At 42.2% G+C, this 121,896-nt stretch overlaps 2 protein-coding genes across 6 annotated transcripts; both read left to right on the forward strand.

The window, feature by feature from the left end:
* Positions 1-14,939: 14,939 nt before the first annotated feature.
* On the forward strand, positions 14,940-90,862 carry GFOD1 (Gfo/Idh/MocA-like oxidoreductase domain containing 1). Its single transcript, XM_065667328.1, has 2 exons — positions 14,940-15,515; positions 83,086-90,862. Exons 1-2 carry the CDS (start codon positions 15,263-15,265, stop codon positions 84,003-84,005), a joined length of 1,173 nt encoding a protein of 390 aa, XP_065523400.1. The 5' UTR covers positions 14,940-15,262; the 3' UTR covers positions 84,006-90,862.
* Positions 90,863-101,664: 10,802 nt separating this feature from the next.
* Positions 101,665-121,275, forward strand: TBC1D7 (TBC1 domain family member 7). 5 transcript variants are annotated; one of them, XM_065667338.1, is made up of 8 exons: positions 101,665-101,747; positions 103,752-103,876; positions 104,532-104,612; positions 108,132-108,319; positions 110,483-110,620; positions 112,264-112,409; positions 120,050-120,179; positions 121,006-121,275. In XM_065667338.1, the coding sequence occupies exons 2-8, from the start codon at positions 103,765-103,767 to the stop codon at positions 121,090-121,092; spliced, it is 882 nt and encodes a 293-aa protein (XP_065523410.1). In that variant the 5' UTR covers positions 101,665-101,747; positions 103,752-103,764; the 3' UTR covers positions 121,093-121,275. The 5 variants fall into 5 exon arrangements, with proteins under 5 accessions (XP_065523410.1, XP_065523409.1, XP_065523411.1 ...); XM_065667337.1 differs by lacking the exon at positions 101,665-101,747 and adding an exon at positions 101,758-101,995; XM_065667339.1 differs by lacking the exon at positions 101,665-101,747 and adding an exon at positions 101,758-101,995 and having other exon boundaries at positions 103,755-103,876.
* The last annotated feature ends 621 nt before the right edge of the window (positions 121,276-121,896 follow it).

The raw sequence follows: 121,896 nt of genomic DNA on the forward strand, positions 1-121,896 counted from the left end.
GGTCCTAAAGGAGCTGCCAAATGAAGTTGCTAAGCCACTGTCCATCATATTTGAAAAGTCATGGCAGTCAGGTGAAGTTCCCAACGACTGGAAAAAGGGAAATATAACCCCCAAACAAGAAAGGGAAAATGGAAGACCCGGGGAATTACAGACCAGTCAGTCTCACCTCTGTGCCTGGTAAAATCTTGGAGCACATTCTCCTGGAAGACATGCTAAGGCACATGAAAAACAACAAGGCGCTTGGTGACAGCTAGCATGGCTTCACTAAGGGAAATCCTGCCTGACCAATTTGGTGGCCTTCTATGATGGGGCTACGGAACTGATGGACAGGGGTAGAGCAGTTGATGTCATCTACCTGGACTACACAACATCCTTGTCTCTAAATTGGAGAGACATCAATTTGATAGGTGGACCACTCGGTGGATAAAGAACTGTCTGGATGGCTGCATGCAAAGAGTTGTGGTCAGTGGCTCAATGTCCAGCTGGAGACCGGTAACGAGTGGTGTCCCTCAGGGATTGGTGTTGGGACCGGTCTTGTTTAACATCTTCATCGCTGACATGGACAGTGGGATTGAGTGCGCCCTCAGCAAGTTTGCCGATGACACCAAGCTGTGTGGTCCAGTTGATATGCTGGAGGGAAGGGATGCCATCCAGAGGGACCTAGACAAGCTTGTGAGGTGGGCTGATGCCAACCTTATGAAGTTCAGCCATGACAAGTGCAAGGTCCTACACCTGGGTCGGACCAATCCCAGGCACAGCTACAGGTTGTGCAGAAAAGAGATTCAGAGCAGCCCCGTGGAGAAGGACTTGGGGCTGTTGGTTGATGAGAAACTTAACATGAGCCGGCTTCAGTGTGCGCTCGCAGCTCAGAAAGCCAACCGTATCCTGGGCTGCATCAAGAGGAGCATGACCAGCAGGTCAAAGGAGGTGATCCTGCCCCTCTACTCTGCTCTTGTGAGACCTCACCTGGAGCATTGTGTGCAGTTCTGGTGTCCTCAACAAAAAAAGGACATGGAACTGTTGGAACAAGTCCAGAGGAGGGCCACGAGGATGCTCAGGGGACTGGAGCACCTCCTGTATGAAGACAGGCTGAGAAAGTTGGGGCTGTTCAGCCTGGAGAAGAGAAGGCTGCATGGAGACCTCATAGCAGCCTTCCAGTATCTGAAGGGGGCCTATAGGGATGCTGGGGAGGGACTCTTCATCAGGGGCTGTAGTGACAGGACAAGGGGTAATGGGTTAAAACTTAAACAGGGGAAGTTTAGATGAGATATAAGGAAGAAGTTCTTTCCTGTTAGGATGGCGAGGCACTGGAATGGGCTGCCCAGGGAGGTTGTGAATGCTCCATCCCTGGCAGTGTTCAAGGCCAGGCTGGACAGAGCCTTGAGTGACATGGTTTAGTGTGAGGTGTCCCTGGCCATGGCAGGGGGCTGGAACTAGGTGATCTTAAGATCCTTTCCAACCCTAACTATTCTATGATTCTGTGATTCTAAAAGAGGCATCACATTCAGCCTGTTGGAGCTTAGCCTGCACGCAAGATGACTAACGGATATGGGGTCATGCAGAGGGGCCATTCAATACTGAAATCTAAGCCTTTCTTGCAGATGAAGGAATATCCATGCTGAGGGCTGTTGTTTCTCCATGGGAGATTTTGGGTACAAATATGCCCACACATGCGACATAACGCCTCCTTGGTGCCCCCAGGTTTCTGGAAAGCAGTGTGTGTTGTCCAGATGGTGTTTGCATGCTAGTTACGTGCAGTGCCACCAACAAGAGTTAGACTTTTGGTGTGGCTGCATGGTGATGCTGTGCCCATGCGTGGGAAAGGCTGCACATACCAAGCACCCATTGCATGCCTGGTTCGTGGTTGCGCTGGGTTTGGTTGTTGTGTTGGTTTTTTTGTTTGTTTTGTTTTGGTAAGCTTCTATTCTCCCAGGAAGCCCAAATTTCCAGATACAGCTCCCATGCAGAAACACCAACTGGTCTGCCAGATTACCTAGCACAATGATCACAGACAAAAGCAAAACCTTCCTCAAATGCTGATTTGGCATGGTGTCCATGAAAAGGCAACAGGAGACACCCAGGCACCTTATCTATGCCATGGCTCCTCTTCTCCTCCTGTGCTTATTTGGTTGCTGGTACCCTCTGGGCTCCCTTCTCTTCAAGAGAAGGTTGGCTATGTGTGTATGAGCTGCCCACCTGGAAAACATGCTATTTTGGACTTTGTGCCTAAGGGAAGGGCTGAAGGGATTTTGGCTAGACGTCTGCTGGGGGATTGGGAGACTTCTGGCCTTCATGAGCTTTTCCTCAATGGGGAAGACTAAAAGGCTGCCACAGCAGGGCAGGGCCATGCCTGCGATGACTCACTTTTATCCCTAGGGAGGCAGTGCAGCCCTCACACAGCCTTCATGCACCACTGCCAGGCCATCGCTGCCACTACTGAACCTACTCATGAAGGGGCATGGACCCTGGTCTCCTCTTTGCCTTTCACAAGCCTCTGCTAATGCAAAGAGCTTGGTTTTGATTTAAATGGGAAGGCAGAAGAGTGATCACGGGACATAAGGTTATCTCCAGCTCCTTTGTTCTTCACCACCTGCAGGTGTTGAGGGGAGCTCATTGCAGATCAAAGGATGAGGAATCCCCCGCAGGGGGGAGGTTACCAAAATGCTCTGCAGTCCAGATCACTGGCAGCAAACATCAAACATGCTTCTCTCCCAGGGGAATTGCAGGGAGACCAGCTTTGTTTGGAAGGGAGGTTTAACAGGACTTCTGTGATGGATAATGCAAAAAGTTATTAAATTAGCAATTAAAAAGAGCTGGGACACACATGACAAGACTCTCATTGCATTTTTCCATGATTGGAATGCTACTTGTGAAACTCTTAAGCAACAGTGAATTCCCAGAGAGAGGAATGCTCCAAACACTTTGTTTCTGGCAAAAGCAGTTCTGAGTTTTGCTCCCTGCAAACAGAAAGTGAAAAATGCCAGATCAGTCATCCAAGTAACTCTACAGTTCAGTGTTTGTTTTATGCCATCTCTTTTGGGGACCTCTTGTAAACCGAGTTTTTTCAAGTTCCCTACTTTCCTTGTCATACTTGACATTTCTTCTGAACATCTTCATCTTTTCTAAGGCAGCAAATTCTGCTTCTCTCTTGTTTCTCCCCTTCCCTTGTGTCTTCTGTGAAAAGCACGGAAATTTCCTCCACAGATTGATTGGATTTCCTGTGCTGGTAATTTCTGTTTTGTCTCAGGCAATCCACCAGGCTTGTGTGATTAGAAGGCAATTCCTATATTTGGTATACATCCCTTCTCTTGCTGAGATTTTCCGTACCAGTATATTGGGTAAGGCAAAGTTCTCCCAACCTTGAATATGAACTGAATGTAAAATAATTATCCCTTTGAACCAGGCTTTCAGAAGTCAGTTGAGGAAGCACTAAACAGTTACAGGCACAGAAACTGTCAAGATCACAGTTTTGCCATGCAAGCTGCAATTTGATTAATGTGGCAGCTGTTTGATGGGAAATTAGGAGAGCCTTGAGAGGCATGAGAGGAAATTAGGCCATCTTACACTTTTAAAGCTCTTTAAAACTCAGTGGTGCTCCTCCTCCCCTGGAGGTTTATGAACATGCAGACAACTTCTGTATTTAATTAGGAAAAGCAAGCACAGCACAAAGGCTGACGACGTTTTCAAGGGGGCCACAGGACTCACTTTTCGTGTTATATCAGACCAGAAATCTTGGTTCCTGAAAATCTTTACCTCATCATCTTGGGTTGCATTGTCCAAATCCTCAGTCAGGTATCTCACTTTTATTCAGTCCTGAGGTCTAATTTAGAAGCATCCTCAGCATCAGGTGCTGAGGATGGCCTCACTGGCCTCACTCATGGCCTCACTGGCACCTCTGGAAGTCTCCTTCACCTCAGAGGGATCTCTTTGTAGGTTGGATTGAATCTTGGTCTAGAATGAATCTTGGTTCCCTCCAGCAGAGGAAAGTAGCCAGTGTGTCTGAACTGTGTGGAAAAGTAGGTCCCATAGTACAAATCATCCACTTCCCCTGGTGGAAACAGAGTGGCTCTAACCAATGCATTACAAAAAAAAACTAGAGAAACTGCTTTCCTGCAAATGATCAACACAAGCCTGGCTGTATGACAAGTGTACTTCAAGAGGAGCAAACTTGGAGTCAGTCAGCAGTGTTGAGGGTGCCTTGGAAGCTTCTTGGTGTTAATAAAGGTTCCACTGGGATTTTAAGACTTTAAGCTTTTCTACCAGACATGGGAATACAAAATTTATGCAGATGCAATAACCATGGCCCAGTGGAGAGGTTTTGGGCTGGAACTCAGAAGATCTGGTTTCTGGTTTGGGATGTGCAAATTGTGACATGGGAAAATTCTCTGTGCTAGATTTAGGAAAGTTTAGTATTTTTAGCAGTCACAAAATCTGGTTTTATCCTTCTGTGCTCCCAACCTTTCTGCTGGCTTCCCAATGCTTGAGTCCCCAGGGTGAGAGCTTTTTAACCTCCAGGGTGGAAACTAGTAATGGTCTACTCTGGATATCAGAAGGCGATTTGTTCAAGTGCCACAATTTAAAAACAAAATGAAATTGTCACCAATGACAGCATGAACAGAATGGGGAAGATACAAGTACCGAACATCCTTAGCTGTATTTGGTAATTAGTTTTATTGAAATAAAAGCTACTATGGTGGCTGCACAAAATAACATGTTGATTTTTTTCCTGAAAGATGGAAGTTGCTCTGGATTTGAGAAGCATCACTTTCAATGCACAGCTTTTGCTGCTGTCCAGGCAGCCAGACACACACATCTCTGGCAAGGTGGAGCTGCATGTCTTGTGTTTAAATGCCACCCCGCTGCCCAGACTGATGCTTCCCAACCTGTTCTGCATCTGGAGTCAAAGTTCATCTCACCTTCCCCCCAGCAAATCTGAAGGTCACCAGTGTTTTCCCACTTGGGAATGAACTCTGCAGTTAAGGCATTAGTTTAAGTTGCAGAAGAATCACATTCAACCCTCCCATCTGTCTGGAGGGAACATGGAATCTCATCTTCCACCTTCTGGGAGGTTGTTCCTGGATTCAGGCTCCCAGCAGCCCTCAGCCTCTCCCTCCCAGTGGAGCCCTCAAGCTCCCTATGGAGCATTTCCATATTTCTAAGCCAACTATGGCCTCGCAGCTCACAAGAGAAGGTGCTTGCTTGTGAAGAGGATGGGAGACTTGAGGTTCAGCCCTTGCTCAAATGAAAAACTCAGCTTGCTAACAAGGTTTTTAAAGAAAGGCAAAGCACTGAAATGGGGAGCAAGGCAGTAAGTAAACTCCTAGAACAACTGCTAATTGAAGTGATAGACAAGCTTTTTTCACTCGGAGCCTTTATTGCAGGTGGGAAAGCATATTTCCTTTATTTCAGTGTTTTCATTTTAGCTTAGTCAATGACTTGTTTATTAGAAATGAAAAATTAATTGCAAGTTAAAAATGCTGGAAATTTCTTTTTCCTACCCACCCGTCTATGAATAGACTAAGACGCCCAGGCTAAGATCTACTTGTTCTAGGCTGTTTAAGTGCTGGTTAACGGTTATTTCATGAACATCAGTTTTCTTTGTTTAATAATTCAGTTAACTTTAAATGTGTTTTAATACCTTCTTCTTTCACATCCAGTTAATTTAATGTGACTTTATTCAATAATGGAAACCAATGCTGTCTTTTTGTATATTATAGCTCAATTTCTATCCAAGACAATTCAACATAATTCCGAAGAAAAAATTGAATTACCTAGTGAATACAAAATATAATTTGCTATTTCCTAATACAATAAAAGATAAAGTATCTGAATACAAATTTCAGTTGTTTAAGTATTTGAACGTATCACATTCTATGTTAGCAAAACGAGAAAGTGTGAAATATAGCAAAAGGCTTTGGGTGCTATGGAAGAAACCTCAGTGTTTACCAATTACTACCAAATACAGGAATTACCTGTTTTTAGGAAAAATGCTTAAATACAAATGTGAAACAGGAATAAAACTTGGTAACTTTAACCAAGGTCACGTGCTTTCTCCTTTAAGTGATGAGTAAAATACCTGGAGTATTGTGTGCAGTTCTGGTGTCCTCAACATAAAAAGGACATGGAACTGTTGGAACAAGTCCAGAGGAGGGCCACGAGGATGACTGGAGCACCTCCCGTATGAAGACAGGCTGAGGAAGTTGGGGCTGTTCAGCCTGGAGAAGAGAAGGCTGCGTGGAGACCTCATAGCAGCCTTCCAGTATCTGAAGGGGGCCTATAGGGATGCTGGGGAGGGACTCTTCATCAGGGACTGTAGTGACAGGATGAGGGGTAATGGGTTAAAACTTAAACGGGGGAAGTTTAGATTGGATATAAGGAAGAAATTCTTTCCTGTTAGGATGGTGAGACACTGGAATGGGTTGCCCAGGGAGCTTGTGAGTGCTCTGTCCCTGGCAGTGTTCAAGGCCAGGTTGGATGAAGCCTTGGGTGGAATGGTTTAGTGTAAGGTGTCCCTGGCCATGGCAGGGGGGTTGGAACTGGATGATCTTGAGGTCCTTTCGAACCCTAACTACTCTATGATTCTATGATTCTAAAACAGATTGTTTAAACTCATGTATATGAATCACTCCACCCAGATCATTTTTCACAACAGGAGGTAGCAAGTTTTTGTGCCTCTGTGGTCATGAAAGAGAAGCACACTGCTAACCCTGTCACTGCTGGCTGCTGTTTTGGTTCACCTCCGCTCACTCCCAGCCCTTCCTTGCAAAGGGCTTCCAGCAAATGTATTTTTGTCTCATGTTTCTCTACTGCCTTTCTGCGGAGCAAGGCACTTCCATTTTCTGCCTGGCCCTTCCCCTCCCAAACACCCATCTCTCTACCCTTGCCTTGTCCCATTTATGTTCCCACAGATCTCTTCTGATGGAGGTTTCTCTTCTGAAACCATCATGTAGGTCTGACCAGAAAAGCTTATAAGAGCCTAAGATTTTTGTGGAGCAGCAAGCTGCAACCCATGAGGTTTCTAGGGCATGAAGGGTAGTGGGACCTACAGCATATGAAGGGAAAAAACCAGATAGCTGAAGTCTGGGACCCTGGGAAGTTAGGAGATGAAAAACAAAGCAGCCTTGATGAATTGTCTGAGCTCAGGGATGGAGATACTATTTACTGCCATACTTGTTACCTGGGACTATTCCACTCCTTTCCTCCTTTCTGTCTGATTCTCAGAGTCACTACAGCATTACACATCCTGCCCACATTTTGTACTAAGCCCAGCCTAAACACAGTGTAACTCCCCTGGATGACTGCAGAAGAGTTTCAAAATCCTACTGCACTGCTCACTGCAATTACACCTTCTTCCAGGAACAGGGAGGACTTGAGCTCTGTGGCATTTCCAAGAGCAGCCCAGTCTGTCTGGTAGGATGCTGCTGTGCATGCAGGTTACCAAGTTCTCTGATCCCAGCTGCTGCCTCTAGTTATTCTGAGACGGTTTAGCATAGCTTTTGTGTTGGTGGGGTTTTTTGCTTAACAAACATGCTGAGTGCAGCATGCTGGCAACCTTCAGTATTCGGATCAAATATGACTGTACAATGCACTGCCCGAGACATAAAGAGAAATAGGAGATGACACTGGGAGCCGCTAAAACTTGTTAGCTACTGGTTAGCTCCACTACAAGTCTGGTGTGAGGGAACTGACTCAAGGCAGGTTTGTCTGCCTTGAATGAAAGGCATAACTGCAGAATTGTTAAGCCTTGTGACTGCGCTTATTTGGGGAGTTTAAAACAAAGAGCAGGATCTGGATCCAGATGAGACTGCTCTGAATTTAAGCTTTAGAGCATTTGCTGTGAGAGAAGAGTTAATATTTCCTCCTTCTTAATTTTCATGAAAATGAGTCACAACTTAATTCTGAGCCATTTTCTATGCCATGTGAATGTCACAGTGATTCTTTGCTCAGATATCTGAAATGAAAAAAAAAAAATATGCAAAAATGAGAACATCACATTCCAACAGTCAAATCACAGAGCTTCTCCTTCCCTTGACCGGGATCTGAAATGCCTGTCTTTTCTCAAGTGTGAAATGAATGAAAGAAAATGCAAGCATCTCTCCTTTCAAGATGTGCATGATTTCATGCTTATTTTTTGATTTGCCTTTGAGCCTTGTAAAATCACAATGTTTACTACACTGAGAACTATTTCTCTGTAGAATTAAATCTGGTTAAGTTTAAAGTCTGAGTGTAAACACTCTAACCTGGCTTTGTAAAATGGTTTCAAATGTGATAAAAGCCAGCCCAGCTTTTCATAGTAAATAATAAAAATTACGCATCTGACAGAGATATTAAACTGAAAGCTGCCAGTGGTTGCATTGCTGTGTTCAGCACACTCGTTTGTCTTGTCTCTTGATAGAACAATAGAAGCACAGTCACACATTTTAGTGTCCCACACAGGGTGTACGTGAGACACAGGTCGATGTGCACTGCTTTAGATATGTGATTCCATAATGTCCTTAATAAAGCTGCCCTACTTTCTTTATTGCTATGCTTTTCTAATATTATAAATGCTGAGTGCTACAGTACAGCCTTATTAGTATATGAAAAAATTCTATTACTAAGCAATCCTCATTCATCCACTTTTGGTCATTTGTCTTACATTGCAAGGTGCTGTGCCCTTAAACTTCACATGTGCAGCTGGAACGCTATCCTGTGCATTATAGGTGAAATGTGTAGCACCTGGAAGCTCCCTGCTGCAGTCCTCACCCTGTGAGCAGTCATGAAGTCCTTTCATGAGGGTTTATTTAAAAAACCACAGTTGCTGCACCAGTTCCTAAAATGCTAAGTATCCTGAATGATTAATACCTGAAGCCTGATGATGATACATGTAGTTATCTGTGCTGTTAAAACACTTTTGAAGAAACAGTCTCCTCTTCAGTAAAGTTTCTTTGAAAGAGTGTATTTTTATTTCAAGAAAAGATTAAGCTGTGTTTAAATATTAACAGGAATTTCCGTGGGGAAATTATCTGTTTATCTTGAGTTGGGAGTCAGTCTCTAGCTGTTATGATTTCAAAGAACATCTCAAAAATGTAACCTCATTAAAACCAGCACCCAGTTCCCTGCCTCAGTTTGCAGATTTCATGAGAGCCGCTCTCTCCTATTCATTTCGAAAGTGACAATTCAGGCTCAGATACCAGAAATCACTCATTTCAGTACCAGAAAGTTCCTTCAGGAACACTGAAGGAGGACCTGTTCTGAATGATGGCAGGCAGGGGCAAGGCAGAAGAGGAAGAGGAAGCAATCAAGCCTGATTTCAAAAAGGAAGTCTCCAGCTTTGAAAAAGCCAAGAAGTACCTTTGGCTCTTAGGAGAGAGAGAATTAAAAAAACATCTGATTGTTTCTTTGTTAAAAGGAAACCAGTGCTGCAAGTTTCCTATCCCCTGAAGCACTTGGCAGCATAATCTTCTCACCTTTGTGTGGATGGGGACATGAGGGACCCCAGGGATGAACTGGCTTTCCTGCTCTGAACAGCAGATGTGACCCCTTCCTAAGGACAACAACGCTCACCTTCTTCACTACAGGCATTTCATGGGTTCAATACTCACCTGTGTTGAAGAAAAAACCTACAGAAAGAACAAAAAATAGTGAGTTTACTGCAGACATGGGAGAATTTGCAGACAGCCAATAGCCTAGAAACTGGACTGAAATGAATTTACCCTTTGCACTATTAAAGGACACAGGATTGACTGTTATTGATGTAATGAGGTAAGGGCACAGAGCAGGTAACGAAGGCCAGACTTCAACATGATTGCATCAGTACAGCTGGCAAATCTAAAGCCTGATATTTAATAGTGTGACAGCCTTAAAGAGCATGATTTCAAGGGAAAAATAGCTATGTGGAGGCACACCGATGTCTGAAAGCAAACTGTGCTAACCCTGCTTGTGCTATGGTACTAGTGTAGACCTAACTAATGGGGTTTAGTTTTTTTTTTCCTCAATGCATAAAAAGTTATTTGTTTACTTCCATTTACTTGTTCAGATTAAAACCAATCACAGTACCAATCCAGAACTCCAAATGCAGGTTCCAGAAATTCAAAATTGAAATGAAAATAAATGAGGAAGGCCTCCTAAGTTCAGGCTGGCAGGGACCTCAGTAGGTAATGCAGTAAGTACCACTGCCTCAAGACCTTTCCCTTCAGTAGCCTAGCAGGGGAAACAGAAGGGTGGCATTTTAGTGTGTCCAGGAAGCCAACAAAACTGCTTTCAGGCAGATCATAGGAAAAGCGCAGGTTTCTCTACCAATAATCACAAAAAAAAAAAAAAAAAAAAATGTGTAAAGACCAGCAGCAGAACACAAGCTGCATTAGAAGACAGCACTCTCCAGAGGCAATTAGCTGGGTTCATCTATTCCTGGGAAACAGATCCTCCTGGGATTCAGCATCTTCTTAGTGCACACAGGACACGGGCTTGTTTGAACAGGTAGACAGAAATTCCTGCTTACCCTGCCTGAATCACTGAGTCTTTGTTAAACAGCAGCAGGTTTTCCACTGTGAAATGCTACTGATTTGCAGTACGCTGGAAGGCTGTCCAAATCTGCAGTATTTAACACATCTGATACTTAAAAATTATTCATGCAATAGATACATTTTCCTTTAAAGCCTGTTCCATAACTGTCTCTGTCAAGGCTTCTTGCAAGTCACGCTGAAATCCCAGCTGCTTTCAGAGAGAGGACACTTGGGAAGGGGCGTGACTGACTCCAGTGTTGAGAAGTCTTGCGCTACTTTCCCATGTAAAATGTGGAGTTCTACTAAACTGAACCCTGTCAAATCCACACTGCATAGGCAGGTTTAGAAGCCTGGAAATCACATGTGCTCGCTTTCATGCACTCCTGTATGAATAATAACATGATGATTCTCTGCTATTTTCATCCCAAAGTAACATCTCAGTTGCCCTGCAAGCAATGTGCAATGCTCTATTGCTAAAATAATAACCACTTGGGCAGCCTATTATGGCTATTTGTGCATCACTTAAGTGTGATGTGACACAAACTACTGCATAGGCTCAAAGCCATTTTTCAGAATTAAGAATCGCTATACAATTCATTCACCCTGTTATTTTTTCCACACCAAAGCACCAGGATGAGAATCCCCTTCTCCATGGGTCTACCTACATATTTCAACAACCATGGATTTGCTAAGGTGGCTTAGTAAGCTTTAGTTATTTCTGCCCAGTCCATTGCATTTGTCCAGGGTCTCTGGATTCCTGGCAGAAGCCCAGGCAGAGCAGCAAACAGCCAAGGCACAGGAAGTTATATTTATTGTGGGCAGGAGTCCTGCCTCCTGTGCAGATGCAATACCCAGTGTTGTGCTCTAGGTGTGTTGCAGGTATGGTTTCTAAAGAAAGGGTCTGAAAACTGGGAAGGAATAAACTCAGGAAATGTACTGAACAGGCTCAGAGACTCCAGGTAGGGGCACAATTCCCACTGACCAGAACTCTGGAGGGCTGAATATATTAAGAACCCTTTGCTAGCACGTGGTCTACTCTCTGTGGCAGGTTGGGACATTTGATTCTACAAATGTTAACGCAGTTCATGCCTTTCTATCCCAGAGCACAAACTTCTGTAGGTCATCTCATTGAGAATGCATTCAAAGAGACATTAAAATAAAGTGTATGGCTCTTTGCAGGAACAAATTCCCGCTGGCCTGAGAAACTGCCAATTCTGTGGCATTAGATATAAAAAAGAACTTGAGCAACTCAGCTCTCACATCCTTTCTCGTGCTGTACACTATAGCTGTGGATGAGTCAGTATGGCTGAGTGGGAGAACCAGACACGTCTGAATCACCACTTTTTTCTTGTCTCACAAGCACTATTACTTCCATGCAAATAACTTCAAGCCTCAAAGCCATAGAAGAAGCCCAGTAGTGGTGATCACAAAACACATACCTCAGAAGGAGTCAACTGGTTAATGAAAATTCACAGCTACTTCACGCTTGCAGACACTGATTCATGTAAAAGGAAATTAGGTAATTAATCTTAAAATCCTGGAACTTGAGAAGAGAGATAGTAAGCTCCATTTCAGTATTTCACTGAAGCTATGTATTATTCAGCTCTTTCCATTGTTGTTCAGACTGATGTATGAGAGATTTGAGAAACGCAGCTGTGGAGTCTGACAGGATAAATGTTACAAAAGTCTGAAAAAGACCAGATTTTCTTTTAAGTACAGAGAAGTAAGACAGAAACTGTGTGGGATCCTGGTAGGCCATCAGACAGATCCTCATCTTTCTGTGGAGTTTAACAGGCTCTAGATAGAAACCTTAGCAATATGTGGGAAAACACCTTCACACATTGGGAAAGTAAATTAAAATCTTTTATCTGCTAAGTGCTATCTGCATCTGGAAGACCAGCAGCTTTCTGTATTTTGCTTATGCCAACAGATAACAAGTATTTGCATGTTGTGTATGATTGATTGACTCTTTTACATCTTTTCTATATCCTTTTATATCTAATCTAATACTTTCAATTTACTAGCTACTTTAATAATAAAGCTAAATAAGACTACATAAAATTTAAATGAAAATAATTGAATAAAAAGTAAAAAAATCAAGTATTTCTTACTTTCATAATCTCGTCATTTTTTGAAGAAACCAATAGAGTTCTACAGATAGAACTTCATACAGTATATGAAATTCAACTGAGAAGATGGTTTCAAATCTTTGCAAACAACTGTATCAGAGTTCTGTAGAAGTGCTATTGAAGTGGGTTTTCTCACATAAAGCTGGCAATGTACCTATATGTATATTGTACAGTACAACCTGGAAAACTTCACTGATATATGTAAAAGGAACAGAACTGTGACTGCAAAAGTTTTATTAGTTTCCTGCTGGTTGCTTTCACTTCAGTGGCGTGGTTGTGGTGTGTTCAGATGTTGACTTGGCTATTGGAATGCTGAGAGCTAGGTGCTATTCTCTCAGCTTCACTCTGCAAACCATTTTCTTTCTGGAGAAAAAAACCCCACCAAACCATTTAGAAAAGTAAAGCAAGGAAAAACTCTCTCAAGGAAAACAATGGACTTAGCAGAGTGTATTAATTTCATTTCCTAGTCCTTAATTCTCATTTCTATGCCTAACTGAAAATTTCTCAAAACAATGACTTTACATAGATCTTGATAAAGTGGCTCGTGCCTACTAAAATAATAAAAGCTACATAATGATTAAATAGACATATAGCATCTATTTCTCTCCAACCTCCACATATTTACCCTGTTCCTGTAACCTGGCTACTTTCTTGGAGTTTATTATTATGTGCAGACAAGCAAATAAGACAAGAAAGATATTCCAAATTGCTCATCCTGGGAACAACCCATATAAACAGGTTTGAATGTCTGATGGAGAGCCCCAATGCAATCTTTGTATTTTAAAGAAAGGCAACACGCCTGTGGTTACTTGACAAATGGATCTGGATAGTATTTCAACTGTCAGAAGCCAAAGAGTATCCATCTCCTTCACTTCAGTGCTAATAGCGCATGGAAAGGAAAACTTGCTTAACTTGCAGCAATCCTTTCCCTGCCTGTGCTTTTTGTAACAAAGAAGTGTTTGTTATGAGATGGTGACAGGAAAAAAAAAAAGCCCAACACCTCTTCACAGCATATAGGAAAGGAGTGCTGGCTTGCAAGCCTAGTTTTTTGGATACTGGTGGATTACCTTTGCCATATTGTCCCTGGCACATTTCCAGGAGTCTAATATAGAATCATATCATCATAAAATCACAGAATGGCTTGGGTTGGAAGCAGCCTTAAAGACCATCCAGTTTCAACCCCCTGCCGCAGACAGGGACACCTTCCACACAGCCAGGTTGCTCAAAGCCCCATCCAGTATCGGAAAGGTTGCAGTTTCTTTTGTCTTTCCCTTTCCTCTCCCTATTCGCTTTCCTCTTTTCTCATTCCTTCCTCACTTTCCTTCCTTAACCATTCTCTTCCTTTCTTCTAGGAACTGGTAAAAAGGCAATATGTGGGAAAACAATGCCTTTATTCTTATCCTTTAATTTGGAGCAGGAAGTTTTGTACTATTTCTTTTTTAAGAGATAGGCCCCAGTGTAACTGTGTGGCACTTGCTGCAGCTTCTCTGCTCCTGGACCAGCTGCTCCGTGCTCAGAGCCAGGGCAGAGATTCACCTCTGAGTGAGCAAGCTCTGCACAGATCTGTGCAGGGCTGAGGGGTGCTGGGGGTCCTCAGCTGCTCCTGGGCTCACCTGGTAGCCCCTGGGTTGGCTCTGGAGGCCCATGGCTCAGCCTTGTCAGGGGCAGAGGTGAGATGAACAGGAGCTGGCATCGGGCACAGATTTGCTCTTCTCTAGCGCTGGGTTTCACTGTTCAGTCCTTCCGGCATGAGCCAATGACCCAGTGAAGCCGAAGGGGCATGATGTTTGTGAGGCTGAAGAGTGACCGACAGTCCGTTACAAGGCTGGACGGGTGGCAGGGACCTTGGCCTGGCATCCCGATTGGGCGGGTGCGGTGTGACGCGCGGGTGGGGACGTTTATGCCACACACCGCCGAAGGGGGGATGCCGGGGTCCACCCCGGGTAGCTCAGTGCCGCTTCGGGACACCGCTGTTCTGGAGAACTGTCGCAGTAGGAGGTGCACCCGCGGCCACCACCATCTCACGCCAGTCTGCCGCTATGGCTCTCCCGGCTCTCCCATGCCTTTACGGGACGTGACTCACGACGGCCCCTCACCACAGCCCCTCAGCTGGTGCTGCTGCCGGACCCCCCCGGCCCCCAACCTCCAGCTCCGCGGGGCGGCCGGCGGCCGGGCGGGAGAGGCCTCTCCGGGGGCGCCCCGCAGAGCCGGGCCGGGCAGGGGCGGTGCCGGGGCGGGCGGCTGCCAATGGTGCGCCAGGGGCGGGGCGAGCGATGCAGAAACCCACGGGAGGTGACGGCGAGGCTCCGCCTACCCCGCGGCGAGCGGGCGCCGGCGGCGAACATGGCAGAGGAGCGGCGCTGAGCCCCGCGCTTGTTGGCCGCCGCTGGGGAGGGCGGTCACCACTGCCCGCCCCGCGGCCCCAGGGAGGGCGGGCAGCGCCGGCGCCTCGGCTGAGGCGTGTGTGATGGTGCGGGTATGGCGGGGCAGCCGGTGGCCGCGGCGCTGCTGAGGCGGGGGGGGGCTGGTCCCGGCCCCGGCGGCAGCAGCAACCAGCGGGGGCTGCCTCCCTCTCCCCCCCGACCCGGGCGGCGCTGAGGGAAGGAGGGAGCTCCTCGCCGTGCCGTGCCGCCTCGCCTCGCCGCCGCCATGCTGCCCGGGGTGGGGGTGTTCGGCACCGGCCTGACGGCGCGGGTGATCGTGCCGTTGCTGAAGGCGGAGGGCTTCGCCGTGAAGGCGCTGTGGGGCCGCACGCCCGAGGAGGCGGAGGAGCTGGCCAAGGAGATGAGCGTCCCCTTCTACACCAGCCGCATCGATGAGGTGCTGCTGCACCAGGACGTCGACCTGGTCTGCGTCAACTTGCCGCCGCCCCTCACCCGGCAGGTCGCCGTTAAGACCCTGGGTGAGTGAGTACAAGGGACCGGGGGGACCATCTGGCTCCGGAGCCGGTCTTCGGATGCAGTGACACCCTACCTCAGCGCCGAGTTTTTCCTTTGCTTTGCCTCCCTTCTCTCCCCCCACTTCCCCCTTTATTTAGAGAGGGGTCCGCCGAGCCCTGCGGCCGCCACTGTCGCAGGCCGAGCGCCGGCGGGTGGATGGCGTTGGGGTGGCCCGCTGTGACATCCCGTATCCCCGGTCCCCGCCGGCGTGGTCCCTGGTAGCGGGAACCCGCCTCTCCGGGGTGTTCGGGCCAGCCTGGGCAGGGCCGGGCCCGATATCCAGCCCACACGGCGTGGAGGGGAGCAGGTGCCACCCGTGTCGCGGTAAGAAGGGGAAAGCCGAGTTAAATAACCACCCTGGCCGCTTCTGGCCGGCGGTGCCCATAAGCGTCTGGCAAGGGAGCGGGGAGCCGAGCATTGCTCCCACCTTGGGGACCCCAGGCTGCTCGAAGGCTCGGGGTGCCGGCTCGGGCCCCGGCGGCAGACCGGGGAGGGAGGCAGGAAACGGTGGCGGCAGAGGAAACGTTGTTAGAGCCGAGGCTTAATTAAGTTCACGTACAAAGGGAAGGAGGGACTGAAAAAGTAGGCATGCACTGTTAAAAGCGTCTCTGGTTTCAGGCGTGCAGAAATGGGCTGCATCTGGCTGTCTCTTGTGTGAGCCTAAGTCTGGGCTTTGCTTTTCCAGCTTTGTGATCTCTGGTCCTTGGACACCTGTTTCCTGAAGGGTTTTAGTGGGAGTATCCTGTGGAGTAAGGAAGTCTTAATTTGTCCCTACAAATATAGGTGGGAAAGGGTAAAATGCTGTGAGTTATCGTTGTTTCAGAGCACACTGAGGTTGACAGGTCAGGATGGCTGGCTTGGCTCTGGAGCTGTAGCTATGTAGGCTGATGGCTATCGCTTTCATCTTTGTAAATGTGTGTGGCATGTTGTAGTGTTCCGTTGCTACTGGTGTACTCATTAGAATCTGTTACCATTCAAATGCTGCTACTATCACAGCTAGCTAGTGTTTTCAGCCTTTAAAATTAAGCTATTAAGGGAATTCAGGCAGTATGTACAAAACCTTAAGTACAGGGTAGGCATTTGTCTGGAAGCCTTGCTCAGCATTGCTTTCTCTACTTGGAAATTTTTGTCTTTGAGTCAGAGCATTTGCTTGTTATTTATAATACGCATTTGACTTTTTTTTCCTCAAGATACAACATGTGCACCAGAAGCCTGACTTGCTTGCCAGAATGATGTGCAAATGGGTTTGTAATGTAGAAATACATACCCCATAAAACATATGTGAAAGACAGTATCAAGGTGACAAGGTTTCTTGTTTGACCCACATTTATTTGGTGACAGTTGTGTCAGTTTTCCTGTGACGCTCTTTCCTGCAGGTGTTGCTCAGGGAAGTGCCCTGGCTTGCCTGAGCTTTGTGGAAGTAGAGCCCCATGAGGTTTCAGGCAGATACAGGGCATCTGGTACAAGAAAAAAAATTCTGAAATAATGAAGAAACACAATTGGTGTGAACTTTCTGGAGGACTTAAGGAAAAAAAATCATTTTCTTGAGCATGTGCTGAATTTATGAATGGTGCTGACAACCGATGCAGCTGAGATGCTACTGATAACTTCTTGCTGATGCAATCTGCTAGCAACTGACTGGAGGAATAAAGAAAGGTGTTTTCTCCCTGTTCATTAGTACTGTACCATTCTCGGTTCCCTTTTATCTCTAGTTAATTTGGTTTCCTCCTGTTCTCCAACAGTCAATTATTTGTATGTTGCAGGGGTAGTAAAATGTGTTTGAAAATGCATGAATGGGGATTAAACATGCTAAAGGTGACAATGTGCAGTATGTAGGGTTTTTTATCCTAGTATATTACTTAGAGGATTTTTATTTACAGAAATCTCTTGGGTTACGAATAACACTTCCCCCAGTTATTTTAGAGTTATTTTTTACCTTTTTTTCTTTGTAATTCAGGGGTTGGATCTATAACAATGAAAGTTCTTGCATGTTCATACAGGTGCAAACAGGGCTAGAGCAGTGGTTCCTCCCTGTTGGCAGCTCCTTCTGCTGGTCCTGCTTGTGCTTCATAGTTTGGGAACTGCTGTGCCCTGGAGTGATTATTTTGCTTTAATGGCCGATTTTTCTGTTTTGGGGGGAGCTTTGCAATTGCATTCATCAGGGAGGGGCTTCAAAAGCCAGTGGTAGGCAGGAGTGATGCTGTGTAGACTGAGGAAAGCAGTAGATGGAAAAACATTCCTTACTATGATAAGGAAAGGATGTGGGTCTTACCTTTTTTCAACTTGATTGTTGTTTTTTTTTTTTTTCCTCTTGAGATTTCACACACAGAATTTGAGACAGCAGCTGTCTATTGGGCATAGACAGGGATATCAGAGGTTTTATTCATAGATGGAGGCTTCAGGAAGTCTAAACATGATGCCTTGCATTGCAACAGAAAAGGTTAAGACAGACATGAGTTATTTGTTAATACTTCAGGGTCTGGCTTTCATATGAGAGGAGGCATGTCTGGCCTGGGAAGAGACAGGGACCAACTCTTCTTCTGTATCTGTATTTTATTTTAAGTTGGCTTATTGCCCAAATTGCTTATTGTGTTTTCATTTGGGGAAGTTTCATTACTAAAACATAAAAGTGGGGAAGCAGCTGGTGGTGTTTTTGTCATCCATCTAGAGCTGTGTTTACACTATGAATTTGCATATTGTAGTGTAATAGTTCATATCCACTCTGGTGTATCTCTGGTGTGGACTCTGGAGGTGAAGGTGTGGTAAAACAGGTGTCCCTGCAACTGTGTTTAACTCAGACCATTCAGTGGGAAAAGCTCTGTTGCTTTGTTTTCACTGATATGTCTGACATGTAGATTTATTGTTGCTTGAAGTGTGTTTTTGGCACAGTGACCCATCAACTGCTATTAAAGCACAAATGTGTGACTGCACACCCTAGCTGAGGAAGTCCCCAACCTGTGGTTTCCTGGAAGCTGTTGAAGGGAGAAAATGGGAGAAATGCAGCTTCAAACTTGCCCTGTTAACTTTTTCTTTATGCCTCAGATGCTCTGCTCTGTTAGAAAGATGATCCTGAGCTGGGTCTGATTCTGTATGGCAGTTTTCTTAGGAGACAGACCAACAGTGGGTAGGTCACTGGAACAGACCAAGTTCAAGCAAGCTTCTGAAACCAGGCTTGTTTGGATGATGGCAGAAAGTATGAATAAAGCCTGTGGCTTTAAAAAACATGAAATAGACTGATGGCCTCTGTCACTTTTGTGTGAAAATTCCTTGTTTGCTTCTACAAAATGGAGCTGATTGACTCTTTTCTGCCTCTGTCTATCCTCCTTGCTTAGGAGCTCTTTTGTTTTTTCCTGTTTGTACTCATTCGCTGTAGCAAAACTAATATCCCAACTGACTTGCTGCTTGGTGGTCAAGAAAGATCAATGGGTGAATGTTTAGATAAGCACAGAAAACAGCCTTGGTATTGGATAAGGATGCTTTTCCTTCTCACACAGCTGAAAAATTTGGTGTGTTTGCTAGAAGTGGTTTGCTTTTCCCCTGCCCACATGCACCAGCAGTACAGTCATATCCCAAGCCTGATCAGGCATGGGAGATGTGTTTGCATACAGGAATAAAATGGGTCACCAGAGTGCCTATTCATGTTCAGCATCAGAAGAGCTGATGGTGCAGACAATATGATAGGACCCTCCACCTAAATCAAAACTGTCAACTTATGACTTTTCACAGTGTAATCCCTCCCCTTGTTCAACTAAATATGACATTCTTCAGATCCTGACTGAAATGGTTCCCCTGTGTGACTAAATAGCTGCCACATCAGGTGAAGTGATTTGCTACAGGTGGTGCTGAGAAGTCCTCAATGACATTTAATCTCATATTTGAAGGGGAAGGTGCAGAGATTTCTATGTGCCTGGTCCTGTTGATACTTGAGTCAAGTCAACTCGGCTAGAGGGAAGTTATTCCTGAGGTTCACATATGTTTCTGGGGAGCAAATGTCTTGCTTTTTGGAAGAATAAAATGCTAGATGTTTTAATAGCATATCTCTGGAGATGTTACCCTTAATTACAAAACCATTGTAAATCAATGGTTTTACTTGCTCTCATCTTAAGGATGGGAACACTGAGTTGTGCGCTGAATATTCACAGCATGTGTTCGTAGCCATGTCTATGTAGTACTACTTTTGAAAATGTTCACATGGTAGTAGCGTACGATAGGATTCTATCTAGGCACTCTGTAGAGCATGACTTTCTTAGCCCTTTAGAAGCTGTTCCTCTTAAGGAGCACTTAAATTTATTTGCTGATCAGTGCTTCTTGTATACTTGATTGTGGTCTGGTCATGAAGGAACATCTTTATTCAGAGAGAAACATAAATAGCACTGCTCAGATCCTTACATTCCCAGGAAAGTACTGGCATCGCACCGGTATGCAGTACAGGCCCACTCTCTGGAATATGTTTGTGAGAACTCCTTCTTAAAGCATTGGCAATGTTACTGCTTGATTTACCCCTGAAGTGGGAGGAACATCAGCTGTAGTGAAGTAATTCACAGATCTGATGCAATCTCTAATTAATTTCTACATTTCTCTGCTCCTATGCTAATCAGGCAGAGGGTACAGGGTTGTAGCAGTGGATAGAACTTGGTCCAGGCTTTGTAAAGTGGTTAGGATCCTTTGGGATGAGATGCTCTATTAAGGGAAAACATTATCATGATTATTTATTATTAATAGCAATGTAATATCTGTCCTGCAATATTGAGTTTAAATTTGACCTAATAGTAGTGACTTTCAGCAGAACACACTCTTGTACTTGGCAGATGACTTTGCAGCATATTAAAAGTGAATTATGGTCATCTTATTGCAAAAGAAAGTCAGCTGAAATGCTGTCTGTCTTTAATCAGCAGGGCTAGCAAAGGCTATGGTGCCTTTTTTTGGCACATATTAGAAAGTCAGTCTAAAGAGCCTGCTGGCAATTGGCTGCAGGTTGTCTTTTGACTTGAGTGATGCTGGTATACCACAGAAAATGGCATCCAGCTCTTCCATCGATCTTTTTCTTTCAGTACTGCAGACCTTTATTTCCAGTGTTCTTCCTGTAAAACTCCTACAGAGATACTGTGGGATTTGGGCCTCTGAGACAGTTAAGGTAAAGAGCACTATTCAGGTACTGCTTAAAATACAAACAAAAAAAAATATACATCTTCCTTTCCTCCTCCTATTTCCTTCTTGACTTTCAAACCAAAGGCATGTTTTCAATTTCCCCAATTGTCCTATTCTGTCTTAAAGTGATCACCAGTTCTGTTGCTGCAGTGGTAGGGTAGGTTTGGAGCTCAGTATGGACCAGACTTGGGACACTGGGGCATTAAGTTCATGCCATGATGACGTACTCACATTTGCTGCAATTGAAGTGGTTGTATTAAACAACGTTAGGCATGGTAGGAAACAATTCTTCACTGAAAGGGTAGTCGGACATTGGAACAAGCTGCCTGGGGAAATGATGAAATTGCCATCCCTGGAGTGCTCATGTAGATGAGGTCCTTAGTGACAAACTTGGCAGTCTTGGGGTAGCAGTTGGTATTGATGATCTTAAAGGTCTTTTTCAACCTATCTGAATGCATGATTCTGTGAAGACCACCACTGTGATCCTGTATCCAGTTGGGTCTTTGTGTTGCTGCAGTTTCCTCCGTACTGTTTTTATAAGGAATGCTTGGCTTTGGGGATCCCAGAAGGCTGCAAAGGCAAGTTGCTATGTTGCTGTCTCCGGACTAGCGTGGGCAGCTGAAGCAGAATGGGCTGCACCTCTTGAGGACTGCTGCAGGTCTAGTCTTGTGCCCACTCAGCAGCAGGGTGTAGATATGTGGAAAGCAGCATCTTGCAGGTTTAGGGAAGTTACCATCCTCTGTCAGAGGTTACTGTGCTCTGTAGATGAGTTGGCTGAAACAAACGTGTGCCCAAGCCCTCAGCTGTCCTACTTCTCCCTGTGATTTAAATGGCAAAATGTAATGCTGGAGCGTGAATGCCCTCCTTCTATCTGCTTGGCTGCAAGGGGCTTGGACCTTTAGCACAGGAGCAATGAAGGAAGCCAGAATGGCACTGGTGTCTGCCAGTGCCAGCTTTTGACCTGGCACACTTTGTTAGGCAGAGACCGTAGTCAGGGTGGTGATACTTTGGATGGAAATCTGACTTTCTTTTAAATACAGGTGCTTTTGTGTTCTTTTTTCCTCCTTTATTTTTTCTTCCACTCTTTAGGCAAGTCCTTGTGGCCCTTGCCTGCTTCACTGCACTTTGGACACTGTTCTTTCACTATTCTGGTCTTCTATTGGTGTTAGCAGTGGTGAGAAATGCAGCAATTTTTCCTACTCTCTGTGGTACTGGAAAAAGTGCTATTCAAAGACTAGCTTGCACTAGGGCTGTTTCCAGCGCAGGCCCTCTCAGGGCATCCTTGTCAGTATTAACAGTGACAGGCTAGCATTAGCAGTGCCACAATGTCTTGATTTGGTGTTGAAAATGCCTGAAAGAGGTAAGTAGCTCTCTTGGGTGTGGCTTCTGGCATGGCTGACAGAGATTTGACTAATGTGGTGTCAACTAGAAAAGGGCTGGAAATACTGAAATCATCTCCCATGAACAAAGGCATTATTGCTAAAGGTGTGGGCATGTGTGTCTAGCCTTGTGACTGTGCTAGTGAGGATCACCTTTTGTATTTCTCCTGCTGGCACAGTTGGTAGAGTGGCTATCTTGTAGAGGGCATCTTGTGCAACTTTTTAAAATGGCACAAGTGCTCTGTGGATGCTGCTACAAAAACACAATATGTAGCATAGATTTCTTCAAATCATAGAATCATTTAGGTTGGAAAAGGCCTTTAAGATCGAGTCCAGCTGTAAACCTAACATTGCCAAATGTACCACTAAACCATGTCCCTACGTGCCACATCTACGTATGTTTCAAATACCTCAAGGGATGGTGACTCAACCATGAGAAGGTCCTGATAAAACGTGTGTTTACACTGTTAGAGCTGTGCTCAGGCCAAACATTGTAATTGTCTAACTTCTGGAGTAAATTATTTCATCCCTGTCACATGGGAAACAGCAGAAAATAGATCTTTTATTATTTTTTTTCTTGCATAGCTTTGTGCCTTCATTCTGATATGCAGTTGCCACCATAACGCTTGCTGTAGTAGTAGGCTGGTGCCTCTTAATAGACCTGCCCTCCATTACTGTCTCTCTTGTTGCATGTATTTTGGGATGTGTTTTGCTGAGTGCTCAGTGGTGTAGGTAAATGAAGGACTTGCATCTTGCTTCTGTTGTTGCAGGTTTTGGGAAACTATTAAGTAATAGGGGAATTAAGGAAGAATGTGTAGGTAAATGTGGAGGAAGGAAAATATGTTTGGCAAATAAAATCACCATATTTTCAAGTTTCTCACTGTTGCTTCTTCTTTCTCTTTCTCTCTCTCTTTAGATTTTTCTCTTTCCTTAAAGCCCTCTTATGCCCAAAACTGACACTATGTAATAGAGAGGTTTGCTGTATGACTCCTGATATGGATAGTTGAGCACAGCCCCTGATGGAGGCAGGGTAAAAACCTTGCAAGATGCTAAATATGTTGTTCTATCTGCTTTTGTTTGAGAGCTAGGTAAATTGTGTTGGAGCATATTAAAACTTTCTGTCCTTTTCTTTGTATATGCAATAGATTTTGCCCATTTAACAAAGTAGTGACAAAGCATGCAGGATAAAAATGGAGTTAAATTCCTAGGAAGGCCAAGACTGGTGTTTTTTCACAGGCCACTGCAATGCAACAGCACATTTCGCTGTTAGTTTGCCACAGCATTATCCAGAGTTGCTATTAATTGTTCTGGTTTCCTCAACCACCAAAGCAGAAACATTTACCCTACTGCTTTTTGTTTATTATTCATACAATAAACTTCTTAGCTCATAACAGTGAGTTGTCAGTTGGGGCCTTAATTTATAAGGTCAGCATGTAGTTAAGAAAATCATGCTCTTTACAAAAAAATGATTTCGGGTCTTAAGTCTTGATTTAAACAAATTGGTTTAGATGCCTATGTAATTAAACAGGAACAATCCCTTGTGTAGGTTCCCTAAATTGATTTAAGGCTGGTCTGCACATAGATATTTTTAATTTTGTTTTTCTTTGTACCAGTATAATTATGACTGCAAGGGGTATGATTTCTTTAATGTAATAATTGCTGCATGGCCATTAGAAGTCCAGCTGGTGTGACTCCTTATGTGAATGCTGTTCCACTGGCATAATGGCATCTGTATTTGGAGCAGGTTATTCCTGTGCAGGCATAAATTGTTAGTTGCATATATATTTAGAGTGTTCAGCTAGTATAAATGTGTCCATGTTACTGGTGTAGTCCAGCTCTAGATGTATGCGTATAGCTGTACTCTGCATAAAGGTGGGTGACATATTAATTCAGGTGGCTTGTTGTTGTGGACACGTGGAGGAAACATAGGATGGTTTGGGTTGGAAGAGACCTTAAAGCTCATCTAGTTCCAACCTCCCTCACCACAGGCAGGGACACCTTCCACTAGACCAGGTTGCTCAGAGCCCTGTCCAACCTGGCCTTGAACACTGCCAGGGATGGGGCAGCCACTCCTCTGGGCAACCTGAGCCAGCTGCTAACCACCCTCACACTGAAGAATTTCTTCCTAATATCTAAATCTCCCCGCTTTCATCCTGAAGCCGTTTGCCCCTGTCCTGTCACTACATGCCCTTGTGGAAAGCCCCTCTTTAGATTTCTTGTCGGCTCCCTTTAGATAGTGGAAGGCTGCTACAAGGTGTCCCCTGAGCTTTCTCTTCTCCAGGCTGAACAAGTCCAGCTCTCAGCCTGTCATCATAAGAGAGGTGTGCCAGCCCTCTCATCGTGTTTGTGGCCTCCTCTGGACATGCTACAATAAGTCCATGTCCTTATGTTGGGGCCCCAGAGCTGGACACAGTACTGCAGGTGGGGTCTCACAGGAGGAGAATAGAGGGGCAGAATTGCCTCCCTCAACCTGCTGGTCATGCTCCTTTTGATGCAGCCCAGTATGCGGTTGGCTTTTGAGTTGCTGTATGTTTTTGAGGCCTTTGAGCAAAGGCCCCCAAAAGGTGTAAGGAGTTTTTCTGTGCTTGTTCTGAAGCTGTCTATACTAAAAACCTGGTGATGAAGAACTGAGGAAGCTAGGTCTTGCTGCCCTGCACAGTTGGCTCTGACCAGCAGTGTCAGACAAGACTCATGCATCTGGCAAGTGTAAGTGTAATTATTCTTGAACTGTGGATGCCTCTAATAGCTGCACTTCCAGATGGTGGAACTGGCATCCAGGATAGGATAAACACTAGATCTTATTAATACACAGGTCTGACCCACAGGGTAACAGGAATTCTAGGGAATTGTGGAGGAGGGGAAGAGTTTATCCCCTCTTCTCCTTTGGAAAGAGATAATAGCATCCTTCAGTTTAGCCCAGACAGGGCTAATGATGAAAGTTATTATTTATCCGGCATAATTCCTCTAAGTATGAGCATGGTGAAGAGCACAGAAAATGAGAACATGGTGTGAGGAACTTGGTTAGTAGTAATATAAGAATAAATATAATGATTTAACAAAGGGAGTAAAATTACTTCTGTTATTTGCTGCTGTGCTAGAGTTTAACCTCAGGGTGAAAACCGATGCCTTCAATTCCATCACAGCAGCAATCACAGCTTTAGTGAAGCAGATGGAGGTGGGAAAAAAAAAAAAGGTAGCAACTTTGTTTTGCATTCTGATGTTTCCATGGCTTTTATCAGCAATAAAGACCCTTGTTTTGGCACTTCCTTGCAGTGAATGCTTGGCAGTCTTCGGCTTTTCTATCTGGCTGGTTTTTGCCAGGAAATGCCCAGGAGGGAGGTCATGGTTGAATTAAGTATTGTCTCTAGGGTATTGGGCTTCACACGGCTAATGAGAAGGCTTAATATAGAGAGCTTTCAAATCCAAGTAGAGTTAAACAAGGAGAGAGAAGGACAAAATAGTAGTTATCTTTGCTGTGCTAGAGTGATGGTGCTAAAAAATGTGAAACCAAAGGCTAAACTAAGCACTCAGAATTCGTGGTGTCTATACATATGCATTACATATAGTTCCACAGATGTATAAAAATTTAAAAAAATCCCCAACATTAGGGTGAAAAATACATAAATTTAAAATTCCTGGAAGTTCCTCCCCTTCCTTTACTTCCTCAGCCCATACAAGACAATGTGACTGTTACTGTGTGGTGTGGGGATAGGAAAGGGGAGAGAGAATAGCTGGGAGAATATCTGAAACAGTTGCAGTCAAGCTCATGCGTGTTGAAGTAAATTCCAGAAACATACCTGAGAAATGCATGTTAAAAGTTTGGATTCTGATCTTGCTTGCTCCATTGTGAATGCAAGTAAAGCTCTACTGGACCAAAGGAAATCGTTCTAATTTATGTGATGTTACTGAGAACATGTGGCCTATAAGAAAAACTGACCATGCTGCAGAGAGAAAAGCCTGCCCTGCAAATCTGTGTCCTCTCAGGAAAGGCATCGCTGTCATTTAGGAAATGATTGATGAGAGTCTTGGGACATGATTCTGTAGACCTACTACTTCAGTAGTCTCCTTAAAGACAAAATCCCCAGTTCCTTACAGGGAATATTTGTCAGGTGCAATAATTCATGTAAGTAGGAATTTGCTTGCAAACTGCTTTTGTACCATTCATCAAAAAAATCTGAAGATACAGCCACATCTGTGCAGTTCCACAGTGCGATGCAGTTGTGCTTCTAAAACATGTTGCAGCAGCATGTTTGCAGGAATAAAACATAAGGCGGAAAATATTTGGAGCAGAGGTGCTTAGAAGCATTAGCCATAGCCTATGAAAGTCTATCACTAAATGAGCATGAAAGAGCTTGCAGGGCTCTTGTGACTTGCTGCTTGCCTTGAAGGAACTTGACAAGTTAGTGTTGTGAAAGATGTTTTGTGGTTAAACAGTATGAGATGTTCTGATAAAGGCTCGTTTCTCAGGTGCAGTGCTAAGCAGCACACCCTGAAACTAGTTTGTGGGTATGGAATTATCCAAATGCAAGAGAAGATGTCCTGAATTTAGTATCCTTGGTTAACAGGCGGGACTCGTTTATGTTGCTGAAGAATTCTACTTAAAATCTGTGTCATGAGATGCTTGGTTTGCAGGTATGACGTCTTTGCTAAACTAGCCAAAGTACATTTGGTCATGGTCTATGGTTATTGGTGTAGCTTGAGAGAACCATGGGCCTGAAATGTAATTCTGGCTCTAATTTTTACTGGACTCCACCGTCTATTAGGGAAAAACACTTTGACGGATCTTATGCCTAAAATGAGGAAAACCTGTGTTCACAAGCCATCTCACTTCTATTTCATAAATACTGGTCTGTTTGCTTGTGAGGTTTGATGCTAGCTAGCAGACTTACACCTTTGATCATAGTGCTGTCTTGCAGCTCTTCATATAAATTTAATTGTGTTGATACTGTGTTGTTTAAAATTACAGATTTGTTCACATAGACGAAGGTGATCCTTCACAAGGCTGATGGGCACAGATGTTTCAGCAGCTGCTGAGCCTATGCCTACAGCCATCTGTGTGCAGAGAGAACTGACCCCTCATACGCTGGGTGGGGACAGAATAAATGTGTAAACCCTTGATGTGTGTTTGATGAGACTCATACCTGCTCTAAGCAAGAGTGGCATGATCAGAATAAGCTTGAGGATTCCTGTCCTGAGCTTTCATTCTCTGTAATGTAGATCGTGTTTTAATTAGATCTTACTTCCATGCTTTCCTGAAGCTGGTTTCATTTTTCAGGATTACCAAAACTACAGATCAGGGATGGAGGACCACATGGGCATTAAGAGACTTGCTGAAGCTTGTGTGAGAAACTGGCTATGGGTCCTCTGGTATCTGCTCTTTCACTGTGGGACTCACTGTGGCTAAATGCTGTTGGGTGGATTGTAATCCAGGACAAACACCTGAGCTGCTGGAAGAGGATTGATCTCTGTCATTCTTATCAGGGCTTTTCCCTGGATGGCTGTGCAGGTGGTCTAAAAACCAGGGTGGGAAGAGAGGAGTGGGGACATTGCAGGGAAACCTCATTCCCAGTTAGAAATGAGCTCTAGACTCTTCTTGTTGATATCCCTTTTTAATGTGTATGGGGCAGCTTGTGAAGGAATTACAAGGATTGTTGGAAGGACTCTGTTCTCTGCTGAAGATTCATGGTTGGGATTGAGTGATCCATGGCTGTGTTGTGTTTGAGGATTGTATCTGGCACTAAATATTTTGTGAGTTATTAATGCCAGTAATGATCTTTCCAGCATTGGAGCTTTATGTAACAGATGTTACAAAAAACCTTACTAAGCCAGCTTGCTATGAGCAGTGATGGCTCAGCAGGTAGGAGACTTGTGTGTCTATTTTCAATGATGTATGGAGTTTGTCTTTAGAGTATATTACGGCCCTCTGTACAATGGTACACCCTGTTAGCAAATGGGCAGGGCTTTTCTGGTCTGACCGGAACAACTCCTTTTTTGGAAGACAGACAGTAGCAAATGCATGTGTTATGTTGGTTGCAGATACAACCCTGAGCATCACTTTAAGCCAATGAGAGCAAGTTCAGATTTGCAGCTGCTGCTAGGAGGTGTTCAAATGTAGAAAGATACCTTATTTCAGGTCTAGGTGTTTTTTCTGCCCTGTAGAGTGCACCGCCTCCTGCATTGCGCAGAATCATCCCAGAGCTTCTGCTGTAAGGTGAATTTAATAGCATAGAAGTATAAGTATCAGGTTTCCTTTTTATTCCTAAAGAATATATATTTTTACCAATGCACTGAAAGGCCATGGCTTTGGCCTTCTATTTGAGGGGACTGTGTGCTTTCAGAGTCCTTGTGGCAGGTAGTACCTGTGCTATTGTGAAGGTTCCTGGTCACAAGTGTCAGGTGTTTGTACCACAGCTCTGGACCAGGGCAAGGATTAGAGGTATTTCTAGGTTTTTTTAATTGTCTGTCTGGTCTAAGTATGCTAGCCTAAATTCTGTGTGGATTATGTGATGCTTGTAGCTGGGAACTTTTTGAGTGTAGGAAGCAAGCAGATCATACAGATTATACTCTCATGGTTGTAATGAATGTAAATATATGTACATATTCTTTGCCTGTGTATCAGAAAAATCTCTAGAACAAACTTCAGATAGGCTTGTGCTGCAGCAATAGGCTTGTGAAGCTGCTACAACTGTTGGTGCAGGAAAAACTGAGAATAATGTATTTAAGTCCTGCTAGCGAGTAAAAATGTATGGATTTGCAACCGAGTATTGCTCACAGAATACATATGTCTAGTAATGAAATTACCTTTTCAGTCTCTCCATCTTTTTCTCGCCTATCTATTTACTGTAAAGCCTGTTAGAACCTGAAACTAATACTATGGAAATTAAAAGTGTGGGAAATTGTGCTACTTCAATTTGCTCACAGCAAACAATGGGAGTAGTTACTTGTGGGTGGAGAAGCCACAGAGAATGGGAAATCAGAAAAGCAGCTTCAGACCAAGACAGGCTCTCTAGCTCTGATTGGAGAACTGTGTACCACGAGCCTCTTTTCTGATTTAATGCAGCTGTGATGTGCCAGTCTCTAAACCTGTAATTACAAGGCTATGAGAGATGGATTGATATGGACAGTAGTTAGGATATTAATTAAAATCCCATGGATGATGTGGGGAACAATATGCTTTATTTAAAGGAACTGGAGAATAATTCATTCAAAATGCCATGTGTTGTCAGTCTTGGGTCTTGTTTCTTCTTCTTTTGAATGTTCAAGCAACTGTAAATTGCTTCACAGGCTGCAAGATAGTGGAAATCTGGGGCCCTACATCAAAACGAGGTATTTCTAGTCAAATGTTTATTTTGGTAGGATTAAACTACTTGCAACTGGCCTGTTGCTTTTCAGACTTAAAAGCCAGTAAAAAGACCTGTGTGGAGTAATCTGAGATTTACCTCTAGATATCCTGTAGGAATTTAATCTTTTGTGTTCATGCTGGTGTCTCCCTGTGTGTTCATACAACTCAAACTCTTTCAAAAAATTTGGTTGCAGTCCTCCTTCATTATTCTTCCTTGGGATTAAATTACACGAAGGTGGAGCAGGTGAAGAACACTTAGGCAGCCAGGGACAGGAGTCCATGTGCCTCTTGTTCCCAGCTTCACAGATCCTATAACCCTTAACACAGCTGTGAAAATCCTTTTCTACTGAGCTTTTTTTTACATCTCCTACGAGAAGTTTCACAGTGATGGGAAAACTTTCAAGCCTGTTGATAGGTATGGGTGTCAGAGCCCATTGATTTGAAGCACATGTACTGGGGTAAGTAATTAGAGGCAGCGTTAGGGTGCAGGGCACTTCCAGAGAGCGAGGTGGTTGGATTAGGGGAGGAGGAGGGAGATGAATGGTATTTGTGAGTCCTTACCTCGGGCCTGCTGCACACTGTTATCCTTATGGACTGCCTCAGTACAGCAGTGGGTGTTTAGGATCAAGTACAGGAAGGCGGTTTTCCATCTGGCAGGGTAGGACTCTTAGGCAGCTCATCCCTCTTCCTGTTGATGAAAAGCAGTGGAGTAGATACAGTTGACTGATAGGCAGTCAGTTCATTAGCTATATTCATTAGTGCTAAAAGATCCACAGGCCTGAAGAACTCGGCTGTCTCTGAAATCTTTGGTTAGTGTCAGGGCTTCCAGGCATGACCCTGAATGAACTTTCATGTGTCCGAAACCAAAAGACTTGAAAGCCTTCTGATTTGCTACTGGCAGAAAGTCATCTGTTTGAAGTTATTTTCTGTCGAACAGTTATTGTTTTGTCCAAATCTCCCAAAGAAGCTGGTTTTCCACTGAACAGAGCATTAGAAGAAATGGAACGCCAGACCCATTCACTTGCATTGTCTTGGCACTTCCGTGAGGTTGAAAACAGTGTCCAGAGCAAGGTTTTTGTACTTAAACAAATATTTTGTTTTTTTCTTTTGTAGTGTTTGCTTTATGGCTGATGCCTTGTTCTCAGGCTTCATCTTGGAGCCAATTTTATGATTAAGCTGTAAATACTGAAGTGGGATAAAGAGAGTGGAAATCCTGATGGAGATGTGCACTGGGCCATAGCTCTGCCATGCTGCCACTGCCATCTGCACAGCAGCAAACTTCAGTCGTATTGGAGACTATAATACTGCTCTCTGTGTGGCTGATTTTTTTACATTCAGTGGCTTGTGTCTGGCTTGTTACCTTCATTTGGAAGCAGTGCCAAAAAAGGACACTTACAAGGGAGGGAGTAGCGTGGGCTGTTGAATGGCTGAAGTCCTGGATTGGGTGTAGAAACCCTGGACTTTTCTTCTCCCTCTGCTCCCCTTTGCCCAAACCAGATGCTTGTTGCAAGTTCCTTGAATGTCACAGCAGTGCGGCAAGCCATGTTTTGTGTGAAGCCTCGTGTTGAAAATGTAGCATTCTTTGGCATTTCTTGCCTTTGAAAATGTGCCCTCAGAAACACCAGTCTGGAAGAGGAGGATGTCTCTGTGAAATAAGAGGGGAGGGGCTGCTCTCAAGGGCCTGAGCATGAGACACCTCCATCATTAGAAGTGGGGAAAAACAGATGAATACAAAAATTGGAAAAGCACCCATGATGCTGACAGATTTGGCCCAGGGAAACCAGCCAAATAAAGGCTGGCAGGGGAAGGGACGGGAGAGAGCTAGAGCAAGAGGGTTTAACACAGCAGGTTGTGCTGCTGTGACTGAGCTTGCAAAAAATGGAAGGGGAAGGAGGGTATAGCTGGGTGGTTGTGGCTCTGACTCTCTGTCTTTGCCAGCTGTGGGCTGCATTCCCTCTCTCCCTCCTGTGGCTGGGCTGTAGGCTGTTTCCCTGGAGAGCACTGGACAGGAGCTGCTCCTGGGATGTGCTGTAGGCGCTGCCGTAGTGGTCACTGGTGGGTCCCTGGCAGGGAGATGAAGCTTGGAGGGATGGTCTGCGGCAGCTTTGAGGAGTGGGCTGGGCTTACCTGAAGTAAGGTGTGCATTGCGTTGGGAAAGGGTGAACTGGGAGAAATGTTGTAGCAGGAGGAGACATCATTGATTTCAGTGGAAGCTGTAACATCTTCAACAGTAAGATGCAGTGGATGTCTTCAGAGTGATCTGTGGCTCTGCCAGGCCCAAGTGGAGGCAAACTAGGTGCTTTTAAATATTCAGTGTTGTTTCTTCTGGGTCAGAGAAGGCTTAAAATTATTTCTTGGCTCCATGAGCAGGGCTTATGTCTGGAGGGGAGGAAGAAGGATGTTTAAGTCCTAATGAATCCTTCTTGAAGCTTTTGTTTATTATCAGTCTTCAGAGTGGGAATGCATGACAAAAATCCTCTGCTTTCTCTTTTCCTGAGGCAATATTTCTGCTTTGTGAATTAAAGGGTATGGCTTCAACCAGAAAATGGCATGGATGTGAGTGCTCCTTCATCTTAAGATGGGTTAAAGGTATAGTACAACAGTGTTACTCAACCTGAAGTCTGTGAGATAAGAGTCTACAGATACATACCTTCCTCTAAGGGCAGCCAATCAATGTGCAAGGGGTAACATACAATAAATTAATATTTCAGGCATAATTTAATATTTATATGGCTGCAAGTGACACAAGTGCAGGACCAAGATACAAACCAGCTCCTCTTTTTCTTTCTTTTCTACCCCACCCTCAAACAGACTTGGATTAAAAATTGAGAATGTTTTGCTTGTAAGTTACAGTAAATTGCCCATCTCTCACCTAGTTCACAGCCCGTGCTGGCACTTTTCTGACCACTGGCCTTGAAACGGAGACTGAAGGGAGCTGTCACCTTGATTTTTCTTGACTTGTCCCAATGAACAACTTAGCCTTCTCCTAACATGGCTATTTCTGGAGTTTGCATGGCTTTGTATAGTTAAGCTATGTTTTTCTTCTCCTGGCTTATTTTTATGCAAGTTTTCCTCATGTGAAATATTTTTGGATTAGATGAGATTTACAAGGAGTTGACATTGCATTTCAAGGTTTGCTTCTGCTATTACATTGGCTTGCTGACATCATATCCCTGGGAGTCAAACCTCTGGGCTGAGAGCCAGTATTTGAAAAGATTTTTTTGCAGGGTGGAGGAATATTTTGTAATTTCACCCCCTGTGAGTTCACCCTCTTCTCTTGCACTGCTTGTTCATTATTTCAGGTTCCACCTCTACAACACAGGAGAAAAGGCTGTTTTAGTCCTTATTGTGATACTTTGTGCTTAACCATCTGCTTAGAAAGCATTGATGATACTACATGCAGCTTGATCTCCTCATGACTCATTTCTGAATTGCTGGTACATCCCTGTATGCTGTTAAGCCATCTTTGAACCTTACTGTGTCACAGCAGTATACATGAGGAGTAAATCTACTGAAGTCAGTCAAGTAGTACTAGCATGAAACTGGACTGACTAGAAAATCATGTCTCCTTTCTTCTGGATTATGTATAGCAGAAAGGAGCGAAAGCTTCAAGTGAGCAGAGGGAATTTCGAAAGCAGTGTTTTGATTTGCCTACCAAAGAGACTGGCCAAGTATACAGAAAATAATTGCAGAGACCACAAGCTGATTTGAAGCGGGTCCCTGGAGTTGCATAAAGAGATGGTCCATTATTCATGAGCTAGCTGAGTGTTTGCCCTCCTCTGGTGGACTGGGACATACAGAAATGCACTCGCTTGCTTCACCTGGTTGACTGGCCCTCTGGGAAGGGTCTACTCTTTGCAGAGTGGAGTTGAGAGCAGGGAAGGCTGCTGATACAATTAGGCTGATTTGCACTGACTTAGGAGCAGTTATGGGAAGCCTGTATGAATTCACTTATGGCTTGTTAATGCTGTGTTTGTCAGTAGTCAATGGGGATCAAAGGTTTGAAGCACACAAAAGCATTGCAAAATGGAAAGAATGCCTAAGTACAAGTGTACCTGTGTGCTAATCTCATGGGCTCAATCACATCTCATACTTGTGCCTCCTGTACCTCACTTGTAGAAAAAAAAAGTAATTTTCATTAGAAGCTGTTGATTGTAGCCTCCTTCACTGTATTTCTGAATCATACCCTTGTAGAACGCATACCTCACACAGCAGGAACTCAGCAAATCCAGTAACAGGCTTATGACGCTGGATCTGGTGTGAGATGTTTTGGCTCAGCTGACCATAACCTGACCCAAGAGCAGAGAGCTGTCCTTGTTTGTACCCATAGCTATGACGTTCAAGTGGCATGTGTTTGTGGGAGAACTGGGTGTTGTGTGTGGTTTCTGCTTTAAGCATCTCGTCACAGGGGAGTTAGGTAGACACAGAAATGTGGACTTGAAGGAGTTGAGGTGGCCACAAAAGAAAAGATACTGGTGGGTGGCCATTGCCATGTTCTTTGCGCTGTGTTTGTCATTCCTGCAAGCTCCACTTAGGACTACTTCCTTGGTAGCTGCTCTCCTCTCTGATTTTTAATCCAGCAACAATGCTAAAATAACTTTTTTTTTTTCCTCTCCTATTCTCCACTGCTTACTTTACCATTTAAGAACTGAACTGAAGCTACACCAGTTGTTATGTTAATGTACCTTGAGCAAAACCTGCTAAAAATACTATGATCAGATAGAGAGCAGATTAATGATTTCACTTGAATGTATTCTACTAAGTTTTATTTAGTGTTATGTGTGTACTGGTGGATATTTTAGCTGGCACAGATGTGCAGTAATGTTCTTAGTCCCAGGACTGCCCTTTCCTGTAATAGTCACAGTTCATTATAAACAAATAAATGTTTGGAGGGAGAACTGGCATAACCATGGCATACTGGAAGAACTGGTCATATTACATCTTTGAGCTGATGTGAATTCATCATGAAAACAACTATTCAGGTTTGGAATTGTCTCTCACACACAAGCTCTCATATTGTATCATACATTCATAGCCATTTGAGACAAAGCTGTTGAGGTCACTCAGGCAATCTCCTGCACAGAGCAGAGTTTTCCCTACAGCACAATTTTGTGATATATCTAATAATTAATATTTTCCTTGGTGGGAATTCCACCACGTTCCTCAGAAGTTTGTAGTTCACATTGATACCTCTGCTGGAAGAGGTACCTTCTGTAGTCAGGCTTTGTTGTCCTCTCTTAATTAAGTAATGTTATTTCCATATAACTCCAGCTTTTAGTACCTTACTGAGTTCCCTTCAATCCTTTATGTCCCATTCTTTGGATTCACATCTACCTCTATGAGAAATTTGTGCATTGGTGCATCATACCCATTTTTCAGTGTGATTGATTAAATTATAGCTCAGTTTACTAATGACTTGCATGATCTTTTTAACTGCATTCAGATGTCATTAAAATGGGATGGAGGGTCAGACCATTGGGATAGAAAAGCTTAGAGCTGGATAATCCTCCCGATCAGTTTCCAACTTAAGTCATATCCAAATGGTGTAGTAAAAAGCAGAAAAGCTACTTTCATGATGCTGTATTTGCAGTTCATCCTCTAGAGTGTGGTCAGATGACCCATCAGAGGATCTAAACTTTAAAAACTGTGAAGACAATGCTGAGTGTGTGAGCAGTCACTATTGCAGAGCTAGATGCATCACAGAGAGGCATTCAGCAATGTGCTTACTTGCAAAACACACACAGAAAAAGTTTTTTCTCAGACTGTTTGGAATATCTGTGTTACCAAGGAGCTGTGTTTTCACTCTGTACCACTACAGGTAGTCTGCAGGATGTGATGTGCTTTCATGCTATGAAGGCACTCTACATGATGGTGCTGGATCTGGCATACCCATTGATCACAGCCATGTCAGACAGGTAGACAGTAGCTGTGATTTTAATTTTTCACTCTTCACTGCACAGCTCAGTGTATTCACTGTAAGCCTTCCAGCAGCTCTTGCCATTCAAGTGGGTGATGTTCTAGCAGTATTGGAGATATGGTGGAAAAGGGTGATGATCAGATACAGCCAGTTAAAAGGTAGCATATGCTTTACAGGAACATTTGTTCTACACCCTGAGCTGAAGCTGAAATTTCACAGCATCAGGGCAGAACAGTCTCATGGCAGGCATAGTGACCTTTTGGAGCGCTTACTTAAAGGTTAGATGCACATGAGAGGGCATGTAAGCTCTGCATTAAGAAACTCAAGGATTTTGCTATGTTGGGAAACTCAGAGGTGGAAATGGCCTCTTGAACATAGAAATCTTTTTAGTGAACGTGTTGAAGGTGTTGCAGAAATACAGCTGGAGTGGGGGATGTATAGGTGTACTCCCCAGGTTGTATCAACACATTATAAAATATAAGTACAGTTGTAGCTGAGGTGCTACCCCGTGGTGGAAGAAGTTCCCTTGGAAGCACCCTCCTTGGATGCTCTGCTGAGCTTTGTAGGACAGTATCTTCTGTCTCTACAAAGTGTTGTGGGAGACCAGTCTCATAATTTACCAAAGTTAGGTTACTCATCCTGTGTCAGTGACTTCATCTGGCAACTGTCTTCCTTTCTGAAGGGTCGCTGAGAGCTGCATGAGTATGGAAATTGAAACCCCTGTACCTTTGGGTATTTGGCCCTTTCTTAGTCAGATGCAGTGATGTGAGTGCTGTGGAAGAAACTGTAGATGCTGTTCTGTTCAGAAGCAGGATATGAGTCTCTGGGGATATCAGTCTCATGCTTGCACTGGCCTTAAATTCACAGAACAGTAAAATGCAATTGTTGTATTATGAGACCCAAATGTAATATATAAAGAATGTGTGGTGCATTAAACCTGTCTGGTTCATACAGAAACTCATGTATAATTCACAGTCTTTGTAAATACGTCAGCTTAATGCCTCTCTGGCACCTATCAAGAAGGCTCTGGCTCCCTGGGGTTAGTCAAACCTGACAGGTTAGTCAGACCTGACAGCTTCTGAAACCAGACCCTGAATTGTGTGGCAAATAGTGCTGAACTCTGAACAGGACTGACTAACAACTAGTTTTGAATTCAGAAAAAAGATGAGTTTTACAGTCAAAGCTATTTTTTAAGTTCTTCATTGTCTCCTTAGAGCAATGTTAAAACTTCATCCTTGTTATGATGGAGAAACCCTGTAGTTTTTCAGTAGAGTAGGATTACATCAGGGCACGTACTCCAGCGTCAAGTTTTGGTTATCCTTCCCTGCAACATATTATGCAACATTTCCTGATGTTGGTGGATTGAATTTGTTAGCTATCTGATAATTCTTTCAAACATTTATTTGTAGTTTAATACGTGTGATATCTTCCTTCCGACTGTAGCTTACACGCATGTTTCTGGATAGGTGTCACTTGCTAATACATGACAGTGCACAAGACAAATTGTTGTGCAGCAAGGCTCTTGGTAACTGGTATGATGTGTGTCTACTTTTCATTAGCTGAATTGGCTGTATTCTGGTGGAGAATATGAGCTGTGCTTATGTGAAGCCTGTAAGAGTGCATAATCTCATGTGTTTGGTGTTTGCAAGCACTCCTTTTAAATGATAGCATCAGACTTCTAAGTAGTTTTTAAAAAGCAGCAGCATGGTTCAGTCATTGCTACTCAGACTAAATCAAGTCCCAGATGTACTGTAGGCACTGAGAAAATTGGTATGAAACAGCAACACGTTTTACTCTGGCTCAGAGATACTGAGAACTTTAAGAGCTGTTGGGTGGTAAATTGCTAAAACATGCTGGTCTGTAGGATGCTAAAGTAGCCTGGGCTGGAACAAAAGCCTGTAGGATTCTAAAGGAGCTATCCAGTGAGTTTAGCCTGCTTTGGACTGGGTCCTTGGATGAGATTCTCAGAAGCAGTTAGCAGTGCTCAACTTCATTGACCCTAACTCCACTGGGAGCCAAGAACTGGAATGCTGAGCTTTCCTGGCCTGCTAGATTTCCGAAGCAGCTTGACCCCTTCATAGGCTGCCAGTATCTCTTTCTCAGTTGGGGTATAGCTGGCCTCAGATCCTTTGTATCCCTGACTCCAAAAGCCAAGGGGTTGACCTCAAGTCTCCCCTGGAGCTTTCTGCTAGAGGCTTCAGGTAGGACCATTCTCCCCGGCTGCAGAGTACAGTGCATTTTTTACATCTGGCCCGGTCCGGACTGATCCAAGGGCTACTGCATGAACTATCTCGTGTTTAATTCGCTCAAAGGCTTGTTGTTGTTCAGGGCCCCATTTAAAAACATTCTTCTGCTGGGTCACATGATAGAGAGGGCTTACAATCGAACTGTAATTTGGGATGTGCATTCCCACAACACCCAAGAAAGCTTGTGTTTCTTTCTTATTAGTTGGTGGAGACGTAGCTGTTATCTTGTTGATCACATCTGTGGGGATCTGGCGACATCCATCTTGCCATTTTATTCCCAAAAATTGAATCTCCTGTGCAGGTCCCTTGACCTTTCTCCGTTTTATGGCAAAACCAGCTTTCAGCAGGATTTGGATTATTTTCCTCCCTTTCTCAAAGACTTCTTCTGCTGTATTGCCCCACACGATAATGTCATCAATGTATTGCAGGTGTTCTGGAGCTTGCCCCTGTTCCAGTGCAGTCTGGATCAATCCATGGCAAATGGTAGGGCTGTGTTTCCACCCCTGGGGCAGTCGGTTCCAAGTGAACTGGACACCCCTCCAAGTAAAAGCAAACTGTGGCCTGCACTCTGCTGCTAAAGTTGAGAAAAATGCATTGGCAATATCAATTGTTGCATACCACTTGGCTGCCTTTGACTCTAGTTCATACTGAAGTTCTAGCATGTCTGGTACAGCAGCACTCGATGGCGGTGTGACTTCATTCAGGCCATGATAGTCTACTGTTAATCTCCGGTCTCCGATACACTTTTGCACTGGACATATGAGGCTATTAAAGCATGAGCTGGTCACTCCCTGACTCTCCAGCCTGCGGATCAGCTTATGGATGGGAATCAGGGAGTCTAGGTTGGTGCGATATTGCTGCTGGTGCACTGTTGTGGTCGTGATGGCACTTGTTGTTCTTCGACCTTCAGCAACCCCACAACAGAAGGATCCTCTGAGAATACCAGGCAAGGTGGACAGCTGCTCAATTTCTTCAGTCTCCAAAGCAGCAATACCAAAAGCCCATGGGTACCCTTTTGGGTCTTTGAAGTACCCTCTCCTGAGGTAGTCTATGCCAAGGATGCATGGAGCCTCTGGACCAGTCACAATGGGGTGCTTTTGCCATTTTCTCCCAGTTAGGCTGATTTCAGCCTCCAGTACAGTCAACTCTTGGGATCCTCCTGTCACTCCAGAAATATAGATGGGTTCCACCCCTTGACAGCTTGATGGCATCAGGGTACACTGTGCACCGGTATCTACTAGAGCCTTATACTTCTGTGGGACTGATGTGCCAGGCCATCTGATCCACACAGTCCAATAAATCCAATTGTCCCCTACCTCCACCTGGCTGGAGGCAGGGCCCCTCTAATAGTCATCACAACATTGGACACTTAAGTCGTGTTGAAAGGGATTATTCTTCATTATCACAGGAGCTGGAGTAAAATTAGTTCTTCTGCTCCATCTGGGAACCTGCTCTCCAGAGACTGAAGCCACAGCTCTCATGGGATGATCAGTCTTGGCCCTTGCTCCCCTCTTCAATTCGCCCACCCATTCCTCCAAAGCTGAAGTAGGTTTTCCATCCCACTTTGTCACATCTTCTCCATGATCCCACAGGTAAAACCATAGGGTGGGTGAACTGAAGAGGGGAGCAAGGGCCGAGACTGATTATCCCATGTGAGCTCCCTGGCTAGCTCAGTCAGTAGAGCATGAGACTCTTAATCTCAGGGTTGTGAGTTTGAGCCCCACACTGGGTGCCAGAAAGAACTGTCGTGGTTTAAACCCAGTCAGCCATACAGTTTCTACTACCTCCCCCCCCCCCCCCCACCTCTTTCTTTCCTTCACCCCTCACCCCGCTCCCAGAGGGATCCGGAGGAGAATCGAAAGAATGTAACTCCCACAGGTTGAGATAACAGCCCAGTAACTAAGGTATAACACAAATCACTACTGCTGCCACCAATGATAATAATAATAAGGGAAATAACCAGGGAAGAGAATACGATACCACCCGCCAAAATGAGCCCAACTGAGAAGAGAGTGCCCTTCTGGGTAACTCCCAGTTACCTCCCCTTGGGTCAGGTGTCCTGTCTCTGCTTCCTCCTGGTTTCCCCTCCTCCCTGGCGGAGCATGAGACTCACAAAGTCCTATGGCCAGTCTAAACATATGAGCAATAACTAAAAACATCGGTGTTATAATCTCTGCTCCCAGGCTGAAAGTCAAAAACACAGCACTGCACCAGCTGCTAAGAAGGAGAAAAATGACTGCTACTGCTGAACCCAGGACACCATCTTTAAGCAATTTAAAAGCACTGAAGAAGAATAATCTGCATTTTCAAGTCAGATAAACTATGCATTCTCTTTAGAGCTGGTTTTACAAGGTTATGAAGGCTTCTGCTATGTGGAGAGTGTATAATATTTTCCTGGATTTGCTAAACCAGGGGTAGTGAATGGTGAGTCTGGATTGCTGAGCACAGCCTTTTGGCTGGAGCTGGGAGCCCTCTTGGGGAAACTTCATGTCTGGCTATCAGAAGGGAGCTAGAGCAAGAGACTAACATCCAGAAGCCCTCCCAGGGGCATGCCTTAGACTCTGCTCCTTTTCCTGAGCTCTGTTTTCTTCTCATATCTTAAAGCTAACATTTATCACATTTTAGCAGCCAGTGGAAGCAGTGTGGCAGCCTTCATGCCTTGCTGTAGGGTTTCATGGTAGTTCTTTACTCTCTCTTGAATTCCTGTAATTCCTCTCATTGGGAAACAAAACCAAACCTATCTATAATAAAAACAAGAGCAAGTCTTCCTGCAAATACAACGGCACAAAAGCTGGCTGCTCTTTCCCACTGAGGCTATCTGAACCAAGCAGCCTTTCCCTTATCACCTTCAAAGCTCTTGCTTTAAGGAAGAGGAGTGATTACTCAATCATTAAGGATAATGGCTATTTACTTTTGGGAACAATGGACTTCATGAACCACAAAAAAATGACCTAATTTTCAGAAGAGCATTTGCCTTAGAGTGAACTGGCTGGCTATGGGATGGAACTGAGTGCATTATCTTCAGAGGTGGTAAAAACTGACCTTTTGTTCCAAGATAAATCACAACGATTTATTTTTACTTTTTTTTTTATTTATCTTGAGGACTGACACGGCCCAAGCCTGGAAATGTCAGCCTAGAAAACAGTACTGGCATTTAAAGTAATGAGCACAGAATAATAATAGTAATAGTAATAATAATATTTAAAGCCTTTTAATGATTACAAGTTCTCAGCTTTACCTGACAGCTTGCTGGATTTTCCTGTGATCATCTTGCATATGGTAAACTTAGCACTTTGCTCTCTCTGCAGTGGGATTTTATTATGTATTCATCAATATCTGGAAAACTGCTGTTCCTGTTTCATAGAATCACAGAATGGTTTAGGTTGGAAGGGATCTTTAAAGATCACCAGCACTCCTGCCTGGGGAAGGACATCTTTTTCTAGACTGGGCTGCTCAAAGCCCCTTTCAACTTGACCTTGAACACTTTCAGTGATAGGGCATCTACATTTAGACCTTTAGACATGTCCGCTTTGGTTACAGTGTGGTTAAAATGTGCTGGGACCTGTGTAGGCAAGGATAATAGAGAGGGTATTGCTGTCTTAATTAGCCTATTCTTGAAAAATAGGCAATACTGCTGGACATATTGTATGAGCTGGGTTAAACTGTAAACTGGAGGTGGTGGTGGCATAGCAGATATTTCCCTTCCTGCCTCAAGTCTCCTGATAGTCCTTCCAGCCTGTGTGCCTCTAGAGCTTGAAAGATGTGTATAGTATCTACAGCCTTGGCTGAAACAGGGACTACTACTCTGTTGTAAGCAGTTCTGGTGTTTATATGGATTTATTTCTCAGGGTGTAGTCTGAGATTCAGACTTCTGACTTCAAAACTGGGAGTAAATGGCACTGCAAACTCGCATGAAGAAGGTGTTTGTCCTTTCAGAAGAGGTCCTGACAGGGCACTTATTAGAGCTACAGATGTGCGTAGCAGAGACCTTGGATGACAGGATCCTGCTGCTGTTCATGATGGTGGCTGTGAAATAATCACTAGCAGCTGCATATGAACCTAATGAATAAATACTAATAGCAAACTATGCAGTGGCAAGCAAAAGAATCACATAGGGAGATCAGAATTTGGGGAAAAAAACAAAACCCAACAGTTTTGACCCTATGTAGATGATTCTTTATAGGCAAGTGACTTGTCAAAAGCCTTGTGTGAAAGCACCACAAAAATAAATGTTCCAGGTTTTATGCATTTTATAAAATGGAGTGGCTATACCTTTGGCTTTGACAATTTTGGTTTGCAAGTTTAAGCCTTTTTAATTTTATGAAACCCTGAGCTTGCCTTTTGATGCCCATGTATCTTCTTGCCTATGCATGCTTTTTCCCTGTGGAGAACTCCAGATGCATTTCTTGTCAGGCAGACAGATATGCTATCGTTGCCTTCTGCTGGGCCTTTACTAGGGTACACAAACCCTAGCAATGACATCATGTGAAATTTCTGATCTCTGTTTGAAGCCGAAATCTCCATCGGTGACAATCTTGAGCTCTGTTTCAGTGACTTGTGATAGGTTATTTTTTTCTTGGACTCTTTGTGTGTTAGCAGTTTTTGCATAAAATGCCCAATGACTTTACTGGTAAAATATGAGAAAATGATTCTCATTTGTGCTATTGCACTTCTTTCTACTGTGAAGGTACTATGCCTGTAGTAAGCATATAAATACTTTAAAGTTGTTTTAGGCTGAAGGGAAAGAGTGAAGTAGCCTCTGGGCTCTTAAGAAATAGGCTCATAATATTTCTGAAGGGGTTTGTTCTGTTGGCATCTGATAACATTTCAATTTATAGGGAATCTGTTATTAAAGTAGCATTGCAAGCTTACCTCTGTCAGTTGGATGAAGCTTTGGTATGTGGACAGGGTCATCATTCAGAGCTTGTAGCATAAATGAGTGAAGCCTCCCCACTTCTGCTGCTGTGTTTGCCCCCAGGAAGCATTTGAAAAACTTTGGCAGAGCCCAGCATTTATTTCAATGTTTATTGCCCTTTTCTCTGCTGATTAGTTCAAGTGGGATTACATGACTGACCTTGTCTTCCTACAGTGGATGGACTTCTGTTACAATGCATGGTGTCTCCCATGAGCTAGTGAAGTTTGGTGAGTAAATGTTTATTCTTTCCTGGTTAAACATGAGAATAGATGTTTAATAATACCCATACTGGCACTTTCATTTCACACATAAGTTCCTAAGGGCCTTATGCAGAACTGAAGGAGTGACTCATATATGACTACAATATGGCTAATTTGGTTGACAAAAAAAAAAGGCATTTTATAAAAGCAGTGACTTCGTGGTGTGTCTCTAGAAAATACAAATATGCATGTGTATGTGTGTACAAGAAAGAAGAGCATCACCATTTAAGTATTACATGCACCTTTTGAGTCTATTTTAAACTGTTTCACTGCAAATGCTTTGTTTTATTGGCAGTATACAGTTAGAGTGGTCAAAGGTGACCTAAGGTCTGTAGAAGGACACAATATTGTCTACTTGATCAACTGATGATGTTGGGGGAAAAAAGCCTTTGAAGCACACAAACCTTTTTGTTGTGGGTTTTGGGTTTTCTTTAGGGTTGTTTGGAGTGTTACAGGAGCCTCAATGAACAGACTTTCTGTTCTTCATTTTTATTTTGCATTCTGGGCAGTGAACCACACTAAAGCTCTTTCCACTTCACTGATGCATGCCACAGAAGTGTAGCTGAGAGCGTCTGTAGTTTTGAGCAGACACCGCAGCAGAATTCCCTTTTGACCCTTTTTGCTGTTCAGGCTTTTGCTAATGCTGCTAAATCACCTAAAAGGCTGGATTTAAAATATCTCGCACAGGCAGAGCTGGTTAATCTGTGCTTGGTTTGTATGTCTGAACAAGCAAAAAGTTCTCATTGATTGATTGCTTATGCATTTGACATGTGTGTCACTGCCTTGGTTTTGGACCTTCTTGTACTGTGTATTTGACCACATTTGAGTGTGGTTCTATCCTTTCAACATTCCCAAAAGACAAAGATGATTTTGTCACATCTCGGGCATTCTGGACTATAGCAGCAGAGGGCCCAGGCTCTCAAGTACAGAAGGTCTGTATGACAGACAGTCCCTGGTGCTGTGATTTCATTGCTATTGCTGCTAGAGTAAAACTTACTCAAGTGTGTCAGCATGAGCAGCAGTTGTAGTTTGCTTACAGTGTAGACATGACCATGGAGAACAGTGGTACTGTGCTGCCTCCACAGGTATGAGGGAAACAGCAAGCATGACTCCAGAATGCTTTACAATTGCTAACCTTTAAAGTGGGGACAACAATTAAGGTAAATTAAAGGTGGGAATGACCATACAGGCTTTTCTGATTATTCTCATTTAGGGTGGCAGTTCCATGATGATGGTAATAAGAGTTTATGACTTAATGACCTGAATTCAGACTTGACTTTTACTTGTATTATGAAGCCTGAAATAGTTATACTAAGAGAAACAATACCGGTGTAGCTGTATAGTTATGAAGATGTTAACACCAGTGTAGTTTCCTCATGGTAGTTTCTGTGATTCTATGATTCTTCCTGTAAGAAGAGTGGAATAACCTATGTTAAAATAAAGCATGATACATATATAACTTTTCACAACAGATGGAGTGGGGAATCTGAGAGTGCTTGGGAAAGGTTCTAAGAATGACTACAGAGTTTAGACGGACTTTTCGCATTTTTGTGGGTGGCTACTAAGAAATTAGAATGCTTGTATTCTAAAATATTTATCTTGCTTTAAAAATTCAGATTTACATTAAAATAGTAAAAACAGTGGTGTATTTTGTTCACTCACTTCTACCTCTTGGCTCTTTCAGTACACAGACTACTTGTATCCCAGAACAAGCAAAAAATGCACATGGCCATATATTAGATCTGCACTGTGTTACCACCATACATTACATGGTATATACACATTATGTTACATGCTACCATACCATAGGCCATATCTGGCACATGAGTAGGATTCCACTGTGCTAGGCATTGTATCAGCACAGAGCAGTAAGCTGATTCTGTCTGAGCTTTTAATCTTAATAAAAATTAATATAGAACAGATGGATATAGGTGGTACATGGGGGAGTGCAGAGAAGACAAGGGCATCATGTTTTTCATGAGCCATATGTCTGTTCTGATATAGGTGGCACTGAAAAGTTGACACAGGAAAAAACTGGAGGAGACTAGCAGTAGCGATAGGAAAGGCAAGATGAAAGGAAGCACGCAAATGCTTGTTAGAAAATCTGATAGTTGGGTGATAGCAGAAGGTTTCAAAGGATCATCAGAAGCAGGAATCGATGCCTCAGTAGCAAGTGAGGAATGATAGATGGGGTGAGGGTAAGTGCTGGAAAGCCTTAAAACCAAAGATAAAGCTTATGCTGAAAGCCTTGAAACCAAAGATAAGTTCTATGCAAAAATGTGTGGAGAGAGCTGGTGAAGATGGTGGTGAGTGAGGTGACAGTGACAGGGTTGGGCTGTGATCTTTGCTAAAGCCTTCTGGGTAGGAGAGAACAAGCCTCTCTTTATCAGGACTGGAGGAAATTATATCTAAGTCACTGAGATGTTTGGTGCCAGATGCCTCAGAGAGGAAGAACTATATGGACACTGTGTAAAAAGTATGTGCAGGATGTCCTGTCTACCCCTCTGCGTTAACACAGGCTAAAGCAAGTTGTAAATTTTAAGTGTTTTCTAACTACTCCACTTGTAGGTAGGTCTGTTCAGGAACAGCAGACCCATTTTTCTATTTAGATTAACCCTTTGCAAGTGAAACTGCAGAGAGGCTTATTTCTGGACCGAAAGAAAAGTATCCTTCCGTAGAGTTGAGGAAATCTGGAGAAGCTCTTGGGATAAGCTCTGTCTCAGCAAGACCTTCCACATTATACAGATTTGTAGATCTAGAAGAAGTGCATATCTGGTGATATGGGGCTGAGCTGTGCTGTCCCCAGGATGAAAAGCAAGAGGAGGTGAAATTTGATGGGAAGTGATACATTCCCTTTCACCGTGTTGTGCTTGAGCTGAAGGCTAGATGTTGTGGATGTGCTGTCCAATAGACAGGCCAAGAATTTATCGAGTGCTGAAAGTGAGAAGCCTGGAAGTAGTTGTACATCTGTGTGTCATTAGATTGCATATAGTTGAAACTGCTGATAAAATTAGCCAGAGATGAGATGCAGAGCGGAAAGAAAAGCCCACCAGAGTACTGTATGTAACAGGACCACAGAACATGGGAGAGAATGTTAAGGAGGGCATGAGTAATGCAGAAGAAATCAGGTTTGGACAGAGTCAAAAAGATTACAGCTTTTACATGTCCTGACAGACAACCCGAACAATTGTATTAATGCTGTTGTAGTACTGTAAGGTCACATTAGTGATGCTGGATGCTGTAAGATTAATACTGTTAGTGTTTGTGTAATAATGAGTATAAGCAATCAATGAATTAACATTGTGTGTGACAGTAATGACACAAGAACCTTATCTGATGATAAACTGCTCAGTGCCAGCACTACTGCTCAGTTATGGAAGAGTGCTTTTTATTTTTTTTATATTTTTTTTAATTTTATGGAAGATTTCAACAGTAACAAAAAATGGGTTTAATATTGTAGATTTTTTTTTTTCTGGCCTCCTAAACAATCTTTGTGGAGGGAATTCAGCAGCCAGACTGGATAATGGGGCACTCTTGGTTGTGAGTGTTGCAGATGTCTTGCAGCTTACCCGAAGGCTTTGATTGTTGAAAGGACAAGAAGGGGGGGTAGGAGAAAGGAAAGCTATTTGCTGAAGACTGAAATATATGTAATGTTTTCCCAGTGTAAAATCTTGACCATTTTTACCAATAGCAGACTTTTACTGAGGACATAAAATTTTAGCATAAAAGCCATATTACATACTGAAGAAGTAAGTAAGCAGATGCTTTGAAAAATTATTTTCAATCAGCCCACATCTAATTGAAGTACAAGCTTGGTTATTTCTCTTCTCAAGTTTAGTATGGTGCTGGTGGCGTCTGTAAATACTGCATCTTCATGTTGGACACGCAGCAGCAAGACTTATCTTGGGGTTTTTTTGGAAGCTGGGAACTATAAGTGACATAAAAGAGGACAGGTAGCCCAACAATGAATTGGGGGCTGTTGTGGAGGAGCTGTTGTGTAACAGCGGAAATGTAAAACCATTCTGAGCTGTGGCCGGAAACCCTTGATGTTCATGGTGTCCACGGAGAACCCAGGGCCATATGGCAACTCACTCCTCATTGGTATAGCAACATGGGGAATTTCTGGTTGATGGTCCCTATTTCCTATTTGTCCTGAAGTGTAAACAATTTTTGGAAGGGTCTGTAGGTTTGGTTTTTGTTGGTGGTTTTTTTTTTTCTAGATCTTTTTTCCTTGTTGGAAGCAAATCCATCTCCTGCTGGAATGACTGAAGGAGGGGAGGGAGGGCATGAGAGATGAAGGACAAAGAACTACCCACCAACCACCATAAAACCCAAACCATTGTAAAGGAAAGAATTGCTATAATCCCTTCCTTTCAGAGCCATTTTTTTTCCCCTGTGTTTTCTGCTATCTTGTTTTTGGGCATCCTGCCTATTCCTTTAATCAGGGGGAACTTCAGCCTTTAAGAACTGAGCAGTGCAGCACTGTTTCATTATCCTGTGATTTCATTAAATATTAAACTTTCCAAGAAGCAAATAATTTGTTAGTCAAATTTAAACTATAAACATGGTTTGATCCACTTTCTGCTTGTTTGTTTCATGCATAGTAGGTGTAAAGCTGCTGCCATTTTAATGGGATAGCAGTTTGTGCTTTGCTTAATCCCTGTGCTGGTACACAACCAGAATGGTATTGAGTATAATCCAGTTGTTAGATGGGTATAGATGAGTTCCAGAAACAAGGCTGGAGCAGAAACGGAGGATCGTATTTGAAGATCCACATAGCATATCAAAGTTACTAGATGGTGATCTGCACAAGGAACCTCTCATATCTAATGATCCTGTATTTGCTTCTAGATTTTTGCTTTGGCTTTGCAAGAATGATCAAGACCTGTCAGGTGTATTAATACCGAATTAGGAATGCTAATGCCATATTACCTTACTGCTGTTTCCAGTGTAATTCAGTGCAATCACTGGCACTCAGATGTGACATTTTGATTCTTATTTTTCATCCTCTTTATAAAAGCCTTTGCTATGCTCTTCCTCAGCCTGCTACATCAAACAGACTGGTTGTAATCATAGGGCTTCTGGCTGTTTTCTCTTAGAATACAGAGTTGTGTTCTAGTTTGTTTATGTTTTTTAAAGGTAAGAAGAAAGGGAAGTGGTTGAATGCCATTCTCTTTATTGGAGATGTGTTCTTGCCTGAGTGAAAAGGTTTGTGTCCCTTTCAGGAAACATTCAAACTGAGTTCACAAGATTTGCTCCTGGGAACTTGTGTTTGGCAGCTGGATCTCCTCTGCCTTTGTTAAAGTTACAGAAAGTACTTCCAAACAACTGATTATCACAGAAATTCCTGACTGGTCAGGAAGCAGGAGCAATTGGCTTGGGGAAAACAGTTATTGATCTGTAAAAGCAGAATAATTACAGCAAGCAGTAATTAGTGAAATCACATTGCACTCTGCACTAATTGCCTTTGCATATTTATCATACTGCAGTTGTTGGCTATGGCCCATGTAATTCTGTCACTGGTCTACCACTAATAATGGAGTTTTAAGTCCAGTGGTAACAAATTGGTCAAGTCATAAATTTCAGTATCTGTTGCTCAGCCTTGCTTTGCAGTGCCATGGTAACTTGGGGTTAGTCAAGTTTTTGTGAAACTCTGGCAGTGATTCCCACAAACTGTGGTGGTGGCACCATGTTATGTCCTGAGGTTCTCTGATTCATGTTAAGATTCAGGAAACAACCATATAAATAGAGCTCTCCGAATAGTACCTTTACATCATCATCATGTGTTTCCAGTTGGGGCATAAATACTTCCTCATTCCAGTGGTGATATCATTTTTCCAGACCCTCTCTAAAACTAAATATAGTCATAGAAAGTGTCTCCACATACATAAACTGAAGTGGTTGAGTCATTCAAGACCTTGGAGAATCAGGATATGCTGTATCATACCTCACTGACAGTAATACAGGATGGCTTCATTGTAATTAGTTAAAATGGGAAGTATGGTCTTGAAGTTAAAGCCTAAGTTTGGAAGTTAGTAGGTGTGTTATGTATGGACAGGCTTTACACAGATGATCGCCTGTTTGTCTGTTGATCCTTAGAATTATGAAATGTCCATCACTGGGACACCTGGGTGTCTTCCACCTGAAGGAAGTTGCAGACTCCTGTGGCAGCTTCATGGCATTTCTGGTAACTGCTACTTTTAGAAGCTGAATTTCACTGGCAGTAGCATTTCCTTCTGAAGGGAATAGTAAGGAAGAAGAGGGATCTATTTGGCCTGATTTTGATGACTGCTGAACATACACACTGCTTTCATCACCCAAAACTCCTGAAGCAGCAGTGCTGCAGGCTCCTGTATAGGCTCTCAAATTCAGAATCGTCCAAGATCAGTGGCCCCTTCTGAAAGTGTTGACTTCTAATGTTATGGTTTCACATTCAGTTTAAAAAAGGCATTGGGTAGGAATAAGTAGTATTAGAATAAAGTAAAATATGATCGAGTGTTTGGGCCCTGTGCAAAATTAGTAGCATTAATTAATTCAAAAGAGCTAATGAAGTGTCATGTCAGTGAGCAATTCTAACACCTAACCCTTCCATGGTTCTGCTTATTCCCCTACCTTAATTCTTCTGTTGTTACTGTCTGTGGTGGAATCTTGCTAGCTGTTACTATAGCGTAGTTCAATCTCGGAATGCAAACAACAACCACTGTCTATAGATACCATTTCAAACTGAAGGGATGGTTCCCTTCCAGTATTTGGATATAGAAACAGAGAAAGAAAATCACTGTTTGGGCCTGTAATTTGCCATGTTGCCAGGGGATCTGATAATCTGAAGTTGATAATCTGGCTGCTAGGGCCTTGGGATGAATGCCTCGCTCCACATTGAACTTCTAAGGGAGACATTTTTTTATCTGTAGAAGGAGGAGACCATAAAAGAGAACTTTCAATTCTCGCACAAAATCATCAGGCTAAACTAATCAGTGTGTTCATTTGCCTGTTGATACCCAGAATGCTTTTCTACTCTGCTGCCTTTTCACAGAAATACCGGTGTTAGAGCCATTAGAAAAAAACCCAAGGCATGCTAGATGAGCAGAGAGCGTGTTTCCTTGTCATGTGCTTTCCAAACAGGAGTGCCAAGACCTTTCTTTGTATCTGCCTCCCACAGAATAGTAAGATTAAATGGTATTTAACTATGATTTTTTTTTTTGGGCTGGTTATTTTGAAAGAATAAGTCTCCTTAAAAGAAAAGCCCTAAAGAAGTGTGGAGCTTCAAGAAGAAAACTTAGTGGGAGGAAAAACCAAACACCTCCTTGCATTCATTATGAATCCTCTCATAATTCATCTAGATCTGGCAGATGCACATTTTGCAAAGCATACATGTTGATTTATGAGAGCATTTCTGATTATTTTTTTTCAACAGACAGCGGGAGCTAATTCACCAATTTGTGAAATGCTGGCTTTTCAGTGCTGAAAGATGCCACTTGCCAAGCAGCACAAAGAAGTGCTGCCCATGCTAGCTGAGCGAGGGGAGAGAGCTGTATACGTGCTGTAATTATGGAGAAGTGCATGGATAGGTAAATGGTAATTTTTCAAACCAGAATTTGGCACAGTAAAACTAATTTATTCTTCCCATGAAACAAAAAGACCATAGAGTTGTTACTGGGCATAGTGATTTGTTCTGTGAGATACACCAGGAAACAAATTGGGGAAAAAACAAACACAATGATGTCTTTACCTGCAGTTCCTGCTTGCGTGCAGAAGCCTTATCAGTATCTGTGTGTTACCCAGGTGTTGAAGTGAAAACATTGTCCTCCTCAGCCTTCAGGTTACTGTCTCTAGCAGTAACCAGTCATTGTACTGCCCGAGAAGATACACACTCTGTGTGAGGCATCAGCTTAGCACTTCAGGCTCAGAGGGACTGGAAAAGCTTATTGTGAATTGCCAAGAAATCCTCCACTGTAGTAACTATGCAGAGAAATTAACACGAGTGTTCAGCTCTGTTTTGCAGGGAAGAAATTTTGACTGCTTCCTTGCCAGTGCACTGCCCTCTGACCCAGGTAACATCCTAAGCAATAGCTGCTTTACACTGATGTCTGATCAGTCCAGAAGGGACTCAGGAAGGTTGGCTTTAATTTCTTCCATCATGTTAAGCTGAATCAGGCTGTGCTTACAGCATTTGCATTTTATTGTGTGGCATTCCCCTGGTATGTACCTTCTCTGTTTCCAAGGCATCACTCATAAAAGGAGACAGCATCTGCGTGAGCTCAGGCAACGCTAATATTTAGGATTCTCATAGTTAGCCTTGCTTCTTGTGGTGTGTTTGTTCTTTGGAAGCTTTTGTAGGACAGAGGGACTGGCAGGATGTAAAAGCATATGATGTGGTCAGCCTGGATTATGGTTATCTTTTGTAAAGCATTTTAGGCTTGAGTGGCATTAATTCTCTTGTCTTCCTCTTGCTGTAAGGAGCAGGGAGCTTTGCTACAGAGCAGGCCAGATTCAAGTCAGTGATCTAAACAAGTTTGTTATTTATCTGTAGGCTCCTTTCAGGGCCAGAAGAACAGTATTTGAAGTGTGTAAGTACATATATTCTTTTCTCTGACAGCTTATGACCTTGTTGGACACAAAGACAGGCCTGGAGGAAATAGTAAGTTACACAAGATCAGTTAAATTTTAGCACAGAAACACATAACCCTGATGCTGACAGAAAGACATAGCAGGAAATTTTCCAGCCATTCTTGTGGCATCATTACAGCATTTCTGGGGCAGAGCATTCAGAATAATCTGTGAAGCAAAGCATAACTAAATGACTTATCACCTCCTATCCATGCAGACAATATGTGCTAAATCATCAGGAGATGTCTTCTGCCTGTATTTCCAACTGCAGCAGCCTTGGCATAAGCCCCTGCATGCTTCCAGCAAGAGACTTCTGTGGGCAAACCACGGAACAAAAAGGCTAAAGAGCCCCTTTCTCCATGAAGCTTTTGGGGAAAACCTTTTGTTTAAACAAAAGGAACCAAGCCAGTAGTGCCTGGAAGGCTGTAGGCTTCCTGCTGGCATGTAAATCATGTTTGATTCTGTTGGAAGAGATATTCCGGGATCAGAAATAAGTGCTTCAAGGAGCTCTGAGACAGGAGTGGTTTGTGACGATCCTTACATGGTGTGCAAGGGTTGTGGCTCTCTTTACACCCTAACTGCTCGGAAGGGGTGGAGAAGGGTCTCGATCTGTTACGCAAGGGGCATGATCTCCTTGGGATTAAGTCAAGCCAGGAAACAGTTAAAAGACTTCCCCTTGGCTGGTGTTTTGCGTTACCAGCTATTATACTTGCACTGTGTTAGCACATTAGGGTCCACTATGAACTGTGTACCCCATAAACATGCCACAAGAAAGGAGCTCCTTTCTCAGATGGATCACAATCTTTTGTCACATTTCTGCCTTGGTTTTAAGGTTGCCTTCTTGACAGTGTTTGCTGTGTGAAGACCCTGTGCAAGCTTTTGGGAGACAGGCTGATGATGCATGCAGTGGCCTCAGATGCAGAAATGGCAAATGGGAAGAACAAAAAGAGAAAGGGGGAAAAAAATGTGTTTAATCTTTTTTGTCTCTTTCACCCTGTCTGTATAGCACAGAAGGTTTCAGCTACTGATGATGACAGCAATGGGTCACCACTTCTCAGGCAGAAGTAGGAACTTCCAATATGATGGAATTTCTTGAAGTCTGCCCTTTTTGAGCAGTCCTTCCCAGGGTCTTCTGGTGAAGGAAGCTTCATAAGGGCAGAATTTTGAAGGCAAGCATGAGCATGTGAGGTGCTGACTCCCTGAACCAGGTTGTGCTGATGCTGCGTGACTAGTCGGTGCATCTGTGGTAGCCCTAATGTAGTCAGTGTGGGTAGTAACATCAATAAAGATATAGTACCGTGGGTTCATTCAGCTCAGGGTAGGATGTAGTGGATGTATGGGCACCTAAGGAGGCTTGTACCCTTGTTGCTTCCTGTGATGAAGCCTGCTATTGCGTCTTTCTTCAGCTGGAGAGTTCAGAACATGCCTGGAGGTGGCTGTGTGAAGTCCAGTCATGCTTCTGCGTACTGTGTGGACACACCAAGAGGGCTGGTGCCTGCACACAAGGGTGCAGGTGTGGTGGTAGCAGAGGTTATGGCAGTAACAAGCAGTTACAGCAGGGAGGGGCAGTGGGAAGTCTCTTTGCTGTTCTGCCTCCCCTACTAGGTAGGATAAAACTAACTTTTAACAACTGTCTTTGCTGCAAAGAGACCTCCTGTGGATATATTTTGGAAACCCTGATGTTTCTCTGCCTAGAGCAAAGTAAGAAAAGCTTTTAAATGTAAACATATGTCCTGTTCTCTCTTTTAACTTTATTCTCTTGTAATAGTTGGCTAATTTTCTTACTGACAATACAAACCTACAGCTGGCCTTGGCTCTTCAGTGTAAATCAGGAGTAATCACAAGGAAGTCACTGGTATTTTCCTGGTGTCCAGGGAGCTCAGAGCTGAAGAAGGGGCTAATTACAAAAGGTATTACGTATTTTCACTTGCTCTTGAAGGGAGCAGCCTCATCTTTGTCATCTTTGCCAGTGTGAAACCAGGGGAGGTGCAGTGATGTGACCAGGCAGACAGTAGATGGAAGGGAGCTGACCTTGGTTTGGGTACTGCAAGTGCTAAAATTCTTGAAATGTCAGTTGCTTTATAAAAAAAATCTTACTGGCTTTGCAAGTGGATTTGAGCTGCCTGAGGGGTGTTTTTGCTGTGTAGCAACTTGCAGACTGTCCTAACTTCATGGTAGGACTCTGTCCTAGTTTTGGGAATGTTCCTATGGAACAGTACAAGGCTATCAGCTCCATTTTATAAGACTTTCTCTGTTCCCCAAAACAGTGAGCTGTTTCTTTATTCTTACTATAACACATGAGGAAAAAGTACAAGCCAGTAATCCATGGATGTTTAAGATGCCCCAAGTTAGGATGAATCAGTGTTCAATATCTGTAGGTCACATTCTTTTCACTGGTGGCTCAGAAGTCCATCTTGTTCATTGCTGAGGCTTGGGATATTACTGGATGTGACAGTAAAGTTTGTCAGCATGAGCAGTCAGCTTCACATGAATGTTTGTAGGACCAAATGACATGGGGAGCTGAAGTTTTAAGATCTATTTAGTACATAAACATAAATCAAGAAGACTTAAAGGTGATTTCTGTCTCTTCATCTCCTGCCCTGGATCTCTGCAGTCAGTTGAACTCCCACTGACCTATTTCTGTGCCCCTAACAGTGTTCCAAAAGATAAGTGAAAGATAACTAAAATAAGAGTGAGAAGAGCCAAACTAAATTCTTCATGTTACTCTTGTCAGTCATCACAAGATGGCCACTAAACATAAAGTAGCTCCTTTATAGGATGGGAAATGTTAGGTTCATAAAGTGCACGTACAAAGGATTTACATACCAGCTAATTATTACAATAGAAAAATAACAGTGGTAAGGGAGCTACTCCTCCACATCCTCTGACATCTGTGGAAGCCCCTTCTCAATGTCCTTCTGCTCTTATTTTTCAGAGCATGTGAGCTCTAGGCCTGGCAGGCATGTTTGTAATTAATGTTTCCAACATCATCCTGATGCCGCTTGCTGTGCCACGGAGAACATGTGTTCCTCATGAGCAGCTGTCATGTGGACTGCTCAAGGGTAGCACTGAACTTTCATCAGCCTACTGCATTATAAGCCTGTCTCTTTGCAGAATAACAAAGCAGGCCTTGTTGGAGAGCTGGAATTATTAGGGTAAAAGCAGGTTTGAAAAGGGAAAGGCATCAGCCTGTTGGGGGAAATCATGAAGGGTATTTACCAGGATTCTTAATGCTGTAAAAGTGAATAACTACAGATACATGGTTGTATAAAAGAGTGCTCATCTGCTGAGAAGTTAATTCCCCTGGGACAGCATAAAGGGAGAAAATTTTTATAGTCTTCCTTTTCAGAAGGCTTCATGAATATTGGCTGCTTCCTTTTTTTGGATGCCTGTTACCAGAAACTCTTCAAGCACCCACAGCTGTAAGTGAGGTAATGGACACTGTGGAAATCAATCCCAAACTTAAGTGCCCCAGACTAGCAGTCCACCTAGGAGTCAGGCATGAAAAGGTAAATAGTCAACTGGATCACACCAACGTTCGTATCTGGCCCTGGATTTTTCTCCAGTAGCGCCCAAAGGATGTGCTGATCAGGCGTTGTGCGGTAGCCTGGTCTCTGTCTATAGTTTGCTCCCTTGCACTCTTGTACATCTGCCACTCTTGTATTGGGGACATTGGGAGGAGCATTCTTGCCTGTTCCCTGTACTGTTTGTTCATGGACCCATTATCTTTGGATTTGTTTAATCCCTTTTTGAACCTGTTGATACTGTCTGCCAGTGGAAGATACTACAGGTCATCGCTATGACAACAAATTCCAGACATTCACTGTCTCAGTAAAAGTGCATCTTCTTTTAACTTTAAATAATTTCCTGCTACTTTGAGTGAATGCCTCCTACATCTAAAAATACTGAATATAGTGAAAAATAGTTTTATGCGTACCTTATCCACAGCCTTCATAAGTTTGTAGAGCTTGATCATACCTCTCATTAGACTTTTCATTTTAAGCTGAAAGCCCCTGGATTTGTCTCTCTTGCTGAAGCAGCTCTGCTGTCCTCTTAATCATTGCAGTTGCCTGTCTGTTTACCTTTGCTGTGTCCACTTTGTCCTTCTTTCAGTGCAGAAACCAGAAATGCCTGCAGTGCTCAGGAGGCTTTGTGCAGATCAAACTTGAAGATGGAACCAAAGCCTGGCAGAATTCACCATACACAAGAACCACCACAGCTGCCAGTTTGAGTATTTACCGGGCACATAGATGGAAATACATTTATAAAACACTAAAATAAAAGCAATTTGTAATATATTTGGCATTTCATACTGTAAATATGAATGGCACATTACAGAAAAACAGAGATAGGGTGGGTCAAAATAACATAGCACTACCTCATGTTTTGTGAGCAAAAGGGTTTAACACGGTTCCAACCCTGCAAGCATTTCCAGCTGTAGTGTTGCCAAGAACAGTCACATGAATTTTCAGACTATTCATGGTAGAAACAACATTGTTGTCTCTGAACTCACTGTGGTTAGGTGTGTACATACATACATGCATATATAGGTAAGGACTTTTTTTAAGCCTTTTTGTATTTTGATAATGTAAATGTCAGTGACTTAAAAGGGCAGAATGAAGGCTAGCTTAATTGTGTGGGAAGACTAAAGGAACTTCTCCTTTATCTACAAAATTGATAGCTAGACTGAGGTAATGTTTTATGCAGCTTAAGATAAGGAGTGGATCTGAAGGTCCCTAAACTTGACCATATGGGTAAGTATTTTTTAATCTGGTGATTTGTTTTGTAGTGAGCGTTATTGTTGCCAAGCTTTGTTGTGCCATTGTTTCCTGCAGATGGAGGGTTAACCCTGAAGGCGTGACTTTGTGTAGTGAGAACTCACTTTTTTTTTTGGCATTGCCCATTGGAACAGTGAAGGAATATCCTATGTCTTGCTGTGTGATCAGCTTTGTCTGAATTTCAACCCCTACATTCTCTGGAAGTTGTTTGCATGCTTTTTGTCTCCTGGTTTTGGTAGACAATTTCTTGAGAGCCTTAGAGCGCATTGCTTTTGCGAGAGATTATCTATGAAATTTTACCCTATCGTCCAATGCTCCAAGGCTATCCATGAGTATATCAAGTTTGATTTACTAATGAGCAAGGAAAAAAGTGAAAGAAGCATTATGTGTGAAAGGCATCATATTACTTGTCAACGTTCTCAATCCTTTGTGCATAGGGAGAAGTGACAGAATACATCAATTTTAACTTTCAAAGTTTTCTGTCAAGGTAACAGGAGAACTAATTACAGTCAATGTTTGTCCAGTAAACTTTGTATTATGAATCTGATTTCCAGATGCACATTTTCTAGAATAAATATGGTCTACTTTGGCACCTCTTTCATTTATTTTTCCGCCTTTTCCCAGTTCATTATGAATGATAATCCGTCCAAAAAGCTGCAGTGGCTTTATGGTGCAGCTGCACTCAATGTATAAGCAGTTTGGCTGCCTTCCCAAAATGGCACATGTCAACCATGACTGTCATAAAAGCTGCTACCAAGGATTCTAACCATACTGATAGTCTTGTGTTTGGACCAGGTTCATTATATTATTAAGTTGGGTCATATTCAAGAATATTCCTGGCCTCTGGCTACATGGTACAGTAACAATCTGAAATTTCATCTCTTGGGACATCAGCTGTCATTGAGAAATGAGTTTGATATCTACCCAGTCCTTCGTGAAACATTTGCACATAGAACCATCTGCCCCTTTAATAGAGTTGTCATTTCAGTATCACTTCAGTTTCTGCAGCAGCTGTCCATTGATACCAAGTCAGATGCAGGGATGTCGCAGAATGAAACAGCAGAGCCAGTCTGCAGTGCTGTCATTGCCTTTGGCTCAGTCTGCCAGTACAACATTTCCCCAGTTAATGAAATCCCTGTTGTGCTCTCTGGCTGATCCACCCATCAGATTTCTTCTTGAACTGTCTCCAGCAAGAGAAGAAAATCATGATGTAGCTCAGCCTTTTTCATGGCCTCCAGTTAAAGTGAGCATCTCTCTGTACCTACCGAATTGTGTTCTTAGCTTGGCTTGGCTAACTCAGTTAATAGATTGGCAAAGATAAGGGAATTTACTGTTTCATATGGATTAGCATTTCTAAGTTAGTTTTTTTTTTCTTTTTAGGCTTGAGTTTGAACTGGTAATCTCTGTTTAGTATTAGACTTTACAGACATCTGCCTGCCAGCTGTCCAAGTCAGCATCCTACAGAACCAGTGCAAATCCAAACTGTCCAGTTTGTAATACACCAACACTTTTGAGCCCTGCAGTGACTCGGAGGGTGCTAATACTGTATCTTTGGGATGCAGGCATCTAACAGGCTGCTTAGCTTGCGTGAAAAACCTGTCATTTTATAAATGGCCCCAGAGTGAGTGACTTTCAATAGTGCTTCTCCTACAGGTGTCATCTCTTACCCCACACAGATGTGCCAAATGAGGCATTATGAAACAATGAGGTGTAGGAAGGGTCATTCCAAGAATAGTTTAGCCTGAGATCTGGGAGGTGCTAATTAACTTTGCTATGTATTTTCTGCCTCCTTTATAGTGGAGGCCTATCTCAATTAACTTTAGATGATTTCTGCTTAGGCATCTGGTCTAAAAGTTATGTGTCTAGTCTTGACTGATTGCCAAGGCTCGCTCTTGGTGGTGGAAATTCAGGCAAGATCCTAAAATGTGTGCCTAAATTAGGTAACGTAAATAACCTTATCTAATGATGGTGTGTATTTCTGTCTGTTGAGTCCAGAGAAATCTCAGATTATTAATTTAGACTAGATGCCTGACTTTGTAATGGCAGAAATAAATCTAGGGCTTGGAGTCTCTCTATGCCTCTTTTCATAGGCTGTACAAACCATTAATGATTATCTGCTCTTTCACAGGATGTTGTGGTTGGTAATGACGAAAGTGCCCAGAGGTTTTATAAGTAACTAAGTTATGCAGAAGGGAAACCTGCCCTGTGTGAGCAGAGGTGACCCAAATGAAGTGACAGTGGCTTCTTTTGAGTGGGAAATCAAAAAAAGAGAACTTTTATTCTCTTCTTAAACAGCTGGCTTTATAAAATTTATAAAGTCAAGAGCATAAGCAGCTTTTGTGGCTGTCTTGGCTTCATTTTCTGCTTCCCTACAGTTAGTCTTTCAGAGATGTACACATTTCTCTGTGTGCACTGTCTGATCACAAATCCTCTGCCTCCACCCAAGCTTTGGGAGTGAATGAATTCCTTATTTATTTATTTTAATTTCTTCCCCTGTAGTTCTCCCTTCTCTGAATTGGGTGCTGTATGTGGGGACTAGGAGGACAATTTATAACAGAGATGGCCTGTTGATCCTCTGATGGCTCATTAGGTGCAGATGGACTCTAAGTACCACTTCCTCTGATTTCTCATTGGTGGTTTTTTTGTGTGTTCTTCCCTGCAGTCACATGGAAGGCTCTGAGGAGTTCTGTGCACTTTACTGGGTTGCTTTGCCCAGGTCTTCTGGCTGCTTTTTTGGCCTTTTGGTCATCTACCAGGCAGAAAGAGGGTAGCAGTTGCTTTCATGGTTGGAGCAGTCATTGTATGTTAATAGAACAGGCTGTTAAGTAGAAGTGTTCTTCAGGGGTTTGTGAAAGAGACCTTGATGTCTTTGTGTCTTTTGGAAGTGTGGCCAAGCTCACTGGGCCCAGCTGTTGGGGGGCTGGGTGCATCTCCTTGGCTGGAACTGACTGCATGAGCAGAGGGTGAGTTGCCATGTGTGGATCTCACTGCTTGGTGCTTCCTGCAGCGTGGTGGGACTTGTGAGGCACTTGGGCTTCATCTTCAGTCTCATTCAGCCCACCAGGTACAGCATTGTGTGATGGGTTTTGGCTGTTTCACGCCACCTGGCAACCTGGAAAGGCTTCAAGGAACATGCAGTGCATGATGCCTCGTGTGCCAGGTAAGATCTGCTTCGTCATGATTAGTTGGCTTTTCTTTCTAGGCCAGATTCATGTTGGTTTCGTAGAAACTAACCCACCAGAGTCAGGTGCTGTATTCACTGACACCTCTGAAGTGCTGTTTGAAAACAGCTTCACCAGTCTGGAGGAAAACAGCCTGTTTCATTTAGAGTGTGGGGTGAATGATGTGTTTTTGCTTGCCCTATCCTGTTCTACTTAGCATCACAAAAATTATTCTGCTAAAATAATGTCCTGGATGGTTGTAAAAGCTACCCAAGGACTGAAATTCGTATTGCACAGCTCTAACCTCAGCAGGGCATGACTCGTCCTCGTAATAGGAACTGCTGGAGACACTTTCCCACTCCTTTGTGTCTGTGCTTATTGAGCAAACTGGGGGAACAAAGTTAAGACCTCAAGTGCTTTTCCATAGGAACCTGCTCTCAGTTGTGCTACAAATATGACACTTCCCACCAGGTGCTGTGCATGTTGTGCTGTCCTTGATCCCTTTAGTGGTAGTGCCTTCCTCACCATGAACTGGAGATGTGACATTTCATTTACTCTGAAGTACGTTCCTGGTGGCACATTTACACCATGTGCCGCATGATGAGAAGCGAAGAGAGTTTCCCTTGTAGGTGCACATTATGCTTTCACTGTAAGAGCTGCCTTTGAAGAGGCTGACAGATGTTATGGCAGGCACACAGCTGGCGTTTTGAAGCTGTGTGTAGTGAGTATGAGACATTCTCCACGTGTCTTACCGCACTTCCGCCTCTAGAGAACTCCCCTTTGCAAACCAAAAAATTCCATGGCACACAGGGTAAGTTGCCAATCTGGTGTTTCTTGAAGAAAGCCCAATGTTTAACTCCTTCCCCTTTGCATCTCACTCATAGACATGCTGTAATGTACATTATTATGGGACACCTTAGACTCCTTTTTTTCATTAAAGCTGTAGGTTATGACCTGGTTTGATTTCAGACAGCATATCTGTACCACTGCTACATTTATCTGTTTCACTGTATTTTGCTATAACAGCGCTGGGTCTTTATCTGGGGTGGGGAGCTAGTGAATGTGAACTCTGAGCCCTGAGGTTTCCTCCCTTTTCTCTGACTGAATACTCATAGGTTCTCACATTTTGGCATTTGGTCCCAGACTGAAACCCTCTGTGGCCTGCCGTGACCTGGGAACTGCATAAATTGGCCCTAGAATCTGGTTTCTGATGTTAATTTCTTGTTTTATCGTATTCCTAGCACAGTGATGTATAAGAAAATAAGGATTTAGGTCAAGCTGGAAGAAATTGCTATTAAATGACATTGATTTTGTTTTATAGAACTGGGACTTTTTTTGAAGTCCTTCTTTAAATATTTAGTGACACTTTTCTTTTTCCTCTTTAACTCCAAGGTCAGTGTCTTATATTGGCTGACTGTGTGGGTTCCCTTGCCAGCATAGAGAGGTTGCCAACTGTTTCTTTTCATTTTACCAGGCTTGGCTGTCCCCCATGTCTGTAAGCAGTGCTTGAGTATCAAATCCAGATGATGGTCCAGCTCCCCACAGCTAGACACTACTCAGTGACTTCCTCTAACAACTGTTTCTTTGCTGCCTGGGATACTCTTAAGCCCTTCTTGCATTACTCAGGTTAGGTCAGGGAAAGGCCATGTGATAGCATAGTTTTCCATTTCCTACTTATGTAGCTTATTTCTTCCCTGCTCGGCACCTTGCATATCGACCAGCACCTCTGCAGTCTGAATCTAAACCTCCTCCTGGTCAGAACTACTGCATTTTCTAGAGAGTAGAACATCAGTCATATGTGTCTCTATCCTGCCCCTTTCATACCTTTTCCACACCTTTTTTTTTGTGTCCTGAGACACCTACTTTATTATCCTGACACACTGTTTGTAATAGGTTGGTACCTGCAAAGGTGAAGGCACGTATTGCTGAAATCTAGCACACAATGATAGTTAAAGAAAAAAGAAATATTTTATCCCAAATGTTCTCAATAGGATTGGTAACTTTAAATCCCAAACAAGCACAACTAAACAGCAAACAAAAAACACAAACCACAACAAAATAAAGCAAACAACATAACACAAAACCCAAACAAACAAAAAAATCTCTCAACAAACCAAAGCCCCTCCCCAGCCCAGTGTAAAGTTCACTGTAAGTTGAAACCATTTCTAGGATGAAGTGTTTCAGTTGTAGATGTGTGTGGACACAGGTTCAAGATGCTGCATTCTGAATCCAATTGCAACCATAGATGTGGAATACAGCTTCTGCAGTGGAGCTGGCTAATTTTGCTGGTTCTAATTCTCCATCGTGAAAAACGTCCCAGTGTAATGATTTATTATGAGATCTGTGTTTCATTGTTGAAACAAGCCTAGAAAATCCAGCATTATATCAGTGATATTTAATTGTATGCCAAGGAGCTTGTATGCATTGGTAGGATCTGGCTTCCAGGACAAACCAGGGTTTGAAGAACCTTCTTGTGGAGGGCAAGGCACATCTTGGTGCTCTTCAGGAGTCCCTGCCCATGCACTTCTCTCTGCCTTTCAGAGGCATTTAGGAGTTGGAAACAGTTCGGTCTTTCCGTGCTATGCTTACTAATGCTGGGGAAAAGCTGTGTCTCTTTTCTGCACCCACATACGTTCATATGCACTTAAGTGATGAGTGAAGGCTTTATCCCACCTCAACTGACTGCACAGAAGCTGTGCACAGCCAAAATTCACATTTGTATGCATCAGATTTCTCCTTGTTATTACTTTCCAGTGTGGAGTGATAGTGGAGGGGGGTGAATGAGGACAAGCATTTCTTGTCCAGGGAAATGAACAGAAGCTGTGGGTGATTCTGTGTGGAAAATTAAATCAAGCCCTAGTGAGGCAACTGGAACTAGGTCTTGCCCAAGGAGGGAAAAGCCAACCCCTTCTGCTCTTCTGCCCCTGTGATGCTGGGACTCATGTTCTCCCCAAGGATATTTTAAGAGTGTTATGCAGAGGTGGCCTTTCTTGTAAGCTTCAGTGGAAATGTCAGTTAAGTCGCAGTGGCTGTTTGTGACAAATGAATGGCCACAGATGAGATAGGGCTGCTCAGCCTCTTTGCTAAAACTGCCTGATCCTATTGAAATGTTTTATAAGGATACAAAGCCCAGAGCTGAAGACAGGACTCAACTGCATAATGTTTTTTGGGGGGAGGGGGAAATAAAAAGTCCTTCCAGTGTGGATCCAGGCCCCTGAAGGGACTGTGGAGTAATGGCTTGAGAAGCCTTAGCTGAACTCAGTGTGAAGTCATCTCTGGTCATTCAGGGAGACAGTCCAAATCGTTTCAGTTTTAACTGGATGTGGTGGTGTTCTTCCATTTCTTTCACAACCAGTACTTGGGGCTTCTGCACTTGTAGCCTGGCTGCGAGGTTGCCTTGGTGTTTTGTGGCTCATGCAGATGTCTGTCACTTAGACCCAAGTGCTAGCCTGCATGGAAACATTCCTGCAGCAAAGCCTTTCCAGGCTGCCTCTGCCTGATGTGCTAATGGGGTCATCCTTTTGTGACACAGGTGTACCCTATGCTCCCCATGCTCCTTGTGCTGTTACATGCCAAGCTGTTTTCCAGCCAGTTATGGCAACTGGGGATGAATTTGTGTCCCGAGAATGCACTTCAGGAAAGGATGTTGGATAGTCCAATACCTTAGCTGTTCTGGCTCAGGGGATAATGGAGTTGAGACTCTAACCAGTGTCACCAGCTGTACATCCCACCGCATGCTTCCACACCTGAGTGAACAAATTTTCCTTGATAGATGGGAGACAGCTGAGGTTAGCATTCCTTACAGTGTGCAGGGGAGGTAACTGTAGCTGCCCCCTTGGATAATCAAAAGGGTGTTCCACACTCTGAAGTTCCAATATCCTCCTAGGAGTAGTGGAGCACACTCAGTTCTTACCTATTAGGTACCTGCTCAGAAGGCTTTTCCTGTTGTTCTTCTGGGGAGCAGAAACTGCAGTGTCTCCAGCAGCGCACTAAAGTATCTCTGCATAAAGCTGGCTGTCGGTGAGCAGGACCCAGTCCTGCAGAGGTTTCTTCTGTAATCATGTCAGTAAAACCATGATTTTTTTTTTTTTTTTTTTTTTTTTGTAAGAGCATTTGGGCTACTTTGAGGCGGGAGCCACCAACATTGTTTGGTAATATTTGCTGTAGAGAAAGCGGTAACATTCTACTTAAATACTATTTGGGCTGCAGGGAATAAACCTGTTAACATCTACCAAGTAGAAAAGAAACCTGAAAGATACTGCATTTTCAGTTAGGTGCTAAGAACTGGACAGCAGAGCTCTGTACTGTTTCTGCAGCCATCCTCTGTCCTCTAAATGGGATCCCCTCCAAAATCCCAGTGCTTGGCAGAAGAGCGTAAACAAGTGAATAAAAATCATGTAAGTTTAAAATTTTGCTAAGGTAGCAACCATGTGGCTGTTTACATATCTGCATGGGACTAGTCATTAATCAGGCTGTGCATGGGGTTCATTTGCTTCCTCCTAGGAAGGGCTATTTTCACACTAATAATTGCTTCCATACGAAAGCTGGAAGTGCATTGCTGAGAACTGTGTGCTAGAAAGCTAAGCCTGGGGTAGATACTTGCCGTGAATGATGGGGTTTGCTTGCCTCCTTTTAGCCTTTTTTAGTGATTAGAGAAATTGTCAAAGGCTTTTTGGGAGAAAAAGAAAATCTTGCTTAAGTTGCAGATTGCATTAAACTTCTCTAGTATTCCCTTTATTCATTTTCTATATTCTGTGTAATATTGTTACCCTTTTCCTGGCTTTGTACACTAAAGCCAGAAGTCAGAGAACCAGCTTCTTTCTTGCCTTCTTCCCTTCTCTGAAATTGATGTTTCATTTCCTATCTTCGGATTTTCCTGGGCAACTGACTCAGCGAGGGACTAGACATGGATGAAGACATGTCGCAGCCGGGTATTCCCCCTGGATGTGTTCATTGTTGCTTGTGCTCTGGAGGGTTATTTGCATAGCAACGAAAACTCTTCAGTAATGCAGTGAACATGCACACTGGGAATGCTTGCTTTCTGTAAGTGAAGGGATGCGTTAGAGCCTTTTCTGAAATAAAAACGGGAGGAAGAGATGAGCTGGAACTGGCATCGCTTCCCCTCAGCAGAATATTTTGACCAGGTGACCAAATTTCTGTATTTTGTCAGATCTCATGGTGGAAGGGACAATTTTAGATGAGTCAAACCAACAGTGACAACAACAGAAGCTCCTAAACCATGCAGTTGGAGAGCAAAATATTCTCTGAAGGCTCTGGAGGCCAGTTTTGTTAAGAATGAACAACACAATTTTTCCAAAGGAGAGCCCAACTGGATGTGAATCAGAAGGGAACCATCCAAATTTCTGGGAAGCCCAGCTTCTTTTCTGTGTCACAGAGCCAACTGAAACCTGTTGTAGTGTAAAACACTGGCATCAGGACATGCATGTGCTCCATTTGTCTTCAGTGTTGCGTTAGAAATAGTTTTGTTAGTTGGAAGCCACACCTGTAGCGTAACAGTAAAGTTCAGGCTTGTCCAAGCTAAAGAAATTTGCATTACTGTGGTGACATATTACAGAAGTGGAAAACTGCTCTGTTAAATGTGCTGCTCTAGTGCAGATTGGAGCTTGCAGCAGAGAGGCTGTTCCAGTGTGTTGCCACATTTTGTGTCCTGTCAGGCCTCGAGGACAAACACAGGCTGCACAGTTTAGAAAAAGGATTTTTGAAACAAAACACGCTTGCAGTGGACAAAACCCCACTTAAGGAATCTAAATATCCAAGCAGCATACAAAATGCATGCAGTATTTTTGAAGCACATGTAAAAAATCCCTAAAGATCAAGTAGTTTGTCTTTTGGTAGTCTGAGCTTCTGGAGATGTGAGCAGCCTCTGCTCCAGCACCCCTCTAACAACTGGCAGCAGGACAATCTCTCTGTTAACATCTGCCAAGTCATTTCTCTTCCAGGGCAGCAGCGCCAGTGATGCAAGCAGCACTCAATACACAGTGTGGTCCAAAGGTATGCTGGCTGTATTTTCATTGCAGCATTTGGTAGGACTCCTGCAACAAAAACACCTCTTCAGTTTACAGTGCTACTTAAAAAAGTTTGCTCTTAGGCCGATAAACCTGGGAAACCAAAATGCTTGTGGTCGGGACAGCTGATGTGGTGCCAGGTAGAGCTGCATGAGCATACTGCCTGTGCCTTGAGCCTGGGGCTGGCTGCTGGCCTCTGCTTTTGCCCCAGCTATCCTGCTAGGAGGGCCCTGAGGGCAGGCACTGGTCTTGTCAAAAGTGGTTTTGATGATGGTCATGCTTTGTTGCTGAATGCCAGGAGGGAGGGGGAGCCTATTGTTTCACCCAGGCCACCATGCTTTTCACAGGCTAAAAGCAGGCAGTCTGCTATTACTAAGATGAATTTGAGTTTGGAGGGGAAACTGATTACTGCAGCTCTCTGAGCAGCTGAGTACCCTGTGGTGCTGTGTTCGGGCCAGCCTTGCCTCATGAGAAACAACAATAGTTGTTTTGGCGTCTCCCTCCTGGTGCACTGAGTCATGGGGCTGAGCTGCTGATCGGCCTCTCCTCTCCTGTGTTTGGCACTCTGTCCATTTCTGGTTAGGTGGGGTAAATATTAACCCTTAGCTGGAAGCACCGGAATAGAACATTTGGTTGATGGCCTGGCTTCGCGAGTGAAAATTTGGGAAGGGCTTTAACAACGCTTACTGCAAGCACGATGACCAAGGGCAAGTGGGATATGCAAATCTGGTTGGAAAAAAGGGTGCTTAGGCAATAGGGAAGTCGGCTCTTCCTATCATTGTGAAGCAGAATTCACCAAGCACTGGATTGTTCACCCACTAATAGGGAATGTGAGCTGGGATTAGACCATTGTGAGACAGGTTGGTTTTACCCTCCTGATGATGTGTTGTTGCAATAGTAATCCTGCTCAGTATGAGAGGAACCGCAGGTTCAGACCCCTGGTGCGTGCGCTTGGCTGAGGAGCCACTGGTGGGAGGCTGGAATAGAAGGTACATTGCAAATAACCTCTTGTACCCAGTGCCTAACAGCGTGACTGACTGGCCCCTTGTTGCTGCTGATGGGTGTAACCACAGCCAAAGGGTGTTTCTGCCATGGTTTTGGGAGGCTTCCTGTCTTGGGAATCCTCCCCATTCTCTCCACATGCTGGTGTAGAGGCAAATAGCCAGGGGTGACTATAGCCTGCAGCTAGTATTGCCCCCTGCCTGCATGGCACCCACAGCCAAGTGTGTGAAGGAAGGAGAACAAGAGGCTGGTGGTTTTTTGCATGCAAAATCCCTGCCCTTAGGCAGTTAGACTAGCATTCCTACTATTGAGGCTTGGTCTTTCACTGCCAGCTAAACAGAAATTGCTTTTAACACAGGAAGTTGAGATATTCCAACAATCTGCTAAGTGCAGATACAGATTTTTTTTATAAAAAAGAAAAGCAGAAATGAGAGCAAAATTGGATGGAAGAGCTGAAAGGATGGCACAATTCCTGCAGGTGCAGAAAGGTTACTAGGGAAGGAAGTGGTTAGATTCTTGTTGCTTTTGCCACTTTCACAATACCTATTCCAAGAGAAATCATGAAACTTCTTGAGACCTCCTTCCTCTGTCTTTGCAATGGGAAGATGGTACCTGCTTGGCTTTGAGTGCGGTGCTTTGAGATCCGTGAGTGAACTGTGGTCTTTAATTGACCTGTGGCTGCTTTCTGTAATTACCTGTTGGTTATCCTTGTTTCTACAAAGGGATAATATAACTCCCCATTTTTTCTGTGGCAGGTACAGGTAAAGACTCTTAAGTTGAGGTGAAAGTAAATTATGACACCGGAGGGGCAATAAGCATAGCTCTGATATGTCCTATGGAGCTTTCTGTTTGGCATATGGGGATTCTCAGTTTAAGGTTAAATATGCTGGAGTCATAAATGAAAGGGGAAGTATGAGAGTGGTTTTAATAACTTTCCACCATTCCTAAGCAGCAACAAACATATGAATTTGGAATCAGTGCCTTGACACACAAGACCCAAGTAGCACCCTTGTGTGACTGGCCAAGAAGTGTTCTCTGATGGCTCATGATCTGGATCCTTGCCTGGAGTACAGAGCAAAGCTCTTGTCTTAAATCCACCCACATTAAGTCACATTTATTTTTCTAACCGGAAACTTCAGACTGAAGCACATTGCAGGTAATAACAGACCTTCCAACAAACTGTCTGACCTGCATGGAAATTAGTCCTCGCGTAGACATTTGGATGCGATGTTTTACATACACAGTTGCAGTGGTGTGGCTTCTAATGTGGCTGGTTATATGGGAATAAAGATGACCTATCCAAATATGCCAAACCATTATAAAGTACTTTTTATCAGTAAAACCAAGTGTGCTTGGGGGTGGGTACGGCACATTTTTAAATGCATTGTTATGAAATAATGAACTGTGTGTAGACATGGCCTAGGAAAATGAAGAATCCCAGGCTAAATTTTTCTGTCTTGTACTTCCTGAAGTGTCTTTTGGGTTATTAAAACCCTGGGCTATATTAAATGATTTTAAAGATACAAGCTTGTTATTATGAAGCCACTTGAGATATTGCATGATGTGACTGCAGAGCTATGCAAATTGGAGTAATTTCCATTTGACATATGCACTGCAATTATTGAAAGCTTTTTTCCAAATTTATTTTTTATGTCTGCTGTAGTTAATTCACAATCTCCTTTTAACATTGGCAATGATAATTATTTGCCAAGAGCAAATCCTTGCTGACAAAAATCCATTTTTCTTTAGCCTGCAGCTTTCCTTTTTATTTCATTATGAGGTACTGTTAATCAGAGGAACCAGTCCTGGCCTTTGAGTATCCAGCAGGGCAAAAGAACACTGCAGTCAGAAAATACAGTTAATTAGCCCAAGCTTGTTTCTAGCATCCCAACCCTGGGCCTCCTTAGTCACTGTGTTTGAGTGGTAAGGTGCTCTGTGAGAAGATCAATCAGAGTCAGCATCTCAATAGGACTTACAGTGAAAACTGTCTGTACCCACTGTGAGATTTCTCCTCAAGACTTCTTGTTCATTCTTCTTCTGTAGGGGCGCCAGGTAGAAAATAGCACATATTTGGGGAAAACAGTGTTACTAGGTTGATGAAAATCATTCTAGGGCTGTTTCACATAGGAATCCGAGCCAAATCTGTGACAGAAAAATGCAGTAGTTGAAGGGCTGTAGGTTTCTAGCTGCATACTGTTGTTCAGAAATAAAGTGATTCTTACTCACTTGCAAATGCTTTGTGCCCTCCTTTTCCTTGGAGATCAGTGCGTTATGCAGCTTCTCAAAGGAAATGTGAGTGCGGGTATTACTGAATGTTAAGTGCAAGAATTACTGACCTACTTTACAGGTATTTTATTCTTTGTTGAATCATATATGTACTTGCAAGATTGTAGGTGGATAAAAAAATTACATTTCTTTCACCCACTGTGGCACAGGTTAAGTGCATGAGATCTCCTGCCCCTTTTAAGTTCCTGCCCTTGGTATATTACTTCAAGTTCTCCTGGGTCTTCAGAGGGATGAGGTCTGAACATTGCCTTTCAGTGAGGTCAGGGCAGCTCCCATAGCGCAGAAGGTCTGGTCTGAAGATGGCACAGTGAGAGGAATTACCCACATTTTCTTCTCAGTCCAAGTATTCAGCATGTGTGTGGTAAAACAAAGCCCATTGTGAATAGGGGCTTGTTTTCCATTGTGTGCTGGAGGAACATGTAGTGCAAGAGGGTCCTGGGATTACGGTACAAATGCAGCAAAGCCAGGCATTGAGGTTGGTGAAGAATATGTCAAGTTGAACTACTCTTACTGACTAGATCCAGCCTACTGAACGGAGCAGTGAAACTTTCCAGAGTTTACTTGTTTTCCAGCAGAGTTTCACTGGTGGAGAAGTGGTGTTCCCAGTCTCCATTAAAGCAAGCTGTGGAAAAGTGCAGTGAAATATGGCTTCAGGTGCTACTATGATGTAGCTGTGCCGTGTCCAGTGTACACTGAGCCAGCGTGAGCATGAATAGCATTTTCCAAGAAACCCTTTTGGGAGGATTAGACTGCAGATTGACTGCAGACAGGGCAATCTGGCATCGAGGCAGATTGCATCCGATGAGTTATTGCTATCTGAGTCAGCTGGTTGGGCTGCTGCTGAGTCCTTAGTTCTTGTATAAGCTCTGCAGTCTGGGGAGTAATTAATCAAACATTCATCCTTCTTATGGACCCCGGGTTGGAGCCAGGGAAGCACGATGTCAGCATCTCACGTAGCTGGAATTGCTGATTCACTTGGATCCATTCTTACTGCTGCTTTTCAGAATGGGTTTATGGCTGCTCTTTAGTGGCACTTAGCTCTCACTGACAGGGATAAAATACTACCTGAGAAAGTACACTGATTGTAAGGCTAGAGCCTTTTAGGGGTGGCTTTATAGTTTATTTAGATGTTCCTCCAAGAACCTGGGAATTACACAGTAGTTTTGGGTGGGAAATTAATGAAAAGTGTAGTTAGTTCAAACCACAGTTTGCTTGTCATCTCTTCACTGCTGTACCATTGACTGGGTTGCTCAAAGAGCCAGACTGATGGCCAGCATGACCACTTTAATGGTATTATGGCTGAGGACAAGTTTGACCTGAAACTTGCTGAGGCCTGATGCCAACTCGCTATAAAATTCATAATCAAAATTCGCATTAAAAATGGGAATGGGGCTGGACTAAAGCAACCAGACTCAGTCACATCTAGGATAGAGCTGTGCTGCTCAATGTTGACTCTGAGAGATGGGGGTCTTTTATGAGGACATATTTTGGCTTGACAGCATCCCAACAAAAGTATTTAATTACAATCAGCATTTTAATCAAACTGGCTTGATTTTCTTGTGTGGGCCAAGCTAACTTGTTTTCTTCACCTGTGTGTTGTGTGGTCCTTACCCTTGCTGGTCTTGTCAAGACATAAAAACTACTCCTGGTCTGGGCAGAGGACTTAGACCATGAAGCAGAAATAAGAAGCTGTGAAGAATCAAGCCATGGTCTCATCTGTGAATAGTCTTAGGCAACCTTTGTTGAGGTGGACAGATCCTGCAGATCGACTGTTGTGTATATGCTTTTGTACTCTCCCAGATCCTGGTGAAATGACACACCAGAAACAAGCAGACAGAAAAAGCAGCCTTAGGTTGGTCCAGATGAGCTACTTTATTTTGACACATTTACTGCCGGTGTTTTTCCTCCTCTCTGCTGTGGCCATTCTTGAGAGTGGTGCAGTTATACTGCCCTCTCCAGCCCTGCTGCTGGTGCCACTCAGTGAGCAGAGAGGGGACCTACTGACACAATGAGTATGAAACCACTGAGAGAACATTCTCCTTCCCAAAACATGTTGTGCAACCTGGTCTTCATCCATCCTTGCATAACTTAAAATTGCTCTGGAAAATCTGGTTCCACTGCTAGGCACAGCTTTATTGGCTCTAGTAGGTTTGCCCAGCAATTATAAGTGGACATTTCCAATTTTTGCAGCTGTATACTTGAAGGAGATGATGAGATTTATGGTGTGAGCCTGTACATGCAGATGCACAGAGAAACACGCAGAGTGTGCATACAGTCACTACTGAATGTAATGATACTGTTCACCTCTAACTGCCATGTACTTGTATTTATGTATGTGAAAGGGACTCCCTTTCACATTCTTTTCTCTGCATCTGTATGCATCTGTTTGCATCTGTTTGCATGTGCTTATATACTAATTGTCAAATTAGTATATAAGTCAAAATTGTGGGTGCATGGGTGCAGTTTTCAAATGCGTCCAGTTACGTTAGAGCATCCAAGTCCATAGCTGGGTGCTTTGGTGTCTATAGTCAGTACAGTATTTGGGAAGATGAGTAATGATTTAAGAAATTATTTTAACCACTCAGAAATCAGAAAATTAGGTCAGATGCAAGCTCCATTCATTCAGCACTTCAGGGCTGACACACATTTTCTTCAGCACAGAGAACCTTCAAACTTCACTGGGGAGGAAAAGAAATAGAAATACTCCAGCTGAAAATATTGCAGAGAAATAAGGTTGGGGAAAATGTTTGGAGCACTGTTTGGGTTAAGTAGTGAAGCTGATGCTTCATATAATCATGTAGAAAGGGCTATATTAGAAACTGCAGTGCATCTCACACAGAGTATCACTGAATGTTTATTCAAGAAAAACAATCCTGAAATATGAAGTGCAGGTAGAGGACAGGGTTTGGTGCTCTGCACAGTGATGCCATGTGAGATACAGATAGGATCTGACACTGCAACTCCTAAGGTTGGGTTTGTTTTGTTGTTTGTTTTTTTTTTAGTAAGACTTGGATTTCCGTTCACTTTCCCCATCACTTGGCTGATGAGATGTAATTTTTCAATGTTCATAAAGCTTCTTGAATCCTGTGCAAATCTGCCAAAATAATCACAGAATCACAGAATCACAGAATCCCAAGGGTTGGAAGGGACCTAAAAAGATCATCTAGTCCAACCCCCCTGCAAGAGCAGGGTAACCTACAGTACATCACACAGGAACTTGTCCAGGCGGGCCTTGAATATCTCCAGTGTAGGAGACTCCACAACCCCCCTGGGCAACCTGTTCCAGTGCTCTGTCACTCTTACAGTAAAGAAGTTCTTCCTGATGTTAACGTGGAACTTCCTATGCTCCAGTTTACACCCATTGCCCCTTGTCCTATCACTGGATATCACTGAAAAAAGCCTAGCTCCATCATCCTGACACCTACCCTTTACATATTTGTAAACATTGATGAGGTCACCCCTCAGTCTCCTCTTCTCCAAGCTAAAGAGACCCAGCTCCCTCAGCCTCTCCTCATAAGGGAGATGTTCCACTCCCTTAATCATCTTTGTGGCTCTGCGCTGGACTCCTTCAAGCAATTCCCTGTCCTTCTTGAATTGAGGGGCCCAGAACTGGACACAATATTCCAGATGCGGCCTCACCAAGGCTGACTGCATTAATTACTTACCAGCATCAGTCTGATGTTTATCTTTTGTCAGTTTATTATTTAGTACCCCATTACAACTTGCTAGTTTTAATGGGGGTAGAAAGGATAAGCAAGGGAAACATAAAGAAAATTAACTCTAATTATCAGCCATAAATTTATCTGACTCAGTAAGCATAAACAATTCTGTGATGGAAAGGCAAGCTGAAAGAAAATTGAACTGCCTGATTTCCTAATCCTTCCAAAGCCTTTACAACAGCTGGGCATTTACTTGTTGTCAGCTAACATGGAAAGAAACATATTTAAATACAGATAATAATGCCTCAGGAGACTAGTGATTGACTATGGGTTGTGATTGCCCTGTGATGTCGTTACTGCGGAAAGGAAAGGTATTATACTGGACTGATGGCATGTGTTTTGTTCTGGAGGTTGAGTAGAAGGAGTAAGAGTAATTGGAACAAATGAAGGACCAAATACAGAAATTTTCACCAAGTTTTTTATTTAGTCCTAAAACAAATGAAATCCCATTGAAATGAGTGTTTGCTTGAATAAGGTCTAAATAGAATGGTTTTCCTTTCTTAGTTTGAGTACCTAGTGAGAGACTTCTAATGTTTTTTTCTTTCACAGGGAAGTACTCATCAGGGATGTGACCCTACAGTTTTGATGGGGATTTGAAGATAAAAAAAAAATGGAACAGAAGTTTGGGAAAGTCGCATGGTTGTCCCATATACTCTTTCCCAAGGGCATAGGAGAACATGGAAAGCATCCAAGTAGGGCTCAGGGAATGTAAGTCTGAGCATGTTTCAGATGCCTGGAGCGATAATCTCCAGCTGGGACCCCTGAAGCATTTTCTTGTAGTGTGCAAGTAGCTGGTTTGTCAGGGTGTATTTGCCCCTCCTCTAGATTTCCCAGCAGTTAAAGGTTTTTAAATAGTTAATACTAAGAACTTAATTTACTTCAGTCTCCAGTATTGTTATTTGCATAAATGCCTACAGAGAAGAGATCAGAATGACATGCCAGGTGGGATATAAAGTAATCATCAAACTCTAGCCCATGTTAGGAAAGGGCTAGAGAGTTTTGCTCTGCTTTGCCTTGCAAAGTGTGCACAGAAATTAATGCAAGATTTGGTTGCTTTCTTTGTGCTCAAACACATTGCCTATGGATTTAGTGATGCAGGTGCTTTATACTCCCAAATCAAAGGCCCCAGCTAGCCAAACTAACAGAACAAGCAATCAAAAATTCATATGGATGTATGAGAAAATGTACCTTCAAGTCAGCATGTTGTCAAAATCGTATAAGGTACGTAAGATTTTTGCAGGAGATTCTATATATCATAGAATCATAGAAGATCTCAAGTTGAAAGGGACCCATAATGATCATCAAATCCAACTCCCTGCTCGTTACAGGACTACCTAAAAATATATGAAGCAACCCTGAGTCCAGTATCAAGCACAAAAGCACTGTGCCTTGAATACGGCTACAGCAGCATTTATACCTACAGTAATAGTAACAAATGCAAGACATGGTCCCAGCCCATAACCCTAATCACAGCCCCTATGCAAATAAAAGTTAGTGGCAATATTAATACATAATGAAAATTGATATCATCATTACAGTCTTCTTTCATCCTCATGAACCACCTTGGTTCTGCTTAGATGGCACATACTTACCTGCAGGCATCATTATAATCTCTTGGAGTCAGCAGGGGTTATTTCCCAGCCTAGGCACCACAGCTCAGCAGTTATCTACAAAGAACCCAACATATCTCTTCCTGTTTCAAGACAGACCTGTTCCCTGTTTTTCCATTTCCTCAAATGGTTTTACAGACTGCTAACCCAGCTGAAACCACGTCTGTAAGTTCACAGCTTGTGTTGACCTTCTTACTTGTTGAGCCTGCTTGCAGTTCCCACACCATTTGTGTGAGCTGCTTGTGAGTTGTTAACTGGGTGACACCTAAACTGTTGACGGAGATACTGCTCATATATCGCTACAGGGTGCCTGCAGGGTTTCTTTTCATTGTGCAGGTAGTCATCTGAGTGGACTTTGGTTTAACCTATTGTTACAGGGCAGCCAAGGCAGAGGCAGTCATAAATACCTTTTTTCCGATGTTTTTGATTGTTCAGGTTTCTGTTCTCAAAGCAGTTACATGGAAAAGAGGTTGTATAAGTGAGGATAAGCCAGTCTAAAAACTGGAATCATGGTGTGATGCACCAGGGTCAGAATTAGGTGCATGAACTGAGGCCCTCGCTTTGGTGGTGGTATGTACAATTTGGCACCTGCCTCTTTACTGTATAGAATTTCTCATCAAATATTTGTGAAGTGCGTCTCACCCCAGTTGATGATAAAATAGAACAGTGCATGTGTTCTTTTGCTTCATAATGTTTCTGATGCAGAGGAAGAGATGCAGGGTTTGTAAAATCTGTATAAGCTATTGATTTGCTGCAGCCAAATGAGCTGTTGCTTGTCAGCAGGGCGCTGTATTACTCCCAGTGTGCATTTGCCGTCTGTTTCGGCTGCAAAGGAAAATATGCTCCTTCAGTCACTGTTATTTTCCTTCACACTTGCAGCAGACTAGCAATACACACATGCCCTGATAATATGAATCAGTTCATGAGCTATGACTCATTATGCTATAGTAACGTGTTTTTTTGCAACAGCTATACATATCTGTGATTAGCAAAGATTGCCTTGGCCAATGTTGGAGCTGTGACTAATGCCAATCTTGTTAGGCATTCATCATCCAGATTTATCTCCTTGTCAAAAGTTTTGTTAAATAAGGGTTCCTCAAAGAAACATTGTCTTGCCATCAGTTTTCCGCGGCAGATGTATTGATTGAAATAAATGTGTTTTTCATGCCACTTCAGGAAGTGAGTGACAGATCATGCACTGAATACAATAAATACAATCATTGTTCATATTGTTACTGTAATTATCACTATATCACAATATCAACAGTAGCAGTGTCTAATAGCAGCAGAGACACCTCTATGCATCAATAAAAACATCCTCCTCCTGTGAAAAGGTTTTCAAATCACCTGAGTAATTGTTTTTATGAGATGGCCCAGAAATAACTCCCAGAGCAGAGGAGCCTTTTCTCATCAGGCTTCCCATTCCTCCTGTTAGAAATGTACATATCCATATTTATTTAGACCATGTTCTGAGAGATTTAAAAGCTTTTATTCACTACACAGTATGTGATTCACACATCTCCACATGTAATGCATCAGAAAATGATAGCAGCCTCATAGACTAGCCTGTCCTGGTATTACATTTCTTTAGCCTGATGTACATACAGCTTAACTCGCATGCATATCACTGTTTTAGTGTGGATGCTTTTTCATCGTCCCTCTCTCCTGTCCAGTCTTTGGGTACTGATGTTCTCTGAAATCTGTTTCTCTCTCCTCCATTGTTGTTGGTTTGTTTTTTTTTTTTTTTTGTCTGCAGAAAAGATGCTAGCAGGGCTCACATGAATACTGGACGAAAGAGAGCCTTTTAGGATGGGCCTCTGAGGACTGGGGATGTTGCTGATGCCGACTGGGGCTGGCTGTGGCAGGAGTTCCTATGGGCTGTTTGCACCAGCCCCTTCCAGTATCCTCCTTTCCAGCTTGTAGCATTCTCCCTTTCCGTTCTCTCTCCTCTGCCCTTCTCCGTTTCATTGGCCATCTTCCCACTTTTCTCTGCTCAACCCCTGGTGCTGCCTGCTCATCTGCAGTGACTCCAGAATACCCCTGTGGCTGCCTTTAGTTCCCCTAGAAGCCCCCAAGAGGAAAGCAGGACTATCTAGGGCTTCACCTGGATCTTCCCTACACCCAGGCTGCCAGTCCCTTCCCATTGCTCTAGCACCCAGACTAGCTTCATAATGAGCACATTATCTTTCAAGGCCTTACAGCAGTTTCATGATGAGGCAGCCAAACAAAAGAAGCACTTTCTGTTGAGACTGTTTGGAAACTGTGCCTGGGGAGCAGGGCATTCCCTGCTTCTAAAATCCAGGGGCCAAGGCATCCTTATAGTCATCATCTGCAGCTGAGTGGGCAAAGGAACCTTTGGCAGAGCTGTAATTAAAGCATTATTGGTGCTGCTCACCAAACAACATTGTGGTGATTGAAGAATAGATCAGAAAATCATGAATTATGATGCCAATGGCTTAACATGCATGTTGCAGGCTAAAGTGATTATACCGTTGCTGCATCTCTGAGTAACTGAAGAACCACCCCAGCTGTCAAAGCTTAAAATAACAGTGAATGTATGAGCTACTTCTGCCTTCGAGTTCTGTATTTGCATATAATTTCTGAGAGGCACTCTCAGTGTTGTGTGTCTCTCCTTAGTTACATACATGCTAGAAATATGGAATAGTCTTGATCTGGTTTGTTCCAGCTTCATACAAAAGGGACTATGACCGTGAGGCTGTCACAAAGACAGTGCTGAAACAGAAAGTGTCACCTGCTTTCAGGCCCGTGAGCCTCCTCTGTAGTCAAGGGCTCAGTGCAGTTATGGATCAGGTCTCATATTTTCTTCTGGGTTTCTTAAGGAGTCATTAATTTGTTCCGAGTGTTTAAGTATTGTAATGAGTCAGTAAGGTAACTGAGAAGATGTTTCTGAGGTCCTGCCTAAATTACAGCCTCCACCAGAACTCAATTTATGCAAGATAAAACAGAAGGACGTTTTCTGAATATCCAGTGGCGTTGCAGTAGTACTATCAGCTAACACAGTTAGTATCACAAAGCAATCTCTGCCTAGTATGGGAGCATGCAAAACTGCATGGGAGCAGTTCTGCTGATACTCAGCTTGTATCAAACATCAGCTTAGCTGTGGGGAGCCACACGATGGCTCCCAGCACCTCACATAGTTTCTGAGATGGATTCTGTGCAAAACCACGGAGTTGACAATTTGTGTGCATATGTGCAGAGAACAAATTGCTGTATATCAACTATTTAAATGAGAGGCAGCGACTTTTGATTTAAGCCATTTGGTTTGGCTGTGGCTTTTGATATTTCTAAGGAAAGGTCTTTTGTTTGTATGGCCAAAACAACTGTTTCATAGCAAACTATAGCCTTTTAATGAAACTTGCTACTTTTGGTTTGTTGGTTTGACCACATTTATAAAAGCAGCTGTATTTCTTATTTATAAAAGTAACTGAATATCTCAGTTTTTCAGTGTTACAATGCTGGGAAAATGTTAATGAGATACTCTTCATATTGTTTTGTATTTACAAACCATGTCAAAATGCATTAGGGTGGAAACTGTGATCTGATTGCAGCTAATCGTACAGTGTGTATCATTGCAACGTCTTACAAGCCATGAACGGAACTGAGTGCCAAAGATGATTTCCCTTCTGATTCTGCATAGGATCCAAAGGCAACAACAGCAGCTTCAATGGTCAACATCTGAGGAGAAAAATTTGCCCATATTTATTTATTATAACCATAGTAGGGGTAATGTAAATTGCTATCATTTGGAATGTAATTTTGTATTAGCTTGTTCTTTCAAAAATAAAAACGTGTTTGAAGAAGATACTAAAATCTGATAAAAATTTTTGAGCTCATCCATTTGAAATACCATGGTGAACATGGTCGTCCACTACTCCTGTATTTGCTGCAGCTCTCAGACTGTTCCTTGCATGTTGCCAGTTTCTCTTTAGCTTTAGAAATGTAAATTTCTGCTGCCTAATTTAGGTTAGTCCATCAAAACCTCATTTTCCACTTCTCTTGCTCTCGTCCTGACCAAGAGCAATAGGTCGCGACTGCTAACTAATGAATCTTTCTGGTGCCAGTGAAGATTTTGATTATATGCCCAGACTCCAAATACAGCCTTTTGGATTTTCTTGTGAATAGGAGGAGGAGAAAATATTGGGCCTCCTGTCCTGAGCTGAACAGAGGACTGGTCTTACCTCAGTTCGGCAACAGACACTTCTTTTAATTAGTTGGAGGTTTTTATGTGAAAATGTTTCTGTCCTTACTTGAAACAATCAGAACAGATGGAAAAAAAAGCTGACATTGCAGGTTTTGGAGTTGAAGCCTGTACTGGTTACAGCGGTGCTGTCCTCCCTGACTGTGGGCCCAGGAGTTCTGCTCGGTTTTAGCATGTGTAGCACAGGGCTGGTACAGGGACAAAGAAGCTTGGGCTGCTCGTAGCCAAGGAGCTAGAACTGCCTGTAAAATGAAGAGCTGCAGATGCCAGGCATTTCAGACTTGGGAGCTCCTTACTCTTCCCCTGCATTTACATGGAAATATTGCATGTTCTACCACCTAGGACTGTATCCACTCACCAGTCACTTCTGTGCTGCCTGGCTTTCAGAATTATCTCCATATCGCACGGGCTTCCTTTTTCTGAGGTTTGCAAATATATCACTTGACTTCCTGACAGAAATAATTACTGTGAGGTGCGTGACAAGCCATTAGGTCCTGGCTACAATTTGACTTTCCAGCATAAGGTGCTAAGAGAAACCTTCATCCAAATGAATGGTAGCACCAGTGACAGCATAGACAGTTCCATCTTCTTTTTGTATTTGCTCAGCTGCTTCTAGAGAGTTGGTTAGATACCTGCTTCTTCCAAGGCATGTTCCTTAAATAACCTTCTTAAAATAAAGGCAGATTGGCATCTAAATAGTTAAGGTTTGGCTTGGGTGATACATGCACCCTGGAAGATAAAGAATAGTCAAGATGGGCTACATAGCCTTTAACCTTCCTTGTGAGAAACTGAGAAGTGAGAAGACACTAGTGTTAGTAGTGGTTTTGTGATGTGGACCTGCTCTGAAAACCTTGATGCGTTATAAAGAAGAAAAAAGCAGTCATCAGATGTTGCCATCTTTCAGTCTTTAGCACCCACACCTAGAAGTTAAATTCTCTTGTGTCATTTTGCTCAGACTTATGTCAATTCACATTTTTAAGGACTGCTAAAGTGAGTTATATGTAAGTCATTGGTCTAGGGATCTCATCTGTCTCATGGATGGACATCCTCCAGCTCTACCATTATTTGTTTTTTCCTGGTTTTTGTCCTTTCCTGGCAGGAGAAGATAAATGGGCTCAGGGCAGCAGACCTAACTGGTCTAAAATGGCTTCCACCTCATGGCACCATGCCTGTGGCCAAGGGCAGCTCACTGACCCCATGGCACAGTGCCTGTTAATGTGGGTTCTTTGCAATTCTGGCCTTCTGTGACTGGAGCAGTGGGTCATGGAGTGCGTCTCAGACTGAAGTCCTGCATGACAGCTGTGGGTGGACTTCAGAGAGTCAGCTTCAGCAGCTTTGCTAGGAGGTGCACTGCCCAATTTCAGCTTTGGACTCAGTCTGGCCAGGAGTGAGCCCTCCCTGTTGCGTGCCAGTCCGAGAAATCCCATGTCACATTACTTACCACCTGCTCTGCAACGCTTTGTCTCTTGGAAGCACAGCAAGGCAAAGAGACTGGTGTGAAGGTTGTGCATAGGCATCAAATAGGATGCCCTGTACTTATTTTTCTTCTTCATTTTACTTAAGAACTGAAGAGATCAATGTTCCAAAGTTGCCTGATTGGGAGCTGTAGCATTGTAGACCAGATTTCGTGATGCTTGTGGAAGGGGTGTGTATTCTTTCATATGATGAGATATATTCAACTCTGTTACTTATCACCATGGACAAATGCATTTCACTTTCTTGCTAAGAGAAGCTGACTGCTTTTATGTAATTAGTGAAGTTTCTGCTATCTGCTGTGATGTGTTTTGCAAAGATGTGTGAAATGGCAAAACACACTGGAAGAATGACAAGTGGTAATAATTTATCCTTTCTTAGAGAATCTTGTACAAAAGTGGACAGGATTAAACCCTAACCAGGAGAAGGGGGTCAGTTCCCAGAGAATCCCCCTGCAGCACCTGCAGTCAGAGCACACCTTGTAATGACTGCCAGTGTTGGGAAGGGAGGTTTGCCTTGCACACTGCCCTCTGCTCTGCTGTCGCTGCTTATAAAAGATGGCTCAAAGGGAAGGTGTCTTTTTTCCTTCTCCTTTGAGAAGGGAGCAGAGGAAAGAGAGCAGAAAACAGGGGTGTGTTGATGTGCCTGTTTCTTATTCTAGCTGCATAAACACACCAGCATATTTCTGTAAATTAAATTAAGCAAACCTTTCATGTTCTCTCCCTGCTTCAAGAAAGCTAATGTCGCTGCTTGCAGATTTGCGGCTAGAGAGAAGACAGAGATCTCTAGTGTGCACAGACTCGAGTGCTAAGCAGTGTCATGCTGAAAGAACCTGCACGAGCTTTAATAGAATATAAAAGCTTTCTGGGCACCAAGCAAAAACCTGTTTAAATTCCTGATAGGGATGAGAACACAGCATGTATTATCAGCATACGCAGAGGCAGGAAGGCTCTCAGAACATTTGCATTTTGGATTTGCTGTAATTAAAAGCTTTCAATCTTTCCAAAAACGTTGAAATGGTGGAAGGAGTAAGTATACGACTTCACGTTTTCACTGTCTCCATACAAATATTTAGAGCTCTTCCCTTTTCTCTGTATGAGTGTCTGACTTACACTGATTCTAATGGCAATATTTCTTGAACGTAAGGGATTCTTGAATGTAAGGGATGTAAGAAAAGCCCATAGGTTTCTCTTTTATATTTATAATCATAATTTGGTACTCAGATTGTGACAGTCCCAAGTGTTTCCTGCCCCACACAGTGAAGGACTGACCCCCACTGTGCACAGCACTGAGCACAGAGCAAAAGGATTGTCCCCAGGCTGCAATTTCTCATTGAAAGCAGATCTTTTTTCTCGCAAGCACATGTGTAGAGCTGTGTATCTTGAGAAATTAGTGCCTGCAGAGACCCCAGATAAAATGTGGCAGGCGTCTGTGAGGCAGAATGATGCAAGCTGAACTGGAGCGGAAAGTGATGCTTGGTGGATCTGTGGTGAACAGGTCAGATGATGGCGTAATACGCATGTATTCTCTAGGAGGAAAATGACTGTTTCAGGAAGGTTTGGCTGTAGGTAAGTTTTGTCTAAGATTGCCCTTATTTTGAGAACTGATTTGCCAGGCTAAAATCTCTCTGCAAAGAGTCTGTGTAACTCAAGGACTGTTATATTAGTGATCTGTATCAAGTGACATAGCTGGAGCTACCAGTTAGAGGAATATAGGGCAGGTGGATGAATGCTTTCTTCAGTATCAAGAGCAGGAAAAAAATATTCAGAAGCAGGAAAAGAAGTGCTATAAGGTTGAAAATGTCATCTCAGTCACCAGTAGCAGTGTGTGAAGATGAGAGAGGAAACTGAGAAGGGAAGACCATGGCCACTGAATAGAGGATTCCTACCTAATACAAGAGGAAAATAAGTACGCCTCTAATTATCTCATTAAGTGCAAGGTAAATAGGCGCAAGTTGAAGGAAGATCTTTCCCTTCTTGGGTGTTAACTAGGTGTGACTGCCACTTCAGTGGTGACAGCCCTCCCTCCCGTTTCAGATACTCAAATAGCAGCAGACAAAGACTAGGAATAGGCAGTGTGGATAAGCTGGTTACTGAATGTTTGGACTGTGACCCCCTTCTTCTTCCAGTCAGGCTGTTAAATATTCATGTAAGTGGGCTCAGACAGATCTGTGCCATCTGTCTGTATTTATATGACTTCATCCAAACAGCTTCAAAACATGTAAAATTTTATCCTCATAACAGCCCTTTAAAGAAAAAGGGATTTCTCACCTATCTGAAGGGAAAAGGAATCAAAACACAGAGCAATTTAACAAGTAACTAGATTTATTCATCTAGGCTCCAGCAGACAGGATTCAGATTCAGCTCCTCTAAGTGCCAGGCCCAGCTATAGCCTGAGGCTCTCAAGGCAGAGATTTTATTGATGCTATAAGGAGTTTTATAGCTCATCTAATGTTGCTCATTAAGCGTGTATGCAACTAAAAAGGAAACTGGAGACTCTGCCACTATATGTGTGTATGGGTACAGAGTGAAAGTATTTGATGAGGAGGAATCAATAATAAAACCATTATTCAGGCATCTCAGCCTGCACTGCATTGAGTTGCACACCTTGATGGCCAGATAAAACAGGAGCACTGTGCCAGCTTCAGTAAACAGTGTGCCCATATGGGCAATTTTGTGAGGGAACAGATTGTCACAGCTACGTTTGACCTGGTTTAGAGCAATCGTGGCTCTCCCTTGGCACCATGGATGTGCTGTTGACATTTCAGCAGAGCTGCTTCAAAAAATAAGAGTGCCACTGTCAGAATAGCATAGACTTTTATAAATGAGAAGCAGTTTCTACATTTAAATCAAGCAACAAGCCCAGTGCTTTCCTCTCTCTCCGGTCAGAGCCACTTAAAGAGTCTGAGTGGGAAAGATCCACTGAATGGGACAAGTCCACTGAGAAGACAAGCCCAGACTTCAATATCTACTGTGTTAAGTTACTGTATACATGGGGTTGTGTTACTCATGCTTCAGGGAATTCCATCTGAAGCTCAGATTCAGTTCTCAGAGGCCCACACAGAGGCAGGTTATCACAGAAGAGGTGTCTGTGAGCTGGCTGAGTGGGGGTGGATGGTTCTGTACCTGCTTCTAGAAGGTGGCAAATGGGGAGTAACGGCCCACCTCACCTTAGCTTAATTTCTTAGCTGTCCAGGCCCTCAGCTTTGTGCCGTTTTTAGACAGGAGTGCATTTTGAAAATAGAAAGGGATACTGTGGTGAAGAAACTTCTGTGTGCGTTTTGGAAACACACCAGAGGGGTTCTTTGTGCCGTTAACACCGTATTGAAATGTTTACTTCTTTCAAGGATCTTTCTCCTTAGCTTAGTGTTGGAGAATAGCCTTGGCTTTCAGCTTACTTAGCCATGTATTTTTGTTGATTTTTTTTTTTTTTAACTGTTTTTCAGGCATTGGAAAAAATGTCATCTGTGACCGAACGGCGACTCCCCTGGATGCCTTTAGGATGATGACTGCGGCTCATTATTACCCAAAGCTGATGAGCATCATGGGGAATGTGTTGCGCTTCCTGCCTGCGTTCGTGAAGATGAAGCAGCTGATTCAGGAGGGTTACGTAGGGGAGCTGCTGGTGTGCGAGGTGCAGGTTCACAGCGGGAGCCTGCTAGGCAAGAAGTACAACTGGAGCTGTGATGACCTGATGGGAGGTGGAGGCTTGCACTCTGTTGGCACCTATATCATTGACCTCCTGACCTTCCTCACCAGCCAGAAGGCTGTGAAAGTGCACGGGTTGCTCAAGACCTTTGTGAAGCAGACAGACCACATCAAGGGGATACGGCAGATCACCAGTGACGACTTCTGTACGTTTCAGATGGTGTTGGAAGGCGGCGTGTGCTGCACTGTGACGCTCAACTTCAACGTCCCAGGGGAGTTCAAACAAGACATTATTGTGGTGGGTTCAGCAGGGCGGCTGACTGTAATAGGCACTGATCTCTATGGACAGAGCAACAGCTCTCCTCAGCGGGAGCTCCTTCTAAAGGACTCCACACCAGTCAGCAACTCCTTACTTCCGGAGAAAGCCTTCAGTGACATCCCTTCCCCCTACCTCCGGGGCACCATTAAGATGGTTCAAGCTGTCAGGCAGGCATTTGAGGATCAGGATGACAGGAGGACCTGGGACGGGAGGCCCCTTACGATGGCTGCCACTTTTGACGACTGTCTGTATGCCCTGTGTGTTGTGGACACCATTAAAAAGTCCAACCAGCTGGGGGAGTGGCAGAACATTTCAATCATGACCGAGGAGCCGGAACTGAGCCCGGCATATTTAATCAGCGAAGCCATGCGGAAGAGCAGGATGTCTCTGTACTGCTAGCTCCTCTCTGCTCCTAGGAAAGAATAGGAACCAGACAGCTCTTGTAGGAAATGGTAATTCAGACCCTGTGAAGGGTTTGGGCATCTTAGAAACAGCTGAGGATACAGGAGAAGGAAATACGGTGTGTGGATCAACTAAATCTGTTGGTGGCTAAATGCCAAAATGATAAGGTCCTCTGAAATGCCCCAAAACAGATAGGAGATTGAAGAGCTGACATAACGTAACTGTTTTGGTAACAGTATTAGCTGGCTGATGGGAAAGAGATATCATGGACTCACCTCCTGCTTGCAGGTGCTTTAGATTATCCAATTGTGTTTACTGTGAAAGGTTGGGAAGATCCTTTTAGATTTTCCTTACCTACCAGAGGGCTGTGAAGGTACTGTCATGTCATTAAATTTTCTGTATTGTCTGGCATGTCTGACATGAATGGTTCCTACCATGACAGCTGACACCACCATGCTGTAGTACTACACCTCTGACCAACACACAGAATAATAGGACTTCGTGTGAAAGTGTCGTGTGATATGGAAAATCTCGGCAGCTCACTTTTCACACAGTTTGTTAGGAGGTTCTCTGTGTTGGTTTAACTAGTTGGGTTTTGTTTTGTTTTCTTGTTGGTTTTTTAGGGTTTTTTTTTTTGTTTTTTTTAAAGCACAGTTAAATAGGAGAATGTGTGGCTTTTAAAACAAAGCAGTCCTCAACCACAGTGCGTGCCCTGCTATTGGAAGAGGGTCTTCTGCGAGCTCCCAGTAGGCTTCAATGTTAACTGTGCAGATTTGTTGATCAAAATGGGTTGTGCAAAACTTTCATGGATGGCAAACGGCATGATGTACTAGTGATACTGGGTTTTATTATACAGCTGAACTCAGGCTAGTCTTATAGAGGTTTACACATAATTTCCTGTGTCTGGAACTGACTTTTGAGTGAATTCATTGCTCATTTTGGTGTTAGGTGGAAAACAGTAGAAATACAACCTGAAACTGATGCTCAGACAAGCAGTGTTCTTTTAAACCTTTGTGAACTCACACTTCAGAGATACACACTGACAATTAATTTGATACAGCTCAACCCAGAAGCTTTCACTTCCAAGTGCTGAGTGTGAGTGAAAAACAAAAGGAATGACAAAATTTCCTGTCCATTTCCAGGGGAAAAAATTAAATAAGACCCTCACCTCTTCACCTCCTTAAAGGCGCCAGCTACTGATACTGTAGTAATCGTTCCCTGTCATCAGGGCAGGGTGCATACTCCTTTAGTATGCTTGTCCTGTTCTTGTTAATATTTTAGATTGCAGTCTTGAAATAATATATTCTTTTGAGAATATATTCTTGAAAGAACGTAATGAAAGGCACATGACTTATCCCAGTGAACAGGGATACTGATATTCTGCATAAAGCTGCTCCAGTGCATATGTGTTTACAGTGCTACGTTGTCAGATAGGAAAAAAAAAGTAGAACACAAGCATATAGCACTAAATTATATCAAACTTGAGGAAAAAAACCTTTTCAGGGTTTTCTGTTAATTTTGACTAGGGGAAAGAAGAGAACATTTGAACGAGCGGTAAATAAGAGGAGAAAATATGATGCTATTTCTCCAGGCCATCACAGTAGTGTTGCCATTTTAGGTTGGAAAGAGAACGGTCAGAATAATTTATATTTTTTATTTAAAGCACTCAAAGTCCTGCTATTTTTAGAAGCACTAAGGTCTTCTCTAGGGCTTCTCCTACAAATTACTCTCTCTGACTGCTGTATGCTTCTGCCTGTCCTATGCCTAGTTCTAGAGCTTCATGTTTTTGAACAGGAAGGTGTCAATAGTGTGGTTCATCTCATCTGATTTGAGCCAGCTGAAAGTCAAGTGTCTTGTCCCGATCAGCTGTACAAGGACACAGTAGTCAATACAGAACAAGCTCTCCAAAGGCTGACTCAGTTCGTTCTAAGATGAATATAGAAGAAGATGCCTACTGGAAAGTCCTGTTCTTTGCAGAGAGTCCTGGCTTCTAAATTTTCAGATGGCTAAAGCTAGGAAACTTGACTCCCACCCCAAAATTATTAATGTGTGCTTGATTTCTGAAGAGTGTATGCGTAACCCTTCCTGAAACATTCCCCAAAGTGTAATAGTGTGACTGATGAAGGAATAATGTAATACTGCAGAACCGCACCCTAATGGAGAATTGTTTCTATCCATGTTGTTCTGCCAGTTCTAGCAACTGTCTCTGAGGTTGACTGCTTCTGCTAAGACCTCAGGCAAGCTTTTATCATTCCTTCTTGGAAGCAGCCCTTGACAAGTTTGGATGTTCTTCCTAAAACTGGATTTCTCTGAGAATTCCTGAGGTAGTATTTGTGCCAACAGGAACTTCCCATTGTAATTGTGGTATACCAAGCTATCCAGTTCCTGCCGTAAAAAGAACACAGAGAAATACAGAAGAGAGAGTTTGATCAAGAAATCATACCTCTTTCTCTCTCCTGAAAAATGGAATTAGCTCCAAGAGGATCAAGGGAGCTTACATATAGTAAGGCAAAAGCCTTTTATTGAAAACAGTGGCTAGTTCAACTCATGAATGCAAGCCCGATGGATAATTAACCATGTCCTGTTAAACATCATCCAAATCTGGAACTAAACATGGACCAAAATGTGTGTGAGTCTTGCTTCTTAGTGGTTTGGCAGCCATGCTGGAATTGCTGTTCAAGTCTTTGCACCTAGTTTTAGTTCACAGATGTTGGCAGTTTTTCCTGTCTGTATGTTCTTTTTTTTTTTTTTTTTTTGTATCTTTCTGGGTTTTGTGATGACAGCCTGAAGAAGCCCTGCAGTGAACAGCTCCAGGGGAGACACAGTGTGTAGGGACAGTACTACTGAGCTCAACCTTTCTGTCCTGGATCCAAAGGCTTAGCTGACGGGCATCATCTATCCACTGTGCAGACTTACTGATGCAGACAGTGCTGCTTAGCAGAAAGAAAATCTAATGCGTTAGTTCCATAGCCATCTGATGCTTGGATTAATACTGGCTTGCAAATGGGTTGCATCCTGTACAGCTCATTGTGCAACCAGAGTGCTGACCCCAGAGGGGCAGGCAGAATGACCAGGGCAGGGTGGGACCTCCTCTTCTGACAGCAATAGAGATCTTATGCTAGAATTAGGTGAAGTTGTTATCTAACTGGGATGGCAGCAGTAACTGCATACGTCCGGGATTGTATGTCCGTTTTTCCATTCTCTAGGAGGTGAAGGTGCTGTAGTGTCAAATGTAAAGATACTCATCTTCCACCTGGCTTAGAGGAGGAAGGAACTGGTTCATTTATAGAATCTGTATTACTATTCTGATAAATTGTTACTTTACAGTCGGATCTTTCTTGGCAGCATCAAGCCCTCTGCTCTTTTGGTACAGTTGAAAGTACATTGAATTGCCCTAAGTAGCCTCTGGAGTTCAGAGTGTGTTTAGGAATATTGGGCAGCAGACATGTGCTTGACTGAAGTCAGAAGTGGTACCACACCAGGAAACATTATTTGGAATTGCACTTTTAATGCTGTTCTTTAATGCTGTGCCACAAGTTTTGAGATGAATGCTGCTAGAATTGGTGCAGGCCTAATAGCCAAACTGTGGCTACTGCTGGAATTTACAGTAGCCCACATTGAGCTTGTTCATACACTAGGTAAGAAGTGGTCATTCCTCTTACACAGGGCTGCTGCTGGAGAGGCTCTTTCCTTTGCTATCAACTTGTGCACATAGGACACTGAACCTTGTGGTCTGTTGCCAAAGACAAGAAGAGCCAAAGGGTGAGCCCTTGTGAAATCTTCTGTTGCTCTGTAGGGGTCTGCTCCAATGGTCAGCTGAAAAACAATGTCATATTTTCCATGGGAATTGCACTGTGGTCTACAGCAAGGGTAGGGCAAGACTATGCTGTGCAACAGCAGGGCACAGATGACTCCTTCCATGGGTCTAAAGGGAGAGTGCTGACTGCAGGGAGTGACAAGAAAGTGTGCCTGCAGTCTGGTACCTATACGCTTGTGCCAACAGGGAGAATATGCTGGTTGTGTGCAGAGGGTGAGGGCTGAACCTCCTGAGGGTGACAGCAGCAGCCGCCTTGCTCCATCTCTGTGTTTGGGAGCCTGAGAAGGGACCCTGCCTTCTGGGAAGAAGTATCTGTTCTGTTCTCCTGCTAGATCCATGCACGTCCTCAGTGCTGAGTTCAGTCCTATGTAGAGGAATAAGAACTCTGCAAGAGCTTGGGGTTTCCTGTATCTAATATCGTGCATGTGTTAACTTAGTAGTACTTTAGCTGTGTAGTTAGAAAATGCCAAGTAGAGATGATACGCCCTTACCCATGCAGCCAGTATGGCAGAGAATCAGGGCATGCATAGGTGAGTTTAGGCTCAGGATGGGCTGCTGTGGAGTTCATCCTTTGCTTTGGCTGAAAGCATGAGAAATTCCTGCCCAGCCAGCATAAGGCAATCAGAGGCACTCTCCACTTTGTGCTTAGTGTTTCCTTCTTTAGAATATCTTTCAAATCAGTGACTGTGCAAGTCAACAGCTGTCCTGGAAGTTCAGCCATTCAAAAAAAGGGAAGTTTTTTCTGCTGTGTGTGGTCACAGCACAAGGACAATTAAGTTCCTCTGTTACCTTGTTTATTTCTGTGTCCATACAAATGTGGAAAAGACCCAGACAATTTAAAATTACTCATTTATCTACCAAAAAAAGCGCATATTTTATTAATGGGGAAAGGTAAACATGGTATCTTGATGTTGTTCCTTGCAGAGCTTCAGAAATTACTGAAGACAGAATTTGTTGTTGCTGGAATTTTTATATTTGACTTTTGTCTATGGCCTTCAATTTAAAATGTTGCACATTATGAGGTCAATTCAATGTTAAGTTCTGTATTTACAAGGGTTTAAAAGTACCCAGCAGACTTCTGTCATCCCCTTTGTGAAGTTGCAGTGGCCCAGTGATGGACCCTTAAGTACATATGCACTGGACTCTTTGACCTCTGAAGGGGACTCTGGATATCTAGGACTTGTTGAGAAGTGGTAGGATTATTCAGGACAGCAGTTTCTTGTTGTTGTTGTTGTTGAAGTTGTTACTTGTGGGGAGCAAAGTCTGTAAATTTTAGAGATGAAGTATGACTGAATAATAATTGGCAGTCTTGTCTGCTTTAAAACCTACTCTCTCTTTGAGCTGCTGGATGAAGTTTGTCCAATAAAAACAATTTCCCCTTAACAATAACTGCCCACTTCCATTTGCTCACAAAAAGAACAAATTTTAAGTAAATGGGACTATACATAATGCTGCATTCATGAACTAATGTCATAACCTCATGACTTACTGAGTGCATGAAGCCAGAGCCCAGGCAAGAAATAACTAACTTTTCAAAGCTGCCAAATTGAAGCCTTGGGGTTGGGGAATGAAGGGTATCAGCTTAGGTCAAACTGAAATAGCTTTTATTCAGCATTTTCAAGTTAAATGAATAAACAGAATGGCTATGGTCAATCTAAAACTGAACACAAAACATGTTTGTAGAAGATCACTTAAGTTTTTTCTTTCAGGATTAAGTTCCATTTTTAAAGACTGCTGTTTTGAAATGAAAAGGTTAAAAAAAGCCATCTTTCATTATGTCTTGTATGAAATTAACTGTTTGGGGTTGGGTGTGGGTTTTTGCTTGGGTTTTTTTTGTTTTGGTTTGTTGGTTTAAGTTCATACTTTAAAAAATCCCATCCATTAGGTTTAGAATCATAGAATTGTTCAAAGGCGTTCAGTGAATTCAGCTGTCCTTGGGCAGGTTTGGCTCTGAACCTGCAGCTCACAGTTTCGTGCAGTGACCCCGCTTCTAGCGTCTGAATTTGGCCATCTGGGTTTCATTTGTGTCTTCTCGTGGCAGTGGGAAAACTAGTTCATTACATGGAGGTGGCTACAGATAATCAAGATACGTTTTGCAGCAGTGCCAGTCATCGTCTTGAAAAGCACTTAGTTCTGTTAATTTGTTTACCATCGTTATTTATGACCTTCCAGCCATGTGCTGTCTGTGACTTCATTTTCGTTTTACACCACCTGTCAGACTCGCTTCCCTCCTCTTTCTGTTTCTCATTCCACAGCAAGCTGCGAGGCGAGTCTCCCTTGTTTCCCGCTGAGCTTGCGCTCAGTCTGTGTTACACATGGCATACAGGGTGCCTAACCTACAACTTGAAGTAACTTTTAACAGAGATTCATTAAAGAGTATGTCAACATCACAACTGCTCAAGAACATGGCATAGCGAATGCTTGGCCAGGGCAGGAATCAAAGCTCCCTGCTATGCTGTGTTTCACAAGCAACGCTCAGTGTTTCTCTCTGTACTGGTTTTATTTGATTTTGAAAATGAGAATATGTCAGTTTGTTGCTGTGTCAATATTAAGTATATATTTATTGTTTTTCAGACATACATACATATATATAAATGCTATATATATAATGTCAACGCATGGACATATGTACAGTAGATATTTTAAAGAGCTATTTATCAAGAAAAGTTAAGTGTTATAAGTAAACAGAGTTTATATTTTATATATTATGTAGATAGCAAAAAAAAAGTGGTTAAATTATAGTAGGACTTTGGGGGTGGGGTTGGAGAAATGGGCATGGGCTGGTTCTAGCATTTTAAATAGCCAAACTACTTTGTACGGAAGCTGCCTGCTGTGCCTCTCGGCTGCAATATCTGTTTGTTTCTTCTTCTGGAAGATGATGTGCATTGTTACTTTTACATTGCTTGGGGAATGTAGTTAGTTTATTCTCAGCCAATTGGTATGTGCTGCTTAAAACATGGTTTCCTGCTGTTCTGCATATTTGCATTGATGGAATAAAAGGATCTTAAGTGGCAAATAAAGACGTAAAAGGATGTGATCTCTCTCAGCTGTCTGTTGTTTTTCCCCACAGTTGTATTTCTGGGGGAGGCAGTAACCATCACCTTTGGTTTCTGGCTTGCCTGTTAAGTTCAGCACATCTGAGTAAAATACATTGGCTTTGTGTTTGGGGGTGGGGATTGTGACAGAAGGAGAGAAGTTTTAACAGAAAACTATTGAGAGGTCATGACAAGGGCTGAACTAACACCTGCTGGAGTGATGTGTCCTGAGGCCTTTCTCATGGATTTCCTTTTTCTCCTGAATCCTTTCTTTTCTCCTTTCTCCAGTACAGCCTAGAGATCCTCCTCCTACCTTCTCACCGGTGTCCTGGGTGGGATACCTTTTTTGCCTTCTCTGTCCTCATCTCCCTCCACCCACTTCCATGTCCCTGCCTGATCCTTGGTCCCACCCACCAGGAGCTGTCGAGTCTTTCCGCTCAACCTGGTGTTCCTTTCCTCCCTTGTATGGGGTTGTATTATCAGCCTAGTAAGGCGCTTGTCACTCTAGCCCCTCTGACACTGGAGAAAACCTCACTTGAGTAAAAAGCAGAAGATAGTATGCAGCAGTGGTAAATTCTAGGCTCTCAGGAAAGATTTGTTGCCTCTGTGATTGATGTGTCAAAAGGATAGAGCAGTTCCTGTGTTGCTTTTTCTATTTTACAGCAGAGCACACAGAAAGATGTTTGATTCTGTTTCTGTCAGTGCTCACTCATTTCCCAGGCATAAAAAAGTACAGCAAATCTGAGGCAGACATCTGTGAGGGGATGCGAAATCATCACTTTAAATGCATACTCCCCTCAGACCACGCAATCTTGACAAGTGAACTGTGTATTTTTCATATATATGCATGAAAATTAACAGTGGGTATATTGTTTGCTTCATTCCAGAAATGCAGCATTTTAGCAATTTCTACTAATGCCATTGCAACTATCAAAGTCATGCCAATGTTTATATATACTTAAAATACATTTTTATCAGTTTTAATACATTATTCTCTTATGCTAAATAGGAGAAAAGCACAAGCCAAGGGAGAATCAGGGCCCAGGTCTTCAGGAATTATACTTTAATGTTTGCCTTGCCCTCATGAGCAAATGTAGTGTAACCTTGCTCAGGTTTCCAGCTCACTGTCTCCAACTAATTAATTAGGCACTGAAATAAAATAGGGACACATTTTATGCTATATCCTTTCCCATCAACTTCACAGTAAACCAAGGCCTGCTTCTCTTTCAAAGTTTAAAACATAGGAATCTTTGGAAAACAGCACTTAGGGGAGCAATTACTGTGAAAGAGTGTTGGGAATACAGAGGGATTATTGGTACAGTTACAGCACACAATGTATAACTGTATAGGTAAGTGCAAATGAAAGACCAAGTATAAACATTCCACACTAATGAGCCTACATAAATGCTAAGGTAAACATTTTCAAACGTGGGGCAGCAGAATGGGACACTGAAGTGTAGATTTATGAACCCAAGTAAGAGTTCTGCTTATAAAACAAACTGCAAAAATGTGGGTAAGGGGAAAAACTCCCTTGCCATTTGCTGTAATTTTTGAAGAAACAAGGCTTCCACGGCTCCCCTGGCTTGCTCTGCTACTTTGTGGAGTCCCTGTTGATTAGCAGCTATGTAGTGAAAACAATGGGTGGCTTGTAGCCATAAGTATTAATCAGAAGAATGCTAAATGCATTGCATTGTTCTCTTCAGGAATGAAGAGTTTGCTGGGGCAGGAGTTATTAAAAAGTGCTGCCATACCAAAGAGAAGATGCACTTCATGCTTTTCTCACTGATTCCTGTCAGGCAACGGAAAGCTGCGGAGCTCTTTGTGTTGCTGAGGTACCAGTGGAAAACTCACATTTCAGAGTGAACACACATGATGCACAGAATAACAGGGCTACTTGCCCCATGTCATACTCCGGAACTGTGGGATAGGTGACAGGTCTGGTGTCACTGAGGGTTACTTGCTGTGGATGGAAATTTCCTCTTTCCACGTTGAACATGGTGGCTGCAGCAATGACTGGTACAGGCACACCGGCCTGAGCAGGCCAAGCAAGAGGCACCAGGCTGCTGCTGGGCTGCAGTAGCCATCCCCCCTGGCTCCAGCCCCATGAAAGGCTGCTCTAGGAAGAGCCAGCACTGTCTCACCCCCATTTGAACTGCTCTCTGCATATGTTGCCCTCTGTAACGTGTTTTCCACTTGGGGGTGCTTTGAGTAGTGAATTTAGCACCTCAAACCTTGCTGTGGCACCGCATCTTTGCTTTAAAATGAGTAATTGCAGCTTCACAAGCAGTTCCTGAGGGAAGAGGCAGGGCTGATGGCAAGTGCAGGCACTGATCCTTACTCTTGTCTCTGACTGCTGTGCTGCCTTCCCTGAGTATGGGCACTGGGGAGTGTGTGCAGCCACCAGGTTAACGTGATCATGGACTTAGCTGAAAATTAACAACGTGGGTTTTTTACTAAGTTAGTTTTCAGGCAGATCAGTTCCCTGATCTGAGTCATTGTCGACAGCAGTTTATGCCAGATCACTGTAATAGCAGAATGTAAATAGAAACCAGGTCTGCTGACTGCCAGAAATGTGTTTTATATTGGATCAAAGAGTTGGTAGAATAACTGTGGAATAATAAACAGGACTAAAAAAGGAAATGGGTAGAGGAAACCAATTTTAGGTTCTGCATTTCCATACAAAAGGATATACATGTAAGCAAATGTTTCTCAAGAAACTGGAGGCCCCCTTCCTGCCAAAGTGTATATAGAGATTCTCAGAGAAGCCTTTCAGCATTTGCTTCAGTCTGTTCTAGTAACTCTGCCTTTCACAGTTAATCACATCTTGCAAACTAAAGGCTTTTGCAGAAATTATCATATCCCATCCAGGCAATGACAACGGGCTCTGAATGCAACTGGCTTTGTCACTTGTGCAAGTAAGTTTTACATGGCATTTCAGTCAAACCTGAAAAAGCTTAGACCTGCATTTCAGACTTTGAGAATGCAGAGACAGTTGGAAATGGTACTTGATGTGTGGCACAATGCATTTTCCTTGGTGGCTTTTTTTCCCCACTGCTATCCCTAAATTGCTAGATGTTAACATTTCTTTTCAGTGGTAGTAGTTGGTATACCTTCTGGAAGTATCTGTGATGAAAAGAAGCCTTACAGCACCTGCGACAAGCTCTCCGGCTCAGGAAGGAAGGTAATCAGAAAGAGAATGAATGTCAGATCTGGGATAAAAAGCAGATTCCTGAGACACAAGAACATTCCTGGGCTCTGACAATCGACTCGCTATCCTGTTTCTATGTTAGAAATGTCCTAAGCATGGATTTTGGCTTAGATCAACTTACGATCTTCCATATCTGTTCTGTGGCACAGTTAGGAAGTTAGCATGCAGCAGAGTCTATTCCCACCAAGCAAGCTGCTTGCAACCACCCTATTTTGGAGATTATGAAGTTAATAATAGGGCCACGGCTGTTCTGTGCCAATTGGCTTTATTGGCAGAGTGTGATCCTGGGCGCTTCACCTGAGAGTTGAGGACTGATCAGCAGAATGGAAGGATGCTGAATTACAAAACTAGTGTGTTAAAAAATGAGGCTATCTCTGTCCCACTGCAAGAAAATTCTGGTATAAACTGTGCCAAGCTCATTCAGCACAACATTTTTAGTTAAAATGGACTATTTTCCCATTTACTTTTCTATGCCTTTTGCTTGCAGTTCCAAGACAGCAGAAACAGCTTTCTGGGGGCCACCCTGCCCTTTTGTCTACAGACCTTGCTAGCTGAGAACAATTCCGGTTGTTTAGGCCTACAGTAGGACCAGGGCCTCTATCAAGAAGAATCATACAGTCAAGTAGGTTGGAAAAGACCTTCAAGATCATCAAGCCCAACTGCTACCCAATGACTGCCAAGTCCACCACTAAACCATGAGCCTCATCTACATGAACACTTCAAGGGATGGTGATTCCATCAGTTCCCTGGGCGGCTTGTTCCAATGCCTGACTACCCTTTCAGTGAAGAAGTGTTTCCTATCAGGCCTAACACTGTTTAACACAACCACTTCAACTGCAGCAGGTGTGGGTACATCATCGTGGGACTGAATCACTTGCTGAACTGACAAAGCTCACAGCTACCCACCCACATTTGGCACGCTTTGTCAGTACTGCTTCACACGCACATGAAGTGCTTTAGAAAGATTAACAAAATCCCACAAAATGAGCTGTTGTGATTATTCCCATTTTGAAGCTGGCAAGGTGGAGGCTGAGGTAAAGTTGGTCACATCACTCTCAAATGAATTTATCTTTCCTCTGAATTTCCTAGTTGGATTATTAGGTTTTCCCTCTCCCAGTGGCTGAACCCATCACTAAAAATGTCAATGTCAGAGGGCCCTCCAAAAGTCTAAGATGATACAAATGTCTCATTCCAGAACAGGTACAAGCACAAGTCTTTATGGAATTTCAGTTTACTTGGAAATACTCTTACAAAAAAAGTAATTTTTAAAAATATTTTCTTATTTACTTGTAGCTTCTAACCTTTTTTTTTTCTTTTAAAATGCGGCTTTTGGTAGGATTTTCCTCTTTATAGACTAAGTGGTCTGAATTATTTTAGCTTTAAAAAATTATTTAAAACCTGTAGTGCTGGAAGATTTTAACTTACATCCTATTATATTTATATATACATATATTTGTGTTTATAGTAGGCCTCACTGGCTTTACAAAGGAGGTACATGCCATTATGTTCACCTTGTCTTTCGGAAAACTAGAGACAGAATTGCAAACTGTGCTGCCCAAGGTCATGCAGAGCAAGTCCATGACAGCCAGATATGAAATCTGAAATCCTGCTACTTTAATTTCTAGTTCCCTTTATAGGTCTTAAAGCTAATACAATTCTCATTCATTATAACTAATATAGTCATATGTAATTAATGTCTAATATGCTGCTGTAGTTTGTGAATGTTAAATTAGCCAGTGCTGTCTGCACAGTCTAAGTTCAAATTCTTCAGCTGAGAAAAGCGCTATCAACACAAAAGCCAATACTGAAAGCTTTACCTATGTGAATTCATTCTGAGTAATTCCATTTATGGAGGGGGAAGTGAGAGGCACTGCACTCTTCATGCATTGATTTTAAAACCAAGCTGGTAAAATTAGCACCAGATCTACGTGCTGGCCAGAAGATCGTTAAAATAACCAAACCAATCGGCCTGAAGAAGTCCAAATCAGCACAAAACTGCACTTCTGTTACATGTTTCAAGTTCACACTGCTCAGCGTGGCATGGATTTCTGGCCCCAAACCCTTCAGAGAACATTGCTTCCAGGTCTTACCAGCAAATTCTCAATGGTAATGGCTGCAAATCATTAAGTGAAGAAGTAAATGATAATCATCCTAGTGTAAATCGAGAATTTACGAGGTAAATAGTTCTATGATTTTCATAGCTTTCCATTATTCTGTACATCAGTGACCAGAAAGCAGGACATCGACAGTACCTTTACCAGCTATAGGAATGAAAAGTCTGACAGAAAATCAGGAGAGAGGTGGAAACTACTTTGTCCTATCACAAAATAAACATCAATTTGCCATTCCAGCTTAACAGCTTGTCTTCATCTATTAAAACAAGTCTCCAAGCCATGACTGATATAATTTAGAGTCATTAATTAGTTGCTGTTCTATCCTTTAAATCAATCTGCTAGCAAAGCCCCCTGAGCTTCACCAAGATCAAAAGCCTGCTCATGTACGAGGCTCCCCCTCCCCTTTGGTAGGCAGTCTTTCTGAAAGGAGGTGATTAAGTGACAAATTATTATTTGGAGGTACAAGTGCTGTGTCTGCTGTGTTGCTTTGGTTGGATCTGATCCTTTCACCCTTACATTACTGTTCCAAGTGAAGCCCTTGGGCTCTTGTCTTTGAGCCTAGGGAGCAGGTCGGAGCTATGAAATCATTTCCATGGCCAAATGTACAAGCAGATAGCTGGGTTCCATTCTCGGGACAGGTCCTGGCTGAGGAGGGTGGCAATGGCAAGCAAAGCCTGACTGACTTCTGCAGTCCTGGTTGTTGAAATGATGCCCTGAAAGCTTCGCTCAGCTAGGCTCGCTTTAGAGGATGTCTGGTTCAAATATGCCCTGACTACTTGGTTCAAATGAGAGAGAATATTGGTTCAAATACCCCCTGAAGGGACTGAAACAAACCATCTCCATCCTAGGTCACAAGACTCAAGCAGAGTAAAATTCACGGCATGTACTCCTGCACTGTGCAGTTTGCCCCGGCCCTAAAGTTTTGGGGATACTTGGTTGAGCAAGGAACATGGAATCTACCTACCACATCCAGCTTGTGGCCTTGAATTAGCTTCTGGACACATCTATGGCTCTGATACAAGGACGAATATTGCAAAGACTGAAATCCCTTCCTAATTCCTACTTGCTCTCTCATTGTGTGGCAGACACCTTCATATTGCTATAATTTTTGCTCCATCTCTAACCACATATAGTGATCGTAATAACTATACCTCATCAACATACCAAGTTTCTTGTTTAGGATTTTCAAGGTGTATAATTGAATTTTCACGCTGCCCTTAATCTGACTGAACTTTGTCTTGTCACCCTATTGTCACTTCTCAATTAACAAATCTGAGGTGAGATTATTTTGGGCTATTTATTAATTACTGTGTAATGCCCCAAATATGCCATGCTCACTGGCAGCACAAAGCATGTTTCTGGTGCTATTTAAAAACTTGCAAGTGTTTTTCAGACAAAACCATCAATCTTATCCTTAACACAGCCACTATTCAGGTTGGTAGAAGAGTAATTAGGGCAGGCACAGTTGATTGATACCTGAGCTTAAGCAACAAATTGAAGTTATGACTAGAATCCATAGGACATTATCCTTAAAAATCACTAACAGAATCTTAAATCTATTCCCTTTACATTTGCAGCAAGCAACTGCAATCTGTTATTTTCTTTGTAATTGTCTTGCAGTTTCTGTATACCTCTGCAGACAAAAGCATGTCACCTCTGAAGCACTCTCATTCTCTAGCAGGATAAAGAAACAAAGTAGGACACATCTGAACTCAGCCTTCCAGATTCAGCTGCTCCTTACGTTGTTTTCAGCTCCATAAGCCTTTTCCTTGCTGTCATTTGGGGATGCGTATTCATGATTACAGAGACAGTGTTTGGTCTGCTTGGAGACAGACCTGCCTCTTGTGCTGCCATGCTAAAATGAAAGGCTGAATTCCCTTTTGCTGCCAAACAGTTTTATGATATTTTTATTGCCCCAGAGCACTAACTTTTTTTCCATCTCATTTCAACAAGGGATTAAGTTGTGAACATTTATAGCTACGTTTGCATTCTTCTCTCAGGTAAAATATAAAATGCGGAGTGATGCTGTTTTGTGCAGGAAATGGAGGCAAGCTTTTCTAGATCTGCCGATGTTCACAATGAGAAGGTTATGTGAATGTGTAAGTAAATTGTCCTTTCCATTAGCTCAGATCTTCTCACAATCCAGCATTATTCATGCTTCTGAAGAAACAGGAGATGGTATCTTAGAAAAGCTGAAGTGATGGAACTTGCAACTCAAGTAATTTCCTATAGCAACAGGAGCAAGGGATGGTGCATTAGCAGGCCAAAAGTAGATACTGCTTTTGAGATGCTGTGAATATATTGTGTCTTTTAAACAAAAAAGTGCATCTTCTGTCAGTTCAATGCAAATGAAACCCACCTGAAAATGGCGTTTATTTTTTTGTATGTTACGTCTATTATAATTCCATGCAAATATAGACTTTCATGCTGTGTAAAATTGCCATTTCGTTGCTTTGGATTTTCAACTTCTTTTGATGTTCACACAACAAAGTGCACTTCTGATCATCATCTGTAACTCCACTGATAAATCATACAGGAGAGACCGATGCCTAAAGACTTTCGAAGAGCTGTAATATTCAGCAGCACATCACTCCCATGAAATTATTGCAGCTTTAATAGCGAAAGCATTGGTTTTCAAGAAGAACCATGGAGACAATGCAGTTCATATTTTGCAACAAAAAAGCATTAACAATGCCTGTTTAGCTTTCTTCTCATGTGTCTGTCAGTGATTAATTCACTTGTGCAATATAAACACATCACTGCAAACTGCAAACACAGTAATACTCAAAAGTCACAGATAAAAATGAGAGATGCAGTATGCTAGCAGGGTACTAATCAGTTTGGCTCTGCTATCTCAGATAACCCCAAGCCAATTCCAAACCTGTTTCCCTTTTATCTTTTATGTGTTTTACCTTTTCTGATGTGCAGTTTAAAAAATTCAGTGATTAGGTTATCAGAGTTTGGACAGATGCCCAGGAAGGTATTACTGATCAACACGGTATTAATCAACCAATTTTACTATAAACACGGTCCTCCACTTTGCTGATTGACACTTGCAGATATTCATGATGAAATTCTGCTTTCTTTTACAGTGCCAAAAAAGAGATTCTATCAATAGGCATGAAGGTACTTTATGTCCATAGACAAAGGAAAATACAGTCATTATTCGGCTTATAAAAATGTGAACCCACTTAAATGAAATACTTAGGTAATGACTCACCTGTGTGCTTTACACCACCATTTTACAGCATATAGAGTCATTTAGCTAGTTTCAGTGCAGGTGGATGTAAAAAGGCAATACATGAAATAAGGCTGATAAAGTAAGGAAGTCCACCTCTGTGCATGGCTATCTTTCAAAAAAAAAAGGGGTCAGCCATCTTTGTTTCACTGCGTCACCACATAATAATCATGGCAGTCATTAGCTCAAATGATGCTTTTAATTTCCTTTACATTTTGAAAAGTCCCATTTTTTAAATTTTCCACTAACCTAAATATAATGCTGGTACTCATTTCCAACTGACTTTGGATGGGATCCCACTACAACCTATTATCTATACGGTGGAATCTGTTTACAGATAGCATTAAGAAAATCTGTGTGTATAATTAATGTCACTAAGAATCTTCCTATATGTGGGGTTTTGAAAATTTACGAGGGGGCCACATTCATGTGATTGTATTTCAGGGCAGCTATTGTTTTTATGCTGTATTTTTATGCAGCTAAATCTTTGAGACCCTAATTTTGATTAGGAACTTTTAGCAATGCCGTGATTGCTAAGTAATACAGTGCAAACCCATAGCACAATGTCTGATGGCTCAACTGCTTCAAATATTTTTCTGCATCTGCTGTACCATGAATTAGTGCTAAAATAAACTGTGCTAACTTCAGCCTTTCTTAAAGCACCACTGTAGCTGTGTAATACATCTTGAAAAGGCCAAAAATTATTTAACTAAAAATTACAGAGATTTGATTGAATTTCAGTAGCCGTTTTCTGAACCTTGTGATACCGGTGAGCTTCCAACAGCACCAAGCAGATCTTACCCAGAGACAAGTGCCATCTATCGATACAAAAGGTGTATTTGAGTTCAAGAAGCCAAAAATGACCAAAAATGGCCCCAGCCTGCCACCTGCTGCTGTACAGAATTACTTCAAGAAACGTTTTTGCTAGGCTTTGCACTGACTCAACAAAAACACTCCTGTGTGAACCAGGTTTAACAAAAGCCTGCCCCTTCTACAACAGTGTGCTTTGGCATTTCAAAAGTGTTGGGCAAGATTAAAATAATGGGAATGTTCTATGCATTTGAAAATACAGCACTTAACCTAAGATGCTGTCTTGGAGGGCTCTAGTACTTTGAAGTCCTGGTGTTGCTAAGTCAGATGCCTGGTGGGGTTTGTGCAAGTTTCTGCTCCTGTAAGGGGGGCTGTGTGCTGAAAACTCAGCTCTTACTAAAAGCAGCTGCCTGGTGCTTGCAATTGTATGGTTAAAGGCTGGCAAGATCTCACACATGTGAATAAAAACCTCACTAACAACTAAAAAAACCCAAACCAACCCAAACTCCATCCACGTATGAACCCACACTATTACTTTGACATCGCATGGTTTTGGCAGCACAGGTTGATTTTTGAATGTTGGCTTCCAACAGCGAGATCTAGGTCGCTTATTGGTTTTGAGGGGTGGCAGTTTTAGCACCAAGTATTTTGCTTACATGCGCCAGTGTACATCTTGGGTTTGGAAAACGCATTTAGCTTCCTAGAGATTGTTCTAAGTAAAAAGTCACAGTGGATGGGCCAAAATGCTAAGCATACCAATTACAGTAAATAATATGGTACAGGCTATACAATTCTTTGCTATTCTTCGTGGCCCCAGTGTTAAGGGAAGGAATTACTCTCTTATTGACAAGCATTATTGGTGGGTCTTGTGCAGCACTGCACTTTCTGGATCACTTGTCTATATAATTCCATACCGGGAACAGCTTGCTCTGTCAAAATGCCCAAGTCTCTGGTGTCACCTTGAGACAGAGGTGCCATGGCAGCACAGCACGGTTTGGGTTGGAAGGGACCTTAAAGCTCATCCAGTCCCAACACCCTTCCGTGGTCAGGGACATCTCCCACTAGACCAGGTTGCTCAAACACAGACTTTAACACTGCCAGGGATGGGGCAGCCACAGTTTCTCTGGGTGAGCTGTGCCAGTGCCTCAGCACCCTCACAGTGAGGGATGTCTTCCGGATACCTAAACCTCCCCTCTTTCAGCCCGAAGCCATTTAGAGGCTTCAAGGGGCCATTTAAGTGGCTGTGGGACCCCTCCGCGCACCCGCAGCTGCCCCGTGAAAGCCGTGCAGGGGCGAGGAGGGCAATCCCTCACCGAGGCGGCCCCGCGCGCCCGCCAGCTCCGTTAAGCACGCGGCGGCACCGTCAGGCGCACACAGCCCCCAGCCCCGGCCACGCCATGGCTGCCGGGGCGGGACGCGGCGTGCGCATGCGCCCAGCTCGCGCCGCTCCCCGCCCCGCCCGGTCCGGTCCGCGGCAGTGGCCTCGCCGCAGGGCCGCAGGGCCGTAGCCAGTTGCTGTAGGTGCTGTGGGGTGGGAGGGAGGGTTACCGGCCTCGGCCCTTCCTCAGGGGCTCGCGGTGCCGTTAGCTCCCCGGGGTGGCGGTGACCGGGTGTTGCAGCCCCAAAGGCCGGGACGGTGGCGAGGCCGCTGGTAGGGCCGGGTAGGGGTAAACGAGGCCCGCCGCTGCCGCCCTCCGGTCGGTCGTGCCCGCGGTCCTGCTCGGCCTGCAGGAGTGCGGCCAGAGTTTAGCTTGGTCTGTGCAAGGTAGGGCCGTCTCTAAACGGGCAGAAGGGTATTTCTGTTTCATTGTTGTTAAAATCACCTGTCGTGAAGTTTAATAATGTGATTAAAAGTGCTCTTGAGGCAGAGAATGCATTAATCTTTTAAGACAGGATGAGTTCACTGTGCTCTTGTACGGAGCATTTCCAGTGAGCTGGTGAGGGATTTACTTCCCCCTTTTTCCAGTTTGTTGATGATACATGCAGAGACTGGAGCACTGATTTTTAGCTAGCATGAAATATATATCCTGAATTTGGAGGGAGGGAAGAAGGAAACAGTAAATAAGATGTACTGCTGGTGTAGTCGTAGTTTAAAGTTATTAAAATAGCATTCCTTTTTTACAGATCATGTTGTTACTGTTCAAATGATACGTACTATTTCTGCGTTGTGGTTACTGTTAGCTTTCTACAGGTTGTAGAGGCTAAATGTTTTCTAAATATATTAAATTCAGGTTTAAAACATTTCAGATAGTTAAGTGTCTGTAGCATCAGAAGTTGGTTTTAGACGAGGCTGCAATATATGTAGTGATCACTGTGACCACTGGACCCTTAAATGCACAATAGACGAACATCACCATTGTTCTCATGAGCATGGTGCACAACTGGACTGTGTTGCAAATCTTGTTTCTTGTGGTTTTGAGATGGTATATGATCTATCTCAGCATTAATTCAGTATTTGGACTCAATTTGAAACACAGGTAGGCCTAGTGGGTATACAGATATAAATATGTGCAGAACTGTGGCTTTTGCTTATATATGCAAATTCTCCGCTCCTGATGTGTGCTTTGATTTAGCAAGGGAAAGAAGACTTTAAGAAGAAAAGCTTTTCAATGCATCATTCACCCATTGCTCCTCACTTAAACCAAATTATTTTTCTCCAAATCTTGTTGCTGTCACTGGACATAAAAGTTAAGATTTTTTTTTTTTTGCTTTAGTCTTTTGAATTACAAGCCAGAACTTCCCTATATTTGCAAGCCTGCAGAGGAAAGTATTGATATTTAGAAGGTGGACCTGAATTATCAATTACATTTGTTATGAAACACAGAGTACTTACAATTTACCATTGTTTCCAGTGTAGGATGAGACATTTATTTCTTTTTTGTACTGGACTGAAAACACTGTCAAGACTGTGGCTGTTACAGCACATGATGACAACATGAACATTTAATTCAAATCTGCAACTTAAGAACAAACTTACATACCTAGGCTTATTCTTTCCTGGCATCTCTGTGGTGCTGTGGCAAACATCAGCTTGTCCTTGCTTCTGGTTACCTTGTTTGGTGAGTGTGAAAGCTGGGTAACAGTTGTACTTGTTTAAGGCTTCTGTAGCCAAAATTTTGTCAGACTCTTAGCTGTATTTTTTTATATTGATTGTGAAATACACGATATCACATAAAAGACTGTGTGTCTCTCCAGTTTTTGTTGGTTTATTTTTTTTGTGTGTGTTGGTTTTTTTTTTAACTTTTTAAAAAGCAGTATAATTTATCGCAGGAATAAAGGCTTTTAAAAATCCCTGTGTTTCATGTGGAAATTGTATTATCTTTAGACCTTTTTTAGATTCAGTTATTTTAATGATTGTTTAACATACGATGACAAAAATCTTCGAATTTCATGTTCTGTAGTGCTTATTAATACAATAGTGACAGAGGCAGTCAGCTTTTATCAGTGTGCAAAAGTACTTGACCTTAACACAATAGGAGTGTATTCTTGTAAGTCTTAAGGGGGAATTACTGTTTCTCCAGAAGGAAACAAATCATGGCTGACGACTCTCAGAGAAACTTTCGCTCAGTGTATTATGAAAAAGTGGGGTTTCGTGGAGTTGAAGAAAAGAAGTCACTGGAAATTCTGTTAAAAGATGACCGATTGGGCAAGTTGATTTCACTGTTTCCTCTATTTGCTTTGGGGATTTGGCGATGGGGACGGAGTAACAGAAAATGTTTAGCTGCTGTGCTTAGAACTAAAATGGTTTTTAAAAACTATTAAAGACTTGTGTCTCCTTGTTGTTTTTTTTTTTTTTCCCCCTCCTCTCATTCTGTGCCCAAGAAACTAAAAGTTTTTTAATAAAAGCAATTTTAATCTGAGAATGTTTTGTCTCATGCTGTTAACTCCATCTAACCTCAAAACAATGAAGACTTCATTATTAGTGTTGGTCCCTGAGGAGTGCCACATCTCTAACAGAACAGAAAGTTAAATGTTCTTTTAACGAAGCCCTTAATTGTTTTGAAATAACAACATGATTTACAAAATGTCTGTAAAAATGGTAGTTTGTTCCTAGTGAACCCTAGGGTAGTCTTATTGTAAATCAAGCCAATTCTTATATTTTTCAAGATTGTTGCAGTTTATAGGACACATTCTGCTCTCACTTGAAGTAGTGAAAGTGTTTGCTGATAATATATGAGGAAAATGGGGATTTCCATCTGCGGCAAAGGATTTGTCATGCTTAGGTAGATCAGACACTCAAACTGATTTATAAATGACATTTAAATTTAACGTAATTTTTTTTCCTCTTTATATCTTTACAGATATTGAGAAGCTTTGCACATTTAGTCAAAGGTTTCCTCTACCATCCATGTATCGTATACTGGTGTGGAAGGTGCTTTTAGGTATGAAGTACAACGTCTGTGATACTCTGTAGAAATGAGTATATAGGAAAGTGTATTATTTTTCCTTTGGAGAATTAATGATACAGATAATTCTATCTTACCATACCTACTGATACATAGTTAGTCTATTTTGTGTCTCCCTAGGATGTCCAGTGGCAGTTATAAAACAATATTCCGTGTGTGGTTTCTGAGAACTTTTGCTGAAGTATACCTAGGAGAGTGTATTTCTGTATTTAACTTTGGAGCACCATCTCAGCAAATTTATAAGATGGATTTGAAAGGATTATAGTAAGCTGCTGATACCTGATAAGATACTCGGATCTGTTCCTAAAATAACAGATGAGGAAGTTGAAGTAAAGGTGTGATTGAACTTAGAAAAACTGGGCAAGGTATGGAATGGATGTTTATTCTAAAGAGAAACTTTGTGTTCTGAAAAATCTTCTGGGTTTGATTCTGGCTTTAAATTGTACTTGAAATTGAAGAAGTTACGAGGCAAGAGATTAAATTACGGTATCCCCCTGAAAGCATTGAAAAGCCCATAAATAGATTCTGTCGTCCTTTAAGTGCATTAGTTAGATGACTAACTCAAAAGTACTAATGAGTTTACAGTAACTGGTCAAGAGTGTTGGGTTTATGAGATGCGAGGTTGTGTTGCTTGGAGACAGGAGAGGTATCTAGAGAGTTTCCCTAAGAGTTTGCTGCATTTAGAGAAACACTGTCAGACTGAGTGTGAAGGAACAGCATCTGACTGAATTTCTGGAAGAGAAATGTAGTTTACAGTACCGTTGGTGGTGAAGTGTTGTGCCACTTTTGAAAAGCTTGAGTGTGGCTGCCATGTCTTGTATTACCAGGGCTGTACTGATAGAAAGGGTGCTGATTATGCAAAATGTTGTTTCATCAGGGAGAGTCCAGCAGCATCAGTTTGCAGATTGGCTTGGAAGCTGCTGTCTTTTGCTGTCTGTGAACTGTTCTACTTCTTTGTCCTTTGGCTTTCCAGAATATGCGATGCAGCTCCCATATATATCTCCTATAACAAGATTTTGGCATGTGAGTCGAAGTTGGAAAGACTGGTGGTTTCATAATAAGTATTTTACAAAACAGTTTTTATCAGCTTTAGGATGTTTATTAATCTTAGGCTGTGCCTTGAACAGTGTTCAAATAAATACTGTATCCCTTTTAGGTCTCCCAGTTCCACTACAGTGATTGGAGTTTCAAATAACGCATTAGCAAATGTTAGCCGAGTTGTAAACAATCTTTTTCTCCCTTCTGTTTTTCCCCTCCAGTTTAATACAGTTTAAAAATTGTAGCTTCATATTCCTGATTATTTGAATTTTTAAGTCTCTTTTGGGGAGAGGTAGTAAATGAACAGTGTGCAGAAGGGGCAAGATCTAATTATAAAACTTGAAGTTCTTGGCATTGATTGTTGAACTAACTGTAACGGAGGCTTGATAAAAGCCTCTGCCATTAAAGTACTAATTTTAGGGTGAAAAAGATTCTTGTACTCTAGGCACTAGTTAAGTAGTCTGCATCCTTTAAAATATTAATAGTAGGTAATACGGCGTAGGAAGCTTGGACAAGTGACTCAGTAGAAGATCCTTCAGCCAAAATTATAGTAGTATAATACAGTCTCTTAGCAAAATTGTAGCAGTCAGTGGTCTTTGACTGTTTTAGATAGGGTGATTTCTGATTTGTATGGTACCATACCTTCTGAGTTAACTGTATGAAAAATTGTATTGATTTTTTTAAAAGAATTTTGTATTTTAAACCCAGGGTGATTTGTTTCAAATATGCATATGGTCATTCTGTATACTCCTGAGGTGAACAGAAATACCAAGACTTCTCTTATGATGGATCTCAGTGTTAACGCTTGTTAGAAAAGCTTGTATTCAGAAGGGAAGTACAAAATATCTCTCCCTAGATGACTGGAACAACAGCCCAGTCCCATTTCTGGTGGGAGGCATTACATCTCCACTAAATAATGTTAATAATTTAACAAAAGGAATTCTGTGAGCAAAATTATCTCACAAAACAAAGCTTGGTGCTGTCCCAGGATACATAGTATGTCAATGATGTCTCTGTTAACTTCCTGTTTAGTATCACTCCTGGTGGTTTCTAGACATCTCTGAATTGTTTAAGCATATTGTCTGTCTGCCTAAGGTAGTTTTCTGTATTTGAGGAAAGCAGTTGGTGGTGTGTACATACAAAGTTGTGATGTTGACTCTGTTTTTGCATAACATGAAAAATACCTTGTTTTGTTCCAGCTTTTGAAATGCAGACAGGTTTGCAGTTGGAAAATAAAAGATGATTTTCTGTCAGATGTGCATATTACTAAAACTCAGCCATTTCCTGGTTTAACACTTGGCAGAAATACTTTTTTCTTCCAATGAGAAATAAAAGCAGCAGGTGGCCTGTTTCAGAACTGATTTTTGAAGAGTACTTTGTTCTCATGGCTGTCTAAAACAGGAAGAATTCTGCTCCACTGCAAGTGGCATTTTTTTCTTTAGTGTATGTAAGATCTTATTTCTGTTGAAACCTGTGACAGTTTGAACATAACTGAATGGCAAGATTGAGTCTTTAGCAAGAAGAAGGATCAAGTGAAATATTGAGCATCTCTTCTGGAAGTCATAGACAGTTTATTTTTTTCCGCCTCTCTACTTGGATACTTCCTGTCAACTGCCTTTTTTTTATCCTCCTAGGAAACTAGAAATATATTAGTGTTGTGCTAAGAAAGTATGGAATATTACCTTGCAAAGTATTTGCATTATATTCTTAAATTTTAATCTGTATTTGCTTCAACCTATGTGATTGACTTTGCTTCTAAATCTTGTTTTAGAGAGGATTAATCTTTGATAGAGTGAGTATAGGATTTTCTGGCGAGATCTAACAGTAAATTGGATAATACTGGAATGTGCAGTATATTTGTGTGCATGTGTATATTCTCTGGTCATCTCAGACAAAGTGTAGCACAGCTAATGTATATAAAAATCACTGTGCTGACTTTGTTTTCAAAACAAATATATAAAAATATATCTGGATATATTATGTTAATGTATTAAAAACTGATGGATATAAACAAGATTCACAATTTAAAGATACAGGTTGTTGGAGGAGGAGAATAAGCCAGTCAAATTATTTTTTTATCTATCCCAACCATGACATTTCTTATCAGAGCATTGCTGTGGTATGCAAAAGAGTTAGTGTTCTGAAAACCTTGTAGAAGAGCTTGAGAAGCAGTAATCTAAGGGTAGCTTTTGCCTATACTCAGTTGACATATAAAATTTGTTTTTTATAAATATAATGCTAAAGTGCGTTGTTGGTCCATTGACTTCCAGTTTGGTAGAATTTTCTCCCTGTATTCTTTGACCAAGTTTATAAACAAACTGCAGTGCTGGGTCCTACAGTTCTGTAGGCTGGAGTTGTAATAGAAATTGAATTTAGGCAGATCTCTTGAAAAGGGAGTTTGTGCTCAGCTTTTTGTCTTTACAGTTGCTTATCTTTTTTCTATGTTTTGTTTTTTAGGAATTATTCCTCCTCACCATGAATCTCATGCTTTGGTGATGAAGTACCGGAAGGAGCAGTACTGGGATATACACCATGCTCTCCGTGTAATTCGTTTTATTAATGATTCTACCCCACAGGTAGATGTTTTCCTCCGCATACATCAACTGGAATCAGGAAAGCTGCCTCGAAACCTGGCTTTTCCTGTGGTCAGTCTTTTAAATATAGTATTATTTAACTTCAAACTATAAACCTGTGAAAAACTGAACTGCAGGTACCCCCACAAATGCATGTACATAGGCAAAGTAAGGTGAATGGAAACCAGACAAGTACTAGTATGAAATTACGAAGGATTATTAGGGATTTTAGTCAAAGTGCTATTCTCTTTTTCTTCCCCTGTGTACTTACTTAAAATTTTATGCCTTAAAATCTCTTTTGTGTATTTTGCCTGTTAGGCTTTCAAGCCTTTTCTACTCTTTGCACCATACAGTTTCTTTATAGTACTAAAATGGAAATGACAGTCTTACTAGAGCTCATAGATTCTTCAATGTCCTGGAACAAGGATAATTCAGAGCCAGCACAAGCAGCAATTTATTGCAGATTACATTGTATATTATTTGGTTTTAAATCTGGACTTTAATGTACTGACTTCCTTTTTCTGTTAGGGTGAACTTATCCAGGTTTCTGTCAGGTCAGGTATTGGGTAGTTTAGAGAATACTCACATAAGGGTAAACAAACCTATGGTTTGATGGTAAGTCTGTAGTATGGTGATGAAAGCAATGTGTGGATCTTGTGTATAAACCTGTATGAAAGAGCAGGTGATGAAAGGAGCCATGGGACTTTCTGAAGTGAATTTTATCCTATATATAATGTTAATTTAACCATGGCCCAACTTTGTTAATCTGACACATGGTTTTAAAGTTGGAAAAAAAACGTTAAACAAAGTCAACATGGAAAATTCAGTAAGACTTTGAAGGATTATGTACAGCTTTCTCTTATTAGAGGGAAAGTGTTTTCTTGCCTTTAGCATTACCTGGGAATGTGGCCATCCTGCCGTGCAGGTTTCCTATACAGAAATTTCCTTTATCTTGGTACGCTGAAAATTCATCCCTTCTGGAGCAGCATTGCTTTCTGATCAGGTGTCAGTGCATCCTATAGCACTAGCTGCTATCAGTCCTGTTATGGGGTTTCATGGAAATGGTTTTCAGCAGATCCACAGTTATTAGTCCTGTAACTTTTTTTGTTTTGCTGCAGAAAGCATTTGTTCCTTTTATGACAGCCTCTTTTCAGTTCAGTCACTGTCCTCTTAAACTTACAGGAGGTCACTGTTAGATAGTAATGCAGATGTTTTATTGTGGAGGCAGAGGGAGTATAAAGGTGATGTTGGATTGGTCTCAACATTTTAAACGTTTGAGTAAGAAATCACAGAAGTCTGCTAAGTATGTTGTGTGCATCTGTAAAAAGAGAGTTTAAGTAGGGGTATGTGTGTATTGCATCAGTCCATGTAGCAGAGGCATATCCCAGAAGTATTTGGACTATCCACTCATTTTGCATGAGTTGTAATCTGTGCAAAAGCCTGTGTTACTGTAGCTTACTGCTACTTGTGGTACTATGCTACTGCAGATATCTGTCTGGCTTGTTGCCCTGCCTCCTAATGTGGTCATTACTGCCTGCATAAAGAAGACTGTAAGAAACAGGGCAAATTTAAGAGACTTGCCTTGTGCACCTTCCCAGTTTAGCCACTTCCTGACCTAGCTGTTGGCATGAGGTCTTGCTGGTTTAGAGTCAGTTCAACTCCATTTACCCTATGTGCAGTCATACCAGTAACTGTGTTCTAGGCATGCTGATACTTCTGTTAGGAAAGTATATTCTCAGGAGAAAAGAAGATGGTGTGCCCATTACATGCTTTTCTGGTCATGTATTGTGGGGAATAAGACGCTCGTCACCTAGAAAAGATACTTGTCTTCAGGAAGATGTTTATCTCAAACCAAATGATTTTCTGTAATTTGAAGGTAGGTTTACAGCTCATGGCTGCATTATTTTTTTACAGTAACAACCGTGAGAGAAGTGTTTGAGGGGCCTGCTTGGCCCCTAGCAAGGAACAGGATGAAGGATTTTGCTGCTATGCAGTATAAAAATATGGGGTATAGAAGTAAGAGTATTGCTGCCTTGTTAGGATGTAATATTATCTCATTTGAGACCTTTGAATCAGAGTTGTTCCAAACTCCTGTTGTATGTTCTGATTTTAAAAGCAAGGCAAGTCTTGACTTGTACTGTATTAATAGGTATCTGTTACCATAATGAAAGGAGAAGGAAAATAAAAATAATTTAAATCATATATGTAGTTCACTTTTTTGGCTTTGTTTTCCAGGAACCTGAAGATGAAGTGTTTCTTGCTATTGCTAAAGCAATGGAGGAAATGGTGGAGGATCCTATAGAATGCTATTGGCTTGTCAGCTGCTTTGTGAATCAGCTAAACAGCAAGCACAAAGATTCATTGCAACAACTGGTAAGGAAAAAAATCGCCTTCTTCTGTTTTTTTGTTGGTTTTTTTTGTTTTTTTTTCCAAGGAGAGCCAGTTGTGGAAAGCATTAACATGTGGAGACAACTGGAGCAACAGAGATGACACCTTTGAATTCTCTTCACTACCTGTTTTGAGAAAATGGGAATGCTTTTTGTATTGTGATTGTGCTGTCCTGTAGGACACTGTCTAACATAATGTTACAAATTGGTTTTATTTGCTACATCAATAACATCTTATTTTACTTTTAGGTTAGCTAAAGCTTACTTTGTATGTAGTTGAATTCTATTTCTCACAAATTGGTCACTTAAGAATTTATTTTAAGCAATTAAAAGTATCACAAAGTTAGGAACATCTTGTCTACTACTTTTTAGGCTGTATCTCTGGCATCCATCTGCTAATTATTGGATGATAGACAAAGCACAATTGTTTTGTTTTTAAATGGAGGAGGGTACAAGATCTTCAGAAAATTAGGGTGTTACAAATTTAATTATAATGAAAAGTAGAATAGAGTTCTTCTGGCACTGATCATTTAAATGCTCTTATTTCTTAATGATTTGTAAAATTAAAATTTTGTTGTCAAGAAAATGCATACTTGCATACTTATTTTGTAATTCTTCGAATTGTCTTAACAAATAAAAAACTTGAGGTAACAGTGATCACTGACATAAGAGTACCCATGCATTAGCAATCACTGAATGAAAATTAGTTGCAGAAAATTATGCATGTCCTTTGTTTGTTACTCTTTGGAACAAAGAAATACTTTTTAAACCCACTTCCTGTTGCTGGAGGTGATACATTCAGCTATACCCATTTCTATAATTCTTTTCAAAGGACAATAGAGCATTTTAAAAGTATGTGCTTTCAGTACAAAGAAAGAGTGAATTGCCTCCCTCCCTAAGTTTTTGTTCTAATACAAACATTGTACCAAGATGCTGGATTTTAGAATATGGACAAAGGAAGCGTTTTCTTCCTTTGACAGGTGAAGTCATTAGCTGTCTACCTAATTATGGCAAAAAGCATGAAGGTACTTCTGAATTTATGAAAATGTGTATTGTGTTAGATTCAAATTTAAACAAAATGAGTTATTCATGTTTTTATGTGGAGAATTGTCCGCATGTTTATACTTCTGAATAGTTTGAATTTTTAAACAAGAAATTAATGTCCAGCTTTTAATATGTTACACAGGGATTTACTTTCAGAATTGATTTTTTGGGGTTTGCTGCATTGTGTGCAGATTTTTTTTTTATGTATGCTAAAACAATTACGATTAGGTTCGAGGTGAATGAAACTCAATGTTACTTGTGAAGATGGCAGTAATTAGTGCACATTTGATCTCTGCATTGCCTTAAGGTCTCAACACCTCATTGCCTTAGGGAGCACTGCATATGGTCAGCAATTTAAGGAACATATGGTTGGTTGTTTAGTTAAGAAGTATTTAATTAGCTACTTGCAAAAGTCATCATGTATTTTGAAACATGATGTATGTAGTTAAAACAATGCGAGTTCATTATTTTAATACATTATTTTACGAGATTTAATTTTTGGGACATTTTGTGTCTGTCAGTGTATGTTGACTGTGGAGGGTACTCTGATGTGAGTTACCTAAAATTTTCCAATTCTTCTCACAGCCAAAAATTCTGGAGCAGTATTTGAACATTGAAGATAACCGACTGCTGATGCATCTAAAAGCATGTGCTGCCATGAGCAAACTCCCTTACGATCTTTGGTTTAAAAAGTGTTTTGCAGGCTGTTTACCTGAGTGCAGTTTACAGAGGCAAGTGATCATTTTTTTTTTTGTTTCTGTTTGTAACTATAGAATCATACAATCATAGAGTAGTTAGGGTTGGAAAGGACCTTAAGATCACCTAGTTCCAACCCCCCTGCCATGGGCAGGGACACCTCACACTAAACCATCTCACCCAAGGCTTTGCCAGCCTGTCCTTGAACACTACCAGGGATGGAGCATTCACAGCCTCCCTGGGCAACCCATTCCAGTGCCTCACCACCCTAACAGGCAAGAAGTTCTTCCATATATCCAGTCTAAACTTCCCCTGTTTAAGTTTTAACCCGTATAATAATTAATTAACCTTGTATAGTAATACAAGTTTTTGTCATCGCTAGCAGGCAAAGAGCTTTTCTTAATTTATTTGTAAGATTATGGAGCTTACTGTTGACTTGGAAATTATGAAATTGGATTTGATTCCACTTGTTACTGATGCAAGATAATCTCTGTGTGATCGTTTCTGGCACTGAAATTAAAAAAGAATGGAGTTAAATATAGTGTCTGATTCCGTTAGGCACTTAATGGCTCGTAGGGTTTAAAACTACAGATCCCCTTTTAGTGATAGATAGCTGAATGGTAGTCGGTTTTCAGGCTTTTTAACCAAAATCCTTGCTTAGGGAAGTGGGTATGATACTGTATTATTATTAGAGTAAAAAGATTTTGGGAATATGTACTGGTATTGGCTGGTAAAGAGTTATTTCTTCACAGTAGCTGGTATGGGGTAGTATTTTGGATTTGTGCTGAAAACAGTGTTGATAACACATGGAAATGTTTTAGTTGTTGCTGAGTAGCGCTTACACAGAGCCAAGGCCTTTTCTGCTCCTTACACCACCCCACCATCGAGCAGGCTGTGGGCTCACAATAAGTTGGTAGGGGACACAGCCTGGATAGCTGCCCCAACTGTCCCAAAGGATATTCCATACCAGATGGCATCATGCTCAGCATTAAAACTGAGGCAGAGGTTGTTGGGTGGGCTGCCACTTAGCAACTTACTGGGCATTTAAAAGAGGAAAATACTTGTGTATGGATCTTTATGGAAGGGCTTTTGAAATGAAGCTTGTATTATTTCTGTAGTTTTGCTGTGTGAGGACTCTGGGAAAGCAGAAAATTCAAGCTACACATAGAGAAGTGTATCCTTTCTGCATTAACTAGAGTTGCTAGTAGCTGAGCCGTAGGTGGCACCAAGAAAACAATGGTTTCATTTTCAGCTGCCTGAAAATTTTGAGCAGTAACAAGGTTCAAGTGGAGTTTTAATCCAGGACTTCAGTGGCTGGTATAGGAACCTAGCGTGGAAACAGAGACCTCTGTAAAATGCTCTGCAGGAAGCGTTTTATGGTGTTTCAATAAAAACGTTTTATTTGCCCATATGAAAATAAGGGGGGTTTAGGAACAAGCTATGACATTAGAAATCATGCTCTCTAGTCTTGTCATACCATGGTCTTTGAGGTTCTGTTTTGGCAAGGAATATGTTTCAGAGGAAAAAAAAAAGAAAACTGAATGAAAACTGGAGGATTTGGTAGTAGACCTTTAGGTGTTTTGCGCAGCATGGTAATTTTTACATGGTGTTTTTCATCAAGCACCTGTAATGCTGCAAATTAGGTGCCTCTATGTAGTGTTTGTGTGTGATGTGGTGGGTAAAAGCATCTACTATTTTTATGGTTGCAGAATTATGTAAGCATGCATGAAAGGCTTGTTACTTCCTTAAAAGCAGTTGAACGTATATGGTTTGCCTGTATCTTGATTTCACATTTGCATTTATAGGTTACTTTCAGCAGGTAATAATTGACCTTGTTTCATTATGCTTTCTTTATATGAAACTTAGTGCCTTAAAACTTAAACGACTGTCAGTAGAAGCGACTGCGCTACCTGGGACTTGCCAGCCTCTTCAGGCCTTTTCTTCTGTAGGCTTCTGTGATCTGAAATAGCCTTTGCAAACTACTGCATAAGGAACCTCTTTACATGTCTTCTAGCAGATAGTTTTCTTTAGAGTTTATGTGATTCAATTTTACTACTAGGTCTCAGAGCTGAGAACTTGAACTGAAAGAGGAATTTGCATCACAGCAGTTTTGCTCTTGGATGATTTGGGTTTTTTTAAAAAAATTCTGTTGAAAATGTAACATTTTATGGAGCTGTGTCATCTTGGTAGTGTAAAAGAAAAAATGTGGATGAATTTTGATTTCATACTTAATCTTGTCAGAATCTTTTATTTTCAAACTTCTGTCATTTTGAATCAGTTAATTTTTACAAAATAGTTTGTGTAGCTAGTGTGCTGTTCAGCATTGTTATATACTGTTTTACCTTACTGAAATAGAATATGTTGATGACCTGAAATTTTTTTTAATACATTTTTTTCCTTGTGGAAAAGGTCAAAATACTGTCTTTTTGTATCACTCTGGAGTAAACCCAAATTTCAGTGTTAGTGCTTCTAATGGCACAGCAATCCCTTTCCCCAACAGTTCTTGTGGGAACATGACAAAGGTGCACTTTTTATTGCCAGTTTAGGTTTCTCCATTATTCAGTTGTAATCATAACAGCCTCATTTGCTAAGGAAATAACATACTTCATGGGTAACATGTGACAGATGAACTTAATTAATGCTTGGATTGCTTCAGTTTGGATTAGAATCTAGAAGCCCAAATGCTTATCTGAAATGTATCCAAATGCCAGCGTTGGAACTGCTGAGAATTAAAAGCAGGTCTCCAGTTCTCTGGGTTTTACTTCCTTTTTGTCAAGTGAGAGATGATCAGAGCTCAATCTTACGTGATTTAATTTATGATTTAGCGCTGTATTTCTTAGAGATGTTGCTTGCTTTTTATAAATTGCATGCATCTCTGCCAGGCAACTAAATCTAAATTTCATGGTTTTCTCTTTTTCTCTAAGGTGTATAAGATTTGTATATGCTATGCAGAAATTTTATCCAATACTGGTGATATGAGGTCGCATAATACCAGCTTTACTCCTGACAGGCATTGTCATTCAGTATAAATACTGGTTTATAGCACACTTCTAGTTATAACATAGGTAAAATTTATGTACCAGTTTAATTTAAATGGACTTTGAAAATTTATATAGACAGGTTTAACGTAGAAACTTTTCCTTTGATCTTAGGCAGTGTCTTTGCCAGCCCCTTTATTTGCATTGAAATATTATGCAACATGCTTCTTAACAAACTTTTACCAATGGTAAAAGAGACTTAAAAGAAAGGAGCAGAGTGGGCATTTTGAAGGCACCGTATCCTCAGGGCTCTGTATCCCACCTGGAATATAGGCAGGTGCTTCCTGGAACATGAACTAGCCTGTAGCACAGGCAATAAAGGCTTACTCTTTGCTGAAACAGGGAGAGAACTGGATCACACCCTTTGTTTTTCTACCCACTATTGCTGTATTTACTCAATTTATGCAACAATATATCTAGTCATCTGTTCAATAAGCTCCATGTGTGGAGAGCTTTCCAATGGTGCTCTGTAGGCCCTTAGCTAGAGAGCTCTGCTGTTAAAGCTTATTGTCCCTTCTGTGGCTTCTGCTGTACGGGGAAAATGGCACTTTGTCTGCCAGTTTATTCCAGCACACTGTCACCCCAGGTGATCCAGCAACAACAGTAGTAGTGTGGCTTTGCAGATAAAATATTGGTAAGCCAGGCATTTTTTATGGCCTCATTGTCAATCGAGTGTCCTCCCCCTGACTGACATTGTTTGCATTCTGCACTGAAGACTTGGCATTAGCAGGACTGTAGTAGCTGGTGGGGTGGTGTTAGGTTATTAGCCTCTGGTAACTTGTTTGTGGCAAAGTATTTGGTAGTTCTTCTGAAATCTCTTGACTGCCTTTCAAACTGGCACTACGTCATGTGTTAATGCATGGTTTCTAGAGTTTGACATCTGTCATCTCCGTGTGCTGCATAAATTGCATCTAGTCATGAAAATGCAAGTAATTTGTTAGTAGAAACAACAGAAATATGAAGAATGCCTTAGATTTACTGTAGAGTGGGAGGACATAAGAATGTCCATGTGGACTAGTATAGAGAAACTTAGTTTGATTTGCCTTTCAGTTGCCTCACAATCTCAGTCTCTGGATGACTGGAGGAGCAAAACCAGGGAATAAGGTTGAGAGTGTTTACATGCAGCCTAGGGGCTGCATGTGAGGTGTGATATGTGACATGTGAGGTTAATGATAATATCTAAGAAAAAGAGTGAGCAGCAGTGAGGTGATGCTTTTTGCATACTGCTTGACAGTCATGGTTGAGGAGCCTCAGGAACTGCCTTGGGAGTAAGTTGTATCTTGTCTAGAGAAAAAACTCAGTGAAAAGTAAATGGTTTCATTGGTTCGTTTGCATAATCCTTGGCATGCTCTTTACCTTCATAGCTTCCTGTCTTTAATTTTCCTTGAGGTTGTTACTGTTTTACTGTTCAAGAAATACTTACTAGAGTGCTCCTGTGGTTAGTTGAATACTGTTGTCTTTCACAAAGAATGATAGTCACAAAAACTATAATGAATTTTTTTGCATGCTTTCTTTTTCATCATTCCTGAGTAGGGCTGTAGGCACAGTTGCATGACACTTCTGTTCTAGTTACCCTATCTCCAGGAGTATGAAAAAAATCGAGTAAAAAGTTGCTATCTCTGACGGGGAACTTGATCTTAAGTGCTTGCTGTTAACTTACAAAGTGAAAGCAGAATACATAGGTTATCATCTCTAGAGACACAATGTGTAAAGGCTACTGTATTAGAATAGCATCAGCAAAATACATGTTTCCTTGGAACTGCTATGGGTTTTTTCTACTCTAATTAAACACTTTGCTGACAGTTTATGTTGTCATTCCTGGCTCTGTTGGGATAGCAAGGTGCTGAGTGCTGCTCTGTTTATCGCAGTGTCACAGTCATTCCCCTATTGCTGTTGCTGGTGGAGTAACAATAGCTGGAAATGTTAAAGTGAAAAATACTGCAGCGGACACAGCTGGTTAGTGCCGACATCTCATCCACTTTTCTATGCACCCTCTTCCAAAACTTGTTAGACACTGATGATTTAGATATTATCTGTTTTGCCAGTGTTAAAACATTTGTTCTGGAATCAGACTAAATAGTGCAGGAAAACATTAGAGTGTTTTCTGAGCGTGAAATGTAACCTGCTGTAATATAATTATGGAGATTCAGGAGACTTGGAAGCAAAATAATGAAAGAAGGCTGGGTGTTGTGTATTAGGATTAGTAAATTTGTTTTCGGATTAGCCTGAACTTCAGTATGAACTTTACATTTTTTTGCTGTTTTTGAGGTCTGCTGCTCTCTATTGTCATTCATAACTTACAGTTCTGATGGCTGCGAGATGCTTGGGGAGCTGCTCTTGGATGGTAAACAGATACGTCTGTGAAGGAAAATGCATTAGAAGTAAACAGGGTTGACCTGTAAAGTGTGGAACAGGAATGTGATATCAGTTTTCTCATAGCCTTGCTTAAAGCTTGTAGACCCGACTTCAACACCAGTGGGATATTTACAGTGAACATTCGGCCTCAATGCTTGAATCACAAAGGAAGCAGTAAGATTTTAAATGGAATTATTAATTGTTCCTGCCCACATTGGAATTCTTTTAATTTTTTTTAATCATAGTGAGACAGGGAATTAAGACTGAATTGTAAAGGGGAAAGAAATAGGCAGTACCTTTTTACCCATCTGTCTGTGTATGGCTTTTGTTTGTTTCCTTTTTTTTATTTTTTAAGAGTAGTCTTGAGGATTTGACATATTTCTTTCCTCATTTCTTCATTATAAGTTAAATTCTGATCTGTTGTTTTGGTGTGGTTTTTTTTTTTTTTTTTTTTAAGAATGAAGAGGTGATGAATATAGTGTCAAAAGAATTATACGAATAGAAGGTTAAGAAACTGACCGAGAATTGACTTGAGGTACAGTGTGAAAAATAAGCACAGTGTAAGAGCAGCAAGTATTTGGCATTAGGAGTTACAAAAGCTTTTCACAAAAAAATCACACAAAGGGTGGGGTTGGCAGGGACCTCTGGATGTCATCTGGTCCTTCCAGCCCCGCTGCTCAAGCAGCCAGTTGCCCTGGACCATGTCTAGACAGCTTCTGAATGTCTCCAGGGAGGGAGACTCCACCACCTCCCTGGGCAGCCTGTGCCAGTGCTTGGTCACCATCACAGTGAAAAAGTGTTTCCTGATGTTCAGAGAGAACCTCTTGTGTTTCAGTTTGTCCTTCTGGTCCTGTCACTGGGCACCACTAAGGAGAGCCTGGCTCCATCCTTTTTTCACTCTCCCTTCATGTATTTATACACATTGATGAGTTCCCCCCTGAGCCTTCTATCCTTCAGGCTGAACAGCCCCAGCTCTCTCAGCTTTTCCTAAGAGAAATATTTCAGTCCCTTAATCATTTTAATAGCTCTTTGTTGGAGTCTCACTTCTTAGCTCATTTAAAGGTGTGACACCTACTCTTTAGTTCAGCTGTTAGAGTTCATGTTATGCCTGCATTGTGTTCTCCTGGCACTCAAGACTGAAGGGCAAGTTCTGAGAGAAAAGGTCATATAAAAGTTGACCTGTCTTTGGAAGAAACACACCCATAGATCCAAGTTTATAGGTTGGCTGCAAAAGATGTTTTCCAGTTAATGTTACTGTATTCAGAGATTATGGAGGATAGTATGTGATCTTTGTCCTCCATGGTTTTATTTGGAAGGAGAAATACTGTTAACAAGTGCCCAGGGGGAGCAAGAACAGTAATCCTCAGAAAGTCTTTCTGACACAGCTCTTAAAATTCAAGAACTAAAAATAAAGCAAACTCATAAAAGCTGCCATCTGACAGATGGTTTCACACTGGTTTTGGATAATCTTTCATCCCGAGTCTGTTGAGTTGGGACTGAGATAAAGCTGCTAGATGAAGGATGATTTCAGATTGTTGCAGGCTGTTTAGTAGTGAGGATCCCTTTTAATATTCATCGAAGTTCTGTTGCTAAAGTGCTTGCAGCCTTTGGAGGCCTGCCCTTCAGCTTTTGTTAAAATTGTGAGATCCAGGGACAGTTTCCTACAAGTGGTAGGAATGCTTAGGTAATTCCAAGAGAGTCTGTGCACACAGTGGGATGGATTAAAAGACTTAATAGTTGTTCTTCCTGTCTAATGTCAACATCACGGCTTGTATCCTGCTGATGTATCATATCTGCCTCTCATACAGCAGTGACCTGGAATACTTAGATTCTTGAGATGTAGTTGCTAAGCATTACATCTTTCTGAATTCGCAGCTACTTAGCTGTCTGAAGAGTGTCTTTATTAGGCATGGTAATAAAGCTTGTTTTCTTCTTGCACTAGGAAAAATTCACACCTATATCATATGCTGTAGAACTGTTGTCACAGTTCAGGCTATTAAAACAAGATTTGCTTTCCATATTCGAGCTTGTAAACAGTCCCATTTCTAAACAAGACCACACCATATCAGTACGTTATTGTGTGCTATCACTCTGCTCTGTACAGATGTAGGAGTTGATAAAATGTCTTTTGTTTACCTTGAGTGGAGTAATTCAGTACGTTACTGTTATTCAGAGAAAAAGTCTGGAAAAAGGTGATTATGCGAAGACTGTTCTAGCAGATAAATAAGCAGATAAGCACTACATAATGTTTGGTGATTCCTTTTCATTTTTCTTTTTCGTAGAGTTTGGGACAAAGTTATAAGTGGGTCCTGCAAGATTCTTGTTTTCGTTGCTGTGGAGATATTACTAACCTTTAAAATGAAGATAATAGCACTGAATACTGCAGAAAAGATCACACAGTTTTTGGAAAATGTAAGTACTCTGTTGTGCTTCGCATTACCTTTTACGGTTTATAAACATGTCTTTCATCCTTAGTCATTTGCATGTTTAAAACATACCACAGGATACTATCCCATTGCTTACTGAGAATAATATAGTAGTACCAAGGTGAAGAGAGAATGCGCAGTCATGAGAACAATAGTGTTTTTTCTGTCTGGAAGTAAGGCTTTCATAGAGTGAAGTGATTTTTAGGCTTTGGCAATGTCATCCATGTTTGTACAGATTTGGCAGTATTCCTTGTGATACTAAAGGACTTTCCTGTGAAAGTAAGCGCAGGTGAGATTAGGTTATTGTTTCTAGAAGCTCCTTAGAGTGTTGGTTTCTGGCACTTTCTTTGCTCCTTGTCTGAATGTGAATCTATAGACTCAGGGTATGTTTTCTGTTGATGTAAGGTTGGGGTCATGAACATGACCCTGAACTTTCCTGCTGAGAGTAGTAATGAGCATCACAGCAGGGCTGTAGGATCCCAGTGTAACCTAGGTTAGTTAGATTAGACATGTTTGTGGTCATGGATGGTCAACACAAATTCTGCCTGATGTTGGGTTAGAGATGTCTGAAGTGTGAGATGCCTGGTCACCTTACCCTTTTGTAAATAGAAGTTTTTTGTCTAAAACCTGGAAGCAGTATGGTGCATGAAGGACTTAGGGATGGTGGCATGGTAGGGTGGGGAGATGGGATTCGAGTTTAGTCTTCTTTTTTATAATGAGAGAAAATCTGAACTGGAAATTAAAACCTGTATTTTAAATAAAATAGTCCAAATGAAGCACTCTGACAAGGCATTTTGCCCTATCTTTTGTAGATTCCTCAAGATAACACTGATGCTATTGTCAGCAAAGCTGTTGATCTGTGGCGCACACACTGTGGGACTCCAGCACACTCAGTCTGAGAACTTTCTTTGCTTATGACAGCTTGGGGAAAAAAAAAGACATTTGAAAAGACATTTCACCACTCTTCCCCTCTCCTAGTGTGATGTTCTTCATTACCTCTTTTATGTAAAGATGCTACTAAGGTAGCTAATAGCATGGTGATCAATATGTAAATATTTTTCAATAAATACAGATGGCATGAAGATACCTAGTGGCAGAGTGATCATGTCCAGAGTGTTTTCTGGCCAGCCAGCTACAGTGTTCTGATTGCACAGTCTGCGCACTGCCTTTTGGGGAAGTAAATGTGACTCTTGAAGCAAGGTAGATAGACTTGTAATTTAAAAATGTTTTTGTATGCCAGTTTATGCTTGATATAACTAGTTAGTACTTGGAGGTGTTATAAGGTGAATTTATTAAACGTTAGTGTGCTGGAGCTCATTGGTGAATAAGCATGCCTTTGCTAGAAATGTAACTGTACTCTATTACTATCGTAAAATTTCAGGTAAATGTTCAAGAAGAGGCATCACAAGTTTGAGGTAGAGGGCATCACAGTGATCCAGGGTGACATGCTTTTCTGAAGTGACTTAAAATACTTTCTTCTTGTTTGTCAGCCAGCTTTCTATGGCTGTACGTCCTCCTTTGTTCTTCAGGTAAGATGCTGTAGAATAGTGGATCTGTTTTGTCCCAAAATGTTGCTTTGGGCAGGTATGGAGAAAATCAGTGGGACGAGTAGATATAGTTCTGAATTACAGTCCAGTATTAAACAATGCCTCTGTTGAACGCTTAGCTGAAGGTTGTAATTTGATTCTTGTTTGGTTTAGATT

This window comes from Lathamus discolor, chromosome 2 (assembly GCF_037157495.1).
Source record: "Lathamus discolor isolate bLatDis1 chromosome 2, bLatDis1.hap1, whole genome shotgun sequence".
NCBI lineage: Eukaryota > Metazoa > Chordata > Aves > Psittaciformes > Psittacidae > Lathamus > Lathamus discolor.

Excerpts from the sequence above, each read along its gene's own strand:
- GFOD1 (XM_065667328.1), top strand. The coding sequence starts at position 15,263 with ATGCTGCCCGGGGTGGGGGTGTTCGGCACCGGCCTGACGGCGCGGGTG. Across the intron at positions 15,516-83,085 it reads GGTCGCCGTTAAGACCCTGG|GCATTGGAAAAAATGTCATC; the intron begins GTGAGTGAGTAC and ends ACTGTTTTTCAG.
- TBC1D7 (XM_065667335.1), top strand. The coding sequence starts at position 102,595 with ATGAGCATGGTGCACAACTGGACTGTGTTGCAAATCTTGTTTCTTGTG. Across the intron at positions 108,320-110,482 it reads GAAACCTGGCTTTTCCTGTG|GAACCTGAAGATGAAGTGTT; the intron begins GTCAGTCTTTTA and ends TTTGTTTTCCAG. Across the intron at positions 110,621-112,263 it reads AAGATTCATTGCAACAACTG|CCAAAAATTCTGGAGCAGTA; the intron begins GTAAGGAAAAAA and ends TTCTTCTCACAG.